Source organism: Alosa sapidissima, chromosome 20 (genome assembly GCF_018492685.1).
Source record: "Alosa sapidissima isolate fAloSap1 chromosome 20, fAloSap1.pri, whole genome shotgun sequence".
Lineage (NCBI taxonomy): Eukaryota > Metazoa > Chordata > Actinopteri > Clupeiformes > Clupeidae > Alosa > Alosa sapidissima.
The window spans coordinates 3,730,244-3,859,634 of record NC_055976.1 but is presented as its reverse complement, the minus strand read 5'-3'; the positions used below and the strand labels follow the sequence as shown (position 1 = coordinate 3,859,634).

At 42.9% G+C, this 129,391-nt stretch overlaps 7 protein-coding genes and 1 long non-coding RNA gene across 19 annotated transcripts; 2 read left to right on the top strand and 6 right to left on the bottom strand.

Annotated features, from left to right (window-relative positions):
• Window positions 1–9,880: 9,880 nt before the first annotated feature.
• Window positions 9,881–12,914, bottom strand: sox3 (SRY-box transcription factor 3). Its single transcript, XM_042074992.1, has one exon. It carries the CDS (start codon window positions 12,681–12,683, stop codon window positions 11,787–11,789), a length of 897 nt encoding a protein of 298 aa, XP_041930926.1. The 5' UTR covers window positions 12,684–12,914; the 3' UTR covers window positions 9,881–11,786.
• Window positions 12,915–35,070: 22,156 nt separating this feature from the next.
• Window positions 35,071–37,614, bottom strand: p2ry4 (pyrimidinergic receptor P2Y4). Of its 3 annotated transcripts, none has more exons than XM_042075335.1 (2): window positions 37,324–37,614; window positions 35,071–36,694 (listed from the first exon to the last, which is right to left on the bottom strand). In XM_042075335.1, exon 2 carries the CDS (start codon window positions 36,692–36,694, stop codon window positions 35,612–35,614), a length of 1,083 nt encoding a protein of 360 aa, XP_041931269.1. In that variant the 5' UTR covers window positions 37,324–37,614; the 3' UTR covers window positions 35,071–35,611. The 3 variants fall into 3 exon arrangements, with proteins under 3 accessions (XP_041931269.1, XP_041931268.1, XP_041931267.1); XM_042075334.1 differs by having other exon boundaries at window positions 35,071–36,697; window positions 37,265–37,613; XM_042075333.1 differs by having other exon boundaries at window positions 35,071–36,697; window positions 37,324–37,611.
• Window positions 37,615–39,835: 2,221 nt separating this feature from the next.
• Window positions 39,836–63,542, bottom strand: inppl1b (inositol polyphosphate phosphatase-like 1b). Of its 4 annotated transcripts, none has more exons than XM_042074667.1 (28): window positions 63,527–63,542; window positions 61,389–62,579; window positions 59,977–60,040; window positions 56,512–56,650; window positions 55,851–55,998; window positions 54,249–54,389; window positions 53,777–53,864; window positions 53,218–53,307; window positions 52,975–53,121; window positions 52,706–52,820; window positions 52,473–52,573; window positions 52,252–52,354; window positions 51,816–52,012; window positions 51,324–51,441; window positions 50,810–50,906; window positions 50,567–50,705; window positions 50,214–50,313; window positions 49,990–50,078; window positions 45,592–45,673; window positions 45,061–45,147; window positions 43,913–44,026; window positions 43,685–43,773; window positions 43,484–43,571; window positions 43,213–43,368; window positions 42,761–42,842; window positions 41,766–42,591; window positions 41,128–41,243; window positions 39,836–40,895 (listed from the first exon to the last, which is right to left on the bottom strand). In XM_042074667.1, the coding sequence occupies exons 2-28, from the start codon at window positions 61,523–61,525 to the stop codon at window positions 40,802–40,804; spliced, it is 3,747 nt and encodes a 1,248-aa protein (XP_041930601.1). In that variant the 5' UTR covers window positions 61,526–62,579; window positions 63,527–63,542; the 3' UTR covers window positions 39,836–40,801. The 4 variants fall into 4 exon arrangements, with proteins under 4 accessions (XP_041930601.1, XP_041930599.1, XP_041930600.1 ...); XM_042074665.1 differs by lacking the exon at window positions 63,527–63,542 and having other exon boundaries at window positions 61,389–62,237; window positions 62,351–63,508; XM_042074666.1 differs by lacking the exon at window positions 63,527–63,542 and adding an exon at window positions 62,974–63,508.
• A 3,101-nt stretch (window positions 63,543–66,643) lies between these two features.
• Window positions 66,644–73,994, top strand: arr3b (arrestin 3b, retinal (X-arrestin)). Its single transcript, XM_042074155.1, has 15 exons — window positions 66,644–66,720; window positions 67,684–67,714; window positions 68,599–68,629; window positions 68,741–68,801; window positions 68,898–68,942; window positions 69,048–69,244; window positions 69,345–69,404; window positions 69,483–69,559; window positions 69,654–69,789; window positions 69,944–70,028; window positions 70,173–70,245; window positions 70,380–70,517; window positions 70,660–70,767; window positions 70,862–70,911; window positions 73,594–73,994. The coding sequence occupies exons 2-15, from the start codon at window positions 67,707–67,709 to the stop codon at window positions 73,737–73,739; spliced, it is 1,215 nt and encodes a 404-aa protein (XP_041930089.1). The 5' UTR covers window positions 66,644–66,720; window positions 67,684–67,706; the 3' UTR covers window positions 73,740–73,994.
• LOC121694159 lies at window positions 68,035–75,536 on the bottom strand. Of its 6 annotated transcripts, none has more exons than XR_006025684.1 (5): window positions 72,232–72,406; window positions 69,639–70,965; window positions 69,361–69,511; window positions 69,064–69,212; window positions 68,035–68,426 (listed from the first exon to the last, which is right to left on the bottom strand). It is a non-coding gene; the product is annotated as an uncharacterized LOC121694159 (long non-coding RNA). The 6 variants fall into 6 exon arrangements; XR_006025688.1 differs by having other exon boundaries at window positions 69,064–69,511; window positions 69,639–70,202; window positions 70,501–70,965; XR_006025686.1 differs by having other exon boundaries at window positions 69,064–69,511; window positions 69,639–70,575; window positions 70,668–70,965.
• nkrf (NFKB repressing factor) lies at window positions 74,416–79,305 on the top strand. Its single transcript, XM_042074154.1, has 3 exons — window positions 74,416–74,824; window positions 75,914–76,038; window positions 76,171–79,305. The coding sequence occupies exons 2-3, from the start codon at window positions 75,948–75,950 to the stop codon at window positions 78,408–78,410; spliced, it is 2,331 nt and encodes a 776-aa protein (XP_041930088.1). The 5' UTR covers window positions 74,416–74,824; window positions 75,914–75,947; the 3' UTR covers window positions 78,411–79,305.
• Window position 79,306: 1 nt separating this feature from the next.
• On the bottom strand, window positions 79,307–82,756 carry ube2a (ubiquitin-conjugating enzyme E2A (RAD6 homolog)). Its single transcript, XM_042074156.1, has 6 exons — window positions 82,534–82,756; window positions 82,158–82,238; window positions 81,876–81,901; window positions 80,936–81,025; window positions 80,729–80,817; window positions 79,307–80,600 (listed from the first exon to the last, which is right to left on the bottom strand). The coding sequence occupies exons 1-6, from the start codon at window positions 82,575–82,577 to the stop codon at window positions 80,472–80,474; spliced, it is 459 nt and encodes a 152-aa protein (XP_041930090.1). The 5' UTR covers window positions 82,578–82,756; the 3' UTR covers window positions 79,307–80,471.
• A 463-nt stretch (window positions 82,757–83,219) lies between these two features.
• Window positions 83,220–97,463, bottom strand: si:rp71-46j2.7. Of its 2 annotated transcripts, XM_042074820.1 has the most exons (16): window positions 97,116–97,461; window positions 96,359–96,470; window positions 95,911–96,124; window positions 95,438–95,580; window positions 87,208–87,367; window positions 87,053–87,096; window positions 86,620–86,807; window positions 86,425–86,535; window positions 86,216–86,341; window positions 85,974–86,081; window positions 85,713–85,871; window positions 84,771–85,356; window positions 84,599–84,662; window positions 84,304–84,488; window positions 84,124–84,212; window positions 83,220–84,003 (listed from the first exon to the last, which is right to left on the bottom strand). In XM_042074820.1, exons 1-16 carry the CDS (start codon window positions 97,296–97,298, stop codon window positions 83,914–83,916), a joined length of 2,562 nt encoding a protein of 853 aa, XP_041930754.1. In that variant the 5' UTR covers window positions 97,299–97,461; the 3' UTR covers window positions 83,220–83,913. The 2 variants fall into 2 exon arrangements, with proteins under 2 accessions (XP_041930754.1, XP_041930755.1); XM_042074821.1 differs by lacking the exons at window positions 83,220–84,003; window positions 84,124–84,212; window positions 84,771–85,356 and having other exon boundaries at window positions 84,351–84,488; window positions 97,116–97,463.
• Between the last annotated feature and the right edge of the window lie 31,928 nt (window positions 97,464–129,391).

The window sequence follows — 129,391 nt, the reverse complement described above, 5'->3', positions numbered from 1 at the left end:
GAGAGAGAGAGAGACATGCGGGATGAGATCAGGGAGAGGAAAACCCTTTTTACATTTCAACAGACCATGGTCCAGATTCTAATCACTACCTGTCAAGGGACTGCAAAACAAGCCATTAGGATCCAGGCCTGCACACATTACCCTGTGAGCGTCCTGAGTGGGAGAATGGGGAAGGAGAAGGGGGGTGTGGACGCTGAAATGAGGGATTTTGTGACTGGCAGTTCCCTTCTTAGAAAGGGAAACTGAAAGGAGAACTAGAGAGCCCAGGCTCTGGTTACATTCCAGTGAATTAGCTGTAGCCCTTATCTGCCAGCGTCCCAGCTGAGAGCAACAGACAGAGCACTGGGCACCTGCATACACTTGGGCCGTCTCTCAGACAACAGACAGAGCACTGGGCCATCTCTCAGCATATGACAATAGACAGAGCACAGGGCACCTGCATACACTTGGGCCGTCTCTCAGACAACAGACAGAGCACTGGGCCATCTCTCAGCATATGACAACAGACAGAGCACTGGGCCATCTCTCAGCATGTGACAACAGACAGAGCACCGGGCCATCTCTCAGCATATGACAGAGCACTGGCCACCTGCATACACTTGGGCTGTTTCTCAGCATATGACAACAGACAGATGACCAGAGAACACAAACGCTCAGTGGTTAGCAATGTCCACTCAAGTAGTGCCCACCATAGGCAGTTTGGAATGTTGTGATGTGGGTGCAGCAAAACCAAATCAACAAAGAGGCTCTCGTCACCGGAGGATCTGCCCGTGTTGCTGAGGAGTGGTAGGCATCTCTGTCATGACAACAGAGTAAGTGAGCGCACACACACACACACACACACACACACCTGCCCTATGTCACACTCAGAGCACACACACACCCAGAGACAGGAATAACAAGCCCATCCACAAGCACAAGCTCCATGAGACACCACGGCACCAGGAGAACCTGATCACTCCAGAAGATGTGCAAATGCACCCAACTGCCCCTATCAGAAGCCATCAAGGGCCTGAGTGCCCCCACCTCCGCTCCACATCCATCAAGCCCACCACGTGGAGAACAGGAGATTCAAGTCCATCAAGGCTGTGTTCACAGGGTTTCTGCTAGACAGCGTGGGCTAAGACGGCAAGAACGGCCAGACCATAAAAGCACGCAGGAGGAGAAAAAATAAAGCTGGAGGCGGCCAAATACTTGTGTTGGGCTGGAGGCGCTCCATTTACATGACCGCTTAGGAAAAATGCTTTTTTATTCCTCATTCAGCCCCTAAATCACTGGCCTCCCTCTCCCCTCGTCTCACCACCCCTGCGCTCTGGCTATTAAATCACCATCTTGACCCTCTGACCCAGGGCCTGAGTCATAAAAAAGCCCCCTGCGGGTCACAGGCCTGATTGGTGCATTTGAATATGAAATGGGCATGGAAACAGCCCGGCGCTGCAAGGGCCACACTGACCCCCAAGAGTGAGGCCCACCAATCAGAGAACAGCAGGAGCATTGACGGGGTCTCTCAGCTGCATCTCTCTCTCTCTCTCTCTCTCTCTCTCTCTCTCTCTCTCTCTCTCGGTGTCTCTTCTACATGTGTGCGTTCTCTCTCAGTCTTTCTCACAGACTTACTGATCCTTGAGGAAAGGATGGAAGGAGGGAGAGGCAGGGAGAAAGAGAGAAAGAGAGAAGGAGAGAGGGAGGGAGGGATGGAGGGAGGGTGAGGGAAACAGAGAGGAGGGGGGCAGCGGATTTGAATAAGAGAGAAGAGGCGATCCCTGTTAGCATGACAAAAGGGCCCGCCATCTCCCCCTGATTGGTGTCACAGCTCAGGCTCGAAAGGCTGGCGAAGCCCCCCTGGGTGGGTGCATGTGTGGAGCTCAGGCATGTTTATGCATCTGAAGTGTGAGATTTAAGGGAGGGGTGCTGGCTTGGCGGGGGGATAAAGGAGGTTTGAGTTTTGGGTAAGACTTAAAGAAATTTGGGCAGATTCTAAGAAAGAGAAAAATAAATTAATTCCAAAGAATCTAATATAGGTTATATCTGTCCCTCATCCAGGAGCAGGTCTGAAACCATGTTGACCTGGCCACTAGGATTTTGAAAACCTTTGGGTCAATGTCCAATGAAACCCTATCGCACCTGACAGTGGTTGAATTTGTATGTAGATGTAGTGATGTTCAAACACATTCAACTCTGCACACACATATCGCAGCTTCTCATCTATACCCTCCGTCTCTGTCTGTATCTCTGTCTCTCTCTCTATCTCTTTCTCTCTATCTATCTATCTCTCTTTCTCTATTTGAAACCCATTTTCCACCTGTAGTCAGTAACTGACCCAATAACAGCTCTCTCCACAGGCATATGCTGATTGCCGCTAGACCCTGGAGAATGACTCTGGACGCCTCTTCAAATCTCCAAGGCCAGTTAGCACATGCAAGTGTGCCAGAGGCACCAGGCTGCTTACGTACACAAAAGCCACAACCACATCCCACAACAAAGTTTGTCTACTTTGTGGCAAACGTAATCAAAATCTATGTGTCTATGTGATCTGCCAGGAAACAGAGATCATTAATAAAGATCTCTAAGGCCTAGTCCACACGTACCAAACCAATCTTTTTTTTCCTCCGTCTTCCCTGGAACCGTATCAAGAATATTTGCGTCCAAACGGATCCATCTCAACACGACTCAACACGTTACTTCATACCCCAGGCCTATAGGTGGCACTGTTTCTTTACAGAAATTGACCAAAACTTGCGCTTTACAAACAGACAGAATAGGCTACGACGAAATGGCTAGTGCAAGGAAACCAGAATTGTTTGTGTGGACTGATGGTGAACTGTCAACTGTAGTCAACTGTAAAACTAATAAACTTTATTTTTTACGGTTTGTGAAGGGTGCAGTCCCGTCCTTTATTTGGCTAACGCAGGTAGGCCTACTAATCACCTTTACTTTCTTTGGTTGTAGGATAGTCCGTGATTCACATTAGTTTTGGCTATCACCGCAATTAGGCTACTAAACGCAAGGCTTACCCAAGTTCTAGGCTATTCTGTCGCCACATTTATAATATTGCTATAAAACCTTCGTTAGTAACAGTCAATACTTTTGCCTGCATCAAATCGCGCAATCGCATTCAGTGTGCTACCATCGGCTTAACGTGAGTTCTAAGCGTCTTTGTATGCTTATCTGATTTCACTCGACTGTGAATGCATGTATATATGTTGTAAGACATGTAAAATAAATGAATGACACTGGCACTACGCAAAAATTAATGTAGCCTAAACTTACACCGCACTTTCCTAATAACTTAAGTTCTCTCGCGTCACTGACAGTAGCTAGAATGCATAAAAAAGCACCGGGAAAAACAGTGTTCAGTCCACCAAGTCATAAGCTATCGGCGCTGCGCAGCACCAGTTGTGATATTTATCTTACGGAGTGTAATCGTAGGTAATGTCATGTATGAAAACTAGTATTGTTAGGCAATACTATAAGTGCAAGTCCAGGGCAGCTGAGGTGTGGCAATGACATCATCGATACGCAAGCAGGATGTGCGGTTTCGCTGTCTAAACGAATTCAAACGGGCTACAGTTTCAGATGTTTGCACTCTGGGACCAGGTTTCAAAAAAGTGCGGTTTCGGGCAGTGCGTTTACAGGATTCGTTTGGACGCTCGGCCAAGACGAAGCAAAACCTCTGCGTTTAACCTAAAAAGCGTCTCCGTGTGGACAGGCCCTAAGATTCACTGATTCCCCTAACAGCTGTTTTCATTGATCTGACTGGAAACAAAGGTGTCAAGCTAACTGATTAAGTTGATAGGGAGTATTCTATCAGTGCAGAGCAGCGGTGTGTTGGCACAACCTCAAACAGCAGTTACATACATCAAAGATAAACTACACCTGACAAGAACCAAAATGTAAGATGCTAGACAGAGAAAAAACTAATGAAGGAAGAAAGAGAGAGAGAGAGAGAGAGAGAGAGAGAGAGAGAGAGAGAGTAAAATAGAAAGAGACCACCGACAGACGTCAGTCCTGGCCAGACAAAAGCTCATCTGATGCATTGCTGGCCCTGCGGCGCTCCCATCTCCTGGAGAGTTCTCTGAGTAACAATGGCAACTAATCAATAAGTGACAGAGTCAGGCACAAGTGAGCCAGTGCAACGTGAGGCCAGCGTCCCTGACACGTTCCCAGGGACCCGCCGCCATGAGCATGCACAGGCGACACCTCTCTGGACCCTCTGACTACGACGAGCACCGACAAACACAAAATCGAGGAGCACGATCGACCAGAACCAACATCAGAACTAGAACCGTTCTACTTCAGCTGGAGGTGCAGGCAGTGAGTGCACTGGGGTGCTCCAGTAACATGCTCCAGGCGGGCCAAAGGTGTTCTTGTTTGTTATGCTTACACTTGCTGTTGGGGAAACTCCTGACATGTTGAATCTGACTTGGAGACGTCGAGATTGGGGGGGGGGGGGGGTCATGAAGCCTGGGAGCGCTTTTGTTCATCTGTCAATCCCTGTTCCTTCTCACTGCAGCCCCGACTGCCATCAATCAATATCTGTGGCCTAGATGAGAGGCCCAATCCAGCCTGACATGTCTTAACCCCCCTCCTGGTCCTCCCCCACCCCTCCTGCAGCATTATGTCCATTGTCTCTTTACAGTCCCATACTCATATCACTGTAATGGGGCAGAACATGTTTCATGTATGTGTGGCCCTGTCTTTAGCTATGCCATTGTTTGAGGAGTGGATGTGAGAGCGGCCTTTTTCATTTGGGAACAGTGAGCTTACATGCTCCACTGTTCCCTTTCAAAGGCACGCGAAGGAAGGAAATGGTGCCAGAACTGCACCATCTGTGTCTTCATTTTTCACGGTGTGTGAAGGAGTTCAGCTCAGCCTGCCTGCGCCACTGACTCTGACTCAGGCCCCTTGGCCTGGAGAGAAAAGAAGAAGAAAAAACGACACCAAAAACAGTCACTACTGGTCCGACTGGAGTAGGAGCCAGAGGCAACCCAGAACCTGTTTCTGTGGCGCAGAGTGTGCGTCAAAGCAATTACACTACTACTGCTTCGCAGGCGAGCTCAAAGGACGTCAGCAGAAGGATTTTCTACCGACAGTTCAGAAATACCTTTAGGATTCCAAGGGTATACCTTGTTATGTCATGTAAAATTCCAAATCAGGGATCCAAATGTGTTGGCCCCGACAGGTTCACTATTTTATTTTTATTGCAACCTCAGACTTACGTGGAAGCCATGTTTGTGTTTGTTTTTCTAACTCCTAATAAAACAACATAAGCTCAGGTTTGACAGGTAATTTCAGACACACCCAAAAAAGCTCAAATAAACATCTCTGTTTGCTGTCACCCAAAAGACCTTGTTCAGAAGGACCTCCATGCAGCTTGTCGTGTTTGTCAGTATTTGTCAGGGATTGGTTTAGGGAGAGGTTATGGCATTATACCTTATGCCAGGTTCCTTGAACAAATCCAACAGTGATTTATCTCTGCTGGCATGGCACGCACGCTTTGGGAGTGGACAGAGGTTACGGAAGGCTGAGAGAGGGTGGGTGGTGGACAAGAGGCACAGCTTTTTTGCTGTGTCAACAGCTAAACTATGAAGAGATATGCTGCCAATCTCCTCACATCAAACCTCACCTTCCTTTTTATCAACAATATCTTGACCTCATCAAAGGTGGTGATTTAAAAGCAGAACGTTAACTTTTCCACTGGATTGAGATCTGACAAAATAGCAACGCCATCAGCACTGGACTTTGAACTTCCTTTTCTCAGAAAATCTGCAGATATGATATCACTTTGCATGATTAACATTTTGCAGCCACTGGCATGCGTTCTCGTGAATTTGTACTTTCGGCCAACATCAGTACAAGCCATTAGTACCTGAGCCTGATGCTCATGAGGTGTTGCACTTGCCCTTTGAGAGAACTCCCACACAACATTCTTTGTGGTTGTGTCATACAACGGTTCACCACAGCTATAATCAACACCTGACATCAGAGTCACGCGCAAGGCATTACTTAAAGGAATTATCCGGAGTAAAATGCACTTTAGATCAATTTTCGGATGATTGGGAGTACATACGTTGAGTTGACATCAAAATCATGTCATTCGGATGTGTTTTGAGAAAGTTCGATTTTACCGTTTTTAGTCAAAACTCGTTAGCCTGGAAGTGACCAGGGCATATCATTTCGCCGCTACAAAAAACTATTTTTATACCTCTTCTACAGTTCCAAACAACATTACACTTACGTGGTAGTGAGTAGAGGGTCCCTAAAGCCAAACCGAAGTATCCCGAGGTCTTTATGTGGTCGGATAGAGAGTCCAGAATGAATTTCATCAAGCCAGTACCTTTCCGGAAATGTTGCTGCTGCAGCTGGCATTTTTAGGGGAAAGTCCGTAGGAGTCGATTGCCGAGTGTGGAGTAACACGCTCTGGAAATTCACAATTTCGTCGCCGTTTTAAAAAAAAAAAAAAAAAAACATTGTCCAGTATTTCTTTCGAAATTGAAATGAAGTTGTATGCAGAAGCAAACCCTAGCTTACTAACAGGTTGGAATTTTGAAATGTCACGTGACGTGATGTCGTGCAACGACGTGATGCAATCGACTCCTATGGACTTTCCCCTAAAGATGCCAGCTGCAGCAGCAACATTTCCGGAAAGGTACTGGCTTGATGAAATTCATTCTGGACTCTCTATCCGACCACATAAAGACCTCGGGATACTTCGGTTTGGCTTTAGGGACCCTCTACTCACTACCACGTAAGTGTAATGTTGTTTGGAACTGTAGAAGAGGTATAAAAATAGCGTTTTGTAGCGGCGAAATGACATGCCCTGGTCACTTCCAGGTTAACGAGTTTTGACTAAAAAGTTTTGACTCCCAATCATCCGTAAATTGATATAAAGTGCATTTTACTCCGGAAAATTCCTTTAAAGGGACAGTGGAAGAAATCTTTTGACCCCCCACCAACCCATCACCGCACACATACACACACACACACACACACACCGATACCTGGCTGGGAACCTCCCTGCTGGAGACTTCCCCTCTGCTGGCCTGTCAGCATGAGAGAGGCCTGTCACCTCCAGGAGGGTGCTGGGCAGGGGGATGGGGAGGAGAGTGGTCAGTGTGGCCGCGGTGGGATGAGTCTCAGTGGGTCAACCCAAAGCCCTGACCCCAGGAGGATTGGATGGCACTTTCCCACGGCGTGAGCCGATCTGAGAGAAGCTCGTTAACAACATCTGCCCCAGTTCAGGGAGATTAACCCCTCCTCCTCCCCTTCCCCCTCCTCCTCCTCCACCTTCTCTCCCCTTCACCTCTCCCCCAATCTGGCCTGTCAGTCCACTCAGTCCACAGGATTGTCAATCTTGCTGGACAAAGCTAGCCCAAGCCAATCCACCTCTTCCACTGTGTGGATACACATTCAGCAAGGCTTTAGATAGAGGCACAGCTTTATAGAAGCGTATGGGGCAGCAGGTCACACACCTATGTTCATCTGCAGCTATTTCAAACCTTCTCTCAGATACACACAAACATGACAACACAAATGACTCAAATCCACTCCTATGATTTCATATATGTCTGTTTTGGCATTGACATAGGAACAAGAGCATTGAGTCAAATATGTCTTCCTCAGGTTGGTGCTCTAATTTCAACCCCCTTTTTTTACCTTTATTCACTCACACACACACACACACACACACACACACACACACACACACACACACACACACACACACACACACACACACACACACACACAGAAGCCAGTGCAGCTCCAGAGGGCTGTAATTAGGTTGGTTTGGAGAGGAGGTTAAACAAACAGCCCCAGTGAGGTCATAGGCAGATGTAAGTAGGGATATGCCTGCACTTGCTGAGTGGGCACAGCGCTTCACATGACAGGGCAGAGGCCCTCTCCCCCCCCCCCCCCCCCTCTCTCTCTCTCTCTGTCTCTCTCTCTCTCTCTCTCTCTCTCTGTCTCTCTCTGTCTCTCTCCCTCTCTCTCTCTCCCTCCCTCTCCCTCTCTCTCCCTCTCTCTCTCTCCCTCTCCCTCCCTCTCTCTCCCTCTCTCTCCCTCTCTCTCTAAGCGGGGGGCCGTGGGGAGGGTGCACCGCTCTACCACTGCTGCTGCTGCTGACGCGCACACACAGCACAATGGCCAAGGGACAGCAAACCACAGCATCTGACTAACTGGCTAAAAATATACACCTCGCATCCCCTCCTTTTAAAACTATCTGAGACTTTTTAAAAGTTTCATTAAAATAAAGTGTTGTTGACAGTTATATTACGCTATAATATTTATTTGCAGAGTTGTGTAACCAAAACAAAAAAAAGTGTGAAATGATGTATTAAAAATGAGTAAAACATAGTTATGTAGTTTTATTATAGGGCAATTCCACACAAAACTGTCACGTCCATAGCGCCAACACAATACCATGGTATGGTATGATGTGAATGATGATAACTTGAAATTTGAGCAATCACTCTTCTTGGTTGTAGAACTTACATGAAAAACTTTTCACATAATAATTTGCATCATACAAATAGCATGGCATTTAGTTAGTGTTATGGACATGGCGCTTAGTTAGTGTTATGGGCATGGCGTTTAGTTAGTGTTATGGACATGGCGTTTAGTTAGTGTTATGGACGTTACAGTTTTGCATGGAATTGCCCTATATTAGTATGATCAGGAAGGCTTGAGTCTCTCACTCTCTCTCTGCCAAAGCTTTTGTAGAGTTTGCAAGTGGGAGGACACAGCGGCGAGAGGCTCTACGAGAGGAGCCAGACGTGTTCACTGATCATCAGGCCTCGACCAGGCTGCAGGGCCTGAAGCATCAGATACCTGGAGTTTGATGCAGCACAGCACACACTTGTCTGACAGATGCCATGAAAACACCATTCTGTCTGCTCACTACTGCAAACACCCTCCGACAGCACCGGAAAGAGAGGGAGAGAGAGAGAGAGAGATTGGGAGAGAGATAGCGTTCGAGTATGAGTGAGTAAAGGAGAGAAAGAGATAGACAGATATAATGAGATAGAAAGGGGAAAAGACAGATAGAAAGGAGAGAAGAGAGAGAGAAAAAGAGAGAGAGAGAGCAAGTGAGAGGTAGAAAAAAGCTGCTTAATTGCAAAGAAATGAGCAGGGGAGGAGAGTGGGGGTGATTAGTGGATGGGCGCTCACTGGTGCGCTAGACTTAAGACCCAGGCCAGTGAATGCAGGGAGGTCCATCTAATCTTCTAGCCTTCCACAGGGGTGCACTGTGCTAATCCCAGGCCACTGCACTGAGCCCAGGATCAAACCTCCGAGTGTTAATGTGGGAAGGCCAGCAGCCAGAACGACTTGGTGGCCCAGAATATTGATCCCAGGGTGCCCTCCAGCAAGAGAGGGAGAGAAAGACAGAATCTGAATTAGAGAGAGAGAGAGAGAGAGAGAGAGAGAGAAAATAAGAGCTGAAGAGAAAGAGAGGCTCTGCTCTGCAGTGAAGGTCCCAATCAAGAGGCATTGACCCTTTCTGCTTCTGCCCAGTTTTAAACAGCAGGGACTGGAGAGTCACACTGGGCTCAGATCTCAGATGGGGAGGTGGTGGTGGTGTGGAAGTGTGTGTGTGTGTGTGTGTGTGTGTGTGTGTGTGTGTGTGTGTGTGTGTGTGTGTGTGTGTGTGTGTGTAGGGGGGATTTCAATAATCTACTTCTCACACTTTTAGTCGAGCCAACACATCAGGGTGTAGCTTTGCAATATTCAGGTTTAGATTCCAAAACTGAGATTAGTAGGTACATTTTAAAAAAGATTCCCCATTCTTTTTATAAATCTGTGCAGTTCACCAGATGTTCCTAAACTAAACCGGTGCTGATATAAATATATGTCATGTTTTATGCTTTTAAAAATAGCAACAGTGTTAAGTTTAAATGTTGTTTAATTACAAACTGCATTACAATATCAGAAAACACTTGGAAGTGGAGTCAATTACATTTTCACCGCCTTTAATATTAATTTTCAGAAAAGCAATGAAATAAAACTAGAAGTATGTAAAATCTACAAAAGGGAACTCAATATGGCCCACATTAATATAAGGAGTGAGCTAATGTAATTTAAAGGTTTAAATTCAGATATATAGCATTGAGGTACCACCCTGCAAGAATGGCCATCAGCCAACATATCAGCTATGTTAATATATTGATAACGACCAAAGTATATTTGAGTTAGGTTATCCACGAGAAAAGTGTGTTGGTGTAAGGTGATCCAAAGTCAATATTGATGACATTTCAAAAAGCTTTGTTTAACCAATCTGTGTGCGGAGCTAAATATAAAACGCTTAATTTCAGTGCAAACAACATTCATAGCACACCATTACTCAATAAGACATGGACTATTCAGGCCGCAGATATTGAACAAATACGGCAAACACACACAAATATTAATTTCACATTGCTAATAGCGCCTAGGCCTATTTGTCATATTAAACACTTTGTGTTTTCTCCAAATATTTCTTGTGTAAACTCATCTATAGTTTACCTTCTATTGGGGCGTTTTTCTTCACGTGTGAGTGAGTCGTGATCAGCGTGGGCCTCTAGATCAACAGGTGTTTGACTATTCTGTGGCGTCGCCAAGGCAAATTTGGAACGAAAAATAGTCCAAAAAGTTTTCTTTTGGCACCTTTTTTTACACTACCTCAAAACACATTTTCTCTGGCTTTTAGAGCTAATCATACGTTTTGAATTAATAACTGTACTTCGGACCATCTTGCTTTTAGGCCTATAAACGGAAAAGTCCACTTCAGTGCATTTCTCCAAAAAAGAAATCTTTGAGAAAATAACACAGCCAGTGCCAATATCCACCAAGTGACATTTTATGGCAAAATGGCTTTACTTTCATCAGTTTAAGAATACCTTCTTACGTGAAAATGTCAAATGTGCGTTTTTGCCATACACAATCAGACAGTAGGCTACCTGTTTCGACCTGTGTCGAGTTTTTAATAACAAATGTAACATATTACCACCAGGTCTAAATCAAACTTTAAACAGGAGTGATAACTCATCTTAAAAGGTGTGCCTGCTCGGCTACATGAAATAAATCATATGTACAATCACATGTCTTGTTTTGTAAAAATTTATTCATTTAAGAATAGAGGATGGTCTTAAAATAAGTAAAAACGTCAGTTTAAATAAACGTCTCCGCCCACAAAATGGGTCACCTGATACTGCAAAACATATCACAGAAAAGAAAATTTTCACAAAACAAAAAATGCAACATATCCAACGAGAGACACAGAGGCCCACAAGCGTTTCTTCGGAGGAAAAACAGAACAACTTTCTATAAATAAACTTGCGCTTGCGACCCGCACAGTCTTTCATTAAAGAAAAAACTAGCTCGAGAAAATAGACTACACAGATTTGGACACAGCAGACAAACTGACATTCTACAAATTAAGTGTAAACATTAATGAGTGGACTCTCCCTCCAGTGTCTTTTTTTGTGAAATACAACAGCCTCATCACGAAGCCACGTGCCTTTTTTCATAGAGAGAAAACAAAATGGCAATAAAGAATGGAAGTCCAATTCTTCTACAAAAGTTGATTGCTTATAGCTTATGATAGAAGCTCATTTGCAATACAATATTTTGTTGGGTTCAACACTCAAATTCCACGACATGTCGTCTTAAAATGCTTTAAAATTGACAACTCGTTTAGATTAAAAATAATTTCATTCTTTTAAAACAAAACTATTGAACCTCGACTCTTTTGCAAAACCAAAGTGTTCAAGTATCCGAAGTACTCAGTTTTTTCCCCATTTTTAGAAGTCTTTTTAGATATGTGTGAGGGGTAGCGTTCCGTTCACTCCAGTCCCAGCACTCTGATAGTGCGGATGCACGCTGTGTAAACGACTGGTTTGCAGGCCGGCATGATCCGCGCTGTCTCCCCCGGGAGGAAGGTACATACTTATCATGTCCCTCAGGTCACCTAAACATGCCCTCTGAGAGTGGGAGGTGATGGCAGGTGGAGGCGAACTGGGCTCCGTCTTGCACACTGATGCCATGGATCCCAAGCCCATGGCACTGTTGGTTTGCTGTGTGTACGCCGGGGACATGCTGTATGTGGATGCCGCGTTCATGTATGTCTGGGCTGTGGACATCATGGGGTACTGGAGGCCGGTCATCTCGTACCTGTGCATCTGCTGGATCTGCGGACTGTTCATGCTGTGGTGCTGTGGGTAGCTCAACTGGTCCTGCATAAGAGAATAAGCACTGTTTGTCCAACCGTTCATGTGCGCGTAGCTGTCCATTCGTTGTCCTACAGAGACATTATTGACAGCGTTGGCACCTGGCGCCAAAAGTCCTCCAGGCAAGGAATATTTGTCTTTCTTGAGCAGGGTCTTGGTCTTTCTGCGGGGACGGTATTTATAATCCGGATGCTCCTTCATGTGCATTGCTCGCAGCCTTTTGGCCTCGTCAATGAAAGGTCTTTTCTCGGCGTCAGTCAGAAGTTTCCAGTCAGCTCCAAGCCGCTTGCTGATCTCTGAGTTGTGCATTTTGGGATTCTCCTGAGCCATCTTCCTCCGCTGGCCACGGGACCACACCATGAAGGCATTCATGGGCCTCTTCACCCGCTCTTCGTTGGAACTGTTGTTCTTTCCGCCTGCCGCCGAACCCGAGTTGGACTGCGGGAGCGGACTCTTGATCTCGGTTTCCATCATGCTATACATTCAACCGGTTCAAGAGTTCTCTCACAGACGAAGAAAAAAAGTTTGGCAAGTGGAACCAAAACTGTTCTCACCAAGAGGTAGCCTTCAGTTTGTTTCCAAAACCAATCGAGGAAATTCTGGTTGGATCTATTCTGAAATGCTATTTGACAGTCAGAGTCTTGAGGTTTGATCGTTCTGCTCACTACGGCTCTGCGACAGAACTCTGCAAACTTGCTCGGCAGCCTCAGCTGTTAAGAGGGGCACGGCCATGTGATTGGGATAACAACAATGAGATGCGTGTCGACCAATCACAGCGCAGCTTTCAATCCCTCAGCCAAGCAAGTGTAGCAGAAAAAAACGCGCAATATTTTGGGCTGGTGTAAAAAAAAAGAAAGGAAAATACCAGACTTGGATTTTAGAAGTTTTGGGCTTCTTAATTGAAGAGTCTTAAACAAGGGTGAAAATTTGAATGACAGACGTGTTATGATACAACATAACAATACATTGATTCTGCGATGAGTTGCTTATTATTTTTAAATTGAATAAACACAACGATGACAATATCAGCAGATATGAGACACGGCGTCTTAATACTTATCTGATTGGCCAGCACAATCTAATGACATTTCCTGCATGAAATACATGCTGATATTGCAATTGGCGTGTTTGTTAAACTATTGCTTCATTGTTTGTTAACTTAGCCTAGGCCTAGCCTATACTTGTCGCTTTTAGACTCGTCGGAACAGTTCACCTAAACTAGGCTACTTTTAGTGTAAGACAATGATTTTAACATTCACACTGTCATATCTCCTACAGGTCCTGCAATCAATTGTTAACCAGAACGGGCTGACTAAACTGTGGATAGTGAATTATACAGCCTAGTGATTCTTCACACAAACACTGTTTGTTTTTAACGGCTTTTTTGTAAGTAATGCTCATAGATCAGTTTAGCCTACAACGTGTTAAATACAATTTCCTAGTTTCCCCCCCTTGAAAATCTCAGTGATGTAAATCCCTCTCCAAGAGAAAAGTGGGCTCGCAGCCAGATGTAACGCCTATCAAACCAGGCCAGATCATCTACAGAGATAAATATAGGCAATCGTCGCCCCCTTGTGGTTTCTGCTCTCGCTCAAATGAGATGACCTAACTGATGCTTGTGGGTGTCATCAGAGACTCACTGTTTTGGAGGTAAGATTTTAAGAGATGTGCTTTATGTTCCAGTCCGCTAGATCTAGCACGTAGGACGTGGTGCAGTAGTGATGCTAATGATGATTAAGGTGCCAAGCGTCTCAAGTCCTTAATTAGCATGCATATTTTGCAAACGACCCGAAACGCACGGCTCCCGTTCAGCTTAACAATCTAAAGTCTTTAGCCGAGGTGAGATTTCGCTGTTGGCCGCGGGCAAAACTTCACACCTGCAAATGATTACAAGCGATTCGCCAATCGAAAACGTCGCCGATGAACACGGGCGCTTCTTGGGATGGCACCCCTGCAGAGACCGAACGATTTAATGTCTGCACATTCAAGAAGAGTAGGCTATTTAACACGCACTAATTATCCCAGAATAAAGTTTACTATACCCTTTTCGAAGTCATGTTCCATTAATATTTCACAACAGTAGCATAGGCCTACATGGAAACTTAGTTGTTTTTAAATGTTCATTGTTAAGTGTCTAGGCCTAACCTGTAAGTTACTTTAAACTTTATCCTTGATATTAAACGACATTTTTCATATGGCCTAACACATTTCAATATACAAAATCCACATGAAACGCAGGCTGTGTCTCAATAACAGTGCGCACGAAATATTTGGCTATTATTATTATTATTATTATTATTATTATTATTATTCGCTTATTTTAACCTGCATTTTCACAATAACATGCCGTTTTTGTTTTATACGTGCGCATGTTGCAGCGAATTTAACGCACGGCTATTCAGAAGGTTCCTTATCACTAAACTAATTAATGATTGGGTCGACAAGTAATTCTGCGAAGATGGAGATTTAGGTTAAATTTCGGGGAAATGATCCTCATGTAATCTTCTTATGGAAATAGTCAGGACCGCTGGAAAGGAAAACTCCATGTACCCGGGACTCCGTAATGATGGTTTCTGTTCAATTTGCCAATTAACGACAGCAAAAGGCGGGGACCACCAGCAAAGCCATCCAAGTGTAGAACACTATCGAGGTCTGAGCCCCCGGCTTCGGAAACCCACTCGATCCGACGATGGGAAAGCACTGAGTTTTCAATTAGCTATAAGAATGGGCAGGAAGAAGCTTCATTGTGTGGGTGTCTTTTTGGTCGAATTGTTAATTATTTTGCATTGGGTAATGTTGTCGTTATTCTAGGCACAACTTCATGAACATTTGCAGGTAGGCTAGCACCTGCTAATATAAAACACGATTGGTTTAGGTGGTTATTTGATTACGCTCCGCTTTAACCCTCTCTGATTATTTGTTCTGTTGAAAAATGAATTAGTCTATTCCCCTATACATCACAGGTAGAATTATTCTTAAATGTGTCATATAATTCCCATAGGGAGATAAAGCTTAGTCGATAAATAATTAAACTTAGGCCTACCATTAAATTCTGAAAGAGATCATTTTAAAACAGTGTTCATCTTATGTTTTAGTTATGCAGTTTATCAGTGAGTCTAAAGAAAATGTCAGCAGACGCCAGAGGCTTTTTTATATAAGGACTTCAGAATTCAAAAATCCATCGATAAGGCACTTTCAAAACAATGACGCAAAATAGGCATGTAGATTTTAATTTACAACATTTTTTGTCAGCTGACAATATACTTTGCTTCAGAAAGTCATTCGATTTTTTTTTTAAAGCACAAAATGTAGTTAATTTATGTAGTTCATTGATAAAACAACAGTGCGTGAATCATGGTGGGCCTAATTAATGTATTTGACCTTAATGGAATTTTCTATTATGAAATTTGCCACGGAGACCTGGCCCCTGACAATACGCCGACTCAACTGATCCACAAACTCACTAAATTAAATACATTTCAATATGGACAGTGTGGTTCATGAAGATCAGTGCACATGAACAGCAGAAAGTGTATAACCCAATGCATTAAATGTCCATTTTAAATCTTTTGGCCTTCGGAATCAATAACTTTTTTGTTTCAATCCAGTGACTGCGGACAAGGCTTTTGAGTAACTGTAATTAACAAAGAATGGTTTTTCAATTACGCTAACAATGGAGACTGTCTCATTAGGATTTGCATGATTTTTGGACCAGGCATGCAAATGAAGATGCAATTTAAGCACGGTCTGCTATTCCCATTGTGCTGCGATGAATGGTTGCGTCCCCTCTCGTTTCAACACAGGTAAAATCATCTTCACGGGTCACCAAAAAGAAGAGCCGCGCCATGGTACCCCCTATCAGAGGAAGTCGTCACATATAGCCTAAGCGATATCATGTCCTGATATGGGAGTGGCTTTACATTCACTTATTAAAATATTCAAATCTCAAATGGCAATGGGAACCACAAAATAACAGTTCGGGTTCTAGTAAAGGAGGCGTAGGCCTATCAAATAATTACATATTTAAAACTGATGTTGCTAATTGTTTTTTTTTTTTTTTTCAAACTTGCACCTATAATAAATAGCAACCTTCTTAAATTATTATTATTATTATTATTATTATTATTATTATTATTATTATTATTATTATTATTATTAGGCTATGTGATACTGAGGAATTCAGAGCTAGAAAGTTTGTAACTGCACAGAGAACAACGCTTTACTGTCATACCGATGCGAGGATATCCGATACTCCCAGTGGTCCAGTCACCAGACAAGGGATGTCTAGTGTCTGCCACAATGCACAAGATGAATGCTTCAACAGAACCAACTGTCCTGATTCCCACTATTTCTCCTTTTCGTTCACGCTGCCTTACACTTGCAAAGTGGTTTACGGGTTGGAAAGTGCAGGGTACCCTGTTCTGTTTGAAAAGCTTGGTGCCACAATTCAATTCAATAAAGGGAGATAAGCAGGTCACTTTATGCATCCACATAAGCATGAGGTTGAGCAAGTGTTTACATGAGGGGGGCGGGGGGGGGGGGGGGGGGGTCCTGCCATTCTATTATATCTACAAATTCATAAACACATGGGGTGATATGTGTTTTCTTTTAAACAATAATGTCTAATAATACAGTTTTTCTCATTTTTGTGTGCCATATGCCATTACACCCATAACTATAATCATATGAACATAAATCTGGGCATATTGTGGCCAAAGTGGCAAATAATCAAAAACCTTTGTGTGGCTATATTATCATGTTTCCATGTGATCATGTAAACTAATGCATTTAGAGTAGCCTAAAGACAGAGGGGGAAGGGGGGCATGATGATGCCATTTGGGCAGGGATAGAAGGTGGCATGGGGGTGAGTTAAACGGCAAAAACTGACTTGACTTAACTTGTTAAAGAGTGTCTGGAGTTGTTTTGGTTTTGATATTGTTTACATGATCATGGATGACCTTCCCTATGATGTTAACAATACTTGCTCAAATGCTACAGGAGAGAAAGGGTGGAGAGAGAAGGCAGTGTGAAATTTCTCAGGAATAATGACCAGTCCGTACATCGGTGCAGTTTATCAATCGATAAACTGGTATTCTACAACTTTCACATAGGCTAGTGATGGCTTAAGAGAGGATTATTGTTGCAAGGCAAATCAGTGTTTTCCTGGCAATTCTCTGAAATCAGGTTTCTTCACTTAACTGAGATAATCTCACTTCTGCACTCTCTTTCTCAGTTAGTTATTTGACCATTTAGTATACCATTGTCCAGTTTGTAACAAGTGATATTTTGGACAGTGAGTGATACTACTGTAGCATAACATTTCATGTATTGGTATTGGGGGGTGATGGACTGATCAGCAAGCTAAAGGAAGAGTCTGCAGTGAGCATTACTCCCTGCCTTCCTTGCCATGCTGGCCAGGACATACTGTATGTGGGCTGGTGTGTGGATGCTCCAGACAAATTTCCTGTGATCTAGTGCAGCTTGCGCTTGACTGTATGACTGAGAGCGATGTTTGGCTGGCTGGTAGCAGCCTGCTCACTGTCTCCCCACTGTAACCGAGCGTGAAGAATGCTTGTACTCCTCTGGCCCCCTGTTTTCCCAGCAGGCCAAGCATAGCCCGCTCATTACCGCTGCTTGGAGAGCAGCGCTGAGCTGAGGTGGTAAACATAGACCCCAGTGTAATCTCTTTAACCTGCAGCCGCCAAGAGCAGACAAGGCATGACCGCTCCCCATGGCTCCTGATCACTTTCCCCCCTCAATATTTCCTCGCTCTATGTACACTTTGCTCTGCTAAAATCACACATACAGATAGAGAGAGAGAGAGAGAGAGGGAGAGGGAGAGAGAGGGAGAGAAAGAAAGAACACTGTTAATTCTTGTAAAGGATGGAATGGACACTAAGTGGTCTAGAGGTGCTTTTTAGATCAGTGTCATTGGCACAATAGAGGCACAGCAATGGAACACTATACATTAAAACAAATCTTTAGCACTATACATTAAAACAAATCTTTAGCACTATACATTAAAAAAAATCTTTAACACTATACATTAAAACAAATCTTTAACACTATTGTGATTTCACTGGGTAATTGTTTGGCAAAAAGAACTGAAGAATCTTTCTGCAAAGACATGTTTTGTTTAGCTCTCTGACAACATGATTTGGATGGCAAATGACAATAGGTGCAGAAAAGCAGCCCTGACCGTATAGATATCTTGTGTGCACTGGCCGTCCACAACCTGACCACTCCAGCTCTAGTCCAGGCCTGTGCGTGATGGATTGGGCTTTTGAAGCAATGCAGCATGAAACTCCTGGCTGCACGTCAGGCATAGGCCATTAGGACAGAAAATACATGGAGTGAATGCACAAGCTCACAGAGCTCTCCGGGCAACATTTTTTAACTATATCTCTCGCATACAGCCAGGAATATTAAAAGAACATTAATAAAAACACATTTGGTATATGACGCGTTAAATGAAAATAATCCTCTGAATTATATTTGGAACTGCACTGAAATGTAATTTCAGGTAAATTGTTATTTTAATTAGGCAGAAAATGACTAATTTAATTTGGATTTTGAGTGGTCAATTAGTGGAATCAACTGGAGCAACTGCTGTCATTAAATTAATATTTTTGTGCACACAAATTTTATTGCTAGGAACAAAATTCTAATGAATGTCTCCAGTATGGTTCTCATATAATATGGTCAATACAGCATTAACTATACATTTAGATATTACACAGGGTTATGGGACAAAACCATGTCTGGGAAGCATGTGTAATGGTATGGTTTTATGACTCAGTACAAATCATTAAGGGAACAGACATTTCTGTTCTTTGTCAATCAAACGTTATGGACTGCTGGAATTTGATCTTTTAAAATGCCATTATTGCCTGCAGCGCTAATTACAGAGCTCATTACTTCCCATGTATCTTTTGAATCATTGCCATGTAGTACAGTTTCCCCAAAACAATAGAAACTTTCTTCTTTTTTTGTTTGGTAGAAAGTGCAGAATCTTCAGTTTTTGCTTTGCGTTAGGCCTTGGTAAGCGCCTGGCTATTGTTTTAGACATAATTGAGATCCACTAATCTAGGTTCCGTTAAAAAATGAAACAGTCCCTTTGTCAAGCCTTCATTAGGTTAAGATAGTATTGTGAGAATGCACAATTAATTTGCAGAATGTATCTTTCATTAATTAAATACACCCAATTTTGTAACATGATTAATACCATGAAGTTGTTATCTGTATATTTCCTCCCAAAATGAATATGTAATGATAGCACTTGGTGCATTAATTGCAGAAATTGGGGCTGCTGGAGAAGCGGGTGAACTAATTATGGGGGGTAATTTATTAAATCCTGAAGAGAGAAACAAACATGTATAAATTGATATATTAATCATGAGTTCTGGCACGTCTAATCTGGGAGTGATTTGGGTGAAAATGACAAATCTCTGTTGCCCGCCAAGCACTTGATAATGGAGATACCAGCCATAAATTTAGTTCCGCGTAAAGGTCTCATTAAAGGAGGCATAATTTAATTAAGAGTTAGTCATCGCCCTCCAAATGTATTAATTACCTTCAGGCCGATGAGATGGGCCTGGGGGATTGGAGATGGTTTCATTACTGCCAGTGTTCTGAGGGTTCTGCGGGCGGCCTGGGACATGGGTCCTGTTGACAGGATAATGAATAGCAGGGAGTGCAGGGTGGTCACCTTGGCAGGGGGTGAAAGGGGCGAGGCGTGTTGTGAGGGGGGACGGCGGAGGCTGAGGTGGACTGGACTCTCCCTGCCCTGAAGCTCAGAGGATGCCTGGACTCTCAGACACGGCACTGGATGAAGTGTGGTATGTGCGGTATGTCAGGTGGAGTGCAGTAAACTGGCTCTAGAGGCTCCATGATTCAGAGAAAAATGAAACACATTCAAACTGGTCTTTTTAGTGGTAGCTCAACTTGTGAATTCAACCTATTGATGAATTATCCTTAAGCACTGATTCAAGGAAGCACTGAGCAAAGCACCCAAGAAATCAATTATCAGGACGTTTCCACAGTAACTGTCAATCAAACTGTCAAATAGGTAAGCTTGTATTCTGATTACTTCCAACAAAAGCACCAACAATATTAGTAACACTAATGCCAAATGAATAACCAATATAATGACAAATACAGATCACACATTATTTCAGTCTCTGTCTTTAGTTTGCTACACCCTCTTTCTGAAGCAGCTAACATTCCACTAATGCATTGAATATGTTTCCTTTATGTTTCATGTGAAAGCCTCATTTATCTAGATGGTGGCAACAAATTCACCCTGGATCACTCTGTCTTTCACAAAGTGGAGCGTTCAGGGCTCACTCAATTACAGGGGCAATCTAAAGCAGTTCTCTAAAGCAGTTCTAGATTTCACTGACTGCATATTCACTGCCCACTGGAGCACAAACACTTGTGAACCTTCATCCGATCATATGTATACATGCAGGCATGCACCTCCACATACATACAGACGCACACACACACACACATACACACTTTCTCTCTCTCTCTCCCTCTCTCTCTTTATCTCTCTCTCTCTCTCACACACACACACACACCACACACACAACAAAAAGACTTGCACACGCACACACATACGCACACACACACACACACACACACACACACACACACACACACACACACACACACACACACACACACACACACACACACACACAGTCTCAGCAGGGGTTGAAATGTGTACGGCCAGGTTGACAGCTCAAAGCCCAGCAGAGTGACATGTCAATGGCAGATACAAGCTGTTGCTGCTGCAATGGTCCGGAGAGACATTTCACACACAAACTGCCTGCCCTCCTTGACAGCCTGACAAAGACACTGAACTTCCACAAACCCAAGGCCACACACACACACACACACACACACACACACACACACGCACACACACACACACACACACACACACACACACACACACACACACACACACACACACACTTGCTTTGCCTCATGAAGCTCACACAGTCCCCCATTCATTGGCACTAATAAAGGAGATGATGTCGGGGAGGCTGGCTTATTCCCATTTCATAAGACTGACAGCCCAGTGCTTCCTCCAAAACAGTTAAGCATTATTTCTGCACGGCCATCAGCACTATTCTATTTCCTCTTTTTACACCTAACTATACAGTCCACAAGTGACATTATCCACCACAATGACTTGCCATCCAAAATATAATTATGTGCTACTTACTATAATGTGTTAAAAAAAGGTTTAATAAATGATGATTGATGTGAGTGGTTAAATGTTTAAGACTGCAGTAATAAGTTCTAATCCGCACTTTAATCATCATTAATTAAACAACATTAAAACTGTTTGTAAATGTGTCTAACTGTGAGACAGGCTTTTAAGCAGTGCTGATTTCCTAAGTGAGTAATATGTTCCCCAAGGCTGCTCTTAAATCAGTGGGGTGTAGCATCTCAGGAGCTCCCTCCCCCCTCCCCCCCCCCCCACCAACACCACGACAACACCACCACACTCACTCATCTGCTGTCCACCCATTAAGACACTCACCTGGCAGGTCGTCTCTCTCTGTGGCTTGTTTCTGCTTGTTTGCGTGTGCAGGTCACAGGACGGCCCCTGGGAAGCACACAGATGGATAGCTGCAGCCTCGCCGCGGTCAGGAGGGTCTGTGTTAGTGTCCCCAGCCACAGAGCCCCCGGCTCCTGCAGGCAGGCAGGCAGGCAGGCAGTCTCCCCCATCCACACCAGCAGCGAGCCCTCCCAGCTCTGGGAGCCATCTCATTCAGCCAAGATTGCTTCATACAAAAGTTGACAATGCCGCCGCGAAAGCCATTGTTGATATTCAACATTTTTTAAATAGCTGAGTAGAATAGACAACATGGCACACCACAAAACTTGGTGAGGGAAACTGACCTGGAGCTTGATGGTCAGGAGGGAAAAGACTATGCACAAAACACATTACCAAAGAAATAGATTTTGCTTATGCAAAAACAAATGTAAACTACAGATGTTGCCATATTGAATTACAGTATTACAGTACATGCAAGTACAAGTGCTAGGCACGTTATTGAGGTTATATGTCTAACCACCAAAGTAATTGAAAGCTATTAGCTATCTAATCAGCTTAAATATACTATCGTAGAGATGATGTGAAGCTGTTTTAGCCCCAGACCTTTGGCACTTATTATGCAAGTGCCTCCACAGAAATGTTTAAATGATATGACCCAGCCTTTAGTATGCTGTGAGAGAGCCCCCTCCTAGCAGTGGGCAGGGGGCTCGCATGAGACTCATCCATTTGAGGCTTTAATTGTTGTTCTGATGAGGGGCCTGACAGCGAGTGGTGTCCTGTGTCCGTCTCTGTCACCATGACAGCCTTCAATTAATGAAGACATTAAGCGGAGCCTTCAGGCCCCATCTGCTGCAAATATGGCACATCTATGGGCAGGGACTGGGAAAGGCTCTGGCACCCTGTGGCTCGTCCAATGCAGACGTGCAGTGCAGTGCTGGTTTATCTGTCTGTGGGAGAGAGGGCGAGAGACAGAGGGAGAGAGAGAGAAAGAGAGAGATGAGTCGTATCAGAAAGTAAAGCAAATGGAATGGAGAGCTTCATACCAAATGATGACAGGTATTGAAACTGCAGATGTGACTACAAGACAGCAAACAGACATGTGCTCGCCGACGCCGTATACACCACCAATGCCGCATAGGCAATATAAATGTAAACTAGCAGTGTGGCCCTAACAGGGATCTGCACGCTTGACAAATGTTTTATAGTGTGCCTCGTGTTCATTCCAATATTGTCCAGCACGCAGAGGAGGATTCGCTGAACCAGGAAATATTTAGTCAGCACAGTGAGGAGTCGCATGATTTCATGAGAGCGGTGTTCTGTTGCAGCGCTGTGTGCCCAGCCCCATGCATCTCTACTGTGAGAGGGAACATGGCGGGGGCTGCTGGGCTTCATGACATCCAAACCCTGGGAGCCGATTTGAGAGGTGGATTAGCAGGCCCGGGTGGTGGGATTTGGTGGGGTGGGGTGGGGTGGGGGATGTCTATATGAGCTTGGGGAGGAGGGCGCCTGGATGTGTAATTATATTGATCAGGAAGCAATGACAGCCCTGACAGGGGAAGCCTGGCCAGTGGGACTGTACAGGTGTGTCAGCGCTGGGACTCAGCCACAGAGGGAAGAGGGGATCTGACAAACAGAGAGAGAGAGAGAGAGAGAAAGGGAGGGAGAGAGAGAGAGAGAGAGAGAGAAAGGGAGAGAGAGAGAGAGAGAGAGAAAGGGAGGGAGAGAGAGAGAGAGAGAGAGAGAGAAAGGGAGGGAGAGGGAGAGAGAGAGAGAGAGAGAGAGAAAGGGAGGGAGAGGAGGACAGCCTCGGTTTTCCCGGAAAGTCCACGTCAGTGAGGCCCATCATGAGCTATTAAGTGCCATCAAAGTGCTAATTTTGCTCTAGCATTACAGCAGCCCCCACGGCCCCTGAGCACCCCTCCCTCCCCTCCCTCCCCTCCCTCCCCTCGCCCGGCCCTCCTCCACCGCCCCTTGCATCGCTGGATGGCGCAACCTGGTGGGAAAACGACATTTAATCCGCCAGCCGCCCCATTCAGGCCAAATTGGCAAATGACAGCTCTCTGGCTCTCAGGTTTCGGGAAGTAAAGGGTACCACCGTGGTGAGGCGCGGTGTGGCGTGGTGTGGCGTGGTGTGGCCTGGCCTCGGGGTCTGGAGAGGGGGGGGGGAGGCTTCGCACCCTCCTGCGTCCAGGCCACATCCTGTAACTTTCACCCATAATCCAATGACCAGAGCAGACTGGGGTTCGGCCCTTGCCTTTTGTGTGGCCACATGAAAGAGGCTTAATCCCATGACCTTCCAGCACAGGTACGGCAGGTGAGCCAAAACGCAGAGTTTTCACACAGAGGGCAGTTCAAGTACAGATTCTTAACCAACATCTTTTTGTGGACAGCAATGGTTTCCATCATGTTGGTATTTTTAAATGAGTAATGATACAGTTGGAAAAAAATTACATGTTTAGAAGTTAGGATCCACATGGACCACAAATTCACCACATACAGTATTAGCCAACCAACAAAACATCAGATATAATTTAAGTAGGATCAGGATTCACATAGACAATCAAAAAACAAATCCACCGTATACTTTTAGTCTGCCATGAAGTAATTATCCACATAAATGTTCAGGAAGTAATCAATAAATAGTGAGACATAACTACTGCACACATTTCACCTGACACAGATGGGAGATGAAAGAGACATCAGGTCGCTTGGCGCTAATTGGCCCAATGGATGGTGAAAACGGCAACTGTCTCATTCCATTGACCTCGTGCTACAATTTCAAAGTCCCCGGAGCCCCTGGGCATCAGTGAGCGCGCTCAGAAAGCGGCCCACATGCACACTCACAAACAAAGCTACAAATAAATGCAAACACAAAGGCCACCTTTTCTTTCTGGACGTTCGCCAGGGGAACAGGGGAGACAACGCAAAGCATATTGTGAAAAGACACAACAACCACCACCACCACCAGCACCACCCCTCCACTGCCCCCACCCTACCCCACCTCCACTCTCCCAGCCTGCTAGAATGAATGGAGTTGGCTGGGCTAATTAAGAGCTAAGGGCTCTGGCCCTGCAGAGAACACTAATTAAGGGTTCCTTCCTTTCTCTGCTTTTGGGGGAGCGTGTACTTCAGCTTGTCCTAATGACAGGAGGCAGGTATGTGTTCCCCCTGTCCCGGGGTGGCTACCTTAAGTGGGGGGTGTTTCCTAGGCCATGCCCCTCTTATGTACTGTTCTGTCTTTCTTTCTCTCTCTTACACACACACACACACACACACACACACCTGCAAACTGGCCTTTACATCCCTGCCACATCTGTGTTTACATCTCTCACTATGCAGAAACACTATGACATGTTGTTACTTCCATTCCCCGTCCTGAGGCCAACATGTAAATGCTCCATAATCTCCACCATGCTGCTGCCATTAATGATCAGCTCATACAGAAGCTGGAGTGACCGGACCACCTCTAGGCAAGGAAAAAGAAAATCAGCTGGTGGGCAAAAACTACAATTCCCAAACGGTGGATTAGGGAAACCCACGGCCAGCATGAGATCAGAGCATTAAGATGAAGATAAGGCTTTTAGATACAAAGAGCACCTGAGCTTGGCTCTCATTCTCCTCAGTCACTCCAAGACAAACTGAGAGAAGTAGCTATCAGAGTGGTGCTTGGGGGCACAGACAATTAGTTTAATGCATTTTAGATTCTAGCACATTACATTAAGCTATGGTAAAGTGCACAGCAAGTGTCAAGTGTGAGCTGTAAAAATGGAATGGATTGTAGTGAATGAGTGCAAATGTGTGTTTGGGGTGGACTTGGGAAAGGGCCAAATGTTTATTCAGGTTTCTAAGCTAATTGCAGGCTCCTATTTCATGCACTTCATTCATCTGCCAACCTCACATTTCCCCTTCGCTCCTGATGTTCTCCTCTCTCATTGGGCGTCTCCTTTATATCACAATGCGTCCTCATTTTATGATATTTTACATAAACTGTTTCCTTAAACCAAAGCAAAAACAAAACAAACAAAAAACGGGTCATTCCAAAAAAAAAAAGTTGTTCAGATTTAATCTGTGATTTTATGGCGACCTTTGTTGCACCACATCCTTTAGGCAGTTGTACACACACCACTGAACAGGCTGGTGCCATCAGATCAAGGGAGGATGAGAAGCTGTCTGTCTGGCGCAGAGGAGCATGAACTGAAGACTCTTCAAGTCCCATTACGGGCGCGGTGACCTTGAGCCCAGACTGCACGCTGCCTGTCTCTCCATGCCAGTCATGGCTTCAGTGAAAGCCACTTGTTTTTCATGAGCCCATGAGAGCGAGACTCAGTGGCAAATCAGCCTAAAGCGTCGGCTGCCACCCCTCTCCGCGCGGAGCTGAGCTGAGCTGAATGGGCTTCAATATTTGTGTGTTTCACGTGGGGCCTCCTCCATGCCAACTGCAGTGTTCCACTTTGACCTCTCCTGCTCCTCAACATCATCTCGGGACAAAACTCTCCCTAAAGCTGCATTGTGGGTTTGTAGTTGTTTGAGACTGTCCTTGTCTCTTTCTGTGTCTCCTAACCTATGCCACCACAAACTCCATGTTTGTACCACACCAGCTATCCAGTCTTTAAGATTCCCAGTGCCATTTTTTGCTCTCTGCTGCTTCATCACACCGCGTGCTCGTGCTTTCTCCTCCCAAGTCTATACTCTATGTCTTCAGAACATGACCTTGTGTCTGTCTCCATCATTTACTGGCTATGGCTTGCTTGATATTGCTTCTTATTGATATTTATTTCTACAATGTTCTCTGACTCAATCTTCACACTCACCTTGAGCTCATTGACCCTCCTGGTTTTTCCTTTTCTTCAGTGCTGTTTATCTTTTTCCTCCACAGTTCTTTTATTCCTGACTTGTTAAGAATCTTTTGCTCAAGGTAAGCACCAAAATCTGTGCTTCATACCTTGCACCTTGCTTTACTGAAAGGATCAAGGTTGGTCCATTGGCTTTCCATAATGTACAAAACACTAAAGAAACAATGTGTGCCGTAAGTTAGTGATAGTATATGCTGACAAAATAAATGAAACCAGTTTATTTTTCTTATTGGTCTTTAGTGCAGGGATTTTCCTAATAAATAGCATGATTATAAATGTACCGGTAATATCTTGCTACTTCTGAACCATTTATCATGCAAAATTTAATACAAAGAACTGACCTTCAAAAATGACAGTCTGCTGAAAAATAAAAGGCTAAATATACAGGGGGAAAGTATGTCTAATCAAATCTATTTGAATAATGTGGGCATTTTTTGAAAAGCGTAGTTATATTGCCTTCCTTGCTGGAATTGACATTCAGAAAGTGCATGTCTTGGGAAAATAAGTGTACGCTGTTGAAACTTATTTCTCACTCACTGCAGCATAGCAACAGCTACAGACATAAATAAACATACATTGTGTTGGGGGTCTGAGGTGGACAACAGTGAATCTGATTTGCAAAGCCAAAATATGAGAGTGGGTAAACGAGCTTGTGTGTGTGTGAAATGCGTGTGTGTGTGTGTGTGTGTGTGTGTGTGTGTGTGTGTGTGTGTGTGTGCGTGCGTGTGTGTGTGTGTGTGCGTGTGTGTTGGAGGTGTTCTGCTGAGGGCAAACACACTGTTTGAGAGGTGGTGTTGGAATTACCTGCGCCAGATAATGGCAATGCATTAGATTAACTTTCTCCTCCTTAAATGCGACACATTTAGGTAATCTTGTCCCCCCCAAAAAAACATGTCAATGGTTGAAAAGCAGCTCTCGCGCTATCAGAAGCCTCTGGTCCCGTCGCACTGATGCAGCAGGCAAGACGCTCCCGTCGACTGTCAAAACGCACGCTGCGATCTAGTTATAATATAATTGAATTTTCATATCAGAGGGGAGCAGAGTCCTAGCAGACAATAGGAGTGCTGAGTCCTCTCTGATATTGGCACAGGCCCTTTGCCACGCGCATGAAATCAGTATGTTAATGTTCCACAGAGGGGCTCCTTTTTAAGGCCACTTGTGCGTCTGCAATGTACCACCAATGTGGTTTCATTAAAAAAAATGCAACTATTGATAAGTAGGCAGCCAGCACAACCCTTGGACTCAACCCCCCTCTACACACACACTCACTCTCTCTCTCTCTCTCTCTCTCTCCTTCTCTCTCTCTCCCACACACACACACACACATCCCCCACCACCCTTTCCTTTACCAACAGCAAGCCTTCAGACACCCATGCACCCCTCAGCACCTCCTCACCACACACACACACACACACACACACACACACACACTGTCCCCCACCACCCAGCCTGCACTCCATTATTAAAATTGTAATTTATTTTTTCCCGCTCAGAATGACAGCTTGCTTTCTCTTCTCAGCAGTAGGCAGTGAATCACTGCGCTTTAATTACTTCCCTAACTTCGCTGACCCTGCGAGCGGCTGCCTTCCCAGAGAGAAAATGGGGCCCTGACAAAAGGCTCCCGCGCTGGCGGCCACTCCTGGGCTCCTGTTTTTTTTTTCAAGATGCAGAAATTTATCAAGCGCTGGGATTTTGTATGATTTTGTTACCATTTCACCTACTATCTTTCCTGAGCAACCTCAGCAACCCCCCCCCCCCCCCCCCCCCCCCATACACACACACACACACACACACACACACACACACACACACACACCACCCGGCAACCATTCCTCTTTCTCTTCAACCTCCACCCTAAACACACACACACACACACACACACACACACACACACACACACACACACACACACACACAAACACACACAAACAAATCACTCCCTAACTCCCCCTGTATGTGCAGAAAGTTTTCCCATTAACTCAACACAATCACCCCAGCAGTCTACCTGCTGTGTATGTGTGGGTGGCTAAAGGCGTGTGGCTACTTCAGTGTCCGTATACACTACCACTGACCCCAAGCACTTCCAGCCGGCTCCAGCCCCTGCGAGCTGTGGTCCACCCCGTGGAGAGAGAGAGAGCAGGGGCCGGTGCAGGGCAGTTGGGCCACAAGGCCAGGATCAGCAGCGTTGAAAGAGCCTCTTGATCTCCCTTGCGGCCTTTGGCCCACAAAAGGTCAGGGTCAAGCTGACCATGAAAGGTCCTGTTCCTCAAAGCCATTCACACATAGAGTCCACGACCGGACTAATGGCAGTGTCCTCTGGCCACAGGTCAAACATGAGTGAACTGCCCCTAATAGGCTCAGGTCAGCCAGTCTTAGTGAGTACACAGAGAGAATACACACTGAATAAGGGACAGTGCAGCCTGTGGCAACAACCATATAAACAACCATGGAACTGAGCAACATCATGTATCGCTGTGATCTGCAGACCACTGCCTGGAATCCACATGAGTTCTGGCCTGTACTGTAGGAACCATCCTGAGCCTCAAACATGTCCACCACACCAATACGGCCCCTTTCTGCTTTGCTCTAACCCCATGGCCCCTGTTTGCATGGCTTATTAAGGTTGCTAATATGGTGTAATCCCCCCTATCGCTCTCACCTTCTCGCTGTTCCATCTCAGCTCTGTTGGAGAAGTGAGGCTGGGCTGCTGCTGGTGGCTGGGTGGTGGTGGCGGTGGTGGCAGTGGTGGTGTTGACGGTCTGATAATTGAATGAGCGATTATCCCTCCCATTATTAGACAATGATACAGAAAGCGCTGCCATATGTCTGGAATATTAATGAGAGGCTGCGGAGACTCAGATAAGCGCGGGGGCTTGCGCCGTGGCGCTGCAGGGGTTAAAACAATTTGCTGGCGGTGTGCGGCCCCAGACGCCTCTCACTGTGGTAATCCTCCTCCCACTGCCCTCCCTCCCTCCCGCGCCACACACCGCGCCGCGCCACCTGCCTCCCAGGTTCAGTGTCGCCCGGCGCCCACGGCCTGCCCGCTCTCGTGCCTGGGCTGACCTTGCTGTTGCTCCTGGAGCAAACATGCCATTGTTAGACGGAGGTCACTAAAGGCCATCATGAAGGTTGAAGGCTTTCATCACCATGGACCGACCTTCACAATAGACTGTGTCAATATTTTATGTCGGCTATAATGGGGTTAAACCTCAAGATAATTCTTAAATGTTTATTCTGAACAGACATTTCCCTTAAAATGACTTTAAATGTGTCCTCATTTAAAAACAAAAATGCTGTCAGTGCAACACAGATATAACTACATTGTGTCCCTATGTCCTCTCACTTATTTTTCTGCCTCTCTCTCTCTCCCTCTCTATCTCTCTTTATCTCTGCCTCTCTCTCTCTCTCTCTCTCTTTCTCTTTATCTCTCTCTGTCTCTCTGAGCGGCAGCGGAGCAGAAGCAGGTAAAACATTTAGGCAGCAACAGCCCTCTGAATCTTCATGCCAATCAACAACTAACATCTATTAGCAATCGGAAAGCAATATTTCCCTTTTCTCCTGGGCCATGAATGTGCGCGGCGTGCTGAAGTACCTTATCATTGGTCTGATGGCCAGAGAAAGGGCCCGTTTCCATGGCGACCATGAAAGCCAATGGATTCCTTTTCAGGGGGATAATGAACTTCTCTCCTCTTTTATGTCACTCCTCCACTCGGCTTCCTCGCACTCAGATTAGAGCCTAATCCACGCGTCCTTGAAAGCCGCCATTTAATATGACAATATGCAGAATATGACAAACAGCTGCAGAAAGGGCTAAATTAGCAGAGTCAACTGACATTTAGGCAAATATATGACACAGAGAGCCTAGCCACACAGAGCGGCTTTTGTCAGGACATGCGCAGGAATCACTCCACATGCCCCTTTGTTTAGATGGTGAACCTGCAGCAGACCCTCCAACACTAGCTTTGGTTTAGGACAGATAACCAGGCAGCATCAGAGAGTGCTGCCCTCAATGACTGACCTCCCATATGCAATGCAGTTGATTTCCTTATCTACAAATGATGACTTCTTACCTCAACCAAATCATCTTGGGGCATTTGCAACTCATGCTGTTTATGCAAAATCTGAAGTGCCTTTGCTCTGAGCCAGATGACATGCAACCAAATCTCCATGCATTACATTATGGCTTAAGGTCTGGCTTCACTTGTAAACGATAAAGAAATAACCTGAAATGTGTTTATGTCATAAAAATGTTTCACTAATTGAGAACTATGTATGCTTTTCGTAAAACATGTTTATGACAAAATGGGAAATTAAAATAGCACATTCACATGCCAGCCACAATATTTTTGGATGAATTAGTTGAATTAACTATTGGGGAAAGTATACCTTCTAAAAGTTGTTATTTATTATACCTAGTACAGACGGAAGACTGTATTGTATACATTTATTCTAACCTTCGTGTATAATATTAGCGAGATCAACACTGCTTTTCATTTTATACAGTGAAGAATACAGGTTTATAATGACCAATACAGGTAATGTATACAATGTGTACATCCATCTGAATCTACAGTTGGACGACTGTATAGTAAAGTTGGATACCACAGACAAACTTATATTCCAGGTCACTACGGTGCCATATTCCATAATAGTACAAAACATTCAGGTGCTGCCTCCACAGACATTGCCACATGGCCTGTATTACAGAGAAGGTTTTTTTTTAAAAAAAAAAGATCTGAACAATATTTCATATTAGATACATTTATGTTTACGCTGGAAAACGTTCTTCATTTTATTCACACAAGGCCGAAGGCAAGTAAAAAGAAGGTATGCTATTGATGTTTAAATGGACTGCTATTTCCAGCTGAACTGTTCTCTGGACTTTGCTTTTCACATGTCACATAAAGCACTGAGGCAGCAGGAGAAATGTACAAATCCATATGAGGACAAGGATAAAAACACTCCCAGCAATCATATGAGGACAAGGATAAGAACACTCCCAGCAATCATTTACTCTATACTGCAGTGTGTGCAATATGTCAGCATTATTCTCATTTACGGGAGATTTTCTTCCCCTGCTGATCAATGCCTATTCACTAAGTCTGCATGTACCAAGTGAGAATATATGCAGTATAGTTTCTAATTACTGACCCTTTCAGTCAAGTACAACTATGTGAACATAGTCAACACTGTTTTCCACAAAGTAAATGACTGCAACAGGTTTAGTAAATGTAGCAGTGAGCCATTAACTGTTGCCTGGAACAAGAGGGACATCTAGTGGTCAAATGAAGTCAGATCCAAAACAATCACAGGCTGATCCTCCTCAACTCCACTTCCCTACGACGCCCATGAATTCCTACATTTCATAAAGTACACATAATGTTATTTCAAAGGCATGTTGGGCTAATAGCCAGTAGAAATGCAGGAATGGAAACCAGGAAAAAATAACTTACTTACAAAACCTTTAAGACTTACTTACAAAACCCACCTAGAAGAAAGAGAAAATGAACACACAATAAATACATAACATAGAAACAATACACAAATAAATTATAATGCAAATATATAATTAAATTTATAGTGGTGGTGAAGCATTTGTACATTATTTAGGCTGCAGCTTTTAACCCATTCTAGATGAAGCATGGTGTAATGAGTAAATATAATTTCAGATACTTATCACTGGTCAACTGCTGATAAGCATGATTGTGATTTATCTGCTTGTAATCTGGTGATGTTAGAAAGGTATGTCCACATTTCCTCTTGGCCTGGCGAGAGTAAGGAGGAAGGTACTCTTAGGTTGCAGCCTTATTTTAGCCACAGAATTCCCCCTGAACACTAACATCCATGTTAGGGTCGGCTTAGTTGTAGATTGGACATCAAATATCCTACATTTCCCAGAGGACCATGGAACATTCGCGTTGCTATATTTCCTGCACTGAAATAATGAGAGCTCAGATGAAACGATACGGTTCCAGACAGAGCACTTCCTTGTGTTGCTCTCTCCATTCTCCTGCTTCCTCCCATTGCGTTCACCCTGCTTTAGGCACCACACCCACCCCAGAGTGGCACCCACTGCTTTCTCAGACACTCCAGTATGTCTTGGCATCTTTGTCGACTGTCAGAGTTCACATCAGGTTATCTCAGGCTCAGTCTCACCAAAGGGATGCTCTCATGGAAGAGATTGTCCACCCCTGGTCAAATGGTATGTTATATGAAGAGAAGAGTGAGCACAGGATGCACTGAAGGGAATACAGCTAAAGGTCACACATGCTTTTTATCATTCTAAGTAGGCAGATCAGGGTTAGATCAAAATATTTCAACACAATCCAGCGTCAATCCACCAACTTGTTGCATTATGTTAACAAGTCCTGTGGACTGCCTACTTTAAAATAGATTATTTTGGCCACAGTGGCAAAAATGCATGTTTGAAGATAAACGGGTGCAGAATTTCATGATCTGAACACCTCTCCAACTAAGCAGTCATGCTTGAGGCTTCTCCTGCAACAGTGGCATGGGGAACATTTCACTGGTGGAGAGAGGAATGAAATAAATGAAATGCCAGTCAATTCTGAGAGGAATCATTTACATGTAAAAAAGCTGAGGAATGAAAACAGGACACTGATGCTAAACACACCTTAAGGTGATAACAAATGAGTTGGCTTTCTAACTGTAATCAAAAGTCTGTTGAAAGACCTCAAGAAACCGTGCATGCAAGACGGTCCAAGAATCTCACAAAACTAGAAGCCTTTTTGCCAGGAGGAATGGATAAAACTCCCTCGGTGTTTGATCAGTTTGATAAAGTTCGATTAGCCAAAAGGGCATTTATACTGACCATACAGGCTGCTACAACTTATTCCATGATCTTTTGGAGAGTCTTCAGGAAATCTTTCACTGATTTAAACAGACATTTGAACAGGGGTGTCAAACCTGGCATGCCACTCCAAACTCCTTAAAAGCCCTACCTAATGTCTCAGTACCTTCCATTAGGACTTGCTCTATGCTATTTCAAACACACATGACCTAATCACCCTCACTTGATTTAACCTGAAGGGAATGTAGCACCCAGTAGCTTCTATAACACTTACAGGACAACACTAGAAACATGAAAAATACAATTATGAGATGATGGTCTATTCACTAACCCTCCAGTCCACTGTGATGCAGTGCACAAGTGGAATCAGTGCAATGAGATGTTTTGGTAAGAGAGTGTCCCTGGGGATAGTGCAAGAGTGAACAGCACAAAGTTATCAGTCAAAGAAAGTTGGTGCCGGCACACAAGGAAGCCAACACAGTTATTCATAAGATTTCAAATGTGTGCTACATGTTGATTTTTATTTGCATAAAATCCCATTGTTCTGTGAAAATGTGAAATTAAATGGAAATGAATTGGAGACGATGACACAGTCAAAGGAATAATGCCTTGTTTATTATTCAAAAATGATTACATACATATGGCTCACATATATTTTGTTTAAGATAACAAATGAAATGGCACTGGCCTCTTGGACATGTGTATACCTAATCCAGGTGACAAACAAAATATTATGTATTGCTATGAATAATGTTACCTCAGTTTCCAAATGGATAAGGGAAAATCCCTATTGTTGGTTAACTAAAGCTACTGAATGTAGAGAGCAGAAATCTGGAGGTGCTCAAAGGCCCCACCCTCTCCACAGTCTCCACAGACACAACACAGCTGTGTGCTTTCCTGACTCAATGGTAAAAACAGCTGGAGGGGCCCCGGAGGGACCTCGGGAATCTTTGTGGAACTGGGCCTGTTACTATCGACAATACACAGTCAACATCACGACCAGGGACTCAGGACTACTGCACACCCACTCCCCACCGCACCCACCCATCCACACACTCACACATACACAACACACACACACTCACACACACATACACACACTCACACACATACACACACTCACACACATACACAACACACACACACTCACACACACATACAGACACTCACACACATACACAACACACACACTCACACACACACATACACAACACACACACACCCACACACACACTCACACACACTCACACACACATACACAACACACACACACCCACACACACACTCACACACACTCACACACACATCACACACACACCTCCCATTTTCCTATCTCCAACATTTCCCAAGATGCCATGTTTAATCTGTAACATGAGCTGTGGATCCACTCCGTTCCGACCACAAATCTGAATCTGAATTGGTTGTGTTGTTACGTCCTCTTGTGTTGGCAACAGTTTCTTCACATTCAAAATGCTCAATTTCCTTGCAGCTTTTCACTGCACAATGCTTAGCACTGTCTGTCTGAATGCCCCGATAAAGAACTTTGGCAAGGCACCATTATGCATGAGAAGATTATAATGACTTTGTGCTTCAGACAGAAGCTTTCAGACTCAGTATACAACGGGCTCTGTGTTGGAATTTCTCAGTGGCAGCAGTAGGCGACTACATTTCACCTCAGAGGGACAAAGGGGCCGTTTTGTCTACCAGCCGTAGTGAGATGAAGTGGTCAGCCCAAAAAGAGCAACTGCAGTGCGGCAATCACTCAAAGCCTGCCTGTGTGTGGCCGGCGCTCTCCTATAGATGTGGTGGTTTTAGCTGGCTTTTATGCCCGCAGTGCTGTGCCCCTTAGTCATATAAACAGACCTGACAACAATTGGAAAGAGGTTAGATGCACACACAGGATGTGGTTAGGTGAAAAGCGTTTCAGCGTTCTTGGACAGTTTGCCTGTATTTTGGGTGCCTTGTATTGTTTACAACAGCGCCGATGGCTGCTCTCCTTTTGGGCTGAACTTCTGAGGGCTGAGATGTGGATGGCGTGCTGAGGCTGGTCTCAGCACACTTGATTAGCAGCCCACAAGCGGCACCAGACCTCAGAGCGGCTCCTTCGCCACCGCCGCTGGGTGCGTTCCAGGCCCAGCGGTGTGTCTTCTGAGTTTGTGCAGAGTTTGTGGAGCTACCGCTCTGACTTGGGGCTTTCTTTGGCCTCCGCATTCTTGTAGACCAGAGCAATGTCATTCTTGTTGTTGTTGGACGGCGTCTGCTGATAGGCTGCGGAGCGCGAGTTGGTGGTCTGCCGGGTGAACGCGCGCAGCAGCCTGGAGCGGTAGTGGTCGCCCGCCAGGAAGTAAAGGATGGGGTCCAGGCAGCTGTTGACGCTGGCGAGAGGGCGCGTGATCTTGTAGGCAAAGTTGACCACGTTGAGAAACGGACAGTCCGCGTCCAAGAACCTGTAGATGTAGTAGAGGGTGCGGGTGATGTGGAAGGGGACGAAGCACACGGCAAACACCACCAGCACCACCACGATGAGCTTGATGGATTTGGTGCGGGAGGAGTTGCCCTGCTGACTTGAGGACAGCCCTTTGCGGGGCCTGCACAGTGCCCGGGCCATCAGACAGTAGCACACCATGATCACAATGAAGGGGATGACGAACAGCAGCACCATGACCACGGAGCTGTAGGTGAGGAAGTAGTGGAAGTCCTCGGGTCGTGTTGTGTCGTGGCACAGGGTGTCGTTGTCACGTCGAGTGGTGGTGACAAATATGAGCTTGGGCACCAGGCATAGCGTGATGGCCACCCACACCGTGAAACACACCAGGTGGGCATGACGGGGCTTTATCATGGTGAGGGCGCGGATCGGGTGGCAGATGCCCAGGTAACGGTGGACGCTGATGCAGGTGAGGAACAAGATGCTGCTGTAGAGGTTGGCGTAGAACAGGAAGCGGACCATCTTGCAGGTGACCACACCGAAGGGCCAGTGGCTGCGGTTGGCATAGTAGTAAATGAGCGTTGGCAACGAGAGCACATAGAGGGTGTCCGACAGGGCGAGGTGGAACATGTACACCGTACTGGCGCTCCATGGCCGCATCTTAGTTATAAACATCCACATGGCTAGGGAGTTTAGTGCCAGCCCCACTACAAACACCAGCCCATAGGACACGGGCAGCAGGATATACTTAAAGTCCTCTTCAAAGCGGCAGGTTTTGTTGACCACACTCATTGTAGTCAAATGTGGTGTGAGCGAAGTGTAGGAGTTCATCTTCTGATTTAAAAAAAAAAAAACACAACTGAGTTGGTCACAGCTCTAATGCGAAAACCTCCTGAACTTCAACATATTTTGATATATACACACACAGCACATTTAAATATCCACCTACATTTACGAAAAAGAAGTAGCCTATAAGTTATTTTTCGTAAGGGTAGGCTCAGTTCCTTTTGGTGCTATTCGAAACCTGAAACCGAAATTCCTCAAAATCTGTAATTGACAACATTCCCTGTAAGAGTAGTTACTACAACGGAATAACCATATTATGCTGTATTTGTAGCATCAATATGCATCATACAAACCCTTATGTACTTTTAGGCTAAACAATTGTACTACAAGTGAATTATGAAAATGTCGAAAAGTCAATGTATTTTCACATCTCCGTATTTTATCTTCGAATTAGCTCAATATTGACCTCTATTGCACTCTGGAATTAATTCAAGCGACAACTAAATAAACGATGACTATTTGTTAGAGAAATTAACACATGCTTCGGACGCGCAACACAACACTCATCGGTTAAATGGCGCTGGAGAGGACTCCAGGCGACAGTTAGATGTTTACCTTTTTTGAGATCTTTGTTTTTCATAAATGTTAAATCCAACATAGAATTAATCACATACCTCTGAAGCATGTGGTCGTGTTTACCCACTCATCCGAGTTTGCACTGATATATGCCTGCATGACTGAGTTGGTAAGCTGGATATGAGCGCCGCATGTCCTCCCCTCCTGTTCTTCTGTGGACCGCCCCTACTCTGTTCTTAGACAAAACTTTCTGCACGCTTTTAATAGGCTACTGCTACAGTCCGGAATGTCGGCTATACGGTGAAGAGAACTAGCATACATATTTACCCATCTTCTGCGTAATAGCTGGACATGTTCCATGTAAATGTATGTTGCAGTTTCATTCTCGCATGCATATTGCACATATACAGTTTAGCACAATTCTATCAGTGTTTTGTGAGAATAAAGTACCTGTCATTCGCCAAATAGGAAACTACTGGCCGATGTTGTCTCATAGCCTATATAAAATATCTCTCTGAATGAACTAGGTTACCTAAATGCTGTAAGTTTGGAAAGCCATAAGCCAGCACTTTCTCTTACTCTATGTATGTATGAGACCCAAACAAGCACATAGTGGGCTATGCTCACTGTGACAGCAAGAGGACAAATGCTTGAGTGTCCATCTATTCTTAGGCAGCACAGTCACCCAGTGTTTGTGGTGAAGTTAATATTTAGTAACAGGGTTCCATTTGAGTACAACAGGTGATCAATATTAGGCCAAGCCATGTGGGGCAGTATAGAGGGATTTTAAAGGGCCAAATAGGGGCCTAAGGGAAAATAGTATTGTTTCTATATTCTACTTATTTTATAGATGAGATTCAAGAGTAAACTCTTGAAAGCATTATATTCTTACCCACAATTAACATTTGTCAAATCCTCCGTATTTACATTGTATTGTATGTCGCTGCTCTAAAGAAGGAGCTTTTTTTGATATAAAGTCAGTAAATAACACTTATGGTCAAATTAACCCCGCACACCCGGGTATCAACCGAAATGCTTTACACCCAAGAGACACTGACAAGGATGAATGAATAGCAAGAGGATTTCCTTCATGTGCACATAGTGAGAAGGGCAAAGCCCCACAAACACAGATCTGTATCTCTCCATCTTTGTGGACTGAAGCATAACAGGATGTCTGTTAAGACGGTTTTCCAGTGCTAAGTGAGAGTTCATACATTCTTATCAGGTAGTTTATGATCCATTAGGACTGTGATTTTTCCAGAAAATACTGTAGACATTTCCGCTTCGTTTGACCCCCACTGTTTCTTTCTGATAGTCTAGCCAAACAAAGTTCAATGTCATTGTATAAGATGACATTCTACAGTGAATAGAGATCTTGAGAACATTTTCCATCTGTTGTATATTATGAGCGCTTGGCTGAGCCAGTTGCCTATCCAAACAAACTATCTTGCTTTTGTTTGTGCCAATATGTGGGTTTAGAGAGCCTAGAACCATTGTAGTCAAGTGCACACATGCTTCGAGGTCATTTTTAACAGCTTTTTATATAGTTTTAATGGCCTTACTTCTCATTGTTGTGGTTTCAGGGCTTTCTATGTGCACCACATCTCTCTAATCATCCATGGGGATCCTCTGCTCCTCTCTCTGGGTGGTTAATGTGCCATAACTAAGAATCTAGAGGTCCACACAGCTTTAGAGATTAGGCTCTGTTGCCGTGGTGATGAGCTCTCAATCCCTACCATCCTCCATCCTCCACACACACACGTACCGGCACTCAGTCTCACACACACATCCGCCCGCCATCTACACACCTATATACACACACATTCACAGCCGCAGACAGTAAAGGCCAGCCCTCGGGCAAGCTGGATGCCAGCAGCTCACAGAGCAAAAATGTGAGGACAGCAGTGACTCATACAGTGCGCTCTGCCCATCCAAAACACATCGGGAGCTTATCGCTTAGAATACTGGGTTCCAAACTGCACCCTCAGAGTACCTAGACGTTTCACACACAATTAAAACGCCCACAGGAAACCAAAACCATGCCAGCCACATAGTGAGCTCCTCACTAACACGCTGCTAGGCAGGGATAACTGTTATATGCCACAATGCACATATCCTGGCTCGTCGTGTGCTGTGGTTTCCCTTAGTGCCTGATGTGTCAGCTCAAGAAAATGGGTGAGACAATAATAGGCATGTTTGCTAGTGTGGCTACTGTGTGGGACATGGAGGCTGATTGTTAATAAGTGTCTCACTAGGGCTGCACTCATGAGGTGCTAAGCTGACCCTCTGTGTCACTGTGTGGAGGCGTACAGATGACTACTGTTCTAAGGAAAAATACACTTCAGTGCGTAACATGAAGTGAAACAAAGCATGCAAAACTTAAAATAGAATCTTTGTGAATGATCATTTATGAAGTAACCATGTTTGATAGGGAATGTCTGTGGCTCTGTTTCTAAACACCACCTGATGTGATAGTTGCTTTGTTTGGTAAAAAGCAGGTTGTACATTTTCTTATCACAGTAGTATCAAGATCAGTAATATCACAAGACTTGATCAAGACCAAGGGTCAAGTGTGAGGTATCTGCAGAATCAGGAAGAATACACATAAAGTGGATTGTTTATCGTTTTATATGAAGCCAAAGCAAACATGACTCTACAGTCTAGAGTTTTATTCCCATTCCCATTCCCAACACATACATTTCCATATGAGACAGACTCCATATATCAAAGACAAAATATATGTACAAGGCTTTTTCATTTCATTTTCTAGGGCAGAGACCTGCTTTGTTTTCCAAGAACATGGCAATTCTTGTGGTTGAGTAATTGAGAAGTTAAAGTTGTCAGTTGAAAGGCTCACAGGCTGCCCATATAAACTGAACTACATGCCAGCTAGTCTATTTGACCACACTCAACCTCACTGCAGTGCTGGCACAAATATTGCACCACAAATGCCAAGTTAGCCATTTGAATCCTCATTCCTGTAAAGGTGTGGGTGTCCAAGGGCCACTATGCTGAATCACAGCACAAACAACATGGTTCTGTGTAGTCTGTCTTTAGGACAGTGAAAACAATATGTTAATGGTGAGACAAATATAAGGACCCTGATCCACCCCATATGTGACGAGGCTGCTTACATAGCAACACAATGTGCAGTTAAGGCCCAGAGACGTATATCCCTGGCCTTTTTACAATCTGTGTCCATACAGTCAGTGGCTAGTCTGTTTGACACTATAATCTCATAATTTAAAGAGGCCCCAAACTCACATCATAAAAGATAGGATGTGGGAGGACACGAGGCATGTGAATGTACAGCAAACACTGCTAGGTGTGTGCATGAGTGCATGACACTTACTGGAAAGAGCTCACACCAGACAGACCTTGAGGAAGGACATGGAATGGATTTGAACAAAAAAATCGTTCATGTGTTACATTGGAGCAGAAATGCAAAAGAAAATTCTTTTATATTCAGTAAAAAATTAAAAAAAAAAAAAACAATAAATTACATGTACATGCCACTTAGGACGTGTACCAACTCCGGGATTAGGTGGAGGAACCTCAGGTGAAAGCCTGGTGTGATCAGTCCCAGATCTTGGGCAGATTTTCCAGGATCCTGCGGCGATGTGAGGGGTTGGACACTCCGGCTGCATGCAGGTCCTCCTCAGTGATCCCCCTGCAGTGACGGGTCAGACACAAACGACCAATCTAGTCTGGTGATTCTGGAAAGCCATCTCAGGTGGATGACAGTATTGAAGACGTAGTTAAAACTGCTGTTAGCAAAATTTGTTTGGAATAACTAAGTTAGCTTTACATTCTATAGCACTTCAGAAGTTGAACATATTCGTGAACAATACCACCAGGACCTATAGCAGATCATATGAAGCATTACCCCGGTTGGCCCTTACCTGAAGTAGTCCAAGTCATCCCAGCCGTTGAGACTTAGCCCCAGTGTGTAACGCTGTAAGCCCAAGGTGCTCAACAGGTCCTGCACAGTCTCTGGAGCCCCATGTAGGACAGAAACCTGATGGGATAAATGAAGGCTTCAACTCTCAAAAGACATTACAATCATTTTGTCTAAAACTAGCAAGCTAACTAGCTTAAAGGTATCAGACTTACTTTGCAAATCATGAATCATTGCACATTTGACACTGAAACTGGGAACTAGCTAGTTGGCTAACTGATGTATTTCAACAATATATTAGGTGAAATTGGGTTGTGAAAGTTATTGTTGTCGGGTTTCTGACCAAAATCACACATCGATCACATGCTCTATTTGTCTCCAAATTGGTATTTTAAGTTTTTGACATGCTTATTTGGTGTATTTGTCACATATCATCCCTAAACTTAACCCTAAAAACCGAATGACACTTAATAACAGAAGTGTTGTGTGATAAACATTTATGACTTGTTTATGACACGTTCATGTCGACACTGCCAAGTGTAACCACTTCTTCTAACCTACGTTAAATGGCTGAGGATTTTGGTAAATGCACAAGTCACTGGAGCATTTGATATCTAAAGGATCTAGTAGTACAGGACTTGCCTCTTTCTCCCAGCAGTAACTGGCCTCCGTGGCCGGTGCTGGATGGTTGCCCTGGTTCCTGTGCTGCTTGGGCCTGTGGCTGGGCTGGTACTTGCTTTTGCTCTCTGCTGGCTGGAAGTCGACCTCACTCAGGGACTTGGCAATCTGCAGAGCCGTGAGGGAGTGGTCTCCGCAGGGCCCAGGGGGCGGCTCCACCACCCAGGGGGCCGAGGCTTCGCAGCGGGGCACCCGCGTGGACATGTAGGGGTAGAGGGGAGGCCCGTTGCGGCCCGGGGTAGTTCGCTCTGGGTTTATCCTGGGACGCTCCTTTCTGACCGGTTCTTTCTGACTGGGTCTCTGCATCTCCCTGGTGATGGCAGCGTGATTCATGTACATGTTCCTCAGGTTCTTCACCGGAATGACGGCTTCCATAGCCCCACCGGCCTTAATGATGCGTGACTGCAGGTGGTAGTCTTTCGGTGGCGGTACACTGCTTGAGGTGGGCAGAGAGGGCGGGGGCTGTTTGGTTGGGAACAGCTGGTAAGATGTGCCATGTTGCGGGGACGATTGAGAGGTGCGGTCACAGGGGGGCATGTAAGAGGGAAGGCAACCGGGGATCTCGATTTCTGTGAAGTCTGACCGGCGGGGCGGCTTCCTGTCCGGCACATTGCCCCCAGTCACCCTCGGCAGCTGCACCACTGACTCTCGCGCCCAGACCCCCTGAGGTTCCTTGCGGGGGTGAGCCTCTTCATCTTTGCGTCGCAATACCGGCACTCCCTCAAACATGAAGTAGGCTGGGTTGGTGTAGCTGTTTGGTGCTACTGGAGTCCTGGGAGGTGCCGATGCTCTAAGGCGGCAGGGAAGACAAAAGGTAGAAGGTTAACTTGATGCAGATGTCATGGTATTCCCCAATTGGCTATGCTCCCAACCTTACTCCCAAAATAAGACAACAAATCTGCAAGGCATTAGCCTCATGACCTGTCAGTGTTTGGGAGAAGACACAGATATGGCCTCACCGGGGCTGGACTCCACGAGCTGGCTGAGGCGACAAGCGACCCCTCACCAGACCCTTCTCGTCTTTCTCAAAGCAGAACCACTCTACGGACAACAGGGAAGACACACAGAGGTCACTCACATTATTCATGCGCCATGACAGACTGAGGTTGCTGTGGTTGTGGATGTGGGGTTGGGGTGGATAACAGACGTTAATGCGTGCAACTGGAGGGCCTGGAGTCTGGCCCCAGAGGAACCCCACACTCACAAGTCAGGATGCATCTGCCAAGGACAAGGCTTAGTCATCAGGCATCCAAAAGCAGAAGTCCAAGAGTGGAGAGGGAGAAAGGGGAGCTAGGGACACAGAGCGGAACCAAGAAAGGAAGCCGTGGAAGATACAGACGCAATCGGTGCGTCACGTGACAGGAAACTATAGAGGAAGGATGGAGGGGAAGGGTGAGAGTGAACAGCCCACCATAGATCCGCTCCCGGGCCTGCCGACGCTCGACGGGCACATGGACTCGCACCCGTCCCCGGATGGATCCGATCTCCTCGCCACGGTGTGTGAGGAAGGTCTCGAAGGGCTCTGCCACACTGCCAATGAGGGAGCGCAGAGCTACACAACATTCGCCTAGAGGAGAGGGGCCCACAGAGGTGCTGTCAGGTCTGAGCTTCTCTGGCATGCTACTCAGAACAGTTCATCTAACCCAAGTGACAAGAAGGTATGAGGAACTCTAAAAACCCACCATACGACTCAAAACCATCACATGACTTGACTGACAGAAGTAGATGCTGGTCCCGAAGATATTCCATATCTGAAACAATGGGTTGAAGCTAAAGAGCAAAAAGAGAAAGAGAGAAGGAAAAGAAGGGAATACGATGAACTAAGAGAGGACTTGTTGGCCAATGTGCATAGGCATGCATTTCACATGACTTAGTCAATCAACCTTGGGAAGCTGCTTTGCCAGCCAGCCCAGTTTGAGGAACCCCGGGACCTCACAGCTCTGAGAGTCATTCTCACTTGAGCGCCGGACTTCTGCAAAAGTGCAAAAGAAAAAAGTGAAGAGTGTCAGCATGACTAACTAGCCCTAGTAGAACTGACTGGACAGAGGAGTCTTGTAAACCATGTGACTGGACAGGGCATCACAGCATGGAAGACAGTGAAGTGAATTTACCCTCCAAGCAGAGGGACTGAAACTCAATGAAGAACTTTGCTTTACTGGCAGTCTTCACTATGGCCTCCACACTCTCCACCTCAATCCAGGCCTTCTCCACACTGGGGTTGGAGTCTGCCAAACCAAAACACAGGGTACACAGCAGCATATCAGGAAGGCACTGGTGAATTAAAATGGAGCTCTAGAAACCTTGACTCAAACATTTGATATTTAAAATGTCATGGGGCAGTCATGATACAGGAGACGTCAATATCTATTCGTACAGGTTATCCATTAAGGAATGAGCAAATCCATGGGAAGTTAATAATGGTGACCATTACACATAGTGAGTACAGTATGATAATGAGGACATGCTTAATTCAAACATTGTGAACGTGCAGTTATCGTTTAGTTATCAATGACTAAAGCTGATTATACACAAGGCAACCTTTTCAGCAATGTTGCTGGGTAACGTTCCTGAGTATTGTTGATGTGACGCATCCCCATTGATATTGGGCAACAGTAATCACATTGTCACATTGGCAAATAAACTAACTAACTATGGAACTGGCCATGTGGTTGCCCATCAACATTGCTCACACATGGTCCTTCTACAGTAATTTCCTGTGTATTAGCCGCATTGTGTATAAGCCGCAGGACAGTGTTTTATGCAAGTTAAAAGAAACAAAACTATATTAATTCCATATTAACTGCCCCCGTGTATTAAACTCATAGCTGAAGAAATTTTGCAAAATCAATGTATAAGCCATGGCTAAGAGTTGGGAAATTATGGTACTCAAAGTTTTACCGGATTATTGAGTACGGTGAGATTCATAAGGTCATGTTTTGATGAAAGTGCAAAAGTTGAAATGAGCATGTGAAGTGAAACAGAAACGAGGAAGTAGATGACAGTTGAAAAGGGAAACCAGTTTATCTAATGCAAGACACAAGCAAGAAGTCTTCCTTTTTGTGGATACAATTTCAACAGCATTTCACATACACAAATAAATCCATAAAGACGGTGTCCAATACTAGTAATATAGACATAGGTTATCAATTTACTCTGTGAACAGACGATTGTGTGTGTGTGTGTGTGTGTGCGTGTGTGTGTGTGTGTGTTCCCCCATGTTTATCAAACCCTCAGAGGCTCAGGTCCTTACAGTCCGTACCTGCTCTGAAGAATGGTGAGGTCAGCCCAACTTGGAATGTTGCAAAAACAGGAGAGTGGTCACTCGTGAAGATGTCATCAGTACAGCCTGAAACAAATGACACATGTGACCATACTAACAACCACATGTTATTACACGTTATACTTACAAATAGTTAAGGGCATTAGGCGCAGTCAGATAAAAACGGCATTTGTGCTTATTAAACTGTCAATACAGTAGATACACAATCATTTTACGACTTGGTCTGGTAGTGAATTAGATTGTGGATCATGGGACAGAGTTGAGCAGGGAGTGAGCCAGATAGGATATGACTATGTCATTTGACCACAGACCAAGACGTAGGAGGGAAAGACCGCTTCATAAGAAAACCTTTTTCTGTCCAGCCACATAACATGAGACCACAGATCTGTCCTGAAGGAATGCTGCAAGAAATAGCAGCACTCTGTTTTTGGTTTGCTGGAAGGCAGACGTGTCCAACATGCTCTTTGCTTTTACGCAAGACTGTGAGTCAGAGTGAGCAGCTGAACTCACCATATGAGGTACACACGATGTGTGTCTCCGGGTAGGACTTCCACAGAACTCGGTCACACCAAGACGGCACATTAATACGCACCTGCTCAAACACAACAGAAAAAAATCAATGTCTGTGTGAGCAGTAAGATTAATGTTTCTAACTCAATCTGTTTTGCCAATAATGACATCACAAAAAACCTTTCTTCAGCTTGATAGATTATGCTCACTGACGTGGATTTCGGTAATCTGGACCATTTTTCAGGCCTTTTTTAGAAGTTGTCAGAGTTGACCCTCCTGCCCTGCCCCCCGTGGTGCTGACAGCTGACTGGGTTACATCTGGAAATAGCTGGAGGCAGATCGGTAGGCTGGAGGGATCCAACTATGTGTGCAGCAGGGAGAAGGGTCACAGAAAACCCCCTCAACACTATACAGCCTTTTTATATACTAGAAGATGACATAAGCGTGACAGTACAAACACACAACTGTAACTACGAGGTCAGTGTACAACTAATGTCTATTGTTAATTTGAATAAATCTCATTGTCAAAATCTGTGCCTATATCTAACAAGGCCACCATACATTTACACATTTCGTTATGTTACAGCCTTATTCCAAAATGGATTCAATTAATTTTTTTCCTCAAAATTCTACACACAATACCCCATAATGACAACATGACAACATTCGCACATTTGTTAGAAATAAAGAACGGAAATATAATATGTACATAAGTATTCGCAGTCTTTGCTCAATACTTTGTTGTGGCACCTTTGGCAGCAATTACAGCCTCAAGTCTTTTGGAATATGAAGCCACAAGCTTGGCACACCTATCTTTGGCCAGTTCCACCCATTCCTCTTTACTGAACCTCTCGAGCTCCATCATGTTGGATGGTGAGCATCGGTGCACAGCCATTTTCAGATCCCTCCAGAGATGTTCAATGGGATTCAAGACTGGGCTCTGGCTGGGCCACTCTAGGACATTCAGAGAGTTATCCTGAAGCCACTCCGTCGATATCTTGGCTGTGTGCTTAGAGTCGTTGTCCTGTTGAAAGATGAACCGTTGCCCCAGTCTGAGGTCAAGAGTGCTCTGGAGCAAGTTTTCTTCCAGGATGTCTCTTTACATTGTTACGTTCATCTTTCCCTCAATCCTGACTAGTCTCCCAGTTGCTGCCACCAAGGGCGTAGGTTTGGTCTCAGCTTTGGTGGGGACACATCCCCAACTCCTGTTGTCACTAATACCAACATTAGTGTTTCAATACCAATACTAAGTGAAGAATCTCAATTTCGATACTTTTGCGATTTTTTTAAAACTTGATTTGGTTTGTGTGATTTGTGAGATCATTCACATCAGTGGCAATCATAGAATTTGATTGACCCTCCACACACACACACACACACACACAAACAAACACAGACATACATAGAAAGTGATGGTTGTCATCAGTGTTGGGCAAGTTACTTCAAAATCGTATTATGTATTACTCATTACTGTCATTTCAAAATAATTTGTTACATTATAATATGTATCTGAATTGTAAGGCATTACACTACTGTTGTATTATTTTTGAGCTACTTTCACCAAAATATCTAGAAATATGAATTTGGAATTCTAAATGCAGTTTATTATGCTCAATGCAGCTCATTGCACTTCTAATGGAGGGTGATGTGGTATAACATAATGACTGAGCTAGGCTTAAGGCTAACAACAGTAGAATGCAATAGGCACAGTGATGGTTCATGATGCAATACAAGGAACAATCATAGCCAGAATTTTGTTAAAAGCAATTTGTGATAGAAATGCTGTAACTTTAGGCTTAGGCCTACTCATTAAAATTAACAGAGAGCCCACTACCTGTATATTGCAACCCAAAACTTAGACATGTCAAGATTTCTGAAACATTTAATATGTATTTCAAATACAAAATAGTATTTTGTAATTTGTATTTTATTGGGTTGAAGGAAATGGCTCTGTATTTTGTATCAAAATAGCCTACTTTATTGGTGTGTATTTTTGTATTTTAAAAATACTGCAAAATACCATGTGAAAAACACTAAAAAAAGTTACTACTTGATGAATAATTGGTAATTAGGCAACAATGGTTAATGTTTATCGCAATCAGCTAATGTGAGAACAGCTGTGTTCCAATGACATTCACAGCTTTTCAGTGACGGCCTTTGCTTAAGCATCAGCTCTGGTCTGAAGTATAAGTATAAGTATAAATACTCTTTTGATCCCGTGAGGGAAATTTGGTCTCTGCATTTATCCCAATCTGTGAATTAGTGAAACACACTCAGCACACAGTGTACACACAGTGAGGTACCCACTAATCACGGCGCAGTAAGCTGCCTGCAACAACAGCGGTGCTCAGGAAGCAGTGAGGGGTTAGGTGCCTTGCTCAAGGGCACTTCAGCCGTGCCTACTGATCGGGGTTTGAACCGGCAACCCTTCGGTCACAAGTCCGAAGCGCTAACCAGTAGGCCACGGCTGCCCTGAAGCACTGGTGTGAAGTCGTACGCAAGTAAAGATGAGCAAGGTTACCTGTGCAAGTTCACATAAGGACACCGACAAAGGCAACAATGTCCTTTTGTATCCAAGCCAATTAACAGAAAAAATGTCAGATATCTCAATGAACCACAATGACATCAATAGATGGTAAGGTGTTGAGTGTGTTTGAATTCCCTTCCTTGTAGCATCCTTTTCTGAATTGCACAGTGGGGAGAAGTTCACCTTGTTTAATTAAATAACAATTATATTTTCTTATTAGCTGCATACTTGAGGTTGGAGATATTAAGGCAAGTCAAGTTTCTCACATACTGGAAGTTCAAGATATACAGCCTTATGATTTTCTTATTCAGTTCTACACTGGACTTGAATTACGAAATTCGGCACAGATACACAATTATGATTTTGGCCTATTGATTATAATGTGGTTAATTGTAAGTATAAGTATATTTTAATCTCTGCATTTATCCCAATCCGTGAATTAGTGAAACACTCAGCACACAGTGAGGTGAAGCACACACTAATCCCAGCGCAGTGAGCTGCCTGCAACAACAGCAGCGCTTGGGTAGCAATGAGGGATCGGGGTTCGAATCGGCAACCCTCCGGTTACAAGTCCGAAGCGCTAACCAGTAGCCTAGGCCACGGCTGCCGAATTGAAAGCTCTGTCAGTCAAATTCAATATCAAAATGTTTTACTTTGGCCTTTTATGGGGTATGTATTGGCAGACAGCCCTGGTAACTTACCGTTGTCGTTGACACACCTGCTCGCTTGACTGCCACTGCAAAGTAGCCTGTGCATTGGCATTGTCGTGCTGGCTGTCGGAATGATCAGCAGTACAAATAAGTTCGCTAAAATATTGGTGGGGACAATTTTGTCATCTTAAAATTTTGATTAGGACTAGTCCTTAGCGTCCCACCCTAAATCTATGCCCCTGCCTGCCACTGAAAAAGATTCCCACAGCATGATGCTGCCACCACCATGCTTCACTGTAGGGATGGTACTGGCCAGGTGATGAGAGGTGCCTGGTGTCCTCCAAACATAACACTTGGCATTCACACCAAAGAGTTTGACCTTTGTCTCGTCAGACCAGAGAATTTTGTTTCTCATGGTCTGGAGAGGCTTTCAGGTGGCAAACTCCAGGCGGGCTGCCATGTGCCTTTTACTAAGGAGTGGCTTCCGCCTGGCCACTCTATCATACAGGCCTGATTGGTGGAGTGCTGCAGCGATGGTCATCCTTCTGGAAGGTTCTCCTCTCTCCACAGAGGAACCCGGGAGCTCTGTCAGAGTGACCATCAGGTTATTGGTCACCTCCCTAACGAAAGCCCTTCTCCCCCGATCACTCAGTTCAGAGGGACGGCCAGCTCTAGGAAGAGTCCTGGTGGTTCCAAACTTCTTCCATTTACGGATAATGGAGAACCTTTAAAGCAGCAGAAATGTTTCTGCACTCCTCCCCAGATCTGTGTCTCATGACGATCCTGTCTCGGAGGTCTACAGACCTCCAGGTCTTCAAGCTTGTTTTGTGGTCTGACATGCACTATTAACTGTGGGACTTATATAGACAGGTGTGTTCCAAATCATGTCCAATCAACTGAATTTACCACAGGTGGACTCCAATTAAGCTGTAGAAACATCTCAAGGATAATCAGTGGAAACAGTAATTATGGGATATTATGTGTAGAATTTTGAGGAAAAAAATAAATTGAATCCATTTTGGAATAAGGCTGTAACAATGGAAAAAGTAAAGCGCTGTGAATACTTTCTGTATGCATTGTAAATGTAGACAGAAATGTAGACAGAAATTCATCACTTTGTCCAGTGTGGCAAAGTGAATCCCATCTGCTCTGTCACTAGAGGGTATGTGAGGTGTGGTGAAGACAGTGGGGGCAGTGAAAGGACAGAGCAGGACATCTCACCCCACTGGTCTTGTACTTCTGCCACAGGTAGCAGTCCCTGGATCCTCGCTCATAGCGGTAGGTGGGGGGAAACGTGATCTTCTCTTCCTCTTAACAGTCCGAGGGGCAAGAAAGAAAAAAAAATCAAATTGCACCAACACATAAGAGACACCAACACATAAGAGACTCTTTGAGGCTTTTAGTATCCCATTCAATTGAGGATGACTAGAAGGGGGTGAACTCACTGAAGTTAAAGAAGGCTTTCCTCCTGTGACGCTCACGTGTCAGCTGGTCAGCACACATGAGCTCGTCGAACTCTCTCTTGGACACGTGCTTCAGGATGTCCTATGGGAAGAGCAAGCACTTTTTATCAGCCTGTTTATGCAATCCTTCTATTCAGTTGCTTGAATAAACAGGCCCCCTGTCGATAATCACCAGATGCCTTTCCCTCATTAGAAAACAGATTTATGAAGACGTACATGTATGGGAATATACTTTTCGCCTTGATAAGATACGAAATAATGAAGCAATTAATGAAGGAAGACCTGTCATGGAGGTCAAGACAGAGTAAGTCACGTGGTCAAGAAAGACATGTCACCTGCACATCTAGGTCTAGCCGATAGTTCAGGTCCCCGCACCAAAAGAGGTGAGTGAAACGCAGGCTGATGTCAAAGGCACTGAGCTGCCGGTCACCTAGAGATAAGAGCCTCAGGACATCCAGAAAGTTCTGGTTCCTCCTAGAGATGAAATTAAAATATGGATATAGTGGTGATATATTCATATGATGAAATATGTTGAGGAAAGTCATGTATGTGGCCATATTGGGTGTAAATGTAAGCACCTGAGGGCCTTCTCACTGCCTGAGGTCAGGTGGCAGTTTACAAAGCCGAAGGAGGTTCCGTTGAAGAGGAAAGAGATTCCAACCGCCCCTTTGCTTCCTGCGATACATGGAGATGGGAAAAAAGGCCTTTACAATAACAACTCAATCAAGCTGTTTTTAAAGACGGGTGTGTATGTCCGACATGGACTTGAGGGTGCATGATGAATGTGTGTCTTTGTGTGTTCCTATGTGTGTGTGTCCTGTGTGTGTGTGTGTGTGTGTGTGTGTGTGTGTGTGTGTGTGTGTGTGTGTGTGTGTGTAAAGTAGAGGCTATGTGTGGCTATGTGTGGCTATGTACACCTTTACTGTATGTTTCCCTATAGGCTTGGACATTCTGTGTTTATTGTGTGAGTGCATGTGTTAACACTAAAATAGAATTAGCATTTTATTTTACATACTGTATGTGTGTACAGTATATGTGTGTGTGTGTGTGTGTGTGTGTGTGTGTGTGTGTGTGTGTGTGTGTGTGCCATACCCAATGCATTCCCAAGGCCTGTCTTAACACTGGCTGAATTCACTTGAGTGATGCGATTCTCATGCTCTGGTCTCACAAACACAGCCAGGCGGATGTTCCACAGGGACTGCACTGCCACCTGTAGGAGATTCACACACATTGCACCAGTCGCAAATCACAGATGGTCACAGTTCCTGTATAACTAACTGACTATATGAGAACATTGTTAAATACACCCCATGATATACCTGTCATATAATCATAAAACATTAAAAAGATTATAAAAAGAAGATGTCATATGAAGCAAAAGACAGCAGCAAACTAGGCCCTGTGAGATAATGAAAAGAACATCTTACATAGCAAATATGAAGACAATAAAAGCAAGCCTTTAAAACTGAGTGGGCAGGCTGGCCAAAGAGGAAGAGAAGGAAATGAACGATCAAAAAAGGATATGGGGGGGTGGATAAGAGTGAATTGTTTAATTATGAATTGAGCTAAAAAGCCAAAGGTTACCTGTCTATATTCCATGCTGGTGGCGCTCCTGAGGGAGGCCCGCACGTGCTCGGCCCACTCCCTCTCCCCCTGCGGGTTCTCCTGCGTGCCCACCGCGTACACGTCGTGAGGCAGGGCGGCGGTGGACTCGTCTGGGGTCCGCCCGAGGCCACAGCACGTGAGCCAGGACTGCAGGCCTCGTGGAGGAGGGGAGCCCCCTGCAGCAACGCATACATGGAGCACACATAGTCACTCTGACCACACGTAATAATAATAATAATAATAATAATAATAATAATAATAATAATTTTTTTATTTAATTTTATTTATAAAGCGCTTTCAAGACACCCAAGGTCGCTTCATAGATTTCGAGAATGGGTGCTAATGAAATTTCCCAGACAACCTAACAATGTGGCAAAGGTAATGTAGTATCTTTTGGAATGAAGTAACATATTACCCATGTCCCAAGTGCCCACAAAGACAGAGATGACGTCAGGCTCAGTTTGCTGTAGGTGTCTGGTCTTCATCAGCTGGAGGAGGTGGCAAAAGGCCTCTCGTTTCTGAGGACGAGGAGGACACCACACTCATACACTGTAGCCATCGCTCTCTGATTCTTCTATTTCTTATTCTCAGTCTGTCATGCACGCAAACACACAAACACACACACACACTGTCTACCTTTGCACTCTCAAACAGTAGTTCTCGTGGGGTGTTATGATGACTGTCCACCACCATCCTCAGCTTGGCTGGACTGCTCTGGAACTTGATCAGCTGTAAAACTATACATACATATACATGGCATGAAAGACACACACACACACACACACACACACATACACCGGCATTACACTTCAATGACCTACTGGCACGTTGTTAATATTGCCCAGATTGAGAACTGAGTAATGTCTCACTTCTATCCTGTGTGACTGTCTCCACACCAATGGAAGCAGACTTCCTGTCAAACAGCAGCACTCCTGTGTCCACATCTACAGACACCACCATCCGTCCATACCGAACCAGTTTCACCTGCACACACACACACCCACGCAGAGGACACACAGATGAACACACACGTACACTTTACAGGTGGACATGTGACAAAGTAAGGGTTGCATTTACAGTAGTGTTCTCTTTTGTGTGAGCTCCAGGTCCCATGGACACATGCTGTCTGTGTACCAACCTGAAAGCTGTGCACCGGTATGGGAGGTGTGTGGTTTTTCACTGGGGGGGTGACTTCAGGAGACTGAGACGGGGCCGGAGCCAGAGGAGGAGCTGGCTGCACTGCCAGGTTGTGATTGACTACAGCATCCTGCAGAGCTTTCAACACCTGCTCAGGTGGGACACATGAAGATGGGTTTTTATAAAGCTTTAACATAAACCAGTCGTAGGAAGTGATGGAATGTGTGTGTGTGTGTATTTATACCCTCTTCTCCAAAGTGGACAACAGGTTGCACAGAGCAGAGATCTTGAACAGCAGACTTTCCAGGCTCAAATCCGACCACTTGCCCACATTCTGTGTGATACAGTCAGAAACATGGACATGAAGCAAGTTTGCCTCAAGTAAGGCCTGTCGGAAATTCGCCTTATCATCAGAGCGAGGCTACTCTGCTAGACTTGAAGTATTCACCCGGCGGCCAGAACGAGGATACAGGGTACACTTGCCATTACACCTCAGTGCAGCAGATGGTGGTGGTAATGCACTCCGTTTGCAATTGCCAAAAAAAAGCTCACCGAAAAAGAAGAAGGGTTCGCTGGCCTGTTCTTCTTCTTCTTCAGTGAGTTTTATTTGGCAGTTTGCAAACAGAGTGCATTACCACCATCTGTTGCACTGAGGTGAGGCACTGAGACTGGCCGCCGGCTGAATACTTCAAGTCTTGTAATGTGGAATATAATTCATTCTTAAAATGTCCAGCAGAGGGAGCATTTCCCAAAGCTATCACAGACTTGAGCATGTGCGTGAGCAGTGACAGCCTTTCGTGTACCTGAGGTCGCTGGCAGGACAGGGGACAGCTGGGATGGTCAAACACTTTGGCCAAAGTCTCTAAGCTGGATAAGGTGTGGTCAATCTCACTGCAGACCAAACATATAGATAACAGACACACTGAGATAAGATGAAAAGTTCACTGGTGTCAAATTGGAACTATGCAACAGTCGTCAGCCTTCATCAATATAAAAGCCTCATTTATAAGACTTTGTTAATGAATCCACATGCAGTAGGAAGGGAAGGCTTTATGTGTGCATTTCTGCAGGTGTTGGGGGCGCTGTGCGATGTGTGCATTTCTGCAGGTGTTGGGGGCGCTGTGCGATGTGTGCATTTCTGCAGGTGTTGGGGGCGCTGTGCGATGTGTGCATTTCTGCAGGTGTTGGGGGCGCTGTGCGATGTGTGTATTTCTGCAGGTGTTTGGGGCGATGTGTGTATTTCTGCAGGTGTTTGGGGCGCTGTGCTGTGCGTACCTGCTCAGACCGTGGCACACTGTGCTGAGGGTGCGCTGGAGGTGCTGCAGGCTGATGCCTCCTCTCTTCAGAGCGTCCAGGTCCTGACCCAGGTCCCCGTGCAGATACTCCACCAGCAGGCTGACCACCTCTGACGCCACACTGCAACACAGCCACAGCGAGCTCAGGCTCGGCCTCACATCACAGTCCCTCACCTGGAGAACAGCTGACTCCGGATCAGTTCTGGGCCGTATTGTATCTCTTACATCTTTTCCCAGGTCAGCTGGTGTCTAAGACTAAGTTGATGACTCTGAATGTACAGGGGCACATTTCCCAAAACCATAGTTGCTAACTAAGTTAGCAACCTAACTAAGTTAGCAACTTTGTTGGTTTCATTGCAATTTCCCATTACCAACCAACTAAATTGCTAACAACTTAGCAACTATGGTTTTGGGAAACACCCCAGGATAGCAAGTGATGATAGAGAGGGAAACTTTCTGAGTTACTGGGCAATGGTCCAGAGTATTGTTGTTTGGGCACATTCCAGTGACACATTCATTGGCACACTCTCATTGATAATGGGAAATACACGTTTTTTCTGAAGAAATTGAATTGCCAGTATGCAAATGTTCATGATCATTCAATCATAACACATGGAACCAGTTATATGGTTGCCCAACAACATCACTCAGAAAGTTGTCCCATGTATCATCACCTTTAGGATGACAGCATTCCAGTTCTGAGTCACAATGTAGACTGTGCATGGCGGGACAGATAGTCTTGAGTTTAGTTTTGGAGCCATGGACCTTAATTTTTGTGCAATAGCTAATAATTTTTCAAAGAAATAGACAGAGAAAGATCTGTTCATATTAATTTTGAAATCATACCAGCAACATTATATAACCACACCTTTAATTGTAATTTCAATAACCTGAAAAGTTGAAGTTCTTTTGACCATTTTAGCAGTCCATGTCATGAATGGAGGGTGAAAAGTGGAGGCTACATATATACTACATAAATACAAACTACATAAATACAATGTGGGATAAATATATATTACATAAATACAATGTGGGATAAAATGATATTATGTTAAATCAACAGAACAGGTGAACGGAAGCAGTTTTCCAGTTCTCTCTCTATCTCTCTCTCTCTGAACAAGGGAAATCGAAAATCATATAACTGCTTTCTGGTTTCCAATGGTAAACGTTCCGGTCTCCACTTAATGGGCCGCTCATCAACATTGGAAGACACCAAACTGTATTTTTGGCCACTATCAGATGGCAGTAGCAACGCTGCAGCAGTCCTGCTGGTTGTGTGAATGAACACACGCAAGAAAGCCACAGCAGTTCTGCAACCCAGCCACCACACACACGCAACATGTAACGGGTAACGTGTTGCGGTAATTCAACACCAGGGCCTGACCTGCTGTGTTGGTCAGATAACTGCAAAACTGTCGAGTGAAGTTGTCAAGTTTAAAGTGCTTTTTGGTGTAAAATATTTTGTAGAGTAAATGTTGTCTTCTTTGTTAGATACTCCAAGATGACTTCCATTGCAAATAACATACATGTGCCTGTACTGATTATGTTATTTGGCTTTAGAAGGTCAAGCCTCCAGTGGTACCTGGGTGTGGTGATGTCCTGCAGCCTCTGGAGGAGCAGCTGCTGGGGGGTCAGGGGCACTGGAGCTGGTGGAGCAGCAGGGGGCGCCGTGGAGACAGGAGAGTTCCCACTGGGGATCCAGCCAGCTGCCGGCTTCTCGTCATCACCATCTGTGTGAGATGGGCCACAAAAACACCCGATTACACATGGCTTGTAGCCTACGTGCTAGCACAGCCACCTCATGCCTGAGGGTCAGGGGTCAAGCCCAGAGCAAGACCGTGCTTCTCTCAACACCATGACTGAATGATGTGATAAAAATCTGATTTGACAGTGCAGGCTGACAATGAGCCTTGTGTGTGCCCTAAGCTATAAAGGCAGTCACTCATTCTTTATCTACTCAACACCTATGCCAGTGGATAATGCATTTCAATTGAAGTTCTAACTTCATTCATTCTAACTTCATTGAAGTTCTAACACATTCTTATTTTGCCACTGTTTTATATTCATTGTATCTGGGGAAAGCAGAGATATAAACAGAAACTCTATAAAACATTGGTTGACAGGCTTTGTGTGTGTGTGTGTGTGTGTGTGTGTGTGTGTGTGCGTGTGTGTGTGAGAGAGAGAGTGTGAGAGAGGGAGAGATAGAGAGAGAGAGTGAGAATGTGTGTGTGTTGTAAGTCCACCTGAGCTCTCCTCCCCTGGTTCTACTTCAGGGCCTACTGGATAGAGAAGGGGGATGACCAAGCCTTTGTGAGGCTGCTGGTATCCCAACACCAGGTCACTCAGGGTTCGAAAGCAGTTCACCTGCACTCCCTGGGATGTCTACAAACCACAGAGAGAGACAGAGAGAGAGAGAGAGAGAATAGCTATGGTTATAGGCCGAAAATTATCCAACATACAATTAAATTCATGAAACAATATCAAGTATCTAAAAGTAGAACACATAAATTACAACAACAACAATGATAAAGCCAAAATGATTCTCCCATATGCCTCAACAATCAAATGAATGAAGGCTGGCTACAATGGAGTCCTTTTAGGCAGCAAGAAAGGACATACAGTCAGTGTGCCGGAAAGAGTGTCAGTAACGTCATTCATCTAGTGATGAGAATGACCTCAGAGCTTAAATGATGGTTCAGAGATTCAAATGATACTCAGAAATACATTCAAACAATGATGAGAAAATATACTGAAGGTTTAGCAAAACAGGGGAAAAATGGCTACTTTTTTCTGTCATAGATCCAAAATACCAAGAAACTCTAACCAACAAATGTAACCTCACCAAAGTTATTTGTGAACTATGTGTAATGGCCCCAGTACAAGATCTGAACTTAAGCTGACTGAGGCAGTATGCAAAGCAGTGTCTCTCAAACAGAAGTGAAAACTTGCAGTTGGCTTCCCTTTTCCTATGAATTACCTTTGTTCCAAATGAAAACTTTTCAAACTTTTTCCCGTTCTACTCTGGCCCTTTTTGAACTTCACCAAGTACACAGAGAGTAATAAGGTGTGGAGCTTGCAGCCATTTGGGGGAGAACGAAAGCCACTTCCTAAAATGTTTCCACATTAAGTGGTTGTCATCTCCTCCAGATCACAGGTGAGGTATGATTAAAGGTCTAGTCTCAGAGGTAGTTTATCTGGACAGAGGAGCTCAGTTGAATTAAGCAGGCCACAGTAGGCTTCAAAGTGCCACCAAGGTTTATTGGGCACCCACAACACTAGCCGTTCCCAGCACAGTCTCTCTTTAAATGAGCTCCAGGCTCTCAGGATGGAGTAATCAAATTACAGACACTCCAGACAAATGTGATTACACCAGTGATCAAGAGACATGCTACCCAGGTTTAGATAAAAGCACATCAACTCTGCACTTATCACAAACTGTGCTATGAAGCACCTGAACCCATGACATTCATTCACACATTAAAATAATATCATGAAAATTCTATCAATAAAAGAAATGGTGTCTTCTAGTGAGTGGTAAAAACACAGAGCAATGTGTCTAAGGGAGGTGCACTTCAGTACTTATTAGGCAACCTCATAAGAGCTCAGCACAGCCCAAAACCAGTCCGCAGTGTTGTCCTGAGAGGCTGACGTCACACACGCCCACATCCTGCCCACTTTTGGTGCCCAGTGCCAACTCTCAAAGGGCTCCAGGCTGTCCTAACCCTGCCCACTGATGCCAACAAGGGTCAAATATGCCAGACAGACTTGCTCCCTCAATTAGCCACTTGATAGTGGCAATGGAGAACAAACACAGGAACCTCGACCTCAACAAGCTGTATACCAATCACTGAAATCAAAGCAAGCAAAAGTACAGAAAAACAGTGACCACAATCAAAGTGAGCTCTGTTGGACAACTTTACAAAAGCACAACATGCACACAAACATATGGAGACACACACACAGGCACACATGCAAACACACAATCCACAGGGCAACAAATAAAATAGCTAGTTTCCTGTGGGTCTTTTTTTAGAAACGTGTGTTTTCATTGCTTGGTAAAAAGAAACCATTTTGGCAGATGAAATCTAACTGCACTGCCAAGGAATCCTCAAATAGCAGTATGGCTTTTTGTCTTCCCTGAGTGCCCTTGAAAAACGATTAAAAGAATGGAAAAAGAGACAGAAAAAGAAATTTGAGGCCCGTTTGATGACAAAATGGCTACTTTCTTCACTCACAGATCCAGAATACCAAGAACCTCTTTACAAATAAAAGTTATTTGTGAACCATCTGTAGTGGTTCATGGAGTGTGCAGAAGATTTTGAGTTAAACACCTTCAGCATTTTGTTCTGTGACTGCGACAAAATGCAAAACAGTCTGCCTCAAAGGAGAAGTGAGAACTTCCATTGCTATCTTCCCTTTTCTTCAAAAGAGACTCAGTTCTGTCACCTCAGTCTGGAAATGACTGTTTGCATTAATGCTCCACTGTCTCTCTCTCATTGTCAAAGCACCATTGTCAAAGACTCCTTCTTATGTGTTGGGTGGGTAAATAGGTCTTTGCATCGAATTTTAATGTCACAAGTGAGCACAGCTAAATGTGTGTTGTTCACACTTGCTGCTCAGGCTATTCCCTATGTAGTGTTGTACAGAAATGTAAGATCAGCTTTTGTAACAAAATTTAAAACAAAAAGATAGTCAAAATAGTAAAAGTATATCATTACAATATTTGAGTCAGGGAGACTTGCAGGTGCCAGTCGTGCTGTTGTTGGTGTTTGTGAAGCAAGTCTTTTGGTGTTCAGCTAGTTTAGCTAGTTACCTATTTAGCTTTTTAGACACAAACTGTGTCCTGCTGCTTTAAGGAATGTGCCTGCTGGTTTGTGGCCGGTACGTAATGTTGTTGTTATTGTGGCTTTTCCTTTTCTTTTCCTATGTTTGGCTAATAAAGGCACTACCAGGCACTACGTCCTCTTTCAAGAAACAGCCACAGACAGTGTGTGTACCACACACATCAACCCTGACCCACATGCGTACCCTACCTGTCACACTTGTGCTCGTGGCACTATTGCATATGTACACAGAGACATGTGAACATGTGTGGACAATGCACACCAACACAAACATGGGTACAACAGCTGACAGCTGCATTGCTTGCACTGCAAGTTTCTGTTAAGAACTTGCTCACATGAACACACACACACACACACACACACACACACACACACACACACACACACACACACACACAGCCAATGAATGGCTCACCGTGTGGGCAGGGGAGGAATTTGTGTGAAACACACAATTTAGCCTCTGTTTGGCTGAGGTCATTCTCCAAGCATGTGGCCGCATGGCTGAGATATTAGCTAAACCAAACGCTCTTGCTTTTGTTACGGACCAAGCGCAACATAAACAACAGAGCGTCTCTGTCTCTCACCCCACCGGTCAATACGTCTCTCTGTGTTCTGTCAGAGAGTTCTGTCAAAGAATAGAAGCTAAGGAACCATCATGGAAATCAATCACTCCTAACAGGGAGCTCCCATCCCTATTTCTGTATGCAGACTGGAAAGTCCACTTCAGTGACTGTAGGCATGCCAGTCCTCTAGTACCCCAGTGCTTGGATAAAGAGACTTGGATTATAACACCTGTCTATTTTTACTGAAAAGAGCCTGTTAGTGTGTGTGTGTGTGTGTGTGTGTGTGTGTATTGTGCGTCACCTGAACAGCCAATAGTCCCTCGGCATCAGGGAGGATACGATATGTATGGACATGCCGCTGGAACCTGCAAATGGAAATTCAAGAGCAAAACAGAATCATAACAGGTCTGTGGACGTAATTCAAGAGAAAAACAGAATCATAACAGGTCTGTGGATGTCATTTCAACATACTCAGGTTAAAGATGTAGTGCTTGAACCTCAGTAAATGTTACACAGGTGTAGTAGACCTTTACAGGTTACACATACAAGCTTGAATCAGTAGGATAATGCATTGGGTTACAACTAACAAAAGAAAAGCACACACAGAGACACTGATCTATGCTCTTAACTCCATTCCAACCCTATTATTTCCATTTAACCAACTGTTTCATACTTTTTCAACTGGCAGCACATGTTATAGCAGCCTGGTTTGAGGAGCCAGAGTCCTCTGGTTGTGCATTTCTTTGGCCTAGTGTCTGCTGCGCCAGTGTGGGAGCGAAAAGAAAGGAAAGGAACGGAAACAGACAGAGAGGGAGAGGGGGAGAAGCAGCGTGAGCTGAAGGGCTCAGTCCTCAGGAATGCATCTGGCTTAGGGCTGCTGTGCAGAGGCAGCAGTGTGGTTGCTGGCGCTCCGTCCCTCCAACAGGGGCCCCAAGGAGGTCATGGGGGGGGTGGGGGGGGGCGGGAACCAGTACCAGAGGGGTGAGTCCGACCTGAGGTCCCCGAGGCAGGGCAGGCAGGCCTGCCGGACCTAGTTGGCTCCCGATGCCACCACACTGGACAGCTGGCGGAGAACCCTGGGGCCTGCTAAAGCCATTTAGTCATCTCCACTCAGGAAAACTGATCTCAGTGCTCTGTGGCCATGGCAGTGCAACAGACACACTCAGAGAGTTATCTCTAGCTCTAAAGAGACACCTACGAGACGTCCTCTGTGCAGCACAGTGATGTGGATGGTCAAGTAGTAAGGGGTCATGCTGATCAGGGGTCATGTGATGGTCTACATGCAAGCAGCTGACAGAGAAAGCAGAAGGTGGTACTTTTTGGTTAGTCAAGGAAGTCAAGGAAGTACGCTCCATCAGTGACTCAGAGAAATGCAAAGAAATAATAAATGAAGCATTCCCTTATCAAACACCCTCTTGGCAAGCTTCAGCTCCAGCTGAGGTTTGGGGTCAGTTTTTACCTTCGGCCTCTAATTAAAACATCTAACTGTGAACAGGTGAGAACTTAGAAAGGCTCCTGCTGTAGTCTGAGAGAACAAGCAAGTGGGAACGTTTTCTCCCTTTCCCAGTAAAAATAACCTGCAGCACAAACTAAAGCAGAACCAGCTGGCCAGGTCCCTGGTTCCTATGTGCCGAGGTCGTGTGTGTGTGTGTGTGTGTGTGTGTGAGTGTGTGTGTGAGTGTGTGGCTGCTTCAGAAGGCAGTGTTTACTCACAGCAGACACAGGGCGTAGGCTCCCGGCACGGATTCGCTGTCCCTCACCAAGAAGCTGCCGTCTCGTCCGGCGCGGGCCAGCAGGTCCTCCGCCAGCACGCGGCTGATGTCCCGGTGGTACCACGCTGCTGTTGTCATGGCGACTCAACGCCGGGATGTGTTCGGCCCCACACCCAGGCCCGTGGCGTCTCCCAGGAGATGCTGCACTGACCGCTCACCGTCCAGCAGGGTAATCCGAGAGTGTGACCGAGAGAGCATGCACATATGTGTCGCACACGGCCCCTCCACATCCACCTCTCTCATGGTCTCACTGCCCACTGCATGCGGACACCTGGATCTGTCTGTGTGTCGGCACGTGTTACAGAGACAAACACTTCTTCATTCTTCAACTTCAACAAAGCGGACGGAAGAGTGGAAAAAAGCCTCTCTGACACTTGGCCGGCATTCTCGGGTCCTTCAGGGTTACCGTTGACAGTCCGCTTTCCCCTGCGCACGTGTATTTGCATGGGCACCAGGCTGGAGGAGTCCAGCAGAGGGTCCGGTCTGCGCGGCGGCCCCTCAGCTCCTCTGGGATCCCCGGCGCTTGCAGAGGCCAGCGGATGTGGCCCGCAAGCAGCTCATTGTGAAGGCAAGCCAAAAGCGTCAAGCAGCACGAAGGACAGTCACAGTGTCTCGAGTCGCACAGACACACACTTACACACACACACACACACAGACAGACAAAAGCACGTATTGTCCCTGGGCCTCCCCCAGGGGAGAATGCAAAGCGATGTCGAGAAGAGGAACTGAGTACGTCGAGCGAGACCAGCAGCACCTCCGGTTCTAGACTCCAGCAGCTTGAGGCAGAGCACTGGAGCCGGGAACAAAAACCACAGAATTCAAACGTTTTTCCAGTCACTTGGCCTTCGCCACTGAAAGGGAACACCCGCCTCCCCCCCCCACCACCCACACACACACACACACCCCAAACTGCTCCTCTTCAGGATCAGTTGATGACTGCAGTTCAAGGAACGCCACTGTCCAAAATGGGGCTGGGTGACCCCTGATGGTGGTGATGGTGGTGATGGTGGTGGGGTGGGCGGGGGGTCCCGGTGTGATGCGGTTTGGAGACAGTCTTGTCCCCCTCAGTGTGATGTCCCTCCTGTCGTCAGAGTGTCGTCATGACGAGGCATCGCCACCGCCGCTGACTGGCCTTGAAAAGCAACAGGCAAACAGAGGAAGTGAGTCGCCACTCCAGATGTGAAAGACAGAGGCCGAGGAAGACAGAGGAGGAAAGAGCGAGTGAGTGTGTTAAAGGAATACAGAGAGAATGAGAGGGAGGGAGGGAAAGAGGGAAAGAGAACGAAGGAGTGGGAGGGGTAGAAAACAAGGCGAGCCGGCGGACGAAATTCCTCTCGGTGACTTCACTGCTTCATCAGTGGTGTCAGTGAAAGCCCCGTTCCTCCTCCTGCTCCGGTCAGTCTGCCTGAGTTTAGCACACACTGGAGAGTCTCTCAGACACACACACACACACACACAGACAAAACTATTGCTAGTGCAGAACATTCCTTCTCTCTTACTCTCTTTCTCTTTCCTTTCCCACTTACTTGCCAGTGTTTTTCTCTTGTACTTGCCTGGTTCTTTCTGCTCTCGCCTCACTGGTTGGCCTCTCTCTCTCTCTCTCTCTCTCTCTCTCTGAGAGTGGAGCGACCTCCTCCATATGGATATGATCATCCCCCACTTTTTACGTCTCTGTTTTGTCCTCCAGCACACCCCGCCTCCTCCTCCTCCTCCTCCTACACTTCTTCTTCCCTTCTTTTCTTCTCTCTCTCCACTGAGTTCTGTTGATCTGTAGCTGGCCTGTCTCTCACTTGGCTACGTTGCCTCACACGACTCAGCAGAAACACACACAGCACAAACAAACACACTCACACACACGTAAAAACACTGGACCCCCACATCTGAGTTTTCACTCAAAGTGCGGCTGCAAACCACGTATTGTTTTTCCCCTCAGTTGTTGTTTCCATCCAGTTCCCTTTATAGGAGTCTGAAGCTGTGAAAGGCCAGGAAGCAGCTAACGTCAGCACGCGCCCCTCCTGGCTGGCTGGCACCAGAGGCCCCTGTGCCCATTCGCCCGCCTGCCGCCTGCTCTTCTTCTACCTTTGTGATGGTCACAGCTCAGACAGGGTGGCATGAGGGTGCCCATCACACCACATCCCCCTGCAGCAGACTGGGCTGCTCCTCCTGCTCTGGGGCTCAGTGGTGCCCCATGCTGGTCAGATCTGGACAGGGCTGAAAGATGGGACATTTAGTGACATTCAACATGAAACTTTGTGAAGTTTTAAACAAAGGATATGGAGAGATGGTTGAAATAGCTCTGATGATTACCGAACAGGTCTTAGGACTGGCCGTGGTAACTTGATTAGTGTTGTTTAATCTAATTAGACAGCCATTCCTAGATATCTCTGGACTTCAGTCTCACTCACACGTGCTTCTCTGTGCAATGCTTTAATAAATGTGTTATCATTCATTTAGATCTATATTCTCAGCTGACTTATAATGAACTATACCATGAATACCAACACATTTATGTCAGAGCTGCACATCTGAAATTGCTTGAAATTGTGTTGCTCTAAGAACACCCTTCCTGCCACACGTATGCTGCTTAGCAGATTTTCTGTATTTTCACTTATTATACAAAAAATCTGACTTCCTATAAGAAGCTTTTCTGATAAATGTTAGAAAGTATGGGGCTATTTGGCCTATTCAGTTCATCTACAGTGTCTACCAGTAGTTTCTTCTTAATTAGTCTTCAGCAATAACAAACCCTCATTCTTTACACTGTACTACATGATCATTTCTCTTTCTGATACAACAAAATGAAAAAACACCAACATTATGTCATCAAAGCAGCCATTTCAGACTGATTCACGATATGCTGCTTGCATTAAAACACTGTTAGCTTCACTGCATCATCAGCACCAACTGCTGGTAGCATTGCAGCTGTTGAGTTCAAGAAAGGTCCCTCATGATCAGTCAATGAAAAGTGTATCTGAGTTCCTCTGAAGGAGCTTACTTGGAAGGGGATTAATGACAACAAATACCTGCAGGTCTAAGGTGAGCATGTGATGTGGCACAGGAGGCATGAAAAAGTTGACTAAGCCCTCTTAAAGATAGACTCACCTTGTGTAATACATGCTGGGCTAATACATAGTCACACACACACACACACCAAAATACAACAAATATTACATTTTATGTATAAAATTGTGTCTATTGTTTTGTAGTACACAACTAGCTTTTGGGAAAGGGACCATTTTGAAATTTAGCAACAACAGAGCAGAAATGTGGTAAAATGGTTGCAAGTATTCCATCAACAACATCAACATTTATTATGCATATTGCATAAAATATCTGGCTTAATGTATATATAAAGATGTATGTACCGTCATCACAGCACAGAATCTTATCCAAATATTCCTCAAGATAAATTGAAACATGTTACTCTCTCCCTTGCACATATTTATATTTTTCCAGTTATGCCAGACATATCTTCTAACTAACTCACTTAGTTGATGTACAGTTCACAAGCACAAACATTGCTGGCACTGTGTGTCAGTTTGGGGTTAAGTCTGCAAATATTCACTACACAAAAAATTTAATATATACGATAAATTGACACAAAGAAAACACATTTCATCACAATATTTGAACATTTTCCTGTGTATCTATTATGTGAATTCCTTCTACATGAAAATGTGAGCTGGCCTTAGATTCCTTGAAGTTCCTAATAATCAGACACCTACAATAACAATGAGCCATCTTCACCCATCTGTGCATTAGCCACCCTTCAGTGAACTTTTGACCTCTCCTAATCCATGTTGCTGCTGCAAAGAGTCAGGGTCCTGTGTGGGTGAATGTTTAGTGACTGTACTTACTAGAAAAGGGTTTCCCTTAATCCTCAATCTTCTTCGACCATCAACTTCAAATTGGCTACTCTCCCTGAGAAACATTGATGTTACAGATTGATTTACAGATTGATGTACATACTGGTGTGTATGAGATTTGACATATTTTATATTATCTTGCCATTAATTGACATGGCAACCCATGGTGACACAGGCTTATGAAGGAATTACTTACAGACACGAAAAGGCAATATGTGACCTGACAAAAAAGACACTGGCAAGTCCATAATCTGAAAAAGGTCAACTGATTGCTGTATGCAGTTGAGTACCTCTAAGTCCAGGTCTATTTCAGACATGTCATGACAAGGATGATCTGTGAAGTCAATTCAGAAAAACAATTTATCAATGGACTGGGCACCTACTTAGCACTAATCGGATACCCAGTTCATTTAAAACTGACTGAGAGGGTCATACTCCTACCTGTGAGGACAATATTACATTGTGCAATACCAGGTCTTCCAGGCAGAAAAGACGCCTTCCTCCAATTGGTTGCCTTTATTTTCCAGTATGTGTCGAATTGCTTCAATACCATCTGATACATAGGCCTATGTCATAATGGCATATAATGTCTGATTACATATAGAGTATAGATATATATATATATAGTCAACTGCATGACATTTACTACTGTTTCAAATTTAGCTACTACTGTTTTAAATTAGCACATGCATTAACTATAGTTATGTAAAAGTTGGATAAAAATACCTCCTTCCATAGAGACACAATACCACCTGTCTATTTTAGGATTACAGGCTGTACTCTCCATGGACACGGGTAGCCCTCTGGCAGCTGCTGGAGCTGGGGTCCAGGACTCATTTGTGTAGTCCGTCCACTCTCCCGCCTCGTCCCCACCAACCCTCTGAGAAGCTCTCAGCACAGACACATACAATTTTAGAGAGCTGGACTGGACTGGACTGGACTGGGAGGGAAATGTTTCCGCCGCCATCTTTGCCACATTGATATTTAGTAGGTATGTGGCCAGGCAACATATGGGAATGTGTGGACCTGACTCCCACAATGCCAAAGCACTGAGACAAACAGGCAGGCAGGAGAGTGACTAGTTAAAGCCCAAAGAATCAAAAGCCACCCTGCATTAACACTCAAGTCTTTCAAACTTCACTATAATCAACATTTAATCCATTTCAAATAACACAGTGTTTATTTTTAACACATTGTTGCCTGAAAAAGAAGTCGGGTAATAGACTTAATAGGATTGCGAGGGAAAAGGGAGCACTATAATGGCGTGGGTAATCTGAGGGGGAGGGCAGACAGGTCACCTTATAAAGTCCGGCAGAGAGGAGGCGGCAGCCGCACTCTTCACATCACCGAGGGATTTACAGCCTGGGGGTGAGGGGCACACACGGAACAAACACACACACTGGAGAGGTAAGAGCTAGTCCTATTTGACCGGTGGTCCGCACAAACATGGCCAGACTCTGAGCTCCAGCCAACTGGAGTGAAAAGATCAGAGGGGCGGAGGAGTGAACGACAGCAGCATAGCTGGTCAGCAGTTACTGAGAGTTCTTGTAGTCAGAGAGAGTTAAGAGAATATACAACTGGATTTTACTTACTAAAGATTGTTTTTTCTCCTAGTGTGTCTGTCAATAACTACTGTATAATAGAGTTAAATTACATAGCTCTGATTCAACTGTACCTTTAAATCATGAACAGCCCTAATCAGTTGCCTAAAGTGATATATACAAGTTTGTTAAATGTTCTGAGATATGTTTTATGTGATTTGGATGGAAGGCTATATGGTATAGTGAAGGACAGGTAAACACCCCCAACATTCCCACCTGCTGCTGCTGCTGCTGCTGTGTACTCAGTCAGTAACATAGCCTACAGTATGATTACTTCTCGGTTATTAGAACTGATGGATAATAACTGATGGATTTTCAGTAATGTTTGCTTGCTTTAATATAACATGCAAACAACATTTAAACACAACTATAAAAGTAATTGAAGAATAACAGCTAATGTTTGACCAAAATGGTTTAAAGGTACAGACAGATTGAGACACCAAAATGCTCTGCTACTCCATTCAGGCCTGATAGTAACATTGTGAAAGGGGATGTTAAACTGGTATCAAGGACCCAGTCTAGTTATGCAGGTGCTGACATGTGGCTTTGTTTGTAAATGTACAACAGTAATAAACAAGCTCCTATGGGAGATAATCTTATCATAAAGTATACCAGGTGAAATCAACACAGATGCTCTAATCCAAGATTAAACTGCACTTCATCGTAATGTTAATCTTTTGGTGATACCTGAATCCTGCTGGATTACATGCAACACTTCATCAATGGGTTTTTCAATGGGTTATCTAATCCTACACCTTTCACATTGCAGATACCCCCTGGCAGTGTAATACGATGGCCAAGTAAGTCTTTCCTAAACATGATTCTATATTACTAACTCCATACTACTGAGGTTGACTACAGAGCCACCACAGATGAAGTGGTGCAGTGGTCCCATTCAGACATAGATTACTTCAACTTTGATCAGTGTGCATAGTTTTATAAATATATATATAGTTGTTGTATAGTTGTTAAATGTCTTGTAATGTCTTGACTTGACATATATTGTTTTGTTTAATGTCTTGACATACTATTTCATGATAAGGTAAAGGCCATTTCTGAATAATCCTAAATACCTATCAGATTTAAAATAGTAACAAAAGTATGGTTAAAGAATGGGACTTTTGGGGAATGGGAGAATAGGACTTCTTTTACGCATAGGTCAGTATGGCAGGCAAGTAATTAAATCAATCAATCAATCAATCAATCAATCAATCAATCAATCAATCAGTCAATCAGTCATTTATTTTTGTCTGGATTCTCTGCATAACTTCATTCAGTTCCTCCAGATACTAAAATGTAGGTTTAGATGGCTTTTTCCAACAATGCAGTTGATGTTTATCCAAGTATGAATACTCGAAGGGCTAAAGTCACTTCGTTCATTCACAGCAGTGTATTCTCTTCCGAAAATAAATGAAGGTTGAATGAATGTTTTAAACCTTCCTCAATACACGTCACTGCTTAGTGAAACACAAGCGGTCCGGGCAATCCAGAAGCCTCATCCTTTAACAAGAACTGACAGAGGGACATCACAACCAATTTAGTTAGGCGGATACACCGCAACAGGAGGTAACTGACCACAAGAAGGAGCAAGTTCATCAGACAAAATCGTGATGAATGGAATGTGAGCAAAGAATGACCTTTCAGATAAATTCATTTCAACTCAAGCCTTTCTTTTTCCCTGCAGGATCTATAAGAAGACCAGTCGCAATGGCTCGGTGAGGAGCAAAGGACTTTCTTTATCACAAGACCAGGAGAATAGTCATTTTTACACTGCCAAATTACAGTCAAATGAGTTTCGTGGTCTATTAAATTGTGTCCTTTTGTAGATTGCTCTTTATCTAGGAAAGAGGGACTTTGTGGACCGTGTGGACAATGTTGATATTGTTGGTAAGTCTAATGGAAATGGACATTTTGTAAGACACCTGCACTTCATAGTTACTTAACATCCACACATTTTTTAATGCGTTTATGTGCCCATAATAGATGGTGTGATCAAAATAGATCCATCAGATCTCGCTGGGAGAAAAGGTATGATCACTCCCCTCTTTCTTTGTAGAGATTTATTTTTCCTCAGCATCTCCACTAAGAATTGCATGCCAAAAACATTTCTCAATATGTAATTTCTCTCCGCAGTATGGGTTTCTCTCACCTGTGCTTTTCGCTATGGCCGCGAGGATTTGGATGTGATTGGTTTATCATTCCGAAAAGACATCTGGATTGAGCACCTTCAGGTGTACCCTCCGACCAGTGAACCCAAGCCAGCTAACACACACGTGCAAGATGCACTTCTGAGGAAGTCTGGAGAAGATGGACACCCATTCACTTTCGCTGTGAGTCACCATTGCACAAACTTAAGATATAGCTGACAGGAACAGTATAGCTCACACAGGTTTACAAACATCGCCATTAAAAGCTGTGCGTTTTGTCTAGCTTCCCACAAATCTACCTTGCTCTGTCACCCTTCAACCTGGACCAGGCGATGCTGGCAAGGTAGGCATTCTTTCCCTCCTTATGTGTCATACTCCATCTATGATATCCCAAATCTAATCTCTTCACCTGTCTCTGCAGGCGTGTGGTGTTGATTTTGAAGTTAAGGGCTACATTGCCATGGAAGCAGACAATCCAGATGAGGAAATTGATAAAAAGTGAGGAGGAATACATCCCTCATCAACACAAACAAACCACACAGAGACATCAGTTTTAGATTGACCATAATAACCTTACCTTATTGGTTTATAGGGATACAACCCGCTTGATCATCCGAAAGATACAGTTTGCTCCAGACAAACTAGGTGCTGGTCCAAAAGCTAGCATCAGTAAACAGTTCATAATGTCTGAGAAACCAATTCAGATCGAGGCTTCAACTGAGAAAGAGGTATAAAGTTAGTTAGTGATTAAAAACAATCACACCGTAGCATCCCTTGAAACACCTTAAACATATGCCAGTATATACCAAAGTAAAGATTCTTTTAAATAAACAGCTCGAGTGATTTCCTTATGACTAAAGATCTTTTCTGTTCATCAATCAGCTTTACTACCATGGAGATCCCATTCCAGTTACTGTAAAAATCAACAATGATAGCAATAAAGTGGTGAAGAAAGTGAAAATCTCAAGTAAGTTTAGAAATATATGATTATTATATAATACTAATAATGATTATGGAATCATGAATGACACATGAACCTATCCTAAATTAATTACAGAATCTTAAAATCTTAGATCAATATACTTACTCCACAGCATTTTCTTATATCTAGTTGACCAAACGACAGATGTGGTCCTGTATTCTGCTGACAAATACACTAAAGTTGTACTATGCGAGGAATTCGGGTAAGTTCATACTTTTGCAAAGATAAGCACGAAATGAAACCCTTGCACTTTTCTTATGTCCAAGGCAGTTAATATTAGGCCTCTTTTTTGCGCTAAAACTTTTACTTATGTACAAGTATACATTTTCCTAACAGAGACCAAGTTGATCCCTCGTGCACCCTTGAAAAGGAATACAGAGTTACCCCTCTGCTGGCCAACAACACAGAGAAGCGCGGTTTGGCACTAGATGGCAAACTGAAGGATGAGGACACAAACCTGGCATCATCGACCATGTAAGTGGAGATTCAAACTGTCCATTAGTCATACTGACAGCCAAACTCTGAGTGATTCCTAGAATGTTAAAAAGGACAACAAAAGGGGTTGATCCCTATCTGGGCATCATACACTAATTTGATCTCCTCATGCACAATGCAGCATCCGACCTGACATGGATAAGGACATCTTGGGAATTCTGGTGTCCTACACAATCAAAGCAACTGCTGTGGTGTCCGGTGGTGGAATACTTGGAAGCCTTACATGCAGGTTAATAGAAATATTCAGGGTAAATAACATCTTGATATTGCCGTTAACACTTTACACAAGTAAAAGGTAAACCGTTTCTTCCTTCTTCTGATAGTGATGTGACTGTGGAGATTCCTTTGGTCCTGATGTCCCCAAAGCCAGCAGGTAAGCAGGTGTTTCACTGAGTGAAAGAAAAGCCGGGACAGGGGCAGCAAAAGGCTGGAAAAGTAGTGTAATGTTAAAGAAAACACAAGGAGGAAGACTTCACCACTAATAAGGTTAACTGGCACCATTGTTAGGTATAAAAAGAGCCTCCCAGAGGCACAGTCTCTCATGCAGAGAGAGATCACCAGAGACTTTCTAATGAGGAGACACAGCACTCAAAGAATCTCCCAAAGAAATGCATAGGTTCAGTTCGTAACGCAAACATGGTAGTCATCTACACATATTCCGCCATATTGTCATATTGTGAGGTATTTGAGGATTTCATCATCTGTAGTTTATAATAGTGCAACTTTTCCAGCCTTTTGTTGCCCGTCCCAACTTATTTGAGACATGTTGCTGGTATTACATTCAAAATAAGCATATATTTTTCATGACATTTTCAACATTACAACAGTTTCAACATTTGATATGTTGCCAATATCCTTTTACAACCAAATATGGGTTTACAAGACTTGAAGATTATCATATTTTATTTACATTTTACACAGCGTCCCAAGTTTTTTTGAAACAAGGTTGTAAATTAGATTATTTTAGACAGTTTTAAGGTGCAGTCTGTGATTCCAACCCACTACATTGTTTTAAACACTATTCCAGCTAATCAACATGTTGCTTCAAGAGCATGCTGGAAGGTCTGAAAGTTCATAGACTGTTGAGCTCAAATATCAGTAACCTTCCGTCAGAATCTCAGACAAAACCTTCACATTTTGATTTGGTGCTTTGCTGAATCACAGACAAAACCTTCACATTTTGATTTGGTGCTTCGCTGAAATGTTTTACCGTTAAAATAATGCAGGAATTTTCAGTATCTACCCACCTGTCTATCTCTCACTCACTAAGGGTATGATTTTCATGGGTAAACTGTTTTTATGTCTAACTCTGAATACATTCATGTTGTTGCACAATTGCTTTTTTTAGGTGGCCACTCCTTTTATATGTGCACACAAGTCCAAGTATGTATGGGCCATATCTTTCCCCAGATACAGGCTATAGTTACAGTATGCCTAGATTGGGAGTCACTTAAATCAGCATTAGGGTAGTACTTTTACATCTGTACAAAATAAAACGGGTAAAAATAGTTTTTTTTTTGTAATTATGCATTTATTGACGCTTGCAATGTGAGGCAGTGAATATTTAAATCTAAATTTACAAATATGACTGTTATTGAAAATAATCGCCACATAATTATAGTCGAAGAAACAGAAAATAATCGCCACATAATTATAGTCGAAGAAACAGAAGAAAATGATTAATCTCACTCACTCTCTTTCTTTCCTGCTCTCCATTGTTCTCATGACACAGATATGTAAGTACAAACTAACCACTTACATTCTTTAACTTTCTCCAACAGTCACCTTGGTGTGAGGTATACATAAGAAATGTCATACATCTATGGACCCTTTCAAGAGAGTTCCATTATCAGCATCATAGTTGGCCCCACAAGACTTCCTTTTTAACATTCCATATGTTATCTTAATGCAGAGGAAGTAGATTGGGGCCCAAATAGAACGTTCAAGCATTGTTTTTGTTTTTATTGTTGAAAGGGTCTATACATACTGTATAAGAGGAGCAACCTGAAACAATCTGAATATGAATATGAGAGAGGGAAGAGGCTAATAAAATATCGGCAAATAAATAATTGCAAACTTTTATAAAGACACATTTGTTCTTGTGATATTCATAAGCAAGTCTCTGCTCCTCTCATGTGTGTTAAAGCATTTCATGAACTGCAAGAATCAGGAATAAATCCCTCTATAGTGAAGGTGAGGAGAATCTCATGAACCTCAGCTGTCCTGTTCACTTCTTCATGGGCCATAGTACATGGTAAACATATATAGGCTATAAACAAGTGAACAAATGCATAAGTGAGTAAAACTCTTGCCACACAAAACTATAGCTTATATACGGTATTTTCCGAACTATAAGTCGCACCAAAGTATAAGTCGCACTAGTCAAAAAATGTGTCATGAAGAGGAAAAACCCATATATATAAACATATACAGTATATGTTCCACCTGAGTCGCAGGACCAGCCAAACTATGAAAAAACTTAGTCCGGAAAATATGGTTATGTGTTTTATAGTGGTTCATCTTCTTTGGGTCAGTTTCCCATGCATGACAAAGTCTTGAACTAGACTGAAAGGTCAATGTCTAGGATTTGGTTTAATACATCTAAACCAGCCCTTAATGTCAAAGTAAAATAGTAGCCTGAATGTGCACAACAAATAAGAGGTTACACATGTTTATGTGCAAGAGATGGACAAACAGAAATCAATGCAGCTCTTGAAGAAGTGTGCAGTTGTCCTTTGAGATGCGTGACAAGTATGTGCTTGGGTCAAATTTTGGCTTTCCAATCTAATGCACAAATGTTAAGGTGCTCAGTCTGGCAGTGATTTTATCTGTGCAGTTGTGAAACAAGGCACTAAACAACCGGTAAATGAGAACAAAAAATATCTGAGGCCAAGTTGAAATAGACTGCTTCTTCATACGTTTGATTTAAGGTAAATGAAAGCCATTATGTTGACAAGCAAGCTTACAGTTGCAAAAATGATCAGTAGATGGGAAAGGGAACTGACAGACTGTATGATTTTGATTTTGTTTTGTTTGTTTTCTGCATGGACATTAGATCTGACATCATACTGGAATAGCTCCTCACTGCAGAACAGACTGGAACACTACCAACTTGGAGACACAGACTCTCGCAGAAACACAGAGATATACTTCCCTCGCATTAAATCTCGTCATAAACCAAGTACCTGCACCACATCATAATGCCCTTTATTGTGTCCTTCAACTGAAGGGCTTTTTCTGAGTCTGGACTGAGACCCCAGTGGGTGAGACTCACAATTTCCAATTGTGTGTAAAAATGAAATGTTTACTTTGATGATTTTGCCTTTCAAAATGTTGAGTGTTCAAAATAAGTTATTAAAGTGTTTTTGTCTTGAGATGTTCACATAAAAATATGTATGCACTGTGCTACATTGCCTGCCATAGGCCCAATAAAGAATTTCAACTTTTACCAGCAAAGGGTTGAAACGAGTCTGTGCTCCACTGTCATACAGGCCTACTTTATCAAAATTGTGGCTTTTGCAGAAACTAAAGAGGGAATCTCAGTACAGAAATGAAGAGGGAAAATGTGCCACACAGCATCACTTCTGCATAGGGTATGTTCATTTGCATGTGCCTAAAAAGCTAAGCAAAGGTGCAGCCAGTTCAGTTTAAATGTATTGAACAATTTTTCCATTTAAAATAGTCATAGCACAAAACTTGATGTTTTGCGATGTTGAAGGTCAATCTTGAAATAAGGTGATGCAAGGTTCTAAATTACATGATTTGTCTGTATCCTCCTACAGCAGTAGGCCTAATAGTTCAAAGGTCACATATGTGTCAGTAGGGCTACTACAATGAATGAAGATCTAAAGGTCACATACATTTGTCAGTAGGGCTACTACACAATGAATAAAGATCTAAATGTCAGTTTAAGTTGGTGAAAAGGAGATTGCGAAGACGTCACAAGGCCTACATCAAAAGAAATATAGCCTATTATTTTGATTCCGCAATTTCCGAGACATTTAATTTGGTGAGATGAAAAGAGAACAAAATCATAGTCCAGGATAAACAAAGAGCGTTTTGTTAAAACAATAGCTTGTATTCAGCTGTGTCCTGGCACAAGTTTATTTTGACTGAATCATTGACAACAACCAACCAAACTAAAATGCTAAGTTAACGTTACGACATGGCTGCAAGTAGCTGGCTATGTAGCAAGTTAGCCTAGCAACTGCCGGACTGCATCCATTCAGCTGAAGTAAAGTAACACTGACTCAAGGGCACGTAAACAGCCGGAGCTACACCAGCAGGTAAGATGGCTTTTTTTCGGGGCCCGTACTTTTTCAGTTTACACTCAACGTTTTGTTTGATGTATGACAAGGATATAAACAATTTTGTTGACTCCAAATCACATCGCACACTTTTAACGTTTTGGTGGGTAAAAATGTGACTTAATATGCTTTAGATAGCTATGTTATGACTGCGTCACCCGGTTAACTAACTTGCTAGCATGCTAGCGCTAGTGAGCATTGTCAACAGCAGAGGTTCTGTTCGATCCTGAGACTTTTTGGGGGTGTTAAGGTGACCAGTGTGTAGTAAAAGCTTGTGGCTTATTGGTTTTGTGTGGGTTGAAACAACTATTGTAACAATTTCAGCAATGTGCCGATGGATGTAACATTAGCGTATATGCTAATGTGTCAGTGGTTGTCTAGCTAGTTCACTATGGCCATTATTTTTTAACCTGGTGTTTACTTTGAAGTATCACATTTTTTTTAAAGATATACTTTCTTTGTTATGAGGTGCTCTATGTAAATATGTAGATTGTAATTGTAACGTAAGACAAATACATAGTTATATTGCTGATTTGTCCCTATAAACCTTACCTCGCGTACTATGAAACAGGCTAAGCCCCTCCTCGTATGGTCCATTTTTCATTACCCATGATTCAATTCTCCACGGTGGCCATGCTGCTGCAGGCCGCTGCGGGCTGGAGCTAGGCAGGACTCCGGCATAAGAAAAACTGTGAGGGGAAAGGAAGATACATATCTACTATGCTTTGCACCTATGTTGGGGTATATTTTAGATTCTAGTCATAGATTTTAGACAATATGTTGCCGCGTATTCTTAAAATTTCCCATGAAGATAGGTAAAAATAGCAATACAATGTTTACAGTGTCTGGGTTAGCAGTTATGTCATATCTCTCTGCATACTCTGTGTTTTTGCAGTTAATAGTACTAAATGATTTTCCATTGGGTTTTAAAGTTGTTGGAATATTGTTATTAGCCCACAACAGGATGGATAGCCTAGGTGATGTTTTTGCGCTGTTGTAACTAACTGAATGCCCTTTGTCTCTACCGTGCATTTTTTTCTTCTTTTTTCATTTTTCTTGTATCTGCAGGTATGGCCCACAAGTGATGTAGAAGGTGCTGGAGATGGCTGAAGGAACTCATGTTGGCGACATGCCCTCCTTCCAGCCGGTTCCAAGTGCTGAAGCAAAAAAGAGGCCAAATTCATCAGATGGAAGTAAGTGTACCTCTTGCCAAAAATGTTTTAGTTACTTTGCTGATAGTATAGCAAGTACTATAAGTATTCTATGCTTTTCATTTTTAAAAAGTAAAATTAAGCCGAGGTTCATTCTTGTTCTTTTAATTACAGGAGAGGAGCCAATGAGGAAGATGCCGGTGTCAAAATATAACCCCAGGCCTCGATTTGAGCCTGTGCAATTTGTCAGTAGTGGCGTAAGTGGGGGAACCACAGATGAGAAGGAGAATGAGAAAGATCGCAGGAGAGGAGAGATGAACAGTATGAGACCAAGAGATCCTCCACACTCCACGTACAGCCGTCCGTACGGCTCCTCGTCAACATACGACCGCGGCTCGTCATACGGCTCTGACTCGTGGGCAGATCGCAGAGGCAGAGACGTGGCTTCAGGCAGCACCAGTGGCCTCGGCTACGGCAGCAGAGGGTCCGGCTCAAACTACATGTCGAAAATTCAACAGGACTACACAGCTAGATACGACGCACATAGTTCCAGACAGCCTGACTCCTCCTCCCAGTCCTACAGGTATGATGGGTATGGCGGAGGCAACAGGTCTAGGGGCTGGGACTCGGGGGGGCGTCAGGGCCTGGGATTTGGACATCAGGACAGACCTTCGTCCAGCAGAGCTTTCAGTCGCGTCTGTAACAGTCCAGGGAGGGGCACCCCCATGCAGGCGGTCATCTCTTCTCAGCCCACTCCAGTGGCTCCTGCCACTTTGGAGGAGAAGCAGAGATTAGTTGCACGCGTGGCGTGCGCCATTGCAACCACATCCAGAGACCCTACGGCTTTGAGTGGCTCTGACACGCCAAACTACAATTTCATCCTGAGCCGGAGCATCCAGGCCTGCAAGACCAACCCCGAGTACATTTATGTCCATCTCAAAGATATCCCTCCAGACGACCTGCCCAAGAACAGAAAAGTGCCCACCGATGGATATGCATGCGAGCTGAGATGTCAGTCTGTTTACTTAGCGACAGGGTATTCTGGAAGCAAAAACGGTGCCAGGGACCGCGCTTCAGAACAGGCCGTTAAGCTCTTCCTGCAGCCTGTGGAGGCTCGTGTGGTGCAGCGCAAATACAAGCATGCTCCTGTAAATGACATTGTGGTGTGTCCAATGCATGTCCCGACCCCAGTGTTAGTCCCACCACTTCGCAATCCAGAGGACAAGCCACCGCTGAGCTCCAAGGGTATTTATGAACCAGACAAAACCAAGCACTGGACAGAGTTTGTAATTGTGGACAATGCTGTGGATGCTATCTGCATCCTGAATAACTCTGCAGCTTACAATCGCATGAAAATTGACTACAAATTTGAGCCGGTCCCCAATAGCAACATCTTCGTGTGTAGTGTGTACTTGCAAGAGGAACTTGTTGCACAGGCTAGGGGAACCAAGAAGACCTCAAAGCATTCAGCTGCTGAAGAGGCCCTTAGGAAGCTGAGGTTGAATCAGGCTGCCAGACAGCAGCAGCAGCAACAGCAGCAACAACAGCAACAGCAGCAGCAGCAGCAGCAGCAGCAGCAGTACTCCCAGAGCAGTTATCATCCAGACAGTGGTGGACGCTTCAGCCAACATGGGGTCAGGAAGAAACAGCTTAGCGAATTAGTGATCCTAGAAAATTCCGACAATGCCATCTGTATTATCAACGATACTGCCCAATTCAACAAAGTGTCTGCTGACTACAAGTTCACAGTACTGCCAGACCACCGCTGGAGATGTGAGGTGTACTTAGAGGGTCAGTATGTGGCATCGGGTGTTGGGCCCAAGAAACATGTGAAACACATCGCAGCAGAGGAGGCCCTGGTGGTTCTACGGCAGACACAGGCAGTGGTGAAGTCCAACCTCAGGAAGGAAGGCTACGCAGACGCTCTGTCCCGTACCCAGATCTTGGCTCGGTCCGGGGAAGACTGCATGCAGCAGGAGATCAAAGAGGACAATATTGGCAACCAGCTGTTGCGCAAGATGGGCTGGACCGGAGGTGGACTGGGCCGCGAAGGGGAGGGCATAGCTGAGCCCATCAGGGTGAAGGAGCAGTTCACCAGGGAAGGCTTGGGCATGGATATGAACCGGCCCGGGAGCCAGCTCACCAAACGAAACATTGAGGAGATCATTCGCAATTATGCCGTGTCGGACCGCAGCGATGACCTGCGCTTCTCCACCGAGCTCAATAATGACGAGCGCAAGCAGATCCACCAGGTGTCCCAGAAGTATGGCTTGCGCAGCAAGTCGTACGGACAAGGCAAGCAGCGCTTCCTCATTGTCAGTCGCAAGGTGCATAAAGACCAGTTGATTGGTCAGCTCCTGCAGGAAGGGCAGGTGGGCAGATATGAGCTGGTGAAACCTCAGGCGTCTCACTGACTGGACATTAAGAACCCCAAGTAATCTAAAGATAATTTTCAGTCTAGGGGTGTCTTGTGAAATATACTCTTCTGTTTGATTTCTCAAAAAGATTTGCTGTAAAAGAAACTGTACAATGTATTTTTCAAACTCCTCTGTATCAGGAAACACCTCTGTTGCTTCTTCATTCCTGGACAGACAAATAGATAACTCATGTAGGCAGTCGATACTGAACACAAGTAGATATTTTGTTTTGTGTTGTGCTTTTTCTGTGTGTGCTTTTTACCATGTCATTCCACTTAATCTTGTCTGCTGTAGCTCTCACTTTGGCACTCTGGGGCAAGCCAAGATTTTTTTTTGTTCACAAGTTGTAAACACAAAGAAGCCAACACGCAAAGGTTTCAGTCATCTCGTATCCTTGGAGCATAGACAGTGATGACAACAAGGGAGCTAGTTTTGGCGGCGGGTGCTCCATTTTACTCTACTTTTGTAGACATTCCATAACTTGGATTTTGTTTAATACAAAATTTCACCATTCACAGCCATCATCTATTACAAGATCTTTTTTATCAGCCTGACATGACTTCTGCAGAATACTAATCATGACTCTGATGAACTGATGTATTCCAAACAGTTGAAAAACAGAGCCCATCTTTAAAACAAGACTTGTCTGAGAGTAAGCCATTTACAATGCTATGACCTGGTAAATGTGCAAGCAGTAATATCTGTAAGATGTAGGTGAAATAGCCTTTTTTGTTTGTGGATACTGTTAACTTGTCTGCTTGTTTTCATATCTGTAATAACTGAACAATAAACTCAATCTGATCGTCATCACTGAACTACGACCCAAGAGGATCACTCCATTTCATTCCCCCTCCTCCCCACTACCCAACCTTAATAAAAATGCATTTCCAGACTTTGATTTTACTGTTTATTTACAAGAAGTGAGAAAATGTACAGTTTCTTACATGGGTTACTAGTGCAAATTTGACACTCTGAAATTTGATGTGCATTAGAAAAAATGTTCATCCAGATGATTGGAATCAGACGCTGCATTAGAGGACAAGCACACAAGAGCGTCATGCCCAGGCTGTTGGATTAGAAACTCCTTGTGGGATTGAGAAGTAAACGGCACTTGAAATCAAACCAGAAAGGTGCGCAAGTAAACCATGCAAACCAGGTAGCAACAGGGTAGGGGACAGTGTATTGACAGTGAGTATACATCTTCAACAGTGCCTTGTCGATACATTCTGAGTCCAAGATTAGTGACACAATTTATGTGCTTCAGAACAGTTTCCCCTTTAAAAACTGAATCCAAAACAAACTGATAAAACAAGAGCTCCTTTCTAACAGGAAGTTGAAGATATGCCTTGGTGGATACTATTTTTTTTTTTTTGATACTCCCATCTTGGTGGATACTCTTAATCAGAATGCACATCACAATGTAAGACAGCCATACCTTTTCTGACATTACAAATGTATGTTTACACCACCAGTCGTAATTGTACTAGGGATGTCAAATAAAACTTAGATCAGGCACTGACCTGTCTGCCTGAACTAAATTTAGTTTCTTTAAACAAAACACATAATTTAGCTTAGGTAAAAATCAGTGAGAAGGGGTAAATAAAACATGAAGTTTATGTGAGACTTAATTCACTGAATTTGGGCATAAGAACACCAGATCAAAATATAACTCCTTACACCAAACTGCAATGCAACCAACTCTCGTTAACAATCAAAGAGCACTCAACTTGCACCTAAGGGGGCAAACTCCAAGTAAAATATGGCAGAAAAGAACATGTCCAATTTAAGGGGTGGCGGTAAAAAAAAAAACATGTTGCAAATAACCCAGGCACAACATGGTACATATAATTTAGTATAAATGTGCCTTTTGGGGGAGAGGGTCCTGCATGAGGGAGATCACAACACAACAGCACTCTAACCTTGCAAACAGCTAAGGAACAGACAATTCTACCGAGTAAGAGTAGGAAGATTCAAAACATGATGTGTATTTATTTTAGTCTTGCGCGAGACTGATGTATGGAGGCTGGGTACTGTTCATACTTGGTGAAGTCAGAGGGGTCAACAGTCTCGCCAGCTCTGTTCTACAATGGCTGACACACGCTTCTCATATTCTCGCTTGTTCTCCTGGTACAGTTGAGCTGCCTGGCTGTTAGCTGGACTGTTAGGGTTTGGTTCATCCAGTAGTGACTTAAGCATGAAAAAAGTAAAAAAGTTACACACATCAGTATATATAGTATTTCAAGAGTATAGCATTCTCATGCTGAATTAAGCTAAACATTTTTGAAACCTTGTGGCATTTATTAGAATATCAGTACCTGTATAGAGGTTAGGATTGAAGATACATCATAGGTGGGACTCCAGCGATTTTGAAGAATGTCCAAACATATACTACCGTCTGCATATACTAAACACAAAACACAACAGACCGTCATGATCATGTAATGAACACCATCATGTGTATCTCTGTACATCTTGCCTATAGAGTTACACTGTATGAACAAAGAAAAAAAAGCAATACCTACCATTTGGATGAAACATTTTGGAGACAAAACGAACTGTGGGGGGTTTGTTTGGGTATTCTTCTGTAAATTCTATTGTGAGCTTGAAAGTTCCTATAAAGAAATAAAACAAAACATTGAAATTTCATATAATTAAAGGTCAATTCAATAATAAGGCATTTTCTGACCCTGTGTTAAGTTACACTTTGTTCCTGTGTGATTTGATATGCCGACTTGATATTTGCAGTTATTTGGCTGTATTCATGCTTGAGAGACATGTCTGGATGAGGCATCATAGTACCATAGTGCCAGGATTGGGTAAAGAATTTTATACTGCTTTGCCCTGCCAAGTGTGCCATGTGCTCTATTCTTTAGAACACCTACGTAAGAGAAGCTATCTAAACAGCTATACAAGTCCCCATCGTTGTTTTCAATCTCTTACCTTAACAGTAGCACAATTCTTAAGGGCCATTTGCAATAACACTTAAGCATACTAAACAGCTTCAGTGGGACTGTGTGTAAGGTAGTACATAATCACTTGGTTGACTGCCATTACGACATGAGCAGATTGGGTTTTAGCCCAAATAGTCAGGAGTTTTCCTATTCAGAGTTACACATCTAACTACATCACCGACTGTAATCTCTCAGCACAACCATATTAGGTTAATGGTTACTAAGCAATGCAGTTGTCCTATTCCTGTTAAGATCATGCCCCACCCACTTTCAAGAAGAAATTTTCATCTAAACTTGTTCCATCTACCTATTTGTGCTGTTTTACAGGAGTAGAGTACAGGACAGGAGCCAAACAATAATACATGTACACTACACTTTATTTATGATCATCTAGAATGATCTACCAAATGGCTACAGACTGGTCCACCTGAGCAACAGATGAGTGGTGGGTGTGGTCAAGGTAATAAAAAAAAGAAAACGAATGTATGGTTATCTTAGCTATTAAACTTACCATCCTCAAAAGGTGTCCCTTCTGGCCTGTTGAAAGAAGGACAAACTTATTCATGTTGTTGAATCTCGTACTCCTATCAAGCAAGTCTTGACAACATAGACTATGCAGCGAAGTACAAATTAACTTGACCCACATGAAATAGCAAGACAAAACTAAGCAACACAACTCAAGCTGGCTATGTTGGTACGATGACTGACTTAAGTTAGGCTACGTCTCAGATTCAGACAAGCAGTGTGCCCTACGAGCTAGGAAGCCTTGACAGCTCTCCTAGCCACCCCTTACCCAAAAATGACTGCATTCCAGACCATGATATTATTTTCTGACGGGGCTCCACTTACTCCTGCTGGAGGATCCTCTTGAAGTCTTTAAACATAAGTCCAATGCAACAATTAAATTAAATACGAAAAGCACTAAAGGCTAAAGCCAAGAGATGTTAACATTAGATTTACTCCCAAGTTATAATTGTGACTTTGGACAAAGCAAACAACCACCGAGATTGGCAAAGGAAATTTAATGTTATTTAGACATTGGTCAACGTTATCTATTTTACGTTATATCACTAGTAAACCAGCTCTCAAGTCAACGCTAATATCTATTTCTCATGTAGCCGGCTAGCAATAAACAAGCAAAGGCCATATATTTTTTCCATGTCGCTTACCGTTTAAAATCTCTCATTAAACGTCGTCTTGCTGGAGTTGACATTTTTTTTCTAAATGACTAATACAGAGCTTATAACATCGACGTCAAAATTTGACTACGGTCTGCAATATTTTGTTATATTTGTCTATCCTACTTTTTATGATCAATCTGGCTAGCCAGTTAGCATGTAGCCTTGATATTCTTGCCTGTTTCACACAGCTAGGCTAAGCCAGGCTCTCAAGGGAACGGAAGTACCACTGCTGAAAATACCGGGGGGGGATACGAATAATCGAAAGGTTGTTATTGTTTTCTGTTCCAACTAAAACACAGTGGTCAACAATACAGAACACAATACTGACATGTTTCGGTTTTCACTTGAAATCAGATAATGTTACATTTTGACCAGGACTTCGTGAAACATTTTAATGCCTACGTATGTTTGACGACATACCTTCCAAGTTTGACAAGTAGGCTAAGCACGTTTCATTCTTGCAATACGTCATATGTGTAGCAATCTGTGCATAAAATTGGGATAGTATCTAGGTAGATCTACAGCTAATTAAACAGTACCTTCACTATTTACACCTAAGAATAATCTAGGCTATTCTACATGTAGCATAGTTGTCTACATAATAAAATAAATACAGCTATAATATGTAGGCTAGGCCTTAAGCAATATTAAAATAATGGACAGTACACTGTAACTTACAGGTGAAACACATTTATTGAAATTTGCAGAAACATTAGCTTTCTGGATACACTCATGAATCTCCCACACACATTTTAAAATAAACACATAACACATTTTAAAATAAACCTAACCCTTCAATTAGGCCAACAATCTTTCTTATTCTTAAATGGCTTTCAGTTTTAGTAGGCCTGGTTCATGACTTGTGGAGCATTTGTGGAGTTCCTTTTCAGAAGACATGAAAAGCTTGCTTCTTCAGAAATATAGGCTACTTAACTTATTTGTCATACACTGTACAACAAGTTTAAGTGAGGTTTGCATACAGTCCCATTGTGCTCCCTGAAGTCACATGAATGTCAAAAAAGTTCAGTTTAAAAAAAAAAAGTGTAGTAAATTTCAGCAATCAAGACATTTCAACAACCAAATAATAAAGTGATTTAAGTGGTGCATAGCAAAAAACTTCAGAAACATCAAAACAAAATTCTGCGGGGCAGCCAGAGATTGGGAAATGAATTAAAAATGTCATCACAGTATTCCATGAAGTATCAATTCATTTTGAACTTCACAGTTCAAATGCATTCATAAAAAGAGAGGATTTATTCAAAATATATTTATGTTAAAATATTACATGACCAGTACTATGGAATGATAAAATGTATACTAATTATTTTATAATAAATAAACAGCTAAAAAAACTGATTCTATTTGAAGTCAAATGACGTCTTTCACATATAGTTGAGCTATCACATTAAGAGCAGGTTCTCCGGGCAAGAATTCATGCAACAGGAATGATAGCAGCATCTATTCAGTTGAAAAAATGAAGACATTTCAGTCAACATCGACATTTCAATCAATAACAATATGTAATCCAATATGTAATCAAAGACAATGACAGAGCTTCCCAGGTGATAACATACTCACATAGGCCAATTTCCTGTTCTCCTCAGCCTCTTGGAAGATCTTAAACACTGTTTCCACATCAGTCTTCTTGAGTATAAGATACTTTGAATCTGAAAGCACAGCAAGTATTGCTTCAGACATACCCTTTGCTAATGTTACAGCAGTAAGGCTGTATTTAAAAAAAAAAAAGCACCCCCATACATTTGGTATTGATGAGTTGTTGAGCTCGTTCTCTCGTGCCACTCTTCTCCTCCTGAGTCCTTTGAGGTCTTGAGTCCATTGAGGTTTGAGGACCCTCGGGCCACTGCTTTTCCCGAGCAGTGTCAATGCAGGATGCCACCTGTGCTTCTGTAGGATTCATTCTATCCAAGAAGCTATTCACTTTCCTGAGAGGCACATACAAGGACACAAAACACTGTGTCAATAAACCTGCTACCTATCGAGTCTGTAAAAACATAATACAAAATAATATGAAGATTAAATGGTTTACACATACTTCTTCACCAAAGGCATAACTGGTTTTAAAATAGCATCAAATATGTTGAGGATAAATGAATTACCTAGAAACAAAAAAAAAAAACAATTCAGTTTGTCACGTTTATGTGGGCAGTTACATAAATGCTTATATTTTTCATCATGCAGTAATACTATGAAGAACAAGGACAGACCAGATATTTCTTTCAGCAAATCAAATATGGCTTTAGTAGCTTCCAGATGTTCCCAAGACTGGTTAGTGTTTTTCTCCAAATGGCTCTGAGTATGCGAGTCCTCTTTTGCTATGCAGCCTTGGTCTTTTTCTTTGCTCTTGTGCCTCCCAGCAGACATTTTGTGTAAAATGTTGTCCCTTTTACTTGTTTTGTTCCCCAGATGAGACCAAGAATCATTTAACACCAAAGAGTCTGAATTTTGATTGATTATTGTATGATGCACTTTGGGAATCACAGATTTAGCTTTGGCCAGAAATTCATCAAAACTTTCCGTGATACTGGAGAGCCCGCTGATTATGGCTCCGGGTTGATCACAGTCATCCTCTAACCCTTCAGATGTGCCGTCATCGGCTCGTGTAGGTTCAATCTCTTCAATCTGGTCAGTGTTACTGGCATTGGTAGGACACATACTCTTGAGGCTGGTGTGATGAGGTTCTTTAGTGTCTCCTTCAGTATGTTCCACTTCATTTTTCACAACCTCTAGCTTATTCATTATGACTGTAGTCTTCACGTCCTCTGTGTTCGCCTCTGCAACCGGGCTAAAGTGCTGAGAGTAACACAGTCATGCATCACGGTCATATTGACATACATCACCCAATTACAAATGACAGAAAGTGTTAGGTGTCATTTCTATCAAAATTGTATTCTGAAAAAAAAATGACGAGTCAAAAGGAGCGAATGCAGTTTCCACAATGACCAGTAGATGATGCTGTCTGCATTGATTTTGACAACTGCATGTATCTGATGCATGCAACTGTCTCTGATGTTATCAGCATTATAGTTTGCAGTCACACAGCATGACTGGATCTGTTGTAAGCCTAATACAGTTCAATGTGTCTTCTTTACATCGCTAAATATGCAACCTTGTATTCACATGAATATGACAGTCAAATCAAAGCTCACCTCCTCTTCCTCGTATGAAGGAGTCAGGAAGTAGGCGATGCCACTGACGAGACCCCACACTCCGCCACAAGGTTGCTCCTCGCTCAGCAACTTGTCCAGTGGACACAGGAATTGAAACACTGGCTGACTGTGGCCAAACTGGGAATCTGAAACCAGTTCCTGTTTTCCAGTGTACACTTTGTTACAATAATGTATCCTTTTTTGTAATGTCCCATGCCTATTATAAAGAATATTATAATTGTCATTTTAAATAATGTGTACCTGAAGAAAAGTCTGCAAAGTGGTCTTAGTTTCTTCTTGAAATGCTTCATCCAGATCCCTCCCTTTGTCATCAACTATGGCAGAAACCGATGGCAGACCTGACATGTCCTGTAAGTGACCGAGCATTCAACAGCACAGTGTTACCTTTGGCCAGTATTGGAGGTCAGGTGGAAGTTTCGCATTTCATTTATACATAAGTAGTCTGTGCAAACTGTAACCCCTAGAATTTAATTTGCCCTCACCTGCCATCGGCTATGGAAGAAGAGGAGGTCTGTTTGCGTCTTCATCACATCCCAGTGCAGATTTTCAGGGTTGTCTCGTTCTTCCAGATGAACTGTGAAACATAACTCCTCACTCTCTCGCTGAACCTGAAAGATAACAGAGAAGTGTCAATCAAGATGGTCAAACTTGGGAGGAGCAACGGAATTCACTTGATTTAGGCCTAACTTACATTCTTCACTGTGACATTCCAGTTACCCACTCTCCACATCTCATAAGACAACTTAAACTCCATCATGTCCTCCTGGACACTTGTAAGGTAGGTCTCGAAGTCACTGATCTCCTGACATGAGGGAAAAGACAATTCATTAATTGCATTTGAATCTTAATATTAAACAAAAACAGAACAAACATCCTGTCCTCTTACACTTTCAGAGTCTGTTTCACTCCTGACAGAGCCCTCATTGTTGCTGACAGCATTACAGTAATCCTCAGGGGAAGCTGAACTCTGGCGCTCTAGGGCCTTGTAGATCAGCTCCTGCTCCTTCTTCTTGGCCTTCTTGGACTTCATTTTTTCAAGAAATTTTGACCATCCTTCTTTTAATTTCTTACCAGCTTTATGGAGCACAAACATATCAAGTAGATTTGTCAATTCATACATATACCATATACAGATGTATTCTTTAGCAACTGCACTGATGACACTATAGATAGATAGATAGATAGATAGATAGATAGATAGACTTTATTGATCCCCAGGGGAAATTCAAATATATATATATATATATATATATATATATATATATATATATATATATATAAATATAAAGAGGCTTGGTGACACAATCAGTTGAACATACGTTTATTTCTCTTTCTGGAGATATCCTCTGCATCATCTGCTGAGCTGCAATATACATTTCTTTAATCAAACATGTGGCTCCTTCTCAAAACACAAAATTGCTTTTAAGGGTTTCCTTTAGCTACTCTGTGCTAATAAGCATGTGAAGCTACTTACGCTCCAGCGTCTTCAGACTCGGATGAGGAGGCACCGTTCTCTCTCTCGGACGCACGCAGGTCCTCCACAGATCGGCCGACAGCCACTCCATCCAGCTGGCTCACTATCAGCTGGTTAAGATTGTCTGGATCCGAGAGCCAAGTCACTAGAAGGTCTAACACTGAACAACAGTGAACACAGACACAAACAATATTTCAATGATAAAAAATATATTCAACCAGATCTTCAGTCAGCATTAATCACAAAAGCATGACTCAAACATGAGTACTATGGAGACTACTACTAGTACTACTATTAAGGAGATGATATGATGGTATGATACTAGTGAGCTCCTAAAAACACAAAACCTTGTAAACACTACCCAAATTCAAGCTTTATTCATCACATGCATAGATAAATAGATAGATACTTTATTGATCCCCAGGGGAAATTCAAGGTCACAGTAGCATACAGACAACACACACACACACATTCACTAACAGCAGAAAGTAATTAAAAGTATATAATATAAAAAAACACAACTAAGCAATAAGGACAGTAGAAGATAAATTTATACTAAATACTAAATATACTAAAATACAAAAGAGTAGTATACATTGCACACTGGAGGGTATATTTTGCTGACTTTATTTGGCGTGAACAACGCTAAATAACACTATTCTAAAAAAAAAAAAAACAGTATCCACATAGTTGTGATTAATCAAACAAGATGCGCTTGCAATGACTGAGGCAGGGACTGAGCCTGTGATTCTCTGTGCATAAGGTAAGTTAAGGTAAGGTGCTCTGTGTGAATGAGTGTCATGGTGATGGTGCAAATGAGTAAGTCAAACAGTGCAAGAATAAAGTCTATATATATATATATATTTATATTTATATATTAAGGAAGGTATAAGTGTGGTCACAGTTTGGCTGTGGCATGGAGGGAGGGGTTGTGCATATGTGCTAATATAGCACGCAAACAGTGAGGCAGAAGACAGTGGTAAAAAGTGGCTAGTGGATAGACAGTTCAAGACATGGAGGGGGTGAAGAGGCAGACAGACTATGCGGAGAAGTCTATTTCTCCTCTTCCCTTAAGTGAAGCATTGAACAGTTCAATGGCCCTGGGGACGAATGACTTCCTCAGTCTCAATCCAGTTTATTGTCCAAGTGGAGACCCAGGTACTTGTAGGTGCTTGTAGATGCTTACCACCTCGACATTGACCCCATCAATGGAGACTGGTAGCAGAGTGGGCTTAGACCTGCGGAAATACACCACCATCTCTTTGGTCTGTGAAGTGTTGAGTTGGAGATGATTGAGTTTGCACCATTGCACAAAGTCCTCCACCAGGCTCCTGTACTCCTCCTCCTGCCCGTTCCTGATACACCCCTCAATTGCAGTATCGTCAGAAAACTTCTGCATGTGGCATGACTCAGTGTTGTAGCAGAAGTCAGATGTGTACAGGGTGAACAGGACTGGAGAGAGCACAGTTCCCTGTGGCGCTCCGGTGCTGCTGATCACAGTGTCAGAGACACAGTTCTTCAGTCTGACGAACTGTGGTCGCTCAGTCAGGTAATCTGTAATCCAGGTTACCAGGTGAGCGTCCACACCCATCTGCAAGAGCTTGTCTCCCAGTCTGAGGGGTTGGATGGTGTTAAAAGCACTTGAGAAATCAAAGAAAATGATTCTCACAGCACTTTTCCCCTTGTCTAGGTGAGAATGTGTCCTGTGTAGAAGATAAGTGATGGCATCGTCCACGCCCACTTTCTCCTGGTATGCAAACTGTAACGGGTCTAGTGCATGGCGGACCTGGGGTCTGAGCATACCTAAGACCAATCACTCCATTGTCTTCATCACATGTGATGTTAGAGCGACAGGTCTGGTATTGGTATTGCACTGGTATTGAGGGGGTGTGGTGGTGGGGGCTGGCCACCTCCTTGATGTCCCTGTCAAGGCTGCCAGAGTCGTGGACGCCTCAACAGGCACAGGCAAGGAGGCGTCAGGCGGGGGCAGGGCGTGAGGTGATGGTGGCTTAGGTCGTTGGGTGTCACCGGGATGCAGAGCTGGAGAGACTGGGAGGCTGGGAGGTGGGGGTACGGCAGGCACGCAAACAAGAGCAGTGCCTGAGTCAGCCGGGGGTGGTGGACAGACCACTCCCATTGGAGCTGGAGCAGGGCAGTCAAACCTGTTGTAGAAGTGGTTCAACTGGTTCGCCCTGTCCAGGTCCCCCTCCACAGAGCTGCTGCTCTTCTTCAGGCCAGTGATAGTCTTCATGCCGTCCCATGCCTCCTTCATGTTGTTCTCCTGCAACTTCTGTTCCACCTTCCTTCTGCAGTCCTCCTTAGCCTCCTTCAGCTTGACTTTAAGTTCCCCTTGCACGCGCCTCAGCTCTGCCATGTCCCCCTCTCTGTACGCCATCTTTTTCCTATTAAGAAGGGTCTTGACATTGCTGGTTATCCAAGGCTTGTTATTGGGAAAGCAGCGTACAGTTCTGGTGGGAACAACAATGTCCATACAGAAGTTCAGGTAGTCAGTCGTGCACTGTGTGACCTCCTCTAAGTCCTCTCCATTCTGTAACACACTCCAGTCAGTGCACTCAAAGCAGGTTTGTTGTACATGTACAACAGCAGTGAAATGTAAAGTGTAACATCTCCAACCGTGCTGGAAGACAGAATCAAAAGACAATATAATAAATAAAAACATGAAACATAAAACAAACTGTAGCCTACTGAAATTAAAAAGATTATCTAAAAAGTGCAGGTGCAGGTGCAATGTATGCCAGTCCTGATGTGCAATGGCCTGCCCCTAGACCAAACGTACTGCCCGCAGAAAGAAGCTCTTCCTCAGTCTTTCGGCTCTGGCTGAGATGTAGGCTAGTCGTCTACCAGATGGTAGCCACTTGAAGAGGATGTGGTTGGGATGGTGAATGTCAACTGAATGGACCAGTGTCAGTACAGTCTCCTACAGGTGAGCTGGGCGCAGGTGTATGGAGTCGCACTAATTGCTTCCTGGTCTGGGCCTTTAAAAGCACTTCAGACGAGACCGGGTTGTCGACCGCCGCCGCTCCGTCTCTCCCGCACCGTTTAGGATTTTGTTTTGCTTATTCACTACACCGCATTACACTGACCGCTTACACTTTTATTTTCCAAATCCAACTCCATTACTGACTTTACTTAACCCATTCTGTTAAAGTCTATTCATTTAATAAATCTAATTATTTATATATATATATATATATATATATATATATATATATATATATATAGCTATCCGTGTGTGGCCTTTCCCTTCTCTGTTGCTTGCTTTGAGCCAGGCTTGTAACAGATTTGGGGGGCTTGTCCGGGATTTTGATCCATCGATTGGTAAATATGCGTTTTTTGCATTTCTCAATGGGGTAATGTTTGTTGTTAAACGCACGAGGTATTGTAGGCCGTTTTGAATAACGTGTCTAATTTGTTGGCTGTGTCTAATTTGTTGGCTGTGTTCGGATCCTGCGGAGATCCGGATACAGTTCAAGTTTGATTGGGCATTTCACGCATTAGAAAATATTGGGTAAGACACACGCGAATCCGTTTAATTAGGTTTGGAAGTTGTGTTGGGTTACGTCGGTGCGGGAGACAAGGAGACGTTTTTTTATATTGATAAACGTGCTCTTTTAAAAGTTTGATAGAAAATCAAAAGTGATAGAGAAATTGCTTTAGAACGACTGAGGTTAATTGCAGAAGGCAGGATTAGAGGTGATACCGGTGGCGATGTTCCGACTGGGCCAGTGCGCACCCCTGATATATCTAATATGGCCAGATTGCTACCAAGGTTTAATGAGAAAGATCCGGATGTGTTCTTTTCACTGTTTGAAAGTGTGGCAGATGATCGTGGTTGGACCGATTCTGAACGAACGTTGTTACTCCAGAGTGTTCTGGTTAGAAAAGCGCAGGAGGCGTTTATTGCTTTGTCGGTACCTGAAAGGAAGATTTATAAAAGTGTGAAAGATGCTGTGCTTAAAGTATATGAGTTAGTTCCAGAAGCATATAGACTGCGATTTCGTAATTGGAAGAAGGGAGCAGGTAACACGTGCCATGAACCGTGCCTCTGGAACTGAGGTTTTAGAGAAAAATCGTAAGCCTGATTCGCAGCCTATTGTGTTGCCAGATTTGCCATCTTCTCTGTCCCTTAGTGATTTTGTTGCAGCTCAGAAAGAGGACTCAACCTTGAGTGAACTGTTTGCTAGGGTTTTAGCTGTTGAGGAGCTACATAGTGCAGCGAGGGGTTATTTTGTTCAGGATGGGCTGTTGGTCCGTAAGTAGATGCCTCAGACTAATGATGTGTTTGGGGATCCTGTTTTCCAGATAGTAGTGCCTATGAAGTTTAGAGACTGGTGCTACGGACAGCTCATGGTGATATAGCGGGCTATTTGGGTGTGCGACGTATGACAGACTTATGAAGTACTTCTATTGGCCTTGCCTAAAGAAGGATGTGGCATGCTTCATTAAGACCTGTCATACGTGTCAGTTAACTGGAAAGCCTAATCAGGTGATCAAGCCAGCTCTGCTTTACCCTATTCCAGCTTTAGGTAACCCATTTGAGCATTTGCTAATTGATTGCGTTGGACCATTGCCTCTCTCTAAGTCCGGGTGTGTTTACATGTTGACTAATGTGTCAGGCTACCCGTTACCCCGCTGCCTATGCGTTACGTACAATCTCTACCAAGTCTGTGGTGAAGGCTCTCTCTCAGTTTATCTCCATCTTCGGCATCCCTCAGACTATTCAGAGTGACAGAGGCTCTAATTTTACATCACGTATGTATTCAGAAGTGCTTGAGCAGCTGCATGTTAAACATCAGCTTAGTAGCGCGTATTACGCACAGAGCCAAGGCGCTCTGGAGTGTTTTCACCAGACGCTCAAGTCATTGCTTAGGGGTTACTGTGTTCAGCTCAGCAAAGACTGGGAGGAAGGGCTTCCATGGTTGTTGCTTGCAGCACGTGAGGTAACACAGGAAAGTACATGTTTTTAACCTAATGATTTGGTGTTCGGCCATAGAGTTTGTGGGCCTTTAGCTGTCCTGCAGGATAAGCTGAAGTGTCCTGAGAGTCCCACTAACTTGTTGGAGTATGTGAATGGTTTCCGCCGGAAATTGTTCTTAGCTTGTGAGATGGCCGCAGAAAATCTGACCAAGGCTCAAAAGAAAATGAAGAGTTGGTATGACCGCCAGGCTGAGCCGAGAGTGTGCAGTCCTGGAGATCAGGTTCTGACATTGTTGCCGATAGCCGGTTCCCCCTTCCTTGCTAAATACACAGGTCCCTACACGGTTGTTCGGCAGGTGTCAGACCTGAACTATTTAGTTTCAACCCCTGACTGTAGGCGTAATACGCAACTCTGTCACATTAATCTTTTGAAACCACTACAGCAGGTCTCCAGTTTCTGGGGCAGCAGAGACTGGTGACCAGGCTAAGTCAGTTGCTTTGGCTGCAGTTGCTGGGATGTCTAGCTTCTCTCCCCACATGGTGGCAGCGTGTGGTGATGAGGATGTGGTTAGCCCAGACGACTGTGTGCTCCAGCCTCGATTGAGGAACTCAAAGAGAAGTTGTCTAACTTAGACACGCTACTTGGGCATTTGTCCAAGGAGAGGGCATCAGAGGTTGTGTCTTTGATTTCTAACTTTCCTGCCTTGTTTCCAGATACACCGTCGTGCACTCATCTGATCGAGCACGATATTGATGTGGGTGACGCTGCGCTGATAAGGCAGAGGTTCTATCGGGTGTCACCAGAGAAACAGCAGCACCTAGAGGCAGAGGTGAAGTATCTCTTGGATAATGGTTTGGCAGAACCCTCTTATTCCAGTTGGGCTTCACCTTGCATTCTAGTTAGTAAACCTGACGGGACGTATAGATTCTGTACTGATTATCGGAAACTAAATAACATCACAAAGCCAGATTCTTTTCCGCTCCCTAGGGTTGAAGACTGTGTTGACCGGGTAGGATCAGCCAGGTTCGTAAGTAAGTTTGTTAGCCTTTATAACACCGTCTGGTCTGTACTCATATTCTGTGATGAGCTTTGGATTACGCAATGCGCCCGCCACATTTCAGCAACTAATGAACCTCGTAGTCTCTGGTTTACAGGGCTGTGCTGTTTATTTGGACGACGTGGTCGTGTATAGTGACGGGTGGTCTGAACATCTGGAGCGTATCCAGGCTCTCTTTACACGGCTAGTTGAAGCTCGTCTCACTGTAAATCTCGCTAAGTGAGAGTTTGCCCAGGCGACAATTGTTTATCTAGGGAAGGTGGTGGGGCAAGGCCAGGTGAGGCCTGTGCACGCTAAGGTGGTGGCTATCAATAATTTCCCTGTTCCAGCTACCAAACCTGAGCTCCGACGCTTTTTAGGTATGGTGGTGTATTATCGTAGCTTTTGTGCTAACTTTTCCACTGTTGTTGCCCCATTGACCGACCTTTTGAAGGGCCGTGTTAAATTTGATTGGACTGTGACTTGTCAAGCCGCATTTGATAATGTGAAGTTGTTGTTAACATCTGTTTCTGTTTTAATGGCTCCCCGCATGGACCAGTCATTCCAGATGCAGGTCAACGCTAGCCACGTGGGTGCTGGGGCCGTACTCTTGCAGGGGATGAACAGGGAATAGACTAGCCAGTGTGTTTCTTCTCCAAAAAGTTTAACCGCCACCAGTTAAATTATTCGACCATCGAGAAGGAAACACTATCTTTAATCTGGGGATTACAACACTTCGATGTTTATTTAAGTGGGGGCGCTGTTCCGGTTACCATTTATTCTGATCATAACCCACTAACGATATTCTCTAAAGAGCCCAAGTCAGCGCCTTATGCGCTGGGCGTTATTTTTACAACCATATAGCCTACTGATCCGGCACATTCAGGGTGTGGACAACATCATGGCAGAACCCCTAGACCAAAGTTGAGTACTTTTTAACAACTGCTATTTATTCATATAGAAAAAAAAAAAAAAAATTATATATATATATATATATATATGTGTGATATGTATGTAAGACATGTGAGATGTTTGTCTTAGGTTTGGGTGCTGGGGAAGGGGTGCGTCATTTTCCAGAGTCTCTCTTTGAGAGGCCTCTGTTTTAAGGAGGGAGGTGTCACTTAACCGATTCTGTTAAAGTCTATTCATTTAATATATATATATATATATATATATATATATATATATATATATATAGCTATCCGCGTATGGCCTTTCCCTTCTCTGTTGCTTGCTTTGAGCCAGGCTTGTAACACAAGAGACACGCGGAACCATTGAGACTGCTAGAAGCCTGCTAAACATGCTTAATGGTGTCAGCAATGTGCTGCTGTGATATGTTTTGCTTCATTTCCACAGGGTGTTTCTACCCAGAACACAGGCCTGTATAATGCATATTGTGGATGGCTGGTAGAAAAGACATTTGTTTATATGTCCTTCACATGGCCATACCATCAAAATGAACTTGTAGATGATACCATTACTAGTTGTCCCATAAAAGAATACCTCAAAAAGTGGTGCATTTTTGCATAGGGTTGCTTTAATAACACACGGCACACTACCAAATGGTTGGGCAGATATTTCATGTCACACAGGGCTTCATAAACAAGGTAAATGTTACTGAAAATGCAACAGCTCGGCAATCATTTTAATCATCAATTATGCATGATGCATGAGCACGTTAATATTTGGATAGCTACACTAGTATGAAGTGATCTAACCCATGTAAGGCAATAGATCAGTCGAAAAAAGGAACTAATCTTTGATACAGAGTGGTGTGGTGGACAATGTGGTGAAGGGCGAGAGAAGTCAAACTTAAGATTCAAACAAAGTTCTCTCAGGCAGGCTCTTATTCAAAGTTATATTTGTACTTGACTATGGTGCAATCTTGCTGGCCCACATGTGACACGTGTACAGTGACTGAAGTCAACTGTTTGTTGTTGTTGATATAGTTCAGGAATAGGTTGTTGTCACTACTGAATACAGGGCAAAATGTAGTCAGTATGACACTAGGACGACCGAAAGGGGTTTCATCATGCTAAAGTCCATTCTAGTTAGTGCACAAGCCAAGGCATGCGCAGGAGGTATGTATTCAATTTTAGTCTCAACAGAAAGGCGTGGAGAGGCAGAGGTTTTTACTCAAACTGAATTGCCATGGGAGCAGCACTGCACTGTAAGTGAAGATGGTGTAAATGATCACCTCCTCTTAATGACCCTGTCCTGTCATGCTAGCGGAAACATCAAGAAAGGGTTTATACCTTTTACAGCAACTACTTCATTTAAAATACAGCGGTAGAGTTCAAGGTCCCACAGGGTCTCCGGGAGGAGGTTCCGCACAAGGGCTTCAGAAAACACCCGGAGGACTCTCATCTCCTCTGCTCGGGAGCTGAACAGAGGGGCTCTGAGACCAACAGACACAAAACAGGAACCAAAGTGAGAGATAACAAATGCAGTTGCAGAGCATTTTGAAAATGAGTCAACAGATGTCACAAACTACACAAACTGAAAAGTCTCCACTTTATCCAGGTTCATGGTGCTAATAGGTCTAAAGTCCCAAACAGCATAGTTAACGGTCACAACAAAACTGTTAATACTTAATCTTTTCCACAACATGGCTTGAACATTTATGAAGCACATCATCTCAGTTGGCATTGAAACTATGCTTAGGGAACAGATTAAAAGGCTTCATTGTCACAGTTTCCTGTACAACTTCCCTCTAAAACCAACTCACTCTTTAGACTGCTTTGCATTATGCAGGTGTTGGCTGAGGATGCGAATGCACCCCACACTTGCAGCACAAAGATCAAACCCTCGTGCCCTACTGATGAGCCGATCAACAAATAGGTCAAACTCAGTCTTGAGAGCTCCATGCAGTGGCTGGCTGGTGATGGCCTCAGGTACATTGTACCAAGGAACGAATGTCTGCTCATATGCACACTCAAACACTGGAAGAAACAGCACAGCAAGGAGTATTACAATATTTTGTACATCCGCATGCAAAACACAATATCGCACTATCTATCCAAGTCGAGAGTTTGAAATATCTTGCCAAGGCAGGTTGTAAACAGCGTTGTCAAAAAAAGCATTCCTTTTTAGGGTGAGAAAGACATATTGCTCACCACTCAGTGGGCTGACAGCTGTTTAAAAGCTTCTAATAGGGCGTGGTCACAAACTCTCACCTTTTTGAAGAGATCTCTTAACATTTACATATTGTAACCCATGTGATGATTCCTCCTTAGTACTGATCATACTGCTCCCATCAGAACTGCATATTTTCTCCTCATTTATTTCCTGGAGAATATAGGATGCATTTCATGTTTTCTGACAATAATGGATTCTTTTAGCCAAAGTTTTATTTAGTTTATTCGGTCCAATAATACCAGCTAAGCGTTTTTTAGTGCGGAGTTGACATTCACAGGCTTGGCTATGGCATCAATGTCACCTTGCTGAGAACCACCAAAGGAGTTGCGACAGTAATCGTATTATTGTCTGGGTATAGGGGTATGTCATAACTCAACCATGTTGTCACAGAAAATGAAAATACAGGCAACCCACATTCTTGAAGAAAGTGTAGTCTTGGTTTTGTCCAAAACATTCCCTCCTTCACAAAAATCACAAAGAGAATACTAACATCTTACTTTTCGTGAATATTATTTGTGGCCCACAGTAATTCAATTCTATTGCCAATAATTAACAGCGGTTAAGGTCTCCTTAAAATTAAAATGCATTGAAAGCAATGTCATGATCATTTTCCCTGGTTTCCCAGCGCTTTTCCATTTGTTGCGCTGTGTAGCTAACTTATCCTAAATGGGCTACATATTGCGTTTCTCGTCCTTGCAGGAAAACCATAGACAACAAAATCATCACATCACAAGCGTTTGTCTACGGAGCGGGCTGTGACAAGACGCTCAGATAAATCAACAAAGTAAAGTTTACCTGATTTGGTGAATTTTCAGCCAAGTCATCTGTCTGTGTACTACATTCAACAGACCTTTTGAAGAGCTTAAAAGACAAAAGAACGCAGATAAACACGCCTAACTGGAGAGTAACTTCTCCGTAATCTGAGAAATACCACATGAAGCCAATAGCCGTGGCAACGAGGAAACGCTTCAAGTACATTTTCAAAAAAAATACGCTGTAGTCAATGTGCTGCTTTTCTCTGCAAGCATATAATCATTATTCGTTTATCGTCTCTCTCTCTCTCTCTTCTTCGCATTTTAAGGTGGAACTACCGATGGACTATGGCCGGAAGAAAATTATGTTAAAAGTGAGAGGCTCAATCCTGCCGTGTCAACGTGATTGGCTCAAAAATACTTTTTCCTGTAAGTGACTGTCTAACGACCCCTCCCTCCTTACAAAGATATGGTAACGTTTACTCACTATGTAGGCTATAAATATAAATGCTGTAGCCTCTTAAAAACACAAAAACAGAAAAATGTATTTGAACGTATAGCCTATAGGCCTTATATTATGTTCAAATGAAGTGAAGCATCACTCATGTTCAACTGACTTGGTTGATGAGTAGGCCTAAAATACAAGAGTCAAGCACTCGACAAGGATGGCAAAAATACATCAAAATGTATTTTCAAATGCAAATATAGGCTACCCTAATTTTAGGTGTTCCACAATAAACTAAATACAGTAGCCACGCCATGTATCAAAATAATTAGCATTTTGAAAATACTAAAACATACTCCTTAAAGGGTGCATGAAATCACTTTGTAAACCTTCCATATCTGTCTATTTAATCTATTCCTTCATCACTACACTGACTCAGTTGATAAAGTGTTTGAGAGCAACAGCTTGACTACATCTCAGAGTTTATATCTGAGATGTACTCAAGAAGTCAACAACTTGTCAAGTGGTAGGCCTACAAACCAACCACCGAACCTATACTTAGAGCCATAGAATGTGGGCTTAAAGCAACCCAATTTATTAAGAAATCTAGAAGAAATCTATTACCTTAAAATAACGGCTTTAAACTCTCGGTACACTGATATAGTGAATTACATTATCAATCGCCCACAATGATTTTGAACTGTGAAGCTGTTGATCGAGTAGGATCATGACCTTTAGTTCCAGACATCCCAAGTCTCCCGGAAGTTCCGGGAGTCTCCCGCATATTGATAGCGGCTCCCTGACGCCCGCAAATTAGATAAAATCTCCCGGAATCTAGAGTGAGCGATCAAGAGCGCGCATGGAGTGTGCGTCTGAGTGTAGCGCGCGCACGACAGGAGAGAGAGAGGGGTGGTGCGTGTGTGTCTGAGCGCATCCAAGACAGAGAGCATCCTGATTGGCCTGTTTCGCTAAATCAACCAATCAGTTTTCAGTGTAGACGGGCTTTTATCTCTTTTCTCCCGAACTTAATGAATCAGTTCAGTGTATAGAAACAGCAGCGTCATGGCAGAGTCAGTGCCTCAAAAAAAGGAAAATGTAAGACCCATTTCCAAGTGTAGGCTACCCTTGTCTCATAAGAGTAAAACATAACTAGAATGTAATGCCAGAGGAATTACAATAGTGGATGCAAATCTGCTGGCTTAATGTTGGTGGGGATATTCCTTGAAAAAAAAAAAACCCATTAAATCACTTAATCTTTGAGTTCATACAAACCCTCGTACAAAAAGACCTTGTGTGTCAAGGTGTTCTTGAGATATAACACTCAAGGTGTTTTTCACCTTGACATTTGACCTTTGACCTCCAACATCAATTCACTTCATCTTTGAATCCATACAAATACTCATACCAAATTTCAGGCATGTATGTCAAGGCATTCTTGAGATATCACACTCAGACCAAAGATAATGAATGCGTAGCAAGATGGGTCGTCCTAGTTCATGTCTATGAGGGCAAAGTGGAGTTCAGTCAGAGACGGGCTCTGGTTCAGTTCCCGCCTGCACAGGGGCGTGTCACTGACGTATGACTTATGTTTGAACGCCTCGGTTCCACGCCAGACAAGCCGGAGTACAAAATAAACTTGGTGTACACCTTCATTAATGTTGATTTTCTCCCGACTGGAGGGTCATACTATCACGACATTCTACTGAAATAGGGAGGAGGGTTTGGAGATCATGATACCGTGTCCGAAATGTGCATCCATTGCTCAGAAAAATAAGGCTTTGACAAATTCTGGGAAATTCTTGGATTCTGCCATAGACCTCAATGTTAAAAAGAGAGCCCGATCACTGCATAAATGTGCGGGGGCGTGTACTGCTACCCTATTTGCATAAATTTCCAGGGACAGGAAATGGCCTCTCATGAAGTATCTTCGTAATCAGCCATCTTTGCTCAGAGTGTTCATTGACTTGACCTTTGACCTCCAACATCAACTCACTTCATTTTTGAGTCCATACAAACACTTGTACCAAATTTGAAGCAGCTGGAAGTTGATACAGGTGCAAAATCAAGTTAATTAGCCCATTGTGATGTTATCAGCCCAATGTTAAGTCTATGGGGAAATTTTGAATAGTTTTTTATTAATAGTTTAAAAAGTATAAAAGTTACAAAGATGAAAAATACAAAGCCCACATGTCCTAAGTAAGACCTACGTAACATAGTTTGAATGAAGTTTCTACGTTAAACGGTTGAAGCTGCATTAGCTGCGTTAGAAGAATAATAATAAAGCTAAGAATAAAACGCCTATGAAGAACAGTACAGTGCATTTTCATGCACTGTAATAATATTATACTATAAGATTTCAAGATAGTGGATTCCATCCACTATAATAAGAAGAAGAAGAAGCCAGGAGATTTCAAGATAGTGGATTCCATCCACTATAATGATAGGCCTAGTCTTGCACACTGCACTGTTTGTAACAGTGACTTTAGCATTGCCCATGGCAGGTTAAATGATTGCAAAAAACATGTTGAAGTGAATTTAACAAGTGTTAATTCATGTGCATATTATTCAGGCCTATAGCCTACTAGATAGTTGCCAAGGCTACATGAAAAGACCAAACTATCTACATATTTTATTTTCACAATTTCTATCTATAGGCCTTCCTTTATATGTTGTACTGACTAGACATTATTGAACATATTAATCTGTATTTAAGTAGGCTTAAGGGTTTTTTTTTTTTTGGGGGGGGGGGGTTGGGGGGCTTCGTGATACTTCCCTGAAATGACTTTTGGCAGTTTGGGATGTCTGGGGTTATATTGACACCAATGGGGATAGATATGGATGATACATGAGGCAACTTTTTGAGCAATGCACTCTTAAAATGAATGTGTTAGAAACAACACAAACTGTGTTATCCCTATCTGGACATAGAGATGTGTTTAAAAAAACAACACAAACTGCACTGTTTTCAATACATTTGTTTTAAGACTATGCACAGTATAACAAAAGCAATGTGGTAGAAACAACACAAACTGTGTTGTCCATATCTGGACATAGAGATAGGCTATGTTAAAAAACAACACAAATTCTCAACACATTAATTATAAGATTGTGTTGCAGGGGAACCACATAACGATTTCCAAGTATTCCGCTGATTGTATCAACTGATGGTTAAAGTTAAGAAACTTGAGGTTGGTGTGAGAGAGGAGGAGCATTGTGTGTGTGTGTGTGTGTGTGTGTGTGTGTGTGTGTGTGTGTATGTGTTACCAGAGGCAGGCAATACTTAAGTAAATGTACTCAAGTCACTATAAACACACAGAGCTCCAGCCCCAACACCACGCACGTTGATTTGTTTACAAGTCAAAGCATGTTGATTGACTATGTAATAACGTTGATTCAATAAGGCTGGCATCCCAGTACAAATGGTCATTCAAGAAATTAATTTACTATGACTTCAGAGCAATTAAAAACTTACATAATTATGCCTATGAACAGAAAAAATCTTATAATTTCACTTGTTGTTTGAGGTCAAGACCATCAATAGGAAAAAGAGCAAGAAAATTTGGTACAACAATGGTCAATATTGTACCAAATGTTCTTGCTCTTTTTACTACCAACAGCACGACCTTGAACAACAGGGCTATGGGTTGAAAATGGGCAATTTTGCTTTATCAGTAGCAAAATAGTGACCAACCAAAAAACGTGTATTTCATTTCAGCATAAGTCTGGCCACCACATCATTGACAAAATAAACATTATACAACACATCATAGAGAAATACTTTGTACTTTGAATACTTCATTGTTTAAAAACAAGTACTTGCATACTTTCACTTAAGTAAAAATTTGACTTGGCAACTTTCACTTGCAGTGGACTAATTTTTGACTAGGATTATCTATACTTTGACTTAAGTAAAGAAATTGAGCATTTTGTCCACCTCTGTGTGTTACTCATTTTGCACTGGATCATCTTCCTGAATCTCACACATGTGGGCAAATGACTAAATCACCGCCAGTCAGAGACTACATTCAATGTTTTGTAGTTTTATGATGTCATCAAATCACCAAAAGTATTGGTTTTACCAACATATTTGGCAATATTTTGAAACTCCAAAAATTCTCACATATAAAGTATTTTGATACAAAATACAAAGCCATTTTACTCAACCCAATAAAATACAAATGACAAAAAGTTTGTCTTTAAAATACATCTTTTAAATACATTAATCATAAATTGCCCGTCCCTTCCCGTCCCTGTGTACTCATGTCTTAATAAAGAGTGAGCCCTTAAATGATCCTCGATCAGAACAGTGGTGTAAGAAGACTTATTCAGGAAATACATTAATAAACCTTTTCTCCATTCAAGGTCATTTCACTGATTGTGGCACTCTTAAAAGGCAGTATTAGATTATAAGTATAGTATAAGTATATATACTCTTTTGATCCTGTGAGGGAAATTTGGTCTCTGCATTTAACCCAATCTGTGAATTAGTGAAACACACACAGCACACAGTGAAGTGAAGCACACACTAATCCCGGCGCAGTGAGCTGCCTGCTACAACAGCGGCGCTCGGGGAGCAGTGAGGGGTTAGGTGCCTTGCTCAAGGGCACTTCAGCCATGGTCCACTGGTTGGGGCTCAAACCAGCAACCCTCCGGTTACAAGTCCAGAGTGCTAACCAGTGGCCCACGGCTGCCCCAGGATAATGGCAGTGGTGGGATGATTCAGCCATCATATTATCAGACCAAGGAAAATCTATGCAGTAATCATGGTTTTAATCATCATATGTCACACGAGTCAGATGAGTGGTGAGGCGAGGTGCTTGGGTAGATATTGTGCATGTCAGCGCTCTCCGTGTTACGGCGGCACAGTGGGACCCACAGGGGCCAGTGTGGCCACATCTGGACTCATAATGATCTATGTTATATATATTTTACCTTTTTGTGGGGCTGTTTCATGTGACATCAAACTCATGTGGAACCGCAGGGAAGAGCACAGGCTATCACAGTGTGGGGCATGTGGAACCACAGGGAAGAGCACAGGCTATCACAGTGTGGGGCATGGAGGGAGAGGAGTTGCCTGCTCAGGCCTGGGAGGCCGTGCTGTGCCGGATATGCGGCAGGTGACCTCTCATGCTGACTTGGACGGTCAGGAATGAGGCTGCGCGGAGCCTTTTGGAGCCGCTCTGGAGCGCTGCTGTCGAAGGCTGGACAGGTGAACAGCTCTGCATAGGCGCCCATGCTCCTAGGATCGCTGGATCTCCTGGGCAAAGTGGGGAAAAACCAGGAGCGAGACCCAAAACAGCAGCCGTCTATTCTAGTTTCAAAAAAGGTGGAAGAGACTTTGCCACACGCTTCATGCGCTTAGACTATCAAGGAACTGTCTGAAACCAAGCTCACATACCACATCCCAATCTTCCTCCAGTGACCGAAATGGGATGGATGCACTTGGATGGATATTCAGTTGGTGCCATGGCTATTCTTTCTACTACCTATTGGAAAATTCATGATGATTGGGGATACGTTTATGTGTGCACTGTGCAGATATATCTACACACTATAAAGAATATAGATATATAATATAGATATATATGTGTGTGTGTGTGTGTAATTTGACAATAGATTATATTAAACAGTAGTTTAATAAACTAGATGTACTGCAAAGCGATACATAATATGACCGCTGCTCAGTCCTGCACATTCTCTCCACAGAACAGTATATTCTCAAATTTTCTCCATTTCCACAGGGCAGTCATGGCCTACTGGTTAGTAACCTGACCCTAGCCAGATGAATTTTGCTCCGCCTAGCTCCACTCATCCATCTGGAACCGATCCATTGAAGTGTTGCTTCAGAAGGCTGGGCCTAATCAAAAAATGCTTGCATATGATTGAATAAGCCACTTGTCCGTCATCTATTGACGTGCTACTTCAACCACTCACATCGAAGCCAACCCGTGACGCTGATAACAGTCTCACAGTCGCTTCTACACTATGCCACATCTATGAAACTCCCGCCCTGCGTCCTGATTGGCTGTACCATAAAATCGGTTGCAGAAATCGCTCTAAATGGAAGAGGTCCCAGATGGATGTGAGTGAAGCTAGGCGGAGCTAAGCGGAACGAAATTCATCTGGCTAGGGTCAGGTTAACTGGTTAGGGCTTCGGGTTTGGAACCGAAAGGTTCCCGGTTCGATCCCCGACCTAGGAATGCAGAAGTACCCTTGAGCAAGGCACCTCACCCCGAGTGCCGCTGTAGCAAGGCAGCTCACTGCTCTAGGTTAGTGTGTGCTTCACCTCACTGTGTGTTCACTATGAGCTCTGTGTGTTCATGAATTCATGGATGGGATAAATGCAGAGACAAAATTCCTTGTATATGCAAATATACTTAAAAACCTGATTTACATTTACGATTTACTCCAGCCTCTACTCTTGCAACTTTTGTGTATGTAAATGAGTTTACAGTATACCGTTATGTGTGTTTCTGAGTGTCTTCGCTTGTGAGTGTGTATGTGGGGATAATGGGGTGTGCGCAGGGTGCGATTTGTAGGGGGGGATGGTGAGGATTTCCCCCCCTCTGGTTTTCCTATCCCTACCTCTGCTAAATTATTTTTATCCCCGGTGGGGACAACATTTATCCCCCTCTGCCCCTCATATTGATTAATGCTACTTAATATAAGCAACGTGAGAACAGTCTAGTAGGCTAGCCTACATAATAATCTGACATCAGAAATGCACCGTCACCGTCAGCACTCATGCTGCTGACACAGTGGCTGCGTGATAACTTAATTTGGCCTTGATCGTGCAGGACATTTCAGAATGTCGAGTGTGTAATCCATCATAAATGGCTAGTTTCAATTGAAAAGTTAGCTGGACAAATTAAATAAAACGAGAAGGATTCAGTGAAGCATAATAATGTTTTAGAACCTTCAAAATTAGAAATGACGAAGGAACTTACATTAAATGAGGAGATATTTGCTGAATGTCACAAAAAGTGTTACAGAAATTGCTTAGCATCGCTTATTCAATGGCTCTCTACCGAAACACCTGTAGTTTGCGGAGGACGAACGAGAAAGCGCTGGTTTGATAAATCAGCCAGTAGGCTAGGCCTAGTAGACAAATAACTAACGCAATGTGTAGGCTATTTGGTTACCAACTAACATTGTTAGCCAATTCACTAACTTAAGACTTCAGTGCCATCATATACAATGTTTTTTTACACAACAAATACAGAAAGGATGGAGGCAGCAAAAGTAGAGGAGTAATTTCAGATGGGGCAAGAACAAGGTGAATTTGTATGCTTGTCAAAACGTAGTCCTACCCTGCATTAGAGGAGCACCTCGTTTTTGCTTTTTTATTTTTAACTTGGTGGCGCTATACCTCAAATAAGCAGATGGGTAGACATGGCCCCTTGAGACCAGCATACGACAAGAAGTTGGTCATCCTAAGCCCCTACGGTTCTCGAGATATTCACAGTCAACTGTGTCAGGCCTACCCTCCTTTCAGGGGGCCCGGTGTGGTGGGGGGCGATGGATCAAAACGAAAATCAATGGCTCCATGTCATCCTTGTGGGGCTACATGACCACCAAGTTTCGTGCAGCCCAGTTTTTCAGTCTCCCAGGGAATTGTTGACACAAAATTACTGGGGGAAAAAATCTGGGAGAAAAGAAACTCTGACTAAACCTATATGATCGCTACGCTAACCACGCTAGCATGTGTTTCTGTCTGTTTTAAAGATATATAGGTGATAGATAGAAAGAAAGGTGCTTAAATAGATTTCAGATTTCCTGGTGGTATCCATATTGGACTTCTCAATTTTGCATTAGCACTTGCACAGAAACAAAAAACAGTGAAAGCAATTTCCAGCTGTGCAGAGGAAAAAAATAGTAGAAAAAGTAGAGCAAGAACTAAAACTAGAAAACGCAATTCCAGGGAATTACCATGAAAATGCAAAATATATGGTGTGAAATATATTGTTAAAACAGATGATGTGCTAATTGGCAACCAACATGGTGAGGTTTAATATAGTTGGAATTACTGAACTAGGTAGATGACGTTTAATATAGTTGGAATGACTGAACAGTTAAATAGGTGGATAGTTGAAATGGTTAAATGATTTGCTAGGTAGATGAGGTTTAATGTAGTTGGAATGACTGAACTAGGTGAGGTTTAATATAGTTGGAATGACTGAACAGTTAAATAGGTGGATAGTTTAAAAGGTTAAACTATTTGCTAGATAGATGAGGTTTAATATAGTTGGAATGACTGAACAGTTAAATAGGTGGATAGTTTAAATGGTTAAATTATTTGCAAGGTAGATGAGGTTTAATATAGTTGGTATGACTGAACTAGGTAGATGAGGTTTAATATAGTTGGAATGACTGAACAGTTAAATAGGTGGATAGCTTAACAGGTTAAATTATTTGCTAGGTAGATGAGGTTTAATATAGTTGGAATGACTGAACAGTTAAATAGGTGGATAGTTTAAATGGTTAAATTATTTGATAGGGAATTATTGTAGTGAGGACTTTTATTTTGAAACAGTTGTGGACAGAGGAAACAGTTGAACATGATGTGTAGTCTTAAATGAGACTGTATGCTTAAAGCCAGAGACTTTCTAATGAGGAGACACAGCACTCAAAAAATACTCCATAGAAATGCATGGAGCTAGTTTGTCACGCCAATATGGCCGTTGTCTACACATATCCCACCCCTTCCTCGGCAAAACGTCGACATGTGAATACATTGAGCCAATCATATGGTGTGTTGTGAAGACATCGTGCCAATCATGTGTTGTGATCTCGCCGCTGGAGCAAGATTGGTGTCGTGAAGCCTTGCGCACGCGCAGTTCGACCCAAAGACTGTGCCCGATGAGTGCCCATAAAACGTTGGTATATGGCCGCCGAGTGGAGGGACTTGCCTAAAAGGACTTTGTTAAAGCCTGAGAAACTGAAAGTTGATGCAGGTGGCCTGGCCCAGAGTTGCGACAATGGATGTTCAAAATTCGTTAAGGTCATGTGGTTCAAGTAAACTTCAAAAAGTTCCTGGAAGTGACCCAGAAATATTGTTGTGCTGAGTTCTAAGAACAGAGAGTTCAAGTTAAATGTTGTTGTGCTGAGTTCTAAGAACAAAGTGTACAAGTTAAGCGTGCACCCAGACAGACAGGAACTGCACCCTGTCTGTGTGTGTGTGGGTGAGATTGAGATTGAGTATGTCACAATGAAGTCGCTATGTCTTGCTTCCTATTTTCTGTGTGCATCTGTACAATGGGCTGCAGAGTCAGAGACTGATGGTGTGAGGAATTCTTCCTTACATTAGCAGGCTCTCCTCTTGGTACCAGAGTTTGTGGGCAAAGCCATACTACGTGTTGTGGTTCTTGTATCTATATGTTGGGGTTAAATTCCCTGACAGTTACCAACAATGTTAACAACAAACTCAGCTTTACTGCTACAAACAAAGTTGGCTATATGCTTCGCCATATAACTAGCCTTGTGATAACAAAATCTTAACCTTTTGTTTAGTCCACTGAAAGTTATCCACATATCAAACGACTAAATACACAGTTATGGAGGAATTGTTTTGCACTATATCCCACTTTTGCTGCCTTTAAGCCAATTAAATCCATACCCTAGATGAGCATTGCGCATACGTTAGTCTACAACTTGCGGGGTGGTAAAGCTAAATGCCCAAGAAATGCCACGTCATAAAAGTTGTAGGCCTACTAAACGCAAAAACTTAATGACAGCTTGTTCGTGGTGGTGTAGTGCTGCCTAATTGAAATGGGATAGGCAAGGGTTATCTTATATTCGGCTATTACGTGTGGCACATTTATTGGGCTTTTAGCCTCTTTTAATTTATTTGATGAGGAACTGATAAAGACTGAGCAGCAGAAAAGTCATAGTCGATACATAAATCGTTTATTATTATAATTAGGCTATTGATAGCCTACTATTACTTTACTACTACTGTTATTATTATTATTATTATTCGGATGAGGCAAAGGAATGTAAATCAAAAATTGCTGTGATGTCATAAAGGCCAATGTTAAGTCAATGGGGAAATTTTAATAGTTTTTAATTAATAGTTTAAAAAGTATAAAAGTTACAAAGATGAAACATACAAAGCACCCATGTCCTAAGTAAGACCTACGTAACATAATTTGAATGAAGTTTCTACGTTTAACGGTTGAAGCTGCATTAAATGCGTTAGAAGAAGAATAAAAACTAGAAATGCAATTCCAAGGAATTACCAGTGCATGAAAATGCAAAAGTTGTGATGTAAAATATCATGTATAGTTAAAGGAATTATCTGGAGTAAAATGCACTTTAGATCAATTTACGGATGATTGGGAGTACATACGTTGGGTTGACACCAAAATCATGTCATTCGGATGTGTTTTGAGAAAGTCCGATTTTACCGTTTTTAGTCAAAACTCGTTAGCCTGGAAGTGACCAGGGCATGTCATTTCGCCCCTACAAAATGCAGCAGCAACATTTCCGGAAAGGTACTGGCTTGATGAAATTCATTCTGGACTCTCTATCCGACCACATAAAGACCTCGGGATACTTCGGTTTGGCTTTAGGGACCCTCTACTCACTACCACGTAAGTGTAATGTTGTTTGGAACTGTAGAAGAGGTATAAAAATAGCGTTTTGTAGCGGCGAAATTACATGCCCTGGTCACTTCCAGGCTAATGAGTTTTGACTAAAAATGGTAAAATCGAACTTTCTCAAAACACATCCGAATGACATGATTTTGATGTCAACTCAACGTATGTACTCCCAATCATCCGTAAATTGATCTAAAGTGCATTTTACTCCGGATAATTCCTTTAAAATAGATAATACAGAGATAGTTACTATGGTGATGCTAGGATAGATATGGTGGTTGCATAGCTTAATAAAAGTTTATAGTTTAAAAGTAGACAGTTTAAAAGTTAAACGTATAGTTTAAAAGTTGTTGATAGACAGCTAGTTTAATAGATAGATAGTTTACAAGTAGACTGTTTAAAAGTTGAATGTAGAGAGTTTAAAAGTTGTTGATAGACAGCTAGTTTAATAGATAGATAGTTTAATGATAGTTTAAAAGTAGACCGTTTAAAAGTTGAAATTAAATAGTTTAAAAGTTGTTGACAGACTGAAAGTTTAATGAATGTTGCTATTCAAATACTTTAATGGCTGTGTATAGGTAGATATTTGACGATAACTGAAAGTTGGAATGGCTCTAATGTTTGCTAGCAGTTATGCTAACAATTTTAAAAACGCTAACTACGCTAAACATGTGACTTAGCTAACTTAGTTAATCATTTTTAGCAGTTATGTTAACTATGTCAACAATGTTAACATGCTAACTATATTAACCATGTTACTTAGCTAACTTAGCTAATCATTTTTAGCAGTTTTGCTAAAAATGCTAACAATGTTAGCAATGATAACATGTTAACTATGCTAACTAGCTACAGTGGGTAGGACTCATTTGATGACAAATAACAGTTACAATGGCTGAACAGTTAAAAAGTTCAGTAGTTTAAAGGGTTAAATTGTTTAACAGTGAAATATTGTAGTGAGGACTTTTATTTTGAAACAGTTTTTGGCAGAGGAAGCAGTTGAACAAGATGTGTAGTCTTAATAGGGCCAGTTTGTATGCTTAAAGCCTAAGACTGGCAGTTGATCCAGGTGGCCTGACCACCTGGCATAGGATTCTAATTGCTTAACGGCTCTATTGTGATGTCATCCGCCCAATGTTAAGTCTGTGGGGAAATTTTGAGTAGTTTTTAATTAATAGTTTAAAAAGTATACAAGTTACAAAGATGAAAAATACATTGCCCGGGTGTCCTAAGTAAGGTCTACGTGACAAAGTTTGAATGAAGTTTCTATGTTAAATGGTTGAAGCTGCATTAAACGCCTTAGAAGAAGAAGAAGAACTAGAAAAGCATTTTCTGAAGGAAATACAGTGCATGAAAATGCAAAAAATATTATGTAAAATATCGTACAGAGTAAAAACAAATAAGGCAGATATAGTTGCAATCGTGTTGCTAGGGTACATATGTTGGTTGTTATGCCAAATTAAGTGGTTGCTATGCTGGTTGCTTGGGTAATCCTGTTGGTTGCTATGGTGGTTGCTAGGTTGTAACTGTGGAAGTGGTTGCTATGCTGTTGCTAGGGTGTTTGACATGGTTGCTATGCTGTTGATAGGGTACTTGAGGTGGTTGCTAGGTTAGTTGTGGTGGTTGCTATGCTGGTTGCTAGGTTAAACTCATTGGTTGCTATATTGGTACATTGCTACATTTATTGGCCTGACTTTTGCACTATTATATTGACTGTCTACTGTATGCACAATTGCACATTTTCAACTCAAATTTTGCTGCTCTTATTTTCTTCATTGTAAGTGCCTTCTTATTTTTACTTTTTGTATTGTTTACTTGAATGTTATGTTTGTCTGTGGACCTAATTGGTAAAATATGTCTTGTCTCCACCGTGGGATAGTGGGAAACGTAATTTCGATCTCTTTGTATGTCTTGACATGTGAAGAAATTGACAATAAAGCAGACTTTGACTTTGATTGGTTGCTAGGTTGTAACTGTGGAAGTGGTTGCTAGGCTGTTTCTAGGGTACTTGAGGTGGTTGCTATATTGGTTACTACGTAGATGAGGTTTAATAGTTGGAATGACTGAACAGTTAAATTGGTGGATAGTTGAAATGGTTAAATTATTTGAGAGGTAGATGAGGTTTAATATAGTTAGAATGACTGCACAGTTAAATAGGTGGATACCTTAAATGGTTAAATTATTTGCTAGGTAGATGAGGTTTAATATAGAATGACTGAACAGTTAAATAGGTGGATAGTTTAAATGGTTAAATTATTTGCTAGGTAGATGAGGTGTAATATTGTTGGATTGACTGAACAGTTAAATAGGTGGATAGTTTAAATGGTTAAATGATTTAATAGGGAATTGTTGTAGTGAGAACTTTTATTTTGAAACAGTTGACAGACAGAGGAAACAGTTGAACATGATGTGTAGTCTTAAGAAAATGAGACTGTATGCTTAAAGCCTGAGAAACTGACAGTTGATGCAGGTGGCCTCATAGATACAACAGATACACTAGATGTCTCGTCCGCGTCGCACACGGCGGCCATCTTGCTACAGGCAGCTCACTCCCCATAACATTGTGTTGGTAGGGGTAAATGTACTTTTTAAATAACCATAGCTTGCTCAATTTTCAACCATTTTTTAAACGGATTGGTTTGTTATAAATGTCAGAGATGTAGTTATGACACTGCATACTTATGAATAATCATGTTATGTCCTAAAAAATAGAATAATGTTCTAAAATATGTAGATTACAATATTCACAAATACGTGTAGGCTATAAGGCTGCATATCGAAATCCCCACCCTGTACACCATGCATTTATAACACTGCATACTTATGAATAATTGAGGCCTTGAGACAAATAACCATACATGTCCATATTTCCAATTTTGAATGAATATATTTTTAGTGGAGGCTAAATAAGTGAAGTTTTACCCACCTCTGAAATTTCAGAAATAGTTTACCCACCTCTCAATAAATCTAATGCACCTCATAATATAGCATGATCACAAAATGCACTGTATGAAGTACCATTAGTATTGATGTAAACATTAAACAGTAACCTTCAGCATCATCAACTCGGTTCTGAATGTCTTTTTTAAACAAACGCATTACACAGTCAACCTTACTGCGATCACAGAATTAATAGTTTACCCACCTCTTACCCACCCTATTTACATGAAATGGTAGTAAACCAGTCTGAAACACATTGTTTACAAATATTTACTTCATTAGATATTATAAAGGTACTTTTCAAATATTTTTGAAGATTTCCTAAAATCAGAATGTTTGAACAAAGGTGTTACAGAAGCATGATGATCCTTTAAAAAATATGGTCCTCATCCAGCTGGGCCCACAGCCACTTCAGCCTCAGCAGCCATCGGAGTTCAGGTGACTCATCATCTCCACAAGCTCAGTGGAAATTAAACAATTCTTCTTTTTATGCCAGAGTGAGTGTATGTTTGCGAGAGTGTGTTAGACACAGAAAGAGACATAGGCGCACACAGGAGCACACCCTTCAAATGACAAGCTAATTTTCAACAAAAACTCTCAACCACACACGTCAATTCACAAACACATACATTTCAATTAAATGGGGGGGCTGAAAGGCTAGGCAATCAAGGACATGGGTAGATAGATGGAGGAGAAATCAAAAATAATAAATAAAAAGGATGGAGATGTGCAAAAGTTGGAGAAAGTCAGATGTGTGTGTGTGTGTGTGTGTGTGTGTGTGTAGCATAGGGAGAGGGATGTAAAAGTGCTAAAAGTCATGAAGGTGTGTGTGTGTGTGTGGGGGGGGGGGGGGTCAAGAGTGCTGAGGAGTGAATGAGTGCAAATTCAGTATAGATAGAGATAGATAGATAGATAGATACTTTATTGATCACCAGGGGAAATTCAAGGTCTCAGCAGCATACAGACAACACAAACACATTCTTTAACAGCAGAAAGAGTAATTAAAGTATATAATATAAAAACACAACTAAGCAATAAGGACAGTAGAAGATAAAGAATATGCTAAATATACTAAAATACAAATTATACTAACTAACACTTAATCTAAATCAATTCTAAAAACAGTATCCACATAGTGGTGATTAATCAATTAGAGGCGCTTGCAATGACTGAGGCAGGGACTGAGCCTGTGATTCTCTGTGCATAGTAAGGTATGGTAAGGTGCTCTAAGGTGCTCTGTGTGAATGAGTGTCATGGTGGTAGTGCAATGGTGATAGTGGTCATGGTGATAGTGCAAATGAGTAAGTCCAACAGTGCAACAATGCAGAAATAAAGTAAAGTAAAGTCTATATATCTATATATTTAACTATTTAAAGAAAATGTATAAGTGTGGCCACCGTTCGGCTGTGGTATGGAGGGGGGGGGGGGGGGGTTACGCATATGTGCTAATGTGCTAATATAGCACGCAAACAGTGAGGCATAAAGATAGTGGTAAAAGTGGCTAGTGGACAGACAGTATCCAAACATGGAGGGGGTGAAGAGGCAGACAGACTATGCAGAGAAGTCTATCTCTCCTCTTCCCTTAAGTGAGGCATTGAACAGTTCAATGGCCCTGGGGACAAATGACTTTCTCAGTCTGTCAGTTGTGCAAGGCTGTGCTGTGGAGTGGGTGACACTCATTGTCCTAGATGTTGATCAATTTGTTCAGGGTCCTTTTGTCAGATAGTGAAGTGATGCACTCCAGTTCAGCTCCCACTACAGAGCCAGCTTTCCTTACCAGCCTGTCAATTCGCCCCGCATCCTTCTTCCTTGTGCTTCCTCCCCAACATACTACTGCATAGAAGAGGACGCTGGCAACAACAGACTGGTAGAACATCCTGAGGAGCTTACTGCACACATTGAAGGACCGCAGCCTCCTCAGGAAGTACAGCCTGCTCTGCCCTTTCTTGTAGAGTGCATCAGTGTTGGCTGACCAGTCCAGTTTATTGTCCAGGTGGAGACCCAGATACTTGTAGGTGCTAACCCCATCAATGTGGACTGGTAGCAGAGTGGGCTTAGACCTGCGGAAATCCACCACCATCTCCTTGGTCTTTGAAGTGTTAAGTTGAAGATGATTGAGTTTGCACCATTGCACAAAGTCCTCCACCAGGCTCCTGTACTCCTCCTCCTGCCCGTTCCTGATACACCCCACAATTGCAGTATCATCAGAAAACTTCTGCATGTGGCATGACTCGGTGTTGTAGCAGAAGTCAGATGTGTACAGGGTGAACAGGACTGGAGAGAACACAGTTCCCTGTGGCGCTCCGGTGCTGCTGATCACAGTGTCAGAGAGACAGTTCTTCAGTCTGACGAACTGTGGTCGCTCGGTCAGGTAATCTGTAATCCAGGTTACCAGGTGAGCGTCCACACCCATCTGCAAGAGCTTGTCTCCCAATCTGAGGGGCTGGATGGTGAATAGTGTGAATTCAGAGTTGGGAAATGTTTGAGAGTGCTGAGGAGTGAATGTGTGCAAAGTCAGTATAGTGTGAGTTCAGAGTTTGGATGGCCTGGGAATAAAAACTTCTCCTGAGTCTCTCAGTTCTGGCTTTGTCACTACATAGGCGTCTTCTTGATTTCAGCGGTAGGAATAATCCATTGTTAGGATGAGAAGAGTCCTTCAGAATCTTTTGGGCTCTTAGGAGTACTCTTCTGGAATAGATATCTTGTAGAGCAGGGAGTTGAGTTCTTATAGTACATTCAGCTGAGCACACTACTCTCTGCAGAGTACTACAATCTCTAACTGTGGAGTTCCCATACCAGGTGATGATGCTACCAGTTAGAACACTCTCAACCGCTGAAGTGTAGAAGGCCTTCATGATGGATGTAGAAACTTTGAATTTCCTTAGCTGACGAAGGAAGTAGAGTTGTTGTCTGGACTTCTTCAGAACATATTGAGTGTTAACAGTCCATGTTAAGTCTTCAGTAATGTGGAAACCAAGGTATTTAAAACTTGTGACTCTCTCTACAGGTTGCCCGCTGATCATTAGTGGGGTGTAACTGTAGTTCTGCTGCTTCCTTCTGTAATCCACTACCATTTCCTTGGTTTTATTGATATTCAGTGTCAAGCTGTTAGATTGACACCACTGTGCCACCTCATCAACCTGATCCAAGTAGAGCTGTTCATTGTTGTTACTAATCAGGCCCAAGATCACTGTGTCATCTGCAAACGTGATGATGGAGGTATGACTACTGTTGGCTTTGCAGTCATGTGTGTAGATGTTGTACAGCAGTGGACTCAAAACACAGCCTTGGAGCACCAGTGCTGATGGTTAATGAGTCAGATGTCAGACCCCACTCTAACCACTTGTGAACGGTTGGTGAGGAAGTCAAATATCCAGTGACACAGGGTGGTGTTCAGTCCTAAGGCCTTCATCTTTGTGACCAAGGTGAGAAGTACTATCGTGTTGAATGCTGAACTAAAGTCAATGAACAGCATCCTCACATAATTCCCATTCCCCTCCTCCAGGTGAGTTAAGGTGGTGTGCATGAGGTTTAAGATGGCATCCTCTGTAGACCTGTTGGCTCTGTAAGCAAATTGGAGGGGGTCGAAGGAGGCAGGGAGGGATGAGCAGATAATGTTTTTCACAAGCTTCTCAAAACACTTCATCACTGTAGACTTCAGGGCTACTGGGCGGTAGTCATTCAAACATGATGGACTTTTGTTTTTCGTTACTGGAACAATAACAGACTGCTTGAGGCAAGTAGGAACTGTCTCTTGAGCCAATGATGTGTTAAAGATATAAGTGAACACAGGAGCTAACTGAGCAGCGCAGGATTTCAAAAACCTATTAGAAATTCCATCCGGTCCAGCAGCTTTTCTACAATTAACCCTCCTAAAGGCATTGCTCACATCGACCTCAGAGACACAGAAAGGTGCATCCTCATTTGCTTCACATGCTGCAGCTAGTGCAAGATAGTCTGTGTTTTTCATGTCAAAGCGAGCATAAAAAGCATTAAGTTCATCAGGGAGGGCTTTACTCACATTCATCAGGAGGGGACTTTCTTTCAAAGCCAGTGATGGTTCGGAGTCCTTTCCACACTCGTGCTCCAAGAAATCAGCTTCAACTTTGTCTCTATAGCGCCACTTAGCATCTTTAATAGCTCTACGTAAACTATAAGATGCTGCTTTATAATCCGTCATATCCCCTGAAATAAGCCCAGCATTATAAGTCATAGTGCGTGTCTTTAATGCCGTTCTCACTTCTCTATCCACCCATGGCTTCTGGTTAGGGAAGCTTCGGATCTTTACAGTTGGGATGATGGAATCAGTTAGCATATTGATGTAACTCAATGATACTTCCGTAAATTCATTTATGTCAGCAGAGTTCGTCTTGAACATCTCCCAGTCAACGTTGCAAAGGGTGTTCTGTAGCCTGGCTTCCGATTGGTCAGTCCAGCGCTTGACCTCCTTCGTCACTGGGGGGTCCGTCTGACTTCTCTGTTTGTACATAGGCAGTAGGAAAACAGCGGCATGATCAGATTTTCCGAAAGCTGGTAGAGACGTAGCTTTGTAACTGTTCTTGAACTGTGTGTAGCAGTGATCCAGTGTGTTGTCACCATGTGTAGGGAAGTGAATGTGTTGAATAAATTCAGGCATGGACCGGTTCAGATGTACTTGATTGAAATCACCGGCCACAATAAGCGCAGCTTCAGGGTGCGTGTGTTGTTGTCTATTTAACACTTCTTGCAATTCTGAAACCGCAGCATCTGTGTTGGCTTGTGGAGGAATGTAGACAGCGTTGAATATTACCGAAGTAAACTCATGGGGCAGGTAGAAGGGTCGACAGACGATCGCTAGATGTTCTAGGTGAGGCGAGCAGGACTTTGAGAGAACGGTGACATTTCTAGAAGCACACCACTTGCTGTTGTCATGATGCAAACACCGCCACCTTTCGATTTTCCAGATTCCTCAGTCCTGTCAGAGCGAACAGCAGAGAAAAACTCCACCGGAGTGATGGCACAGTCCGGTACAAGTTCAGTTAGCCATGTCTCAGTAAAGCATAGAATGTTACAGTCCCTGATGTCTCTTTGAAACTGTATCCTTGCTCTTAGTTCATCCATCTTGTTCACAAGAGACTGGACATTGGCTAGGAGAATGCTAGGCAGTGGAGGCCTATGAGCTCTATTCCTCAATCTGTTACGGGCCCCGGCTCGTTTTCCTTGGTGTTTTTTCCTTCTGCACCGAGATGCGTCTCCATGTTTTTCTGATGCATCTCGGAAAATCTCAGTCGGCCAGGTAGAATCGTCAATTAAAACATCCCGAAACAAAAAAGGCAATTATTTTTTCCGATGTTTCTGAGTGTAACGCCATCATACGTAATCAGTGCAGTGGAAAAGTGCAAAAAATTAGGGGTTAATAAAAGGTAAAAGAGTAAATATAAACACAAATTAGGCGGAGCAAACAAAAAGGCGTCCGAACGCGGCGGCGCCATGGCAACCAAAAAAAAATACAAATAGTTAGATATTTAACAATAACTAAAGGTTGGAATGGCTCTAATGTTTGCTAGCAGTTATGCTAACAATTTTAACTATGCTAACAATGCTAACCATGCTACTTAGCTAACTTAACTAATGTTTTCTAGTAGTTTTGTTAAAAATGCTAACCATGCTAGCAATGCTAACATGTTAACTATGCTAACCATGTTACTTAGCTAACTTAGCTAATGTTTTCTAGCAGTTTTGCTAAAAATGTAAACGATACTAGCAATGCTAACATGCTAACTATGGTAACCATGCTACTTAGCTAATGTTTTCTAGCAGTTTTGCTAAAATGCTAACTATGCTAACATGCTACTTAGCTAACTTAACTAATGTTTTCTAGCAGTTTTGCTAAAATGCTAACTATGATAGCAATGCCAACATGCTAACCATGCTACTTGGCTAACTTAGCTAATGTTTTCTAGCAGTTTTGTTAAAATGTTAACTATGTTAACATGCTAACTATGCTAACAATGCTAACTAGCTACAGTGGGTAGGCATTCATAGACATTCTAATTTGACAGTTTAGCCAGAGAGGTAATCAAGGATCTTTGGTTTAGCCGTTTAGACGTTAGAGACACAACCCGGGTCGTCTTCAAAACTCTACACTCTGGAAGGAGTCTTCAGATTTTTGCGTCTTCAAACCCCGATGGCGGGGTCGCCGTGTAAACGAAAGGCACTTATGATAAAATATTTTGTCGTCTTCCTTAGCAATCGTTCTCGTATAAACGGCCCCTTAATTGACCCAGATTGCTTAAAGCCTGAGGCTGCAGGTGTAGTGCCCTGAACACCTAGCATAGGATTCTAATTGCTTAATTGCTGTATTATGATGTTACAATCGGTAATGTTAAGTCTATGGGGATTTTTTAAAAGTTTTTCTTTAATAGTTTAAAAAGTATAAAAGTTTCAAAGTTGAACAGACATAGCAGCTTGGTCCGTTTGAAGACCTACGTTACAAAGTTTGAACGAAGTTTCTAAGTTAAATTGTTCAAGAGAAATTGCGTACGGAAAAAGTGGTAAGCGGAATAATAATAACTAGAAACGCAATTCCCAAGGAATTACCAGTGCATGAAAATGTGTGTCATATGCTGAAGCCTTGAAAAGAGTAAATGATGAGGAAAATCATGGCAATCGCTACTCTCAGCAACCCCCCCAGCCTACCAGAATGCAAATTGTACATAGCCCTCCTAAGGACAGTTTTGTCTTCAAAAAGATAGAGTTTCTGGCATTTATTTCTGAAGTAATCTCAGCATCAAGAATCTCAAAGAACAGGTCAGATGTGATAAGGTTAGTCTCCAATGCTGCGGAAAAATATTTCCAAATGTACATTTCTCCAGAATCACTGTTTCAATTCCTCAAAAATAGTGAAGGTCGTCACAGGCGTCACAGGGTAGTGAGGAAGGAGGGACAGCAGTAGGGTAGATGTCCTTTAACCTTTTACAACAATGGAATGCTCGTAGTCTAATTGGAGGTTTGTCTCATCCAATGAAGTTGAGTTTCATATTATATGTGTTCAAGAGACATGGTTGAAGCCTGTTCTAGATTTTGTATTGCCTGGGTACGTATCTATTCGCAAAGATAGAAGTGATAGACAAGGAGGGGGCTGTGCCACCTTTATTAAAGTAGGCAGTGAATATAGAACCCTGTCAGTAGATACAACCCTGGAAATTGTTGTGACTGAAATCTGGGGTAACACTGGAAGAATAACCTTATTGAATTTCTATAATTCTTGTCAGAAACTAAATGTAGATGAGTTAGAACATGTATTGAGACAAGTTAGACCTCCAGTTATGTGGACAGGTGATTTTAATGCACATAATGGCCTATGGGGCAGTGAGAAAACTGACAGTAATGGGTTAGTGGTTGAGTCTGTTATGGATGAATTTAACCTAGTTTGTCTGAATGATGGGCGCCCAACGAGAATCCAGTTAGGTTCTTTAACTCCTTCATGTTTAGATTTGATGATTGTTTCAGGAGAGTTAGCAGGTAAGTGTGAGTGGGAGGTGCTTGACCCAGACAACATGGGGAGTGACCATTTTCCAACCTTAGGAACTTTTGGATTCAGGTTAAAGGCAGAAACTGACAGGATAGGGGGGAAATTTAACTTTCATAAAGCAGATTGGGAAAAGTTTGAATGTTTATGTGATGAATTTTTGTCTGATCTTAAGGACGGGTCTATAAACGAGTGGAATTAGGCCAAGTACCATTTCTGCGGCAGCTTCTTCTGCTATTCCTAAAAACGGTAAGGCCCCACAGAAGAAAGTGGTCCCTTGGTGGAACGAAGAGTGTGATGAGGTAATCAGGAAAAGAAATAAGGCCTTCAGGGCCCTGCGTAGATACCCTTCCCCTGATAACCTGATGCAGTATAAATACTGTAGGGCTTTGGTAAGGAAAGTAATTAAATCTGAAAAGAAAAATAGTTGGAGGAATTACTGCTCCAGTTTGTCAGCTGAAACACCAATTACTCAACTGTGGTCCACGGTTAGGAGAATGAATAGAGTAGGGAGGAGAACTAACTTCCCTGTTCTAATAGATGGAGCAAAGGTAGCGGTATCCTCCTTGGAAAAGGCTAACCTCTTAGTTGAAGCCTTTAGAAAGATCCACAGCTCTGACAATCTTGATCAGGAAAGCAGGGAAACTAGGGCTCAGACAATAAGGAATTATGTCTTTCCCCAAGAGTCGCGATTGTCGTCTTTTCCCTAGATGAGCTTAAAGGAGCCATAGCTAAAAATAGGAATACAACCCCTGGAATGGACAATCTTTACTATAAAATGTTTAATTATGTATCTGATCTTGTTTTAGAAGAGCTTCTCAGCCTTATGAATGAAATCTGGAATCAAGGTAAGTTACCTAAGACCTGGAAGCATGCTGTTGTCATTCCAATTCTGAAACCGGGGAAGGATCCTAGCTCACCATCCTCATATAGGCCTATAGCCCTTACTTGGTTGTTTGTAAGATCATGGAGAGGATGATTACAGACTGACTGGTCCACCATTTAGAAGTGAAGGGAATATTGGTGGATTATCAAAGTGGATTTAGGAAGGGTAGGGGCACTATGGATAATGTGGTTGCTTTAGATCTGGAAGTCAGGAAAGCTTTGACCAATAAGGAGTCCCTTATTGCTGTCTTCTTAGATATTGAGAAGGCTTACGACATGTTATGGAGGGAGGGTCTCCTTATTAAATTAGTAAGATACGGTATTGATGGAAGAATGTTCTGGTGGATCAAGAATTTCCTGGAAGAGCGTACAATTCAGGTTAGAGTAGGTGGATCTTTCTCAGGTGTGGTCCGTGTTGATAATAAGACCCCACAAGGTAGCGTGATCAGCCCAGTGCTTTTTAATGTCATGATCAATGACATATTCATTGACCTTGGCCATGGTGTAGGGAAGTCGCTCTATGCTGACGATGGGGCCATATGGGTTAGAGGAAGGAACATCCCATTTATAACTAAGAAGATTCAGGGTGAATTAAAATCAATAGAGGAATGGGCATCTAAATGGGGTTTTAAAATCTCTGTCTCTAAGAGAAAGTATGTTGTGTTTAGTCGTGCCAGGAAAAAGTGGGATGGCTCCTTGACCTTGTATGGCACCCCCATAGAAAAAGTGGATAGTTTAAAATATTTGGGAGTATGGTTTGATAGCAAGCTAAACTGGAACAGCCAAAACTGTAGTCAAAACTAGTAAGGTGATTAACGTGATGAGATGTCTTACAGGCTTCTCTTGGGGGGCAGACAAGGGCACGCTCCTGACTGTTTACCAAGCCATGATAAGATCAATATTTGACTATGGGTGCCAGGTTTATGGAGGGGTTGCAACATCTGTTCTGAAAAAGTTAGACATTGTTCAATCCAAAGCTCTCAGGATTTGCTGCGGGGCATTTACCTCCACGTCTGTCTCTGCTCTACTCATTGAAACGGGAGAGAAACCCCTATCCTTAAGAAGAATCCAGCTCTGTCTGAACTATTGGAATAGGTTAAGGGAGAAAGTTAGTGATTGCCCGGCAAGTGCCATCCTGGCTGACCACTTTGAATTTAATAATAAACCAGGAAACAGGCAGCCTTTCATTATGCAATGCTTAAAATGGGCAAAAGATTTTAAGCTATAAGATCTAGTGCCAGCAAAAACCTTTAATTGGGGATCAGTCCCTAACTGGCTTCTCCCTTCCCCTCAGTTTGACTTCAAATTGCATGAGGACAAACACAATGAAGATGCAGAATTCTCCAGCGACTCATCTATGGAGTACATTCAGCTTAAAGGAGAATTCCAGTGTGATATTGACCTAAAGTGTATTGAAACATGATACCGAGTGCGAGTGCACTCCAAAATCTGGCGCTAGTTAGCCGATGCTACCAACAGCTTTTTCAATAGTGGTGCTTCGGCATCGGGCTAGCCATGCAAATAAATCACTGTTTTACACCCATTTACGAGGCTCAATGTATCTCCACACTTCATTGGTAGACTTCCGAGGGCCCTGACATTTAAAACGAGACATTGAGAACTTTGAAAAAGCACTGGTAGTTTACTTACAAGACGATTTATACAGACAGTATCTTCACGAAGTTTAGCGTTTGCAGCCATCTTGAATTTAGTCACGATAAGTCGAGCAACGAGTAAGAATGAACAGGTATGATAAGGGATCAGATTCCAAAAATAATTCAGTGGAAATGCATGGATTCCAGTTTCTTCCAGTAGCAGCAACTGGAATCCATGCATTTCCACTGAATTATTTATTGAAAAAGCTGTTGGTAGCATCGGCTAACTAGCGCCAGATTTTGGAGTGCAGGGGACAAGCCGAGATGGGCCATGAGACATACACACTCGGTATCATGTTTCAATACACTTTAGGTCAATATCACACCGGAATTCTCCTTTAACTGGGACTCCAGTGTGCAAATTCATACTGATGGATCCAAAGACCCAGAGTCGGGAAAAACTGGCTGTGCATTCTTCATCCCTCAATCCAACGTAACAATGGGATTCAGACTGAATGATGATATGGCTGTTTTCACAGCAGAATCTGTGGCTATCCTGAAAGCCCTTCAGTGGGTGCTGGAAGAAGGACCCAGAGATGCGGTAATCTGCTCAGACTCTTTTTTAGTCCTTAACAGTGTAAAAAGCCGGTCTTCAAATGCTAGGCCTGATTTTATCTGGGAAATTATTTTAAGTTGGTATAATCTTTATAAGCTAGGGCATGAGGTCGCCTTCTTGTGGGTCCCAGCCCATATGGGCATAATTGGGAATGAGGTGGCAGACAAAATAGCCAAGAAAAGTTTAGATACTATTTCAATTCAACTCAGTCCAGGAAGAACAGAGCTGAGAGGTAGATTGATGGAGGGGGTTTTCCAGTCATAGCAGTTTCAGTGGGATCAGGATGTAAAAGGTAGATACCTTTATTCAATTCAGCTGGCTGTCAAGCCCACTAGCAACGTATCTGGGGATAGGTTCCAGCAAGTTACTTTAACTCGTCTTAGGTTGGGGCACTGCGCATTAAATGCCTATTTGCACTTAATTGGCAAGCATCAGGATGGGTTATGTGAGGTATGTAAAGTTTCTGAGACAGTTTCCCATGTATTGCTAGATTGCATTCAATACAGTGGGGTTAGGCGTGTACTTTTTAATGAACTTCATAGCCTGGGTGTTACCACTGCTACTATCTCTACTCTACTTGGATTGAATGATACTAAAGTCACATCAATCCTAGTTAGGTTTTTAAAAGCTTCAGGCCTAGCTGCCAGAATCTAAGAGGCTGATGAGTTAATGGGCTGAATCATCCTGCAGGTGGCGGTAATGCACCGATAGGTGTCCAATCTGCCATTAAACCCTGAAGAAGAAGATAGGTAGATATTTGACGATAACTGAAAGTTGGAATGGCTCTAATGTTTGCTAGTAGTTATGCTAACATTTTTAACTATGCTAACCATGCTACTTAGCTAATGTTTTCTAGCAGTTTTGCTAAAAATGCTAACATGCTAACCATGCTACTTAGCTAACTTAGCTAACGTTTTCTAGTAGTTTTGCTAAATATGCTAGCAATGCTAACCATGCTACTTAGCTAATATTTTCTAGCAGTTTTGCCAAAAATGCTAGCAATGCTAACATTCTAACCATGCTACTTAATTAACCTAGCTAATGTTTTCTAGCAGTTTTGCTAAACATGCTAACTATGTTAGCAATGCTAATAAGCTAACCATGTTACTTAGCTAACGTTTTCTAGTAGTTTTGCTAAACATGCTAACTATGCTAGCAATGCTAACTATGTTAACCATGCTACTTAGCTAATGTTTTCTAGCAGTTTTGCTAAAATGTTAAAATGTTAACTATGCTAACTAGCTACAGTGGGTAGGAGTCATAGTTGATGACAAGTGTTGACATAGTTGATGACAAGTTAAAAGTTGTTGATAGACAGCTAGTTTAATAGATAGATAGTTTAATGATAGTTTAAAAGTAGACCGTTTAAAAGTTGAATGTAAAAAGTTCAGTAGTTTAATGGGTTAAATTGTTTAACAGTGGATCATTGTAGTGAGGACTTTTATTTTGAAACAGTTCTGGGCAGAGGAAACAGTTGAATAGGATGTGTAGTCTTAATTGACCCAAATTGTATGCTTAAAGCCTGAGGCTGCAGGTGGCCTGAACACCTGGCATAGGATTCTAATTGCTTAATAGCCGTATTGTGATGTCACAATCACAATGTTAAGTCTATGGGGATTTTTGAAAAGTTTTTCTTTAATTGTTTAAAAAGTATCAAAGTTGAAAAGACATAGCAGCTTGGTCTGTTTGAAGACCTACGTTACAAAGTTTGAACGAAGTTTCTAAGTTAAACTGTTCAAGAGAAATTGCATACAGAAAAAGTGGTAAGCGGAATAATAATAATAAGTTGTTGCCTAGGACAGGGGATCCCAAACTTTCCCACGACAAGGCCACCCAAATACCACTATGTTCTGGACAAGGACCCCCTTGATGTGTTACTAAACCCATCGACAATACTACGGCAAATGTAAAAATACATTAAGCTAATCCTAATAATTATTTTAGCCACAAGCACTTCACGATGGAGCATAGGCTACAGTGTGTAAAAATTGCATTTGGGGCTTTCTGCTATTTAGAGCTATCACGCATTATTCCCAGTTATTATCATGGAAAATATAATGTTCAGATATGCGACAAATTATTATAATGGCATTGTATTTTTCAAATGTATTTATTTGTTGCTTTTATTTTTCCATTCAACTTGCTGAGGCCCCTCTGGCACCACCTTGCGGCCCCCACTTTGAAAACCACTGGCCTAGGAGGAACAGTACAGTGCACTGTAATAAGTTGCCTAGGAAGAACAGTACAGTGCATTTTCATGCACTGTAATGAAAAGAAAAAATAAGAAAGAGAGGGTGAGGGAAAACTAGATGTACCCAAAGCGTTCTCTCCTTAAAAATAAATCACGCTTGTCAATTTGTCTCCTTCTCCAGCCCCTACTCTTGCAACTTTTTTGTATGCACATGAGTGTGTGCATAATGTGTGTTTGTTTTTGTATATACAGTATGTGTGCTTCTAAGTGTGAGTGTATAAGTATATATACTCTTTTGATCCTGTGAGGGAAATTTGGTCTCTGCATTTATCCCAATCCGTGAATTAGTGAAACACACTCAGCACACAGTGAACACACAGTGAGGTGAAGCACACACTAATCCCGGCGCAGTGAGCTGCCTGCAACAACAGCGGCGCTCGGGGAGCAGTGAGGGGTTAGGTGCCTTGCTCAAGGGCACTTCAGCCGTGCCTACTGGTCGGGGTTCGAACCGGCAACCCTCCACTTACAAGTCCGAAACGCTAACCAGTAGGTCACGGCTGCCCCTGAGTGTGTATGTGATAATGGTATGATGTGGTGGTAATGGGGTGTGTGTGTCCATGTGCCTGCTTGCCTACATATGTGTATGTGTGTGTGTGTGTGTTTATGTGTGTGTGCGTGAATATGCATGTGTACTCTGTGTGTGTATGTGCATGTGTGTGTGTATGGGTGTGCGTGCGTGCAAATGAGTGGATATGGGATGTGTTGGCATGACCCCTGGAGATCAACATACCAAAATAATTTGGTAATCTTAGGCCCTATGGTTCTAGAGATATTCCCAGAAAACGGTGTCCGGCCATCTACAGGCCGATTGGTGTACAGTCACTAAATGTACTGTATTCATTTATTTTATGGTCCCCTATGAACGGGATTGAACGGAATTCACAAATGACAATGTCAAATGAGACACAGCCATTTTGTAAGCGTATACTTGGTACTATGTTCACATTCAGACAAGTAACTGCTACTTGGGCAAAGTGATTTGCAGGCAGCACCTGAAAAGTGTTACTTCTTCAAACCCCAAGCAACAGTGATTTGCCTGAATGAAAATATTGTTCCACTTACAAAATGACTGTGTCTCATTTGACAATGTAACTAAATCACAGCATGTAAATAGGAAAATACTGGTTCTTTTGTCACTATTGGGAGGTGTAGGCCATTGGAGCCGGCCACTTCGAGGCACCTGTGTTAAGATAGGTTAGTGGTGGGTGCCTGGGGAATACGGTGAATTACCTAAAGTCCCAAAAGGTCGGCGTGTTCTTTTAATGCCACTGGTCTGTAATCATTATGGACAGATTGAGAAGACTTCTTGGGTACTGGAACCAGGCATGATATTTTCCACAGCTCTGTTTGCTCTGACAGTCTCCCAGCTGCCTTTTTACCTGGCTGCTGGAAATAAACAGGCTGGGAGGTAGAGGAGAGCTCTGTGTGTCCTGATGCAGGAGAGGTTGCTAATGGCGCTGTGCTGCAGTCCGTGGTGATCGGGAGGGCCGAGGAGGTGTGAGGATGCAGCTGAAGGGGCGGAGGGGGTGGTGGGTTTGAGTGGGAGGGGGAAGCTGGGAGTCTTGTGCTGAACCTGTTAATAACACATTAAGCTTGTTGGCTCTGTTCGGGTTTCCCTCAGCTTGGGTCCCTTTCGCTTTGAACCCAGTGATGATCTTCATTCCCAACCACACATCCTTCATGTTGTTTTGCTGGAGCTTACTCTACAGCCTCCTCTTATGCCTCCTCCCTCTCTTAGCTTCATTTCCTCCTATATGCCTCCTCCCTCTCTTAGCTTTATTTTCAACTCCATCTGCACTCCTCAGTAGCTCTCTATTCCCATCCCTGAAGGCAAGGGAGAAGGATGGTAGGAAGAGTGGAGTATACATGCTCAATGCAAAGTCACTGATGAAATATACTGCAGAATGGGACCATGGATTTTTTTTTAAATTGTTCCCCTTCTGTGTCATTTTCACTTTATGTGTATATTCTATCTTTAAAAATTTTGAACCAAATGAAAATCATGCTGGGTATTGAGTTGATCCCTGGCAGCTATACTTAGACTGATTCACTTTTTTCTCTTCTTTATAGTAAGATGACTGCACACGATATGCTGCACACATTCAACACTAAAGCAAAATGTAGAGGAGGCTACAGTAAAGGGAAACTGTATTATATATGAAAAAATACATGCATGCAGTACCTGTAGAATTGAAACATGAAAAGTAATTAAGTTCCAGTATCTTGTATTTGTAATGAAAATATTTTGTATCACACCATAGATTGATAGACTTCATACTTGTAGGTCGCTTTGGATATAAGCGTCTCCCCAAAAAATGTTGAAAGTTTTCTGTTACTGAGATATTGTCAATCAATAAAGGTGATTATAATTATTTTAAGCTTATTATGCCAAATTGCCAATTATGCAAATTTTCGAACATGGAAGTTAACAAAGGGGCAGCTTCCCGATGCTGGACACCCATTCTTTCACACAAGCTTACGTCACAGACAACTTGGAAGTGCAAATATGCAAAGAATATCAGAGTTTTGGTTGACTTGGTATCAGTTAACTTCAAAACAGGAGCAACTCAACATTTGACACCTCCGATATGTTTAGTGTTCTAAAGATGTCAAACAGCTCATTAGTTACCAAATTGATAGCCAAGAAGCCAGCAGTGAACACATGGATGGATATGAAAATGGTTGTTTCATTATACAAATGTGAACATGTTAAAATACTTGTGAACATGTTATAACCCTTGAGCCAGCTCCTCAAACAGCATGGCATACCTTGTTACTGCCTGGTTACCTCCCAAAAACGCCTACAAGTGCTTGTATGTTTGTGTGGAAGAATAGGCTATTATAGATTCCAAACATAAAACTTTGGGGTACAACATCAACATCTCCGGGTTCAGGCTGTTTCCGCCACTTGGGGAATATTTGCTACAAATCAAGTCAGATTTTTAAGAAGAAAAAATCTGAATTTGGACATACTGAGTCAATTTTTTAACACAAATCCGGAATTTGGGGATACTGAGGCAGTCTTTGGACACAGCCTACTAAGTAAGGGACCGTTCGTTATTTATAATCGGGGTCACCGGAGGGATTTTGAGTGCTTCCATCAAATATTGCATGACCCTCCAATGCCTGCAAAAATACGTTCAACAACCCTCCAACAGTGTTTTCAATAAAGACATGACCCTCCCCAGCCAATTGTCGATACCTTCCGATCACGTTATAAAGCGCTATAACACATCGACGTATGCAATCGTTCTAAACTCACCCTCTGCTTTCTGATCACATCACACTTCACCAAGATGGTGGCCATTTCAGTAGATTTATTCACTAACATTGTTGTGGAAACACAATAAGCATGGAAACTAAATGCACACTTCCTGCAACTGCATTAGCCTAGGCTACTTGAAATAAGTTACTCCTCTAGTAAGTATTCACATGAAATAAAACAATAAAACATTGAGACCATTTAACAAAGCACACTGGGTAATAACAAATTCAACACATGAACTAGTTGCTATGGACTCGTGTCTAGGCTTCCTCAGTCATTGTAAAGCTGCCGAAGCTGAACATTATCCAAAACTCTCAGACGAGCGTCAATTTGGGAGCATGCTACACTCCTTACTTCTCAAATGACTTGAAAAGGCCGTTTGCACAATTTCATTTTGCCTATTTGCCTATCATTTTAACTTTTCCCCGCTGCCTTGCCGTTTTAATATTTTCCCGTAGAATATCCCATATTAGGCCTACTGTAATACTCTCATAACATTAGTCCTGCATTCTGGCCTGTCTGTGTTGTCCTGTTGTTACCCTTGCCCTTCCAGAGAAACAGATGTATTCAAATCATCGTTTTGCTTGCTTGAATGCGAACTCAGAGTGATGTTAACCTACAGTAGGCCTATTTAAGTTATCGACGTGGTTGTCGTGAAAGCACGATTCATTCGATTCATAGCTGGAACGAAAGAGAACGTTATATGGCGACAGAAATCAACAATCAAAAAAGCCACTTTGATTTTTTGCTGTTTTCATTAATACAAAGGTGGGTGACCCCCCCTCCTAGACAAAAAAAAAGTTAGGTGACCCTCCCCTCAACAAAGAATAAAAAGACATGACCCTCCCCTATTTTCCTCCGGTGGCCCCGTTTATAAATAACGAACGGTCCCTAAAAAAATTTTTTAAAAAATATGATGAAATTTTGAGATTCTACTGATCTTATCATTGCACGTTTTTTTTTATATCACACTTTTGAATTCCCATAATTTAAATTTAGCATCTCAGAATGAATTTTGATTTATCTCATAATTTCCTAGCCTATTTGTAGGTGTATTTCAAAGTTTCAGTTTTGTATCTCAGATTTGAACCTATATCTCAAAAGTGGCAGGTTTCCTTAATGGGTTAATCAGAGAGGAAGAAAAAATGACCCGTTCCAACCATAGGGTTCCAACAAGTGGTTCTACAAAACAGTAGTGGGATATCGTTTCTCCACCACCAGATGGCGTATTCCTACAATACATGACCTATGCCTACATATTCTGTCTTGATCGGAACAGATTTAAGGGCGTCTACTCGTTTGTTATTAAAAATTGAATTCGGCGAGGCCAATGTGGAAAAACTTGAATATACGTAGGCTAATACTCTGATGGTCGAACGCTGGAGACAAAAACTGTCCATTTGTCTACTGTCTAAATCTTTTCAATCATTTCCCCTTCAAAATAATAAGGAACTTCCGGAAATAGGACACAATTCTAAACTATGCTGAAACGGGCTTTAAATTAGGCTGCCCAGTTTGAAGTTGCATAACTTCGATACGTAGCGATATCACAGTTCTAGTGGAAAGAATTGCATTACAAACCACCGCCGTGTTGTAAACGTGGTTTTCTTAAATGTGTCCGTTTTTTCCCCCCCATTATTATTATTTGTTTGTTGGCACTGGCTACCGATAGGGACAGAACGACAGCCGTATTCTATTAGGCCTAACCTTGACAAAGCTCTAGTGCCGTGTAGCTACGCCTAAACTGGTAGCCAGGCATACTAACTGGGCTTTTTACAATCTTTGTTTTTACTGTCTATGAGGCTACCATGTCAGATTCCAGTGGTAATCACGTGTCTACCTACTACGCACCATTCATGCCATCTTGAGAACCAACGCATGTTTTTAAATAGACTAGTGGAAGCGGTATCTGTAGGAGGGAGGGAAAAGCTGATATTCATACATCATGTCACGTTTGTGAAATTACTATGGGATCAAACATTGCGTTTGTCCCTTTAACTGGACTGCCGAGTAATCGGCTCAAGTCGTGTGATCCTACAGTAGGATTTGTTCTTTGCTATCTGCACCCGCTGAGCTCACGCATAGTGCATTCCACCTGGTGTAGGACTAGTGGACACTACAAGGGCATGAATTCACAGGAATGCACTTTAAATTACTTTCAATTTGTCCTAATTATTGTTTTATTGTGTTTTGTATACCCTATTTATTCATCTATTT

Coding starts and splice junctions, on each gene's coding strand:
- sox3 (XM_042074992.1), bottom strand. CDS start 12,683: ATGTATAGCATGATGGAAACCGAGATCAAGAGTCCGCTCCCGCAGTCC.
- p2ry4 (XM_042075335.1), bottom strand. CDS start 36,694: ATGAACTCCTACACTTCGCTCACACCACATTTGACTACAATGAGTGTG.
- inppl1b (XM_042074667.1), bottom strand. CDS start 61,525: ATGACAACAGCAGCGTGGTACCACCGGGACATCAGCCGCGTGCTGGCG. Junction 56,651..59,976: donor AGGGACTATTGGCTGTTCAG/GTGACGCACAAT, acceptor TGTGGTTTGTAG/ACATCCCAGGGAGTGCAGGT. Junction 54,390..55,850: donor CAGGACATCACCACACCCAG/GTACCACTGGAG, acceptor GCTGTGTTGCAG/TGTGGCGTCAGAGGTGGTCA.
- arr3b (XM_042074155.1), top strand. Junction 68,802..68,897: donor GGACAATGTTGATATTGTTG/GTAAGTCTAATG, acceptor TGCCCATAATAG/ATGGTGTGATCAAAATAGAT. Junction 69,560..69,653: donor GATGAGGAAATTGATAAAAA/GTGAGGAGGAAT, acceptor ATTGGTTTATAG/GGATACAACCCGCTTGATCA.
- nkrf (XM_042074154.1), top strand. CDS start 75,948: ATGGCTGAAGGAACTCATGTTGGCGACATGCCCTCCTTCCAGCCGGTT. Junction 76,039..76,170: donor GCCAAATTCATCAGATGGAA/GTAAGTGTACCT, acceptor TTTTAATTACAG/GAGAGGAGCCAATGAGGAAG.
- ube2a (XM_042074156.1), bottom strand. CDS start 82,577: ATGTCAACTCCAGCAAGACGACGTTTAATGAGAGATTTTAAACG. Junction 82,239..82,533: donor TTAATGAGAGATTTTAAACG/GTAAGCGACATG, acceptor TTATGTTTAAAG/ACTTCAAGAGGATCCTCCAG. Junction 80,601..80,728: donor CAATCCTAACCTCTATACAG/GTACTGATATTC, acceptor TTCATGCTTAAG/TCACTACTGGATGAACCAAA.
- si:rp71-46j2.7 (XM_042074820.1), bottom strand. CDS start 97,298: ATGTACTTGAAGCGTTTCCTCGTTGCCACGGCTATTGGCTTCATGTGG. Junction 86,536..86,619: donor GTGAAACAGACTCTGAAAGT/GTAAGAGGACAG, acceptor CCCTCATGTCAG/GAGATCAGTGACTTCGAGAC. Junction 85,872..85,973: donor CTTTGCAGACTTTTCTTCAG/GTACACATTATT, acceptor ACTGGAAAACAG/GAACTGGTTTCAGATTCCCA.